At 44.6% G+C, this 139,742-nt stretch overlaps 9 protein-coding genes across 19 annotated transcripts in view; 5 read left to right on the top strand and 4 right to left on the bottom strand.

Annotated features, from left to right (window-relative positions):
* Positions 1-1,377, top strand: part of LOC102223573 (multiple epidermal growth factor-like domains protein 11) — a 94,539-nt gene extending 93,162 nt beyond the window's left edge. For all 3 annotated transcript variants that reach the window (XM_023332160.1, XM_023332161.1, XM_023332162.1), the window contains one exon: positions 1-1,377. This exon is cut by the window's left edge and continues 642 nt beyond it. The gene's annotated coding sequence lies outside the window, so the exon portion shown is untranslated.
* A 563-nt stretch (positions 1,378-1,940) lies between these two features.
* rab11a (RAB11A, member RAS oncogene family) lies at positions 1,941-8,544 on the bottom strand. The gene is made up of 5 exons (XM_005809490.2): positions 8,377-8,544; positions 6,069-6,264; positions 4,839-5,032; positions 4,666-4,746; positions 1,941-3,382 (listed from the first exon to the last, which is right to left on the bottom strand). The coding sequence occupies exons 1-5, from the start codon at positions 8,414-8,416 to the stop codon at positions 3,246-3,248; spliced, it is 648 nt and encodes a 215-aa protein (XP_005809547.1). The 5' UTR covers positions 8,417-8,544; the 3' UTR covers positions 1,941-3,245.
* Positions 8,545-8,807: 263 nt separating this feature from the next.
* Positions 8,808-15,680, bottom strand: LOC102223314 (SH2 domain-containing protein 7-like). The gene is made up of 6 exons (XM_023332048.1): positions 15,426-15,680; positions 13,396-13,485; positions 13,150-13,315; positions 12,057-12,281; positions 10,684-11,343; positions 8,808-10,039 (listed from the first exon to the last, which is right to left on the bottom strand). The coding sequence occupies exons 1-6, from the start codon at positions 15,575-15,577 to the stop codon at positions 9,995-9,997; spliced, it is 1,338 nt and encodes a 445-aa protein (XP_023187816.1). The 5' UTR covers positions 15,578-15,680; the 3' UTR covers positions 8,808-9,994.
* A 1,015-nt stretch (positions 15,681-16,695) lies between these two features.
* LOC102223271 (death-associated protein kinase 3-like) lies at positions 16,696-25,888 on the top strand. Its single transcript, XM_023332951.1, has 9 exons — positions 16,696-16,769; positions 16,873-16,942; positions 20,118-20,339; positions 21,640-21,778; positions 23,152-23,281; positions 24,056-24,131; positions 24,208-24,360; positions 24,445-24,490; positions 24,751-25,888. The coding sequence occupies exons 2-9, from the start codon at positions 16,881-16,883 to the stop codon at positions 25,405-25,407; spliced, it is 1,485 nt and encodes a 494-aa protein (XP_023188719.1). The 5' UTR covers positions 16,696-16,769; positions 16,873-16,880; the 3' UTR covers positions 25,408-25,888.
* A 5,688-nt stretch (positions 25,889-31,576) lies between these two features.
* On the top strand, positions 31,577-78,580 carry herc1 (HECT and RLD domain containing E3 ubiquitin protein ligase family member 1). 9 transcript variants are annotated; one of them, XM_023332943.1, is made up of 78 exons: positions 31,577-31,720; positions 35,789-36,765; positions 37,448-37,543; positions 37,631-37,825; positions 38,146-38,457; positions 39,549-39,645; positions 39,922-40,065; positions 40,149-40,276; positions 40,760-40,904; positions 41,098-41,269; positions 41,639-41,773; positions 41,846-42,011; positions 42,315-42,440; positions 42,542-42,757; positions 43,372-43,524; positions 43,595-43,727; positions 43,815-44,006; positions 45,016-45,240; positions 45,310-45,483; positions 45,551-45,665; positions 45,730-45,853; positions 46,397-46,568; positions 47,815-48,166; positions 51,175-51,295; positions 51,432-51,483; positions 51,605-51,876; positions 52,701-52,916; positions 52,993-53,113; positions 54,025-54,262; positions 54,338-54,510; positions 55,970-56,125; positions 56,202-56,308; positions 56,560-56,670; positions 56,742-56,912; positions 56,985-57,224; positions 57,507-57,590; positions 57,660-58,216; positions 58,640-59,213; positions 60,178-60,472; positions 60,723-60,933; positions 61,278-61,444; positions 61,516-61,632; positions 62,298-62,672; positions 62,755-62,978; positions 63,313-63,581; positions 64,054-64,106; positions 64,188-64,388; positions 64,644-64,818; positions 64,889-65,156; positions 65,566-65,779; positions 65,932-66,191; positions 66,267-66,394; positions 66,914-67,050; positions 67,160-67,360; positions 68,375-68,505; positions 68,575-68,792; positions 68,870-68,990; positions 69,816-69,962; positions 70,034-70,135; positions 70,205-70,378; positions 71,280-71,579; positions 71,666-71,731; positions 71,803-71,928; positions 72,795-72,933; positions 73,015-73,196; positions 73,275-73,430; positions 73,503-73,625; positions 73,703-73,805; positions 73,936-74,105; positions 74,184-74,322; positions 74,574-74,743; positions 74,812-74,981; positions 75,069-75,234; positions 75,328-75,404; positions 75,848-76,100; positions 76,586-76,738; positions 76,815-77,120; positions 78,102-78,580. In XM_023332943.1, exons 2-78 carry the CDS (start codon positions 35,815-35,817, stop codon positions 78,285-78,287), a joined length of 14,889 nt encoding a protein of 4,962 aa, XP_023188711.1. In that variant the 5' UTR covers positions 31,577-31,720; positions 35,789-35,814; the 3' UTR covers positions 78,288-78,580. The 9 variants fall into 9 exon arrangements, with proteins under 9 accessions (XP_023188711.1, XP_023188718.1, XP_023188712.1 ...); XM_023332950.1 differs by lacking the exon at positions 31,577-31,720 and adding an exon at positions 32,917-33,030 and having other exon boundaries at positions 45,733-45,853; positions 65,983-66,191; XM_023332944.1 differs by lacking the exon at positions 31,577-31,720 and adding an exon at positions 32,917-33,030 and having other exon boundaries at positions 45,733-45,853.
* A 96-nt stretch (positions 78,581-78,676) lies between these two features.
* Positions 78,677-105,898, top strand: LOC111608388. The gene is made up of 9 exons (XM_023332314.1): positions 78,677-79,444; positions 80,754-81,167; positions 85,989-87,255; positions 87,986-88,016; positions 89,792-89,984; positions 90,922-91,761; positions 101,758-102,027; positions 103,253-103,612; positions 104,130-105,898. The coding sequence occupies exons 1-9, from the start codon at positions 79,264-79,266 to the stop codon at positions 105,323-105,325; spliced, it is 4,752 nt and encodes a 1,583-aa protein (XP_023188082.1). The 5' UTR covers positions 78,677-79,263; the 3' UTR covers positions 105,326-105,898.
* An 835-nt stretch (positions 105,899-106,733) lies between these two features.
* On the top strand, positions 106,734-116,840 carry LOC102221754 (zinc finger protein 835-like). Its single transcript, XM_023332313.1, has 4 exons — positions 106,734-108,507; positions 111,095-112,305; positions 113,671-113,902; positions 115,455-116,840. Exons 1-4 carry the CDS (start codon positions 108,327-108,329, stop codon positions 116,204-116,206), a joined length of 2,376 nt encoding a protein of 791 aa, XP_023188081.1. The 5' UTR covers positions 106,734-108,326; the 3' UTR covers positions 116,207-116,840.
* Positions 116,841-117,458: 618 nt separating this feature from the next.
* Positions 117,459-118,709, bottom strand: LOC111608460 (eotaxin-like). The gene is made up of 3 exons (XM_023332952.1): positions 118,492-118,709; positions 118,251-118,374; positions 117,459-118,000 (listed from the first exon to the last, which is right to left on the bottom strand). Exons 1-3 carry the CDS (start codon positions 118,553-118,555, stop codon positions 117,901-117,903), a joined length of 288 nt encoding a protein of 95 aa, XP_023188720.1. The 5' UTR covers positions 118,556-118,709; the 3' UTR covers positions 117,459-117,900.
* A 4,711-nt stretch (positions 118,710-123,420) lies between these two features.
* Positions 123,421-130,478, bottom strand: LOC102221495 (interleukin-17B-like). Its single transcript, XM_014472680.2, has 3 exons — positions 130,089-130,478; positions 129,722-130,023; positions 123,421-125,890 (listed from the first exon to the last, which is right to left on the bottom strand). Exons 1-3 carry the CDS (start codon positions 130,110-130,112, stop codon positions 125,653-125,655), a joined length of 564 nt encoding a protein of 187 aa, XP_014328166.2. The 5' UTR covers positions 130,113-130,478; the 3' UTR covers positions 123,421-125,652.
* Between the last annotated feature and the right edge of the window lie 9,264 nt (positions 130,479-139,742).

The following is a 139,742-nucleotide window of genomic DNA, read 5'->3' as shown; positions in this document are numbered from 1 at the left end:
AGCGTAGAAACACCTCCGACCTGAAGGAGGCGCTGCAGAGAAAACCCCTCCAGTTTCTCTCCTTCAGAAGTTGGAAAAATCGTAGCGAAGAGTCGTTTCCAGAAAACGCTTCGCTCTCTTTTCAGACTGATGAAACCGGTCCCGCTCCGGCCCTCTAGCGCCACCGTCAGGTTACAGCCACACACTGGATCTGATCTACAGTTAACGCCGTTAGATCAGAATTCTGCAGAATTTGCTGAGATCCCAACCAAAAGTTCCAGGTCTGTATCATGGAGGACTTCAGGTCAAAGGTCAAGGTTCAAACCGGAAACATGGAAAGTTCCTTCAGGTCAGGAGGGAAAATCAGGTGGAACAGAAACGCTTGTAAAGTTAGACAAAGATGAACAGAAATAATTTGGATGATTCAGCCTGACAGCAAAAAATATTACAGGCTGAATCATCCAAATTATTGCAGTTAACTTTTGACTGAGCGGATCCGGTCGCTGATCCGGTCGGATGGAGGAGTTGACGCTCCGTCTGGACTCACTTCTGACCGTGAGTTAAGAGACGAGAAAATGAAATCCTGAATCCACCTGACCTGAGTTTTTCCACATGAACTTTGTCCCTCTGTCACATCCTGGACAAACGGAAAACCATTTTTCCTGTTTCACTTTCATGGCTGTGAAGGCAGCAGCCGTTAGCTCAAGGTGTTTTGGGTTTTTCAGGTAAAATTTCCAGAGTTCTCCCTGTGAACATTTTCTTTTTACTGTGTATTTAACAGGGTAAACATTTCCTCATGCATAGAAAACGTGCATTACAGGTTTCCATACTTACAACTTGTGTCTTTCCCGTTGATTTATATCAAAACTTTAGCTAAAATCTTATGAATCTTCTAAAACCTCCACTACAACACCTTCTGCAGACATGCAGTGAGGAAACCTTTGACCCTGCAGATCAGGCTGGTTTGTTAAAACGCTTCATGTCTAAACAGTGAACAGATTGGATCTTTTTACTGACGAATGTTTTCCGAACCTTCGTGATCGATTTTTATCTCTAGCTAGCTCAGCAGTCAGTCAGTTGACTGTAACATCTGTAAACAAAAGACCAAAAAACATGGTTGAGCGCAAAAAGAAGGAACCCGAGGACTCGGCCTTGAGGCGTCCCAAAATTAATCATCAGTTTATCTGTGGAAAGGTGCAGAAGTTTACGTCTTAATTTCAGCCGCGGCAATGACAGAACATGACAATCAGATGTAAAACTGCTAATTTTGTGTTTTGATTCCTTTTTTAGAATAATTTCCTGTTCTTGTTCATCTCTGACAGAGAAATGTTTGAATAGATGTACCGACTGCTTTCTTTTCCCCACTTCCTGACCTGAATAAAGTCAGCCTGACTCAGGGGGGCGTGTCGTCATCATCAGTTATGTTCAACAACCCTAACTTCTGCTTCTGAGCTTTTGCTACGACCTGTTAGCAAAAACACGTCGGACATGTTGACTGATGTGTTTCTCTTGCAATTACATCTTTATTTAAAAAATCGTGAAATGGAACAAACATGTCGCACATCATGTCCGAAAGTCTGCAGTAGCTCTGTGGATCTTAGAGAATAGACTTTAGGTGAGAGGAGCTGAATCGTTATGGATATAAAGCCGTTTCCATGGTAACAGTTTGCATTCCTACTCGCTGCATGACTTCATGGCGGAGTTATGACGCCATGACGTCACAGCATCCAGCTAAAACACAAAAAAATCTATGAATTTGAATGTAAAATTTGGATTTACAATGTTAAAAGTACATTTTAAAATATGCAACCGTCATAATGCCCGACCTGTTACCGATCTGCCTGTTAGCTCGTTAGCTACTAGCCGAGTTCAAAAAATGTTCTGAGACTCCATGATGCAAAAACTACTGAATAGTTTTTGCAAACACTGACAGAGAGTGAATAAATAATTGAGTTGATCAGCAGGTTTATGACTGGTGCGCTTTATTAAGATAAACTGATAACTTATATAGACACAATTGTACAATTCATTGGTCTGTACAAAACATAAAACCATTCGAGTCGAGCCCACGCTTCGCCGTCACACTTGGCTGAAATGACATCATTTCATTCTGGTGTTTTCACTGAAATTACAGTCAGTTACAGGATTCAATATAGTAAAAAAAAAAAGAGTCAACACAGGTTTAAAAAAAAACAGCAACAACAACAACAGAACCAATGTGAAACACGATCAGGACCAGAACTCAGAGAAAAGGAATCAGTTCGTCCAGAGCTGCCCTCTACCAAACACACACACACTCCTGGGTTCAAACTGCAAGCACAACACACACTCAGGGTTTGAGCTAGACCGGACCGGACTGGACTGGACCGGACCGGACCGACCCCGTTGGCGCGTCACGCTGCCCACCAGAACCTTCTTCCAGAAGGAGGAATGAGAATGTCGGCTATGTAAGGCGAACGACAGAAAGCCATGCATCGTGTCGAATCAGAGGCAGCTCGGTGTAACGTAGGCGTCATGTGACCGGGCGGGGGTGGGGCCATGAGGCGGGGCGGGGCCATGAGGCCGGGGACCCAACTGCATGGATCCGCCCGCCTCATGTGGTTCTAGTTCTGGATGTGCAGAAAATCAAACTTCAGCTAGAAGAGCGTGTTGTTAGGAATCAGTGATCGCCCGGCTCCTCTCTCTCCTGCTGCCATGGATTCTGGGAAAACGCCACGCAGAGTTAGCTGCACAGGAATGTCATCCGGGAAAAAGATTAGCGTTTCAGTCCTTCAATTCTCCAGAAGCGCTCGGCTCTGCATAGTCGGAAAAACGTGACGGATTAATTCTAGTGATCCAGGTGGAGCCTGGCGATGCGGCGTTCCCGATCGGACCGCGCAGCGCCGCCTCCACAGTACATTGCACTAAAGAGGAGGAAGGGGGCGGGGCTTAAAAGCTGAGATACGATGTGCTTTACGGTGATTACATGAAGGAAGGAGACGAGAAAAAGAATCACATTCATATTTTAAGACATTTCAGTGACATGTCAGCGCATCTACAGTAATGAAATCTAACGTGATATGAAATGCGCCTGCCGTCCTGCAGAAGCCTACAGGGGGAGGGGGGCCCCACACTATGTACCGGTGGGGTCAGGGGGTCAGGGTGGGGTCAGGGAGAGTTCAGGTCGCAGGATTAAATCTGCGTCTCGATCAGGCAGTCTGTTTGGGACGGTGTGGGTCAGGGGTCACAGGGTCAAAGGGTGGGGCAGCAGCGGGTCCACGGCCGGGCTAGATGTTCTGACAGCACTGCATCTTTGGTTTGTTCTCAGTGGGCTGCACCTGGATGTTGACCACGTTGTTGCTAGGCGACATGTCGCTCTCCTGGCGCTCCGACATTTGCTTCTGGGAGACGATCCGGTAGATCTCTGCAGGGGCGAGGAAACGGATCACTAAACGACACTTTAACATTTACTTCTGCTCATCCTGACGACAACCAATAAACAGACCTTGGTCGTCATGGAGACGACTGCTGACCAAAGAGTAGCTAAACACACAGAACCAGAACTGAACTTTAGCTCAGTGGTCCAAACAATTAATCGACTTATGACTGCTGATTAATTGTTTATTCGATTAAAATTTGTTAGATTAACTGATAACGTCAGCCTATGTTGTAGTTTGGCCTCCATCCAGCAGGGGGCACTGCTGGTAATCCTGAAGCAGAGCCAGTTGATACAGAAACAAACATGGTGGAGCCATAACAGAAGCATAAAGAAAAATGGTCCAAACAAAGGCCGGTGTGGGATGATAAATCCACTTTATGCAGTTCTTTTTAGAAATATGATTATCATGTCATAAATATCATTACCACTTCGCTATCCTATGAAGGTGAGGATTTGACGACAGAAAAACGATGAAAGCAGAAAAATAGAAACAGAAAAAAAATCATGAAGTCAATAATTAAAGTTTATTTTGAGGACTGTCAAGTTTTCAAAGCTTTAACATTAATTAAATATCAACCAAACGGCACTGATGTATGAATATCTGTTCATTATTTCACTAATTTTATTCTGATCTTTTTTCAGCAACCTAATACGTTCCCAGTTTGCTATATTTAACAAATATATTTAAGCTTATTAATGTGAAAAATACATAAATTTCGTTTATTCAGTCAGTATTTAATACAGCTGACAAAATATTGTTAAAATGTAATTACTTTTTTTTATAAAATTCATCATATTGTGAAAAAATTAACCATTATGTTACGGAAAGACGATCGCCCTTCTTGATGCAAAGAGAAAACTGGGTTTTAATAAAATCAATGAGATCAATCGGCTTTAGAGAAACTCAATCAATAACTGCTTGTTTGGGTTGATTCTATAACTTCCTGTCATATTTAATAGGATGTGTGTTATTGCCTCAGTCTCATCCTGAAGCTGTAAATCCAGACGGTCAGCTGACCCACATTCCTCTGGAAGTTAAACATCCACAGGTTTAACGTCAGAACGTCCAATCAGACGCTGCGATGCTGCCAGCTGGACCAATCAGACGCTCCGCCTCTCCCTGCTGTTATACAGCTGAGCCGACCTTCAGAGATAAGCTAGCTGCTCCGTGCTAGCTGCAGCCAACAGCCTCATAAAGCTCCGATAAGGACAGCGGGGGACGGGTTCTGTTGACAGGGACAAAGATGGCCCATAACGTCAGAGCTCACCTGTCAGGATGGTCTGGAAGGCCGTCTCCACGTTGGTGGAGTCCAGCGCCGACGTCTCCAGAAAGGACAAACCGTTTTTCTCTGTGGAGGAAAGTGAAAGAGACGTCTGAGAGACATGTGACCAGCGGGACGGGTCGTCCCCGTTCCCATCCTGAGGCTGAACCTGGACTGACCGGCGAAGGCGCGGGCTTCGTCGGTGGGCACAGCGCGCAGGTGGCGCAGGTCGCTCTTGTTGCCCACCAGCATGATGACGATGTTGCTGTCGGCGTGATCCCGCAGCTCCTTCAGCCAGCGCTCCACGTTCTCGTAGGTCAGGTGCTTGGCGATGTCGTAGACCAGCAGCGCCCCCACCGCGCCGCGGTAATACCTGCAGCATCGCAACGAAGACCACAAACAATCACCATCATCATCATCATCATCACCACCACACAGTCAGACTGTTACTGGAAAAATCTCTCAACTGTGGATGCAAACATAAACATTTCGCATGTTTTTCACATTTCCCACCAGCCACTTGGCCTGATGCTTTTGAGCTTTTTAAAGGGATAATTGAAATAAATTGTTCCTCATTATGTGTTTGGTCTCTTTGATCATCCTATTAATGCAACTTTAAAGTGATAATATGGAGCAAAATCAGAAACTGAGTTTCACGGCAGTCAACAGGAAGGAGCTGAAGGTGTGAGACAAAAGGACAGTTTTTGGTTAGCGTTAGCTCCTGCTAAATTTTTTATATGCTTAGTGGTTCAGCATTAGCTTACACTCATTTTTATGCGTGTAGTGATAGCTTCTGCTAATTTCCTAATGTGTTTAGCATTAGCTTCTGCTATTTTTTATGTTATTAGCGTTAGCTCCTGCCAAGTTTGTAATGTGTTTTGCATTAGCATCTACCATTTTTAAAGAGATTAGCGGTTTAGGGTTAGTTTCTGCTCATTTTTTGCTTAGCGGTTAGCCAGTAGCTTCTGCTAATTTCTTATGTGTTTAGCATTAGCTTTGGCTAATTTATTATGTTTAGCATTAGCAGAACTTAGATTCTTGTTCAGTGAATTAGCTGTGAACTTAGCGGTTAGCTGTGATTAATAACTAGTGCAAACATGTATTCTCCATTAATTTTCCATGACAACAGTGGTGGCCATCTTGAAAAATAAAAACATGGTAATATGTAATTACAACTGCTACGAGTCCAACTATGTATGATGTCACAGTCACACCAAAAGTATTGATCTGAGATAAATACTGGAAAAATTTGTGCAAAACAAAATTTTCCTTTACGATCATCTGAGTTCTTGGATCTGCATGTGGAAGATTTACTGAACTAGAACTTTTCTGCATGAACATGAAGTTGTTATTAATAAAAGCCTTTCTGAACAGCTGAAGCAGCTCCCAGCATGCCTCGCTGGACTCACGCTGACGTGATGGCCCGGTAGCGCTCCTGGCCCGCCGTGTCCCAGATCTGGGCCTTCACCGTCTTGCCGTCCACCTGGATGCTGCGCGTGGCGAACTCCACGCCGATGGTGCTCTTACTCTCCAGGTTGAACTCGTTCCGGGTGAAGCGGGACAGCAGGTTGCTCTTCCCGACACCCGAGTCCCCGATGAGAACCACTGAGGCGCAGAGAGCAGAGTTACAGGCCGGCCCGCTTCCTGGTTCTGTTTGAGAGCTGCTCAAATGCTCCTTTGGTTTAAAGGGTGTGAAATTTTATTTTCCCTGAAAATAACTTAAATTATCCAAACAGTTGAATTTCTATCATTAAGAAAACTCTCAACCGGAAGTCGTAATTACAAGAATAAAACTCATAATAAGAGCATCAGTTTTAATAATTATGACCTTAAAAATCCAATTCTGACTTTAATTCTTGTAATTATGACTAAAACACAGAATATTTCCATCTTCCATAATTTTGACTTTTAAAGTAGCTATAACTTTAAAACTTGTAATTAAGACTTAAAAACTGATAAATATGAGTTCAAATCTTCTAATTATGACTTTTATTCTTGTAATTATGACCCAGCTCATAATTTCTTCCCAGAGGACAGACTGGTTACAGACTGGTCTGCAGAGGACGGAGGCCCAGGAGGGACAAACATCCCTCTGGTGTCTCTGAATTTCCAACATTGTGAAATTAAAAGCCAACAAACATCCAAACTTTCCTCTGTGATTTTATGACTGAACAATGATTCTGAGATTATGATCCATTTATGGTTAAAATTTAATGTTTTCAGTTTATTTTACTGTGTTCACGATTAACAATGTTTACATTTGATTCTATGAAGCCGTTGCATCTTTTCCAACAAACTGACTGGAGATTTAGTTTAATTTCACTTTTTGAAATTACTATGCTACAATAAAACCAGCTGAAAATGTGGCTGCATAAAAAAACTAAACTTTCATAACTTTCTGCTTTTCTCACCAAAAGTAAACAGCACAGCAGTATTTTGTTTTAAGAAATCACTTAACAATAAACTAACAAAACTTAAACCACCACCAGAGTTTCCTGAGTTTCAGGTTTTCTTGTCTTCGTGGCCGTTTCCATGGAAATACAAAATAAATCAACAACTAGCTGAAACATGAAACAAAAAACAAAACTAAAATACAATAATCAGCTGATAGCAATTAACCGATCAAACGTTTTAATCCCCTCATCTCACTCTGGTTCTATAATTCATTTTATTTCTACTATTCGTTTATTTTCTGAGCTGCTGCCTGAAAACTTGCAGCTCTGGACCGATTTCACGTTCTGTTCCACACAACCTCAAACTTCCAGGTGTTTTGGGGATTTTATGTGACAAACCAACAGAAAGTAGAGCAAATTTGAAATTGATAGTGAAACTGTTATCTGAAAAGTGTGGTGTGCATTTATATTCAGCTCTGCAGAACCTCATCTGTGGTTTCTATCCACCAGCGCTGAATGAATGCACACAAAAACATCTCCAGCTCACTCAGCCTGCTTGGAGAACAGCAGTTCATAAGTCTCTCCAATGCTTCTTAGTTTGATTTAGGTCTGTACTTTGACTAGGCCACTCCATATCATCTCTGGCTGAAAGTTCAGAGTGTTTGTCCTGCTGGGAGGTGAATCTCCATCCCAGTCTCAGGTTTCAGCTGCCTCCATTTTCAGTGAGGAACAGCATTCACATGCATGCCACACTTTTCAGATTTTTACTTGTGAAAAGAAAAACAAATCCCATAAAATCGGATTGTAACAAAACGGGTCAAGTTTAAAGGGTGTGAATACTTTTGCTATGTCCTGTAAATAAATAAACACATTAATGTTAATGTTAGCAGCAGTTAATAGTCTTTTTAAATTAAACTCAGTTGGACCCTCCCAGAACCTTTCCCACCCGAACAGAACCGACCCGTTCCGGGCCCAGGCTCTCCTCTCAGCTCCGATTCTGGTCCCGGGCCCAGTTAAAAGACCCGCCGGATGCCCGGTCCGGACCTCTGCAGGATGATAACGGCTCAAGGTGTGTCCCACAGCCAGCCGGCTAGCCCGAGCTAACCGCTAACATGAACCCAGAACCGCCGGGTTAGAAAAGAACGGCTTTGTTATGTCCGGATCACACCGGAGCCGTTTGGGCTAACAGCCACTGATTACCCGTTCTGACCCGGTCCAGAGAGCCCGCTGGGGGTCGGAGAGTCAAACGGAACACAAAAGAAAAGGCTGGTTCCGTTAGCTGCCAGTTAGCCTGGGAGATAACAGCGACGGGAACACGACCTACCTTTGAACAGATAGTCGTACTCATCGTCTCTGGTGCCCATCGTGTCAAAAAGAACAGGTTAGTCCGATATTTGATTTATTAAAAACTAAAAATCAGAAATCTTTCTGACTCTCCAACGGGAATCTGTTTGGAATCTGGACGTCCCTCCTGTCTTCTTCTTCGCTAGAATCCAGGCGGGTGAACACTCGGGCCCCCTGGTGGTCAGGAGAGGAATCTGCATGTGCGGTGGCACCGTCCAGAACCACTAATTCTGCTGCCAACATCTGACAAAACGTAAAGATAACTTTACTTTAGGAGAATAGTAAGTCACCTGCTTTACTTTGTAACAAAAAACACCTTTCTACAAAATAATGAAAGTTAAATACAAATATTTAACATTCATTAACATGCGTAATTTTTTCAATAAAATTTATTGTGAAGATGAGGGAAATAGAACATAACAGAAATTCTTGGAATTTGATTCTCTGATAGTTAAATGCCCATACAGGAAAACTTAACAAGCAATCATCAAATAGAAATAAATATATAGACAAAGACAGAATATTTGAAAAATACAAAATAAATTGATGAAACAAAGATTGAACCAGCAACCTTCCCACTGAAGGATGACATTTAATCCATTAATTTATGTAATCTGCTTCACTAAATCTGGTTTTATGACAAAAAACATCCAGGTTAACTCTAAGTTACTGATTCCCGTTTTCCCAACATTTACAAATAAATCTGATTGTTGCTAATAGTTGTGCTTTATGATTTATCATAACTGCAACTGGATTCTCTTTACATTCAGTTTAATGTTCATATAGATCATCAACTAAAACCTTTATTTTTTCCTCTGTGACTTAGAATGGAAACATTTTCTCATAAAATAGTGTAATGCAATTTCGGCAACAAGCAGACAGGCGAAACTCAATGGTTTACAATTAATTTACAATTTACAATATGCAATTTAAAATAAGAAAAACCAAACAGTAAAGTCCAGGAGTGAATCCTAAAATATCAACAGGAGGAAAACACAGAAAAACAGAATGAGAAAAAGGAAGATCTGACTGAGTTACTGCTGATTAGGAACTGGGTGGGAAGCCAGGCCACCATCTGTGTTTACAAAACTTTTTGCAAAACGTTGTCAATATTCTATTTATTTTTTTTAAAAACACAATTTGCAGTAGCAAAGTTTCCATTGATTAAGAAACACAATTAAAATCAGACGTGATTAAGTTTAAGTCATGAAATCATCCTTCAGCTACTTCCTGTCTTCTTCTTTGTGGTTTGTGTCAGTGGTAACATCCGGTTGTTGATCATGTGACCCGTGTGATGCCAAAATAAGTTCTTCTACTGCAGCCAAAAAAAAAAACACTTCATCCTGGCGCCAAAAGTTTTTATCAAAACCGAGGTTTTTTTCTAAATTGCCATGTTTCCATAAAGCAAATTTATCTTGAAAATGTCAAATTGTGCAATTATACAATCAATGGAAATGCAGCAACTGAAGTTGAACTGAGGAAATGGCTGTTATATTAACCAGGAAGCCCGAAACCCAAACACTCCAGAGTCGAGACGCCAGAGGTTAGAGAAGCAGAAGATCCAGAACGTTCTTAAAGGAACTTCAGGGACGCATCATTCATTTCTTCTTGTTTTCAGGGAAAAATTTCTTCCAGTTAATGTTCTGCAACACAAAGTTAAGAAACATTTTCAGATTTTATCAGCAGCATATTTATGGCTCGTTTCCACTGAGCGCTACGACGCAGGGCGGTGCGGTTCGGGGTTTTATGGGCCGACAGATCCAGGAGAGCGTTCCCACCGCCAGTTTACAACGCCACAGGCAGAAAATAAGGGGAGTAAATTTACACCAAAAATCTCAAACATTTTTATTTTAATCTCAGAAATTTTCAAGAAAAGACAAAGAAATTTATGAGTCTCAAAAGTCGAAAAATGTTGAACTTGTGAAACTCTGAAATTTCCATGTTTTTTTCTTGAAAATTTCTGAGATTTTTTTGGCAAAAGTGAGACATTGTCTTCTCTCCCTACATTGGCTCTAGTACTCCGTTCACCAGCTGGGCGGCGTTACACCCAAACAGGTAAAATGGTGTCATTTTAGTCTGACGGGAAACAAGCAGTGACATTTTTCTGTCCCCAGTCAGTGGACCGTGGATCCTAACCGTACGGTACCATCGCCGTCTGGACCTGCAGCAGACCCAGGAATGGTGCCGTATCATCGGTTGTTTGGGCTTTACAATAGAAACAGATAAAATGGCGAACCGAACCGCACCGACTCAGTGCAAACAAGCTATCAGTTATTTCCATTCTTACATTTTTCCCCCAGGTGCTTTTGGGTTTTTTGCTCTTCACGTCCTCCACCGACTCGTACGTGTTGCTGTGGCCGGCGCCGTCTCCGGGGATCTGCTCGTACGTGTCGTCGGCGGTCCGCGTGGGGCCATGAGGGACCTCGGCGTACATGCTGACCGCCTGCTGGGCTGGACTTCCTGCGGCGGCCTCGGAGGATTGGTACAGAGGGTTGGGTCTCAGCTGGTCCTGGCTGCCGTTCTCTGGTTCTGACCCGAAGCTGCTCTGACTCACACCTGGAGCGTGGAAGGAGTACGTGAGGCAGGTGACCTTCTTTGGCGGGGCGGACGCTGTGACAGAGAGGCTGTTAAACTTGTTGGAGTATTTCTCTTCCTCCTTCTCCTCCTCGTCGTCGTTGCCCAGATACGGCAGGGATTGGCTCCGGCTCTCCACCTGGCTCAGATCAGCATCCGGCACAATTTCTTTGTAAAAATCACTCGAATTGTTTGAGTCTGTTGGGTGGAGCAAGTCTTTGTTAGCGGGCAACGGCGGAGTTGTCCTTCCTCTGTGTCTCTGTGCTCTGTTTGGGTTGGTTGGCATTTCACTGGGATGGGACATTGTGTCTGGTAGAGATCCACTCAGGGAAAAACCCAAAGGCATTCCTCTTTTTGGTACCGGAGGAAGGGCCTGAAAATAACAAAGCAAAGCAATTCAATCCAAAACTTTATTTGGAGAAATCATAAGCCATGCAGCACCTGTCTACTCATGTCTTATGTTGTTTGTTTTTTGTTGTTTTGGACTAAAATGTGAATTATTTACCTAATAAAGGTGTTATTCTTCTTCAGAGGATGGGCTAAATGCTAATGCTAAAGCGCTAACTTCAACCATGTTGCTGCACCATCTACAGGAATGGAAGGATCCACTCTCAGGAGAACATTGCATCACACTGCGTTGCCTTGTCCTCTTAATGTTAGATGCACCTGGACCGGGTCAGACCAGACCATAGATTTACTTCCATAAAGTTCAGTTTCTATGATGCCCTTTGTTATATTTCATGGTCAATTTAATGTTGGTGGCCTGGAGTTATCTGTAATATGCAGGTATGAAGTGCATTAAGTCCATTGTAGAGTTCTGGATGTACAAAAATTCAATATTTAAACTAGTGCATGGTCTAATGTATTCTGTGTTGACCAATAGCTGTAAAGACCAGAAAAACTCTTTAAGAGTTGACATAAATTCAAAAACATGCAAATGGCCACTGTAGGGAAAGCAACTAATTTAAATGGACTGTAAATAATGAATTTATTTGACTTGCTCTTTCTAACCAGGCTGACCTGCAGGTGAAGAGGAACCAGAATGAAATGATCAGCTTTTCAGTAAGACTTCAGTTTCCATCCTACCTGTGAAAGCGACGATGCATCCACGGATACGGTTCCCGTCAGCTTCCTGTTTCTGGATTTGGGAGGGAGGGAAGGCGCCGGTGCTGGAGGAGATTCATTTTGACGCTGCTGAACCTTTTTTTTCTTGTCAGGTTCGACTTGGTCCCAGATGGACCGCAGAGCTTGAACACTGACACCTGAACTCTTCTTGGCATTGACCACATCATACAGATCATCAGCATTGTCCTGAAGAGTAACAGCAGAGTTACTTTATGATCCGCAGTCCAGCGGTTCAAAGGTGGGAGACAGATCTGAGTCTAATCTAACCAATGGTGCTCAAATTAAGGTCATACTGGTCAAACTTAACCACAACCATATTCTAATCCAGTAACATAAATTAGCTTATAACATGCTAACATTTGCTAATTAGCAAGAAACAAAGCTAGTTAGGATTTTCTCAGGCTAACAGAGACATTTGGTAAAAACACATCAGATTTTGAAGGCAAAATATACGATGCTAGTGGGTTTCAAACTGTTTAGCATAGCAGCATGCTAACATTTTCCTGATTATTGTTAAAGATATGACACTCAAATAGTTTGATTTGTGCTAATATTTGCATATTAACAAAGTCACAAATTCACTATATTTCATATTTTAGAGGTTTATAAAAAGTGACAATACAGAGTTTTCCCCTGTTTAGCACATTAGCATGCTAGCATTTCCTTATTAGCAATGCCGATGTAAACTGATAAGAAAAACTCAAATTATTCAAGAAAAATGTATTTGTGGATTTTTTTGTACATTTGCAAAGCAGCCAATCCAAAGGCAAGCTAAATACCTACAAACTAAATACATGGGCAGCTAGCTAAATACCTGGCTTCAAACTAAATATTAACTTGAAGTTTAATTAGGAAGCTAAAAACGTAACTTGAAACTAAATAGTTTGGAGTTAGTTAGTTTGGAGCTAAATATCTGACTATATACTTAGTTTGGTGCAAAACACTTTTTTGGTTTACAGTATTCAACTAGCTAATTCCATCTTAAATTGACGGTCTGAGGAAAAGCAGATGAAGAGCTCAGCTGAAATACTTGAAAAGCAGGATTTTGTCTCACATGGCAGCAGCTGGAGGTGAGGAACTCCCCAAACGGCTGGATGGGCCGGACCTTGTAATGCTCGATCAGCTGGGTCAGACTGCCAAACAGCTGACAGTCTCCTGCTATCACAAACTGCCCTTCAGGATTTTGGGAAATGACAAAATGGCGACACCTGTCTTGACCTCTGAAGGGCGGATAGTCGTTCAATCAGAGAGTTGTGAGCGAATCATTCAATGATTTACTAGGAAACTTTATTTGCCTCACTTGTAGGACAGGATGTAGCCGATGGCTTTATCACTGAGGCGGATGAGGAAGCAGCCCAGAGATTTATCTCTCAGCACATCTTCTGCTTCCCTGCAGTGGAGTGGGAGAAAGGCAATTAAACAGAACTGCAGGCAAATTAGATTCAAAAATATCCCAGCTGCATCATGGAGCTGCAGCACACAGGCAGCGGCCATTCGTTCTGTCAGAGGGAGAATTTACCGCACAAAGTCTCTGACGGTTACATTAGAGGAAGAGAAGCCCAACAAGCAACGCAGGTTTGCAAACCTGAATGAGACGAGAAACATCTGCAACAATGTTTTCTGGACAGATGAACAGAAATAAACCAAAACAGAGATGTGTGACCAGCATCATGTCTGGAGAAAACCAAACATCTCATCACCAACACCTCCTAACTGCCAAACACGGTGGTGGAAGAATCATGGTTTGGGTTTCTGTCGCATCCACTGGGCCTGATCTGCTCTGTGTACTGAGATATTCTAGCATCAAACAGGAGTCCAAATAAATCCCAATGACTGAAACGGGAAAGAATCAATGTGTAGCAATGGCCTAGTCAAAGTGTAGACCTCAACCTGATTTAAATGCTGTGGTGAGACCTTCAGGAAGCCGGTTGGTCAGAATTTATCCACAACAATGTGAGAAAGTTTTAGAGACAATAGCGGCATCCAAACATTTTCAACGTTGGCCAAAATCAAGGAGAAAGAACTCAGGAGCCACAATTTATTTATTTTTTTTATTTTCAGTTAAAAATGCAAAATGGTTTCATTTTCAGTTCTTTTCCTTTTTCCTACTAAGCAACAAATTAGCAAGTATTTTAATTTAAAAAGGCTCTCAAAGTTGTGCAGTTTCATAACTCGTCAGTCAGCAATAAAACTGAGAAGTGTCTTTGAAAACTCTTGGCTGCACATTTTAATTATTTTGTGCGACTGAGTTTGTTTTTGAGTAAAAAGTTGCTGTTGTGACAGAAATTACTATGGCAAAAAAAACATACCTAATAAAAGAAAAACATTGGTTCTGTACCTAAGATTTTCTATTTCAGATATAAATTTGTCATTGAAAGTCTCCATCTGCCAGGGGTGTTCAAGGTGCGGCTCAGGGGCCTTTCACTGCCCACGGAACAAATCTAGGCGGCCGTTGATCACAGTTCAGGAAGTTGATGCAGATTTTAAAATAATGTTGGGGTGAAGTTTTCACAGATGAACAGATACTTTAGAACAGAATATGGCTCAGTCTTGATTTGCTTGCCCAGGTCTGCATTTTAGTTAAAGCTGCTGGTATCTTAAATCAAGAGATTTAAGAGATTTGATTTCTTCTACAAGTAAAAGGAGATAAAAAAAAGAAATGTCCAGCAGCTTTAACTAAATTGCAGACCTGGGCAAGCAAATTAAGACTGAGCCATTTTCTGTTCTGAAGTATCTCTACTTTTACTTGAGTAAAATTTCTGAATTTTCTACCCGCTGAATGAAAAACAAACATGTTTTAACCAAAAGCTCCCCAGACACACCTGCAGTTTCTGTTAAAGTTTCAAAAGTTTTTTATAGAAAGAAACTGATTTGTAAAACTTTTCTTTAGCGTGATTTTATTTTTTGTTACTTATTTTGGTCCTTAAATACCAAAATCAGGTATTTGGTCCATCTGATGATGTATTCTTAAGTATTACATGATTGATAATTTGATCAGTTACTCAGTAGATGAGAAAACGTTTTACCAAATACTTTTTACTCTTGAGTAATTTCTATGACTGCTACTTTTTACTTTTACTTCAGTAAAAATATGTTGAGGTATTTTTACTTATAATTTTTGGGTACTCTGCTCGCTTCTGCCTATTCTAGAAGCTAACTTTAGCATTCTGCTAACTAGAAAGAGAACTGAACATGTGACTGAAATGCTAAAAACTCAAAACAGCCACTAAGAAACCTTCAGATCAACAAACTTAAACATTTTTAGCAGCTGCAGCAGCAGATCGCAGGAATAAATCAGATGAACTTTTATTGAAGTAGTGCAGATCTTACTTTCTGGCAGCGAGGCCCTGGAACCAGTCAGGGAAGTTTCCGTTCTGCAGGATGAGTGGCGCCTGCGTGTCGGTGAACCACCTCAGCACCAGCTCCTTCAGACCTCCATCTGCCGCCAACGTCTGCAGGTCCGCCATCGACTGCTTCGCCATCCTGGGTCAGGAGCTGACCGAGCAGCGCCGTGATCATGCGTAGCCACTAAATGAGTCTCCAAAGGAAGCAGAGACGGTTCATTTGACTGTTTCAGTTGGATGTCAGTCCCACATGAAAGGTGGTATTGTTCCAGCTTATCTACTGAGCGCTCCACCTCTCATCCCGTCCCTGTTTCATTTTAATATCTCTGTTCCTCGTCCCAGATTGATCTTTAACTGCTTTACTGTAAACTTGTACAATCTTTGTTATGATACATTTTGTGTTGCCATACATTTTTTCTTATTATTTCATGTAATAATTATCAGTTCCGCTAACTAAAAAAATTAGCTAACCTATCCCTAAAGCACTAACTGTAAACATTAATTCCACTAACACTAAAGCAAAACACCAACATAATATATCATGGAAGCTATCCCTAAGTAATATACCAACATTTTATCTAGCAGATGCTAATGCTAAAGTAATTTATCAACATATCTAGTGGAAGCTAACGCTAAAACAATATAACAACGTAGTATTTAAGCTAAAGCACCAAATTTAGTCATGTTAATACCCAACCTGGCAATAACAAAGTGTATAACATGCATCCAACAGTCTCTGTTTTTTCTCTATGTCGAAATGTCTTAAAATAAATTCATAAAATGATCCTGAAAATTTCAGCCTGGAAAAGAATGTTGACATGAAAACGATGTAGGAACTTTAAACACAATAAATGTATAAATTCATATAAAAGTTTTCTTACTTTTTTTTATTTTCTTGTAGAATTATCCAGAAAGATTTTCCACCAATTAGCTTGCTTTTCGTTTAAGTGAATGCTGAACGCGTACCGAAAGAGCCGCCAAACCTCAATCAAAGTAATGCAAATTAAATTTTACTTCAATTTCTACAAACCTCAGTGTGGGATATTTTTTTATGACCTAATCTTCTGAATATTGCTCGGTTGTTAATTAATTCGGCTAGAAAATTACAGCTCTGAAGTCTTTATTTTTACAGATATTTCACTTTTATTCTTGCTAGCAGACGTTCACTGTTGCAGAACAGCGCCGCATTAAATTGGCAGCTTTCAGTAAGGAGTCTTGTACAGAGTTCGGAGGCGACTTCAGTCTTCGTGTTGGGAGCAGAGCAGACAGATCAGGGGGACATTCTGGACCACGATGAACACGTGAAGTAGTTTTATTTTATAAAGAAAAGGTTTGCTTCTAATAATCCAGCTGACTGTTTCAACTTGTGATTTTAGTTTTCAGCTTATTTCCAGAATGATTTGTGGATAAAGAGTGAAACGTGTTGCTTACAGCTGCAGCCATGGAGTTATTCAAGCAGCAGGATGTGGAGGATTTCTATGAGGTTGGAGAAGAACTGGGCAGGTATTCATGCAATATTCAACAGTTGTCTGCATGAAGAAATAGCTGATAATTAATGCTTATTTGATTAAAATAGATTATTATAAATGTAACCAACATGACAGTCACAGGTTTAATCTTTGTCTGTGGGACAAACAGAAGGATTTCTTCTTGTAGCATTCCCATGTTTTCACCCAACATTTAATCTGTTCCTATTTGGAGGATATCATGTTTACTCCAAGATCTTTAGGAATTCAGGATGCAGAAATATCTGAGGGATCCTTTTAAAAAAGTCCAGATTCCTTGAGTGGTTTTATGTTCTTTTTGGAAATATGCAAATTTCCTCCAAACTTTTCTTTTTCATCTGTTTATAACGTTTTTCTTGTTTGCTATGAAAACATTCAGACTTTCATGGATATCCAGGACTTTCTAAATGTATTAAAAGTCTGAAATCAACTGCAAAGAAATTATTTACACTTTTTTTAAATAGCCCATCATTTTCACTTCTAAGATAATAGCAACAAATATATAAAAATTAATTCTTGTCATGATGAAATTCTCATTTTCTTTAATTACATGCAGAGACTAGAATATGATTGAAAAGTTAATTTATTTCAGTAACTCAATTTGTTAAATAAAACACAAAGACTGATGTTTTCCAGTCATTATTTCTGCTAATGGTGATTTTCCACTTACAGTTAATGAAAAATTATTGTAAATTTAGAATATTTTATAAAACCAATAAAACAGAAATGTGCGTTTATTACCTGTTAAAGGTTATTATTTTTAAAAGATGCCTTTAATTAGACAAACAAAGCTTATTTGAACAAATATTCAAATTTATTGAATATAAATATTTACAGTTTTACAAATGAGGCTGTGTGTAAAGTATGAAGCAGCAACAATAAAATAAATTTATTTACATTTTCTGGGGAAAATTGAGTTAAATTTACATAATGTAAAGTTGGAACGACTGCCGGTCTGACCTGAACCAAATGATAATCTCTGAATCATTATCTAATGTCACCAAAGTTTGAGTTTTCAGGTGAACCGCGGCTCTCTTCAGAGACAGGAGCAGCTGCTCGTCTGATTAAACTGCTTTTTAAAGGCCTCCTCTATCTTTAGCAGCAGTTTTCTGCCTGAGCGGCGGCACGTCTCGGTGTTTGGTTACAAACTGGTCAGCAGAGGAAGCGGCCTTAGAGCTGGGTTAAACAGTAGTGCCATGTTTTAAGTTTTCTGCATGTTTTCTGTGTGTTTTTTGTGTTTTTGCCCATATGTGTCAGGTTGATGCTGTCCAGATGCGTCTTTCTGCAGAATGTGTGCAGCACTAAAAATAGAAGTGAGACAGCAGAGATTATCATCAGAAAAGCTCCAGCAGAGCATAACATCGGGTGGAGCGATGAGTCAAAATATCAGCTGCATTTTTACTATATGGAGGTTTTTTTAGCTGTAGTTTTTCTTTAGTAAAGAGTAAAAAGTGAGAAAGTTGTTGCCTTAAACAGTTTGAGCTGTTTCTCCTGCATGCAGCGCCCCCTTCAGGCCATCGCTTCACTTATTTCTGCGTAATTTCCTCCCAAACAGTCAAATGTTCCAGGAATGAAAACTCTCCCAGAGTGAATCTTTGCCGGTTTAGGTGGAAGTTGGTGTTTTGGTTCAACCTCTTTCCTCTGTGATGTAAAAAAGAAAAGAAGTTCAAGGGGTATGAATACTTTTGCATCAACAAATCAAATCTGATCCTGGTGAAACTTTTCAATAGAGGTTAAGTTGCAGCAGACCAGATCAATTCAATCAGAGTTTCCAGATTATTATTATTCAGCTCCACTCTTCAAACATGGCGGCCTAGAGGGGAAAATGTGCAGCAAACCATGAAATGATGCAAAAGCAACAGAAAGAAAAAACTAATAAAAAATGCTACACCTACAGAAAATAGAAATAAAAGACAAAATGCCACAAATAGCAAAGAGAACAGCAGGTATGAAACCTCAAATCTGCTCCACAAAAGAGAAATCCTCCAGGCCACTAGGGGGAGTCTGGAGTCAGTAATATTACCTACGATAATATGCTGCTGTTCTAAAATATTGTAAAAGTTCTTGAATTTAAAAAGAAATTAAGAATGACGCCTTTTTCTTACTTCCTCCAACTTTCTACTGAGAGCAGCGATTATTTTAATAATTGATTATTTTATCGATTATTCTGATGAATAATCAGAAAAAATGGGCACTTTATGCAGATTTTTTATTTAACAACCTAAATGTATTTTATACAATATTAAAAATGCATAAGAAACTGCAAAATAACAAATAATCAAATTTATATTAGTGACAAACATTTTACTGCTGAGTAACTACTAACAACATTCCTTTAGTGAACGTTTGATCATTTGTAGCAAAGGATGCATCTGTAATTAATTTTAATATTTGGATTTGTTTAGATTGCTTTGTTAACCTTTAGACCTTTCCGTTAATTTAAATTAATTAAAAACACGCCAGCGGTGAGGTGGAGACGTCTTCTGTTTCTTAAATGCCGATGTGACGATGGGAAGTTTTGTAAAATAATTTTTTCATCACTTTTAACTATCAGATTAATTAATCTACTTTCATTTTATCTAGAAGTTGTAAGAGTTATTTTTTGTCAATGTTTTTACTAGAAACTGACCCTATATCAAACAGTCAAGTCGGAATTGTGTTCAAGAAAGAAAAAAAACACGTGTTGCCATCCACGACTTTTTTTGGAAAGATTTTGGTTTTGGAACGCATTTATATTAAATGTAAAATGTGTTTATATTTATTTTTATGTTGCTCTAAGTGTGTTGTTTTCTCAGTAAATGACTTGTCTCCATACTCCAGTTAACAATTAATCGATTACTAAATTAGTTGACGATTATTTCAGATTAATCGTTTCAACAGCTGGCTGGACCCATGCGGTTTAGTGGTCGGCGCCCCCTACTGGTCTGGAGGACCTCACAAATTTACAGCACTTCATTTTTGCAGTTGTTTTTGCTATTTGCCGCATTTTTACGATTTCTGTTGTTGGGTGTTCTGGTTTGCATCATTCTTGTGTCGGTAAGGCGTTTTCAAACGTTCAGGTTTATTCTGCTCACCGCACATGCGATCTTTCCTGATGTCGGATCCGAACTGCATCTGACCTGACCCTGCTGCCCCGAGTCTACCTCAGCCCTTACTTCGTGTCTATGTTTCAGCGGCCAGTTTGCCATCGTGAAGCAATGCAGAGAGAGAAGCTCGGGTCTGGACTACGCCGCCAAGTTCATCAAGAAGCGGCAGAGCCTGGCGAGTTCCCGGGGAGTCCGGCGGGAGGACATCGAGCGGGAAGTGACCATCCTGCAGCAGGTCCAGCATCCCAACATCGTCACTCTGCACGACGTCTACGAGAACCGCACCGACGTGGTGCTCATCCTGGAGCTGTGAGTGGCAGGACAACGCCACCGTGTGGCTGCTGGGGGAACCGCATGCATCTTAGACGAAAACATGCATATTTCTGAACTTTGGTCAGGATTTATTTAAGGGCTACGACTGCAGATTATTTTAGTAATAATTTATTCTGGCGATTATTCTAATGATTAATCGGTTGTTCTGATGATTAATTTATTATTTGAATGATTAGTTGACTATTTTTGTCAATTAATTGATTAACCAGATAGAAAATTGGCAGAATTTTTATTTTACCACTTCAACTTATTTCACACAACATTCGAAATACATAAAAAGATAAAAATAAACAAATAACTAAATACCTTGATTAAATAAGAAAATCAATATCTTAATAACAGCATTCCTCTGGTGAATGCATCATCATGTGAAGCTAAAAAAAACTTCTAACATCAGCATGTGGAAAAAGGGGCTTACTGTATATATAATTAGCCCTTTATTATATAGACTATATTACATATATATATTATATTAGAAGCAGGTCAATCCAGAACTATTCCACTTGATGAGTTTTGGGTAGAACCTGTTTACATTTAACTCAATAGTAAAATGTAAATATTTTTGTACAGTTTTGGGTGTATTAATGCTCTGACTATGTTGTTCTTTAAGTAAATTGTCTTTTTAGAGTCTTTATACTCCAATTAACAATTAAAAGATTACTAAACTAGTATTTCAATAATCGATTAATCTGATTAATCATTCCAGCCCTAATTTCTTTCTGTGGACATGCAATGAAGGAAGTATTCAACATAATCTTCCTGTTTTCATTGAATCCTGCATGATGATCTTGTGCCAGTTCGTTTACATTGAAAGGAAGTCAGAGAGAGATATGGAGTCCAAACGGGAATGGGATTTTTATTTCACCGAAATGCAACAGAGCGCCACTAGGGGGCAGAATTTAGCTGCAGAAAACCTGCTGCTTGTCAGAACAATTTATATGATTAGAAGAAAAGTTCTGGTTCCGGTCCAGCTGAAGCCGTGTTCTGGTTCTGGTTCCGGTCCAGCTGAAGCCGTGTTCCGGTTCCGGTCCAGCTGAAGTCATGTTCAGGTTCTGGTTCCGGTCCAGTTGAAGCCGTGTTCTGGTTCCGGTCCAGCTGAAGCCGTGTTCAGGTTCTGGTTCCGGTCCAGTTGAAGCCGTGTTCTGGTTCAGGTCCAGCTGAAGCCGTGTTCTGGTTCTGGTTCCGGTCCAGTTGAAGCCGTGTTCTGGTTCAGGTCCAGCTGAAGCCGTGTTCTGGTTCCGGTCCAGCTGAAGCCATGTTCTGGTTCTGGTTCCAGGGTCTCTGGCGGTGAGCTCTTTGACTTCCTGGCCCAGAAGGAGTCTCTGACAGAGGAGGAGGCCACTCAGTTCATCCAGCAGATCCTGGAAGGAGTGAACTACCTCCACACCAGGAAGATCGGCCACTTTGACCTGAAGGTTGGTCCCAGCCCGACCGGACCCGACCCAGGAGGTGTGGTCCCCTGAAGAGGTCACACCGTGACCTCCGGAGCCGAACTCGTGTCACAGCAGAGAATCAAGCCTCTTTTCTGTAACTAAACGTTCATCATTAGTTTCCCACTGAAGGACAAACAAAGATTATTCTGTCTAATGTTTTGGTTCACAGCTTTTATGAAGAAAACGTGACGTTATCAAAGAAATGAGTCTAAACTTAAAACTAACTTCATGACTCAAATGATTTATCTAAAAAAAGATTCATCTTTCATCTTATAGTAAAAAAAATCTCTTCTTTGATTTTCTTAAAACCAGTGAGGAGAAATAAATAAATGAACAGATTCAGGAAGAACAAAACTATGGATGGATGGATGAACGGATGGATGGATGAACGGATGGATGGATGGATGGATGAACGGATGGATGGATGAACGGATGGATGGATGGATGGATGAACGGATGGATGGATGGATGGATGGATGGATGAACGGATGGATGGATGAACGGATAGATGGATGAACGGATAGATGGATGGATGGATGGATGGATGGATGGATGAACAGATGGATGGATGAACAGATGGATGGATGAACGGATGGATGGATGAACAGATGGATGAACGGATGGATGGATGGATGAACAGATGGATGGATGAACGGATGGATGAACGGATGGATGGATGAACAGATAGATGGATGAACGGATAGATGGATGAACAGATGGATGGATGAACAGATGGATGGATGAACGGATGGATGGATGGATGAACAGATGGATGGATGGATGAACGGATGGATGGATGGATGAACGGATGGATGGATGGATGAACGGATGGATGGATGGATGAACAGATGGATGGATGGATGAACGGATGGATGGATGGATGGATGAACAGATGGATGGATGGATGGATGAATGGATAGATGGATGAACGGATAGATGGATGGATGGATGGATGGATGGATGAACAGATGGATGGATGGATGGATGAACGGATGGATGAACAGATGGATAGATGAACGGATGGATGGATGAATGAACAGATGGATGAACAGATGGATGGATGAACGGATGGATGGATGGATGGATGGATGAACAGATGGATGGATGAACGGATGGATGGATGAACGGATAGATGGATGGATGGACGGATGGATGGATGGCTGAACAGATGGATGGATGGATGAACAGATGGATGGATGGATGAACAGATGGATGGATGAACGGATGGATGATGGAATCGTTTGGTCAGCTCAATGTTACGTTTCTTTCTGGTTTCTCCGTTTTGTTTGTTTTCTGGATCGCTGTGTGAAAACCTTCCACTCCGCTGTAATCTGGAATAATCCCGCTGTCTGCAGCCAGAAAACATAATGCTGCTGGATAAGAACGTGGCGCTGCCCAGGATCAAGCTCATTGACTTCGGCCTCGCCCACACCATCGAAGCTGGGGTCGAGTTCAAGAACATCTTGGGAACGCCGGAGTTCGTAGGTGAGGCCCGGTCCGATCGGCCCGGTCCGATCGGATCGGTCCGTCAGACTTCAGTCTCACTTTATGTTTCTACAGATTATCTGTTGATATTTCCTTCAGGCTTTTTCAATGTTTGGCCAAGTTTTCAACAGTTGACTGTTAATATTAGTCTTGAGGAAACTTCAGCTGTTATGCTATGTTTCAGCTGGCAGTTTTGCTTTTCAAACTAAATCCAACGCCTCAGCCTGTTCCAATAAGCAATAAATCAATTAATCTCAACAAACTCAATCATTTCCATTTGCATGATTTATCGTCTGTCTTTCTACCAAAAACTGGATGATGAAAGTCTTCAGTTTGGTGCTCTGGTCTCAGCCAGCCCTTTTTGGAAGGACAGTTTTGTTTCCAGAGACTTCATAATTCATTTGTTGTTTCTGTTGTTTTGATTATTTATTTTTCATATTTAAATGTCTTCCAGTTCTACAGTGTTGAAATTTAAAGTTGATTAATGTTTGAGAATCAGATGTATTATTATTATTATCATCAGATTACTTGAAAATGGTCTCAAAACAACAATATTATCATTTATTGCAATAAGTTGTGGGGCAATTTATTGTCCAGCAAAATGTGTTATTGTGGCAGGTCTGCTGACACATTTACTCTTTATGAAGGCTTGTTTCTGAGGGATTAATACTTATGAACTCCAGGAGTGAAGTTTATGAGATTCTGATCTAGACAAATGATTTCTGAGGTTAATAACCCAGTTGGTTTGTACTTCCATCTTGTTTTCTGTTTCAGCTCCAGAGATCGTGAACTACGAGCCGCTGGGGCTGGAGGCGGATATGTGGAGCGTCGGCGTGATCACCTACATCCTGCAAGTGAACCGGAGCGTCCTGAGTAGAACTGCCTCCAGAACCGTGAGCCAGGCAGTGATGTTTGTTTCGTTCCAGGCTGAGCGGGGCGTCTCCGTTCCTGGGGGAGACCAAGCAGGACACGCTGGGGAACATCTCCGCTGTGAACTACGAGTTCGATGAGGAGTTCTTCGGTCACACCAGTGACCTGGCCAAGAAGTTCATCAGCCAGCTGCTGGAGAAAGACAAGAGGTAACGAATGAGGTGCAATATACTCCCCACAGGAAGGTGGCGCTCATGATCTGAGGAGCTTGTTATTCTGTCTTTGTCTCCAAGGAAGAGGTTAACAATTCAGGATGCTCTCAACCACCCGTGGATTAAGGTAATCCGTCATCCAGAAGCTTGGCACCATCAGGGTGTGAATGTGTGAATGAATGAATGTAATGTGAAGAGTTTCTGGCATTTTGACTTGATAGAGTGCTATATTAGTACAGGCCATTCAAGGTTTATCGATCCAGGAAAGCATGTTTAGGATGCAAGATCCTTGTTCATGACATCATTCTAGTTTCCAGAACCTTGGAGACCAGAGTGAAGGCTTAAAGTTTTCCTTTGTTCTCCCAACTCTCCTTTTGAATCTTCCAGTCCAACGAGCTCAAAGAGGAGAATAAAACCCAAGAGCCAAAGAAACGGGAACGCCGCCAGCTGAAGACCAAACGTCTGAGGGAATACACCATCAAGTGCCACTCCAGCATGCCGCCCAACAACACCTACGTGAACTTTGAGCGCTTTGCTCAGGTGGTGGAGGACATCGATCAGATGGAGGGCTCGTTCGTCAGCCTGGCAGCGGCCCACGACTCCCTGCAGGAGGACATCGACGCCTTGGTCTCCATATACAACGAGAAGGAGGCCTGGTACAAGGAGGAGAGCGAGGCCGTGCGGCACGAGCTCTCCCAGATCCGCTACGAGTTCCGGAAGGTGGAGGCGTCCAAGAGGAGCCTGCAGGACGACATGCAGACCTTCAGCTGCGGCCTGGCCGCCGTCAGCGAGCGCTTCCAGGAGAGGCAGGGCCACTTCGATGCCCTGCAGCTGGAGCTCAGCAATGAGCTGAAGTGGGTGCAGGAGGCGGTGGGCTCCCTCCAAGCAAACGGAGGAGGTGGAGGCTACCCCTCCTGCAGCTTCACCACCGTCTTCAACAATGACGTGAACGAAGCTCTCAAGGAGCTGCTCAGCCGCTCCTGTGGAGGAGAACTGCTGTCCGGAATCAACCTGGACCTCACCGAGACCGGGCAGCAGCGCTAAAAACACCGATCCGGGTCTGGGAGGAGGTGTGGGAGGAAGTCCGGTCTGGGAGGAGGTTGGGTCCAGAGTCCTTCCTTCTTTCTTTTTTTTCTTCCTTATTATTTTTTATTGTATAATGGACTCAGTGGATCCAGAACTGTGTGAAGTTGGGTCTGATTTTGGGTGGAACCTTCAGTGGAACATGTAGGACCTCTGATGATGTGACGCACTTCGGCCTCATGCTGAGGTTGTGACATCATCACGCTCTTGCCGCTCTGCAGCACTCCGGTCCATCACTTCTGATCCTGCCTCGCCTCTACTTTCACTAATGACCACACTAAGAGGCTGCGGCCCGCTGGGCCTTCCTCAGAACCTCTGGGAATCAGAACCACAGATCCAAACAGGATAGCAGACTGTTGGCTAGGCTCATTCCCAGGAATGCAGCAGGAAGCAGGCATGTGCACCGACTGATGGCACCCTTTGAATTTCATTGTCCTTGTGACAATGACAATAAAGATTTAGAATAGAATAGAATAGAATTCAACTTTATTGTCATTGCACTGTCACAAGTACAAGCAACGAGATGTAGTTTGCATCTATCCAGAAGTGCTCTACGAGATATAAATATTTATTTACAGATGTACAAGACTATGTATGTATGGACTATAAGGGGTTATAGCAAGAGATATAGATATTGTGTATAAATATAAATATGGGAGCTATATGCACAGATTATACAGATTATACAGAATATATAAGAATGTTAGGGAATGGATTATAGATAAATAATGGCAGATAACATTTACAGGTTGTATGTGTGTGTGAAGAAAACAGTCCGTGATGTGTGTGTGTGTGAGGATAGTCCATGTGTTATTGTTGTATGAGAGGATAGGGGAGTACAGTCCTTATAGTTTATGTTTTATGTCAGGAGGCGTTCAACAGCGTGACAGCTGTGGGAAAGAAGCTGTTCCGGTGCCTGGTGGTTCTGGTCCGTAGGCTTCTGTAGCGCCTCCCAGAGGGCAGAAGGGAAAAGAGTGTGTGTGCTGGGTGAGTGGAGTCCTTTGTGATTTTCCCGGCCCTTTTCAAACACCGCTTCCTGTAGATGTCCTTGATGGCAGGGAGCGGTGCCCCGGCGATATACTGCTGGTCGGAGACAGAGCAGTTCCCGTACCAAGCTGTAATACAGTTGGTGAGGATGCTCTCAATGGTGCAGCGGTAGAAGTTCGTGAGGATCTCTGAGGACAGGTGGTTCTTCCTCAGGGTCCTCATGAAGAAGAGGCGCTGATGCGCCTTCTTAATGAGTTTGGAGCAGCTGGTCGTCCAAGTCAGGTCCTCGGAGATGTGGACTCCCAGGAACTTAAAGGTGTCCACACGCTCCACCACTGTCCCCTTAATGTGGATGGGTGGATGTGGGTCAGCGTTCCTCCTGAAGTCCACGATAAACTCCTTGGTCTTCTCGGTGTTCAGCTGCAGGTTGTTTTTGTCGCACCACTCAGCCAGACGGTCTACCTCCTCCCTGTAAGCGGCCTCGTCATTATCTCTGATGAGGCCGATCACCGTGGTGTCGTCTGCGAACTTGATGATGGCGTTAGAGCCGTGGACAGGTCTACAGTCGTAGGTGAAGAGGGAGTAGAGGAAGGGACTCATCACACAGCCTTGTGGCACTCCGGTGTTTATGATGATGGTGGATGAGAAGTGGTTGTCCAGCCAGACATGTTGAGGTCGACTGGTCAGGAAGTCGAGCAACCAGTTACACATGAGTGGGCTGATGCCGAGGTCTGTGAGTTTGGTAATGAGTTGTGATGGGATGACAGTGTTGAATGCTGAACTAAAATCTAAGTACAGCAGTCTGGCGTAAGTGTTCTTACTGTCCAGGTGAGAAAGGACAGAGTGCAGTGCTATAGAGACTGCATCCTCTGTGCTCCTGTTCTGCCAGTATGCAAATTGGTGGGGGTCTAGTGTGGGGGGGAGACAGGATCTGAGGTGTGCTAGGACCAGCTGCTCCAAGCACTTGGTAATGATGGGGGTAAGGGCTACCGGGCGGTAGTCATCGAGTCTGGTTGGGTTGGGATTCTTGGGGATTGGGACGATGGAGGTAGACTTGAAGCAGGTCGGTACCACAGCGCGGGCCAGGGACAGGTTGAAGATGTCTGTCAGCACTCCTGCTAGCTCCCCAGAGCACGTTCTGAGGACACGTCCAGGTATGCCATCAGGAACCGCAGCCTTGTGGGATTTAATCCTGCTCAGAGCCGCTCCTACATCAGTGGGGAGGAAAGTCAGTGGCTGTTGGCCTGGGGTGGTAGCTGCTTTGGTTGCAGTTGTGGTATTCCCTCTCTCAAAACGAGCATAGAAGTTGTTAAGTTCGTTGAGGAAGGAGACATCAGTAGAAGCGGGGGTGGTATTGGGGTTCTTGTAGTCTGTGAGAATCTGAAGGCCTTGCCACATACGTCGGGGTTTGGCGTTAGAAAAATGATCCTCCACCTTCCTTTTGTAGTTTGGCCTTCTTGATTCCCTTCTTCAGCTCAGCCCTGGCTGCACTGTAAGTCTGTGCATCCCCTGACCTGAAGGCGATGTTGCGGGCCTTCAGCAGGAGACGAACGTCTCAGTTCATCCAGGGTTTCTGGTTGGGGTACATGGTAATGCGTTTGCAGGTGGTGACACGTTCTATGGTGGTGGAAATATGGTTCAGTACAGATGAGGCGTACTGATCCAAGTCTGTATGGTGGAAAATAGTCCAATCTGTATTCCTGAACCGGTCCTGGAGCACAGCGTCTGAGCCCTCGGGCCACACCTTTACTGTCCTCACGGTAGGTTTCACACGTTGGATGAGTGGTTAGTACCGAGGTGTGAGGAACAGGGAGAGATGGTCTGATTGTCCGATGTTGGGGAGGGGTGTCACATTGTAGGCTCCAGCCAGATTGGAGTAGACATGGTCCAGGGTCTTGTCTCCTCTGGTGTGGCAGGAGACATGTTGGTGGAATCTGGGAAGAACTGTCTTCAAGTTGGCGTGATTGAAATCACCCGCAACAATAAAAGCAGCCTCGGGGTATTTGGTTTGGTGTTTGCTAGTAGCCGAATAGAGTTCTTTCATGGCTAGCTTGGCATTAGCATCCGGGGAGATGTACACGGCAGTGAGGATGATCGAGGTGAATTCCCTTGGGAGGTAATCAGGTCTGCATTTGACCATTAAAAACTCCACATTCTGTGAGCAGTGACTCTCGGTAGTAGCAGAGTCTGTGCACCAAGCTTTGTTAATATAAATGCACAAACCTCCGCCTCTGGTCTTGCCGGAGTCACCTGCTGTCCTGTCGGCTCGGTGTGTGTGGCATCCACTTAGCTGGATAGCATTATCCGGTCAGCTGTTGTTTAGCCATGTTTCGGTGAAAAACATGACATTTGAGTCCATAATCCGTCTGTCACTCGTGATGGATAGTCGTAACTCGTCCATTTTATTAGCCAGAGAACGGACATTGGCGAGGAAAATGCTGAGTAAAGGGAGCCGATGTGGTGTTAGCTTTAGCCTAGCTCGCACCCCTCCACGCTTACCCCGCCTCTGTTTACGTTCTCATCGCGGCCTGCGTACACTTCCACCCGGCCGGGAGAAGTGAGCAGCCTCCGGTGTTCTGGAGATCTCTGGGATGAGTCGGAGATCGGCGATCATAGAGTCAAAATTGTGTAGCTCCAAAGGTCCAGAAGTTCGTGTCTGCTGTAGCGCAGCAACGCTGTGCAATTCTGAAAAAAAGTCCAGTCATGAATAGATAAAAAACCACTAAAGAGCAGATTCTGGTCTTATCTTATCTTATCTGAAATGCTATGGTCTAGTTAAAGTGTTCAGCAGAAGGAGAACTTTGTGGTTTCCATCAGTTACTGCAGGGAAAACATGTTCAAACGTTAACAGGAGCTTCTGTCCCCTTTAAAGAACAGGGAGACAGCTGGAGGTTCCTTAAGGTCAGATTCGAAGAGCATGTAGCCATGATGCTAATGCTAACAAACACTCCGTCAGCTAATGCTAACTATCAGACTGTCAGCTAATGCTAATAAACACTGTCAGCTAATGCTAACTATCAGACTGTCAGCTAATGCTAATAAACACTGTCAGCTAATGCTAACTATCAGACTGTCAGCTAATGCTAATAAACACTGTCAGCTAATGCTAACTATCAGACTGTCAGCTAATGCTAATAAACACTGTCAGCTAATGCTAACTATCAGACTGTCAGCTAACGCTAACAAACACTCTGCCAGCTGAAACCTCCATAATACTGACTCAGTCCATTGCTGCAGAAGAAGCAGGTTGTGACTTTAACTGAAACAGCTGCAGAATAACAGAGTTTAAACTTAGCAACGCTGCTGCCAGTCACACTTCAATGAGCCGTGTTGTTCCTCTATTCTGGAGGATCGATTGGGTCCGGAAGCTTCTTCTTCTTTCCTATTTTTATGGCAGTTGGCAAACAACTTATAGGTGCATTACTGCCACCTTCCAGATTGGAGTATGGATCAGACGTTTAACAAGAGTAATTAATTTCCCCTGATTGATTGTAAATAAAAGTAAACATGGATGTCAATAACTATAATAACTGTGAGACAATAATCCTCAGATTTTTCTCTAAATGATTGTTTTCGACCAGCTGAAGCGCTCTTCCTCACCCAGTGATCCTTAATGAAAATGAAACCCCCAAAATAGCAAGATGAGCTGCAGAGATACGGTCGTAAATGTTTCTGAGGCCGGGGTTCTCTGGGTCTGGGCCGGCCTGATAACCACTGGAGCGTCTCGTCGTTGCGTCAGCCGGGACTCGACCCGTTTGGGTTGCATTGTGCTGCTCTGAATGAGCTTCAGAAACACAGCTGGCTTAACGTTTTCACTCCCCTCATTCACATTTCAACCACAAACTTCAACATCTTTCATTAGCATTAGATGACAGACCAAAACAGTTCCTGACTTACGAGAAATAAAAGTCTAAAAGCAACACATGGTGGTGGCAGCATTATGCTGTGGGGATCAGCAGGCTGGGCGGTTATGTGATGGTTTAAAGCCGAGTAAATTCACCCTTTGCTTCCCAATAAGATCTTCAGTCTGTTAGAGTTAAATCTGCTGCAATCAGCAATTAACCAATCGGGTGACAAATTAAATAGTTTTCATTCTGATGGCTAATATTAAATAGTTTTGGTTGTGTGTGGTTTTTATTTCCATTTTATTTATTGATCTTGGCTTTTGTATTTTATTTTTGGATGTTTAAAATGTCTTCCAGTCCAGTCTGAGGTGTTCTTTACAAAATAAAAGTTTATTAGTCTTTGAGAGGGCAAAATTTCATTATTAACAATATATTACTTGAAAATGATGTAAAAAATATTATTATTATTTGTCATAGTAATTTATAGGAAGTTTACTGCATTAAACTATAGTTTTTTAAAAAATATATAGAAGATAAGTAGTGTTTGCTGCCAGAATAACATCATATTTTATTGTTCAGTTTCTAACGTGAGAAATAGAAATAAAAACTGAGGGAGAGCTATGGAGCTAAATTGGGGCCATAAACAGTGGCAACCCCAGAAAGTTTTCCACATGGTTGACCAGACCAGTTCAGTAAACATTTACAGGGGGCACAACTAAAACATAATCATCTGATTTTATTCATTTATTTTGTTAATTTAATTAATGACTTTTACTTTTATGTTTCCACTGAAGAAGATGACTCTATATGCCTTTATATGACATGAACATAATTCTGTGGGGAAAATGAAACTGAAAAAAAAAAAATTAAAGTTCAAAACTATTTTCAGATTCAAGTTTTTTTTCAGTTTAAACTATTTTTAAACAAACTTTGGTGCCCATTTAATTCCACATAAAACAGTAAATTTTGCATTTTACTGGCATTTATCAACATATTTCTAAGTATTGAGCCAGCTGTTTTCCTCCATAAAAAAACAAAACTTTCCAAATCACTCTAGAAAGTTTTGTTCTCATTTTCATCTTTATATTGAATTTGTCTGGAAATCTAAAATTCATTCTTAAAGTTGGAGGTGTTGCATGAAATACATTTGAATCTGTATATTTAGATCTAACTGGACATTAGCGTGTCTGCCATGAGAGGTGGGAAGCAGACAGACAGGCAGACGGATCGAGGCTAGGACAGACGGACCGCGGGGCTGCGGGGCTCTGTGAGCGGACTCTAGGCGGAGGAAGCTCCGGGAGAGGCGGAGACCTTATCAGAGACCGAGCTGCTGCTGCCGCTGCTGCTGCCAGTGTGAGATGAAGCTCAGCCGGCTTGTTGTGTAAACTTCACACACAGAAGAGGAAGAGGAAGAGGAGGAGGAGGAGGCCTTTTACCCCACGGTGAGTGAGCTTTAGTGTCGGAAGTTGGCTTCCGATTTGGTGCTGCAGTAACGGGCTGCTCCGCTGTTTTTGCTGCTGTTAGCTGGAAGAAGGATCTGCGGTGACGCTTCTTTGTACACTTAGGATGCAGCAGCCTGTGATCTGGAAAGGTTTACTTTATTTGTTAAACCGTAAGAAAGAAGAATTTTAGAGGTATTTTTGACAACCTCGCCCAGACAAAGAGATACATTTAGTTTTTAATATGTAAGTGTATCTGGGTAAGTAAAAAATAAATAAATAAAATCTAGTCTAATCTTTAGAGTATCAAAATGAAAACCAGATTTTTTTAAAAAGAAAACAATGAAAGAAAATGAAACCTTTGACATAACCCAGAATAAATGTTCTCATTTAACATCTATGAACTTCCTGTGTCTCAACAAATCTGACTAAATTTATGTAGATTTATGTTTTTAAACCAGAGCCAATAAAAAGCATTGTCTTTTAAAATAGATTAGCTAATTAACCCTAACCTGAAGCACACAGTTTATGATTGTCATATTAAATATGCAAACTTCCAACAGTTGTTATAATGCAAACAATGTATTGCTTTTACAACTGGGAGCAGCTGTTAGCATTTCAAATAATACTTGGACTTTGACCCCAAATCCTGGAGTAGTTGAAAAGGAGGCTTTTCCCTGTACCATAATGGAAAATAGGAGATCTCTGGCAAATAAACTGGATGAACTTGAAGCCCAAAATAAGACCAGAGTTTTACATTTATTACAGCGTTTAGTGGAACATTGATGCAGGATCTTATCCCCTACTCCAACATCTCTTCCTCTGACCATACAACCAGAGAGAAATTTAAAGAAGAGCAGCAAAAGCAAATGATGAGATGGATTAGCAGAGCTTGTCAACAACCGCTGGTGTCACCCAGTGCATGTCATTGTGGAATATTGTCTCTACTGCCCAGATTTTGAGCTGTTAGCATCATGCAAACATGAGATGCTGCAACTCTTCCTTCCTGCCCACAGCATCACCATCCACAACAACTCTCTGGAAATACTCTAATAATATTACTTACGACAACATTTCATTAACGTGGGGATAAAGGCTTTTTCAATCCAATTGAAGTAAAAATTAAATTAAAAAAATACCGGTGTGGCCCTTTATTGACAGTCGGAAGCCAACTTCAGCTTCGGCTGTTAGCCGTTAGCAGCCGCTGTTAGCTCGGCTCAGCGCTGCTGTGATGCAGCAGATAACCAGGCTAACTGTGACCCAAAAAGGTCTGCTTTCATAAGGTGGAAAACTTTGGACCGGTCTGCATGCTGGTAACGTATTTTAAATCATTTTATTTGAGCTCCACTGAAAGGTGTCACCTCTCTGTTTGGCTGTTTTCTTTCTGTGTTCCGCCTGTTTTAATGTGAAGCAGCTAGCTACCGTTAGCAGCAGCAGTTGGTTAAAACTCTTATGCTTGGTTCCGTTAAAGAGCAAACTGTCAACAAACTGGTACCGTTCTGGTTCTCAACAGAACCCAGAGAGGCTGGTAGCGCCAGTGGGCAGACAGCAGGTCTGTACTGGGAACCAGTCTGGCTCGGAGCTGTCAGATTTGTGCAACTGTTAGTTATGCTAGTCAGAGGAACCCTGGTTCTGGACGCTGCTCAGCCGGGTCATGGGTTCCTACCTGAACCAGAACCGAGATGCAGATGAATTGCTGTTAGACATGGATGTGTTTCTGTGTTTATGAGGGATTTTCAGTTTGTTGGGGAGTAGCTGGAAATCAGACGCACATCTGCGGAAATGTGAAAGTAGATGTCGCAACAAAACCTGCGGGAAAATGAGAAATGTGGGAGAACCGACGGATGTTACCGGTGAAAAGAAGAAGAAGGTGCACCAGGAGCAGAACGTACTCAGATCTCTGACCTAACCCTGGCACTGGTGTTGCATAATCAGCTTCCTGCCAGCGTTTTCCTCCCAGAGCCTTCAGCGCTCTGGCGGATCCTTCCTCAGCTGCTGTCTGGGAAAGAAAAACCTTAACAACAAATAAATCCCAGAGACAGATGACTGGATGAAGAGGCCAAGCCAACACCTTAAACTGGGCGCTGTGCTCCTCACATTGGTCTTCAACCATTTTCTTCTTAGCAGGAGGGTGAATTATTTTGTTAAAAATCAATAAAGGTCTTAAATGACCTTTACTAATGCTTTGGTACAATATTCACACTCCTTTTCTCCTTATTATTCAGATAATTAATCGATTAATTGGATAAAAAAAATGGTCACATTTTACAGATTTTTCATTTAACCATTTAATTTTATCTTATAAAATACAAATAATTATTTTTTAAATTAAAAACTCTAAATGTCAATAACAACATTCCTTTAGTTAAATCTTGAACATTTGCATCTGCAGCTAAAAATCCTTCGAACATCAATATGTGAAAATCTCATCAATACAGTGTAGGAGTGATCTGGGATTGATTATATGGATTAACTAATAATCAAATAAGAGTAATCTCAGATTTTACAGAATGTGAAGCTAAAACTGCCACTGGAGCCGTTGGTTGAAAACATTTACACACAAAGGTTTATTTTTCATCTTAAATGTTTATATTTTTTGTACAGTTTTGGATTAAATGGCCTTTATTTTTGAGTTTTTACACTGCAGTTAACAATTAATCATTTACTAAATTAGTTGACTTTTTCTTTAATAATCAGTCAATCATGATTAATCGTTTCATTACTAATTTCTATAGTTTTTTTTCTGAATAAATGTCTTTATTTCCTAAATTTTTCCGTGTATGGTGAGGTTTCTGCTGTAGAAGGCAGATTTATTAAAATGCTGTTCTGCAGTCCAGCGCTACCTGACCTTTGACCTCTGGTCAGAAACAGAAACCTTTGTCCTGCAGCACTGAGCCGGACTCTGAGTGAAGCTGCTGGGAAATGAAAGTTTTCTGTTGACAAACCTAAAAAAAGGTTTTCTGTTTACAGCGTAAACGGAAAGTTTCATTGTTTATTCAGGAAGCGATGAGAACGTTTCTGTCATCATTCATCATTTATTGTGATAAATTGTGTTAACAGCTATCCATAGTAGCTTTTAACACGATGGACAGTGCAAATTGATCGTAGAATTGTGCAAATTTCAATTAAGAAAATAAATTAGCTTAATTTATTGGTGGAAAAACACCAACTTTGAAAAAACATACGTTTTTCGTCAAATATTTTTGCGATAGGATGAGGGGGTTTATTTTGCCCGTATCAAAATTAGTTTATTTCACAAAGCTGCAGTGGAAACAGTTTTGTGGCATCAGGAGTCATGAAATCAGAAATGACAAAGAAGAAGACAGGAAGCAGCGGGAGGATGACAGTGCGGCGTGATGTTTATGACTTTTCACGTGAACAAACTTATTTCTGTGTGATTGTTTTCTCATTCAATAGGAACACAGGAATTGCGAAATGTAATTTTTTGTCATTAGTGGAATAATGACAAAGTATTGGAAATATGTTGAGATTTAGTTTCAGTCATTTGTCCATTTATTTGAGAATATAATTACATATCAGCAACTGAAAATGTGATTAAATGAATTTACTGTTTAGTGAAACAAATAAAACTTCTCGATGTGACTAAAGAAGAGCATCACAAACGGGCCTAAAAAGAAGTAATTACTAGTTCAGCAGTTTTGTTGTTCTAATAGTTCCACAAAGTTTGGTGATAAATGTTCGCTCCCTCTGATCAGTCACCTTCCTGTAATGCAGTGGTTCCCAAAGTGTGGGGCGCGCCCCCTGGAGGGGGCGCAGTGCCATTACAGGGGGACGCGGGAAGCAGTATGGATGAATGAAAGAAAAAGTTACACAAAAGTGTTTCACTGTAAAGATGTTTGTAGTTTGTTTTGTCGCGACCTGAAGTGTGAAATAAACTTCAGTGGAGTTTGAAATCAAAATGTGTGTAAAGGTTTATGTCTGGTTGAACCATGTGTGTCCAGTTGATTTATTTATTTATTCTATTATGGGGATTTTATTGTAATCCATAAGGGGGCCCAGAAGAACCACTGCTGTAATGGATCAGGTTGATGGTTGCTGCTGTGTCTGCAGGTCGGATGGCTCCAGAGTGAGCAGCCATGGCGCTGATGATACCCCCGGTGAAACTCAAATGGCTGGAGCACCTGAACAGCTCGTGGATCACGGAGGACAGCGAGTCCATCGCCACGCGGGACGGCGTGTCGGCGCTCTACGCCAAGCTGCTGGCCAACAAGGAGGCGGTGCTGCTGCCGCAGCAGGTGCTGTGCCTCAAGGGCCCGCAGCTGCCGGACTTCGAGCGCGAGTCGCTGTCCAGCGATGAGCAGGAGCATTACCTGGACGCGCTGCTGGGCAGCCAGCTGGCCCTGGCCAAGATGGTGTGCTCCGACTCACCCTTCGCCGCCGCGCTGCGGAAGCGTGTCCTGGTGCTGCAGCGCGTCTTCTACGCGCTCTCCAACAAATACCACGACAAGGGTAAGGTGAAGCAGCAGCAGCACTCCCCGGAGAGCAGCGCCGGCGCCGCCGACCCACACGCTATCAGCGAGCGGCCGCGCTCCAGCACCGACGCCCTCATCGAGATGGGCGTCCGCACCGGCCTCAGCCTGCTGTTCGCTCTGCTGCGCCAGAGCTGGATGATGCCGCCGCCGCCCGGCCCCGGCGGAGCGCCGGGCGGCGGCATCAACTTATGCAACGACGTGATCCACACGGCCATCGACGTGGTGAGTTCGCTGCCGCCGCTGTCCCTGGCCAACGAGAGCAAGATCCCGCCGATGGGCCTGGACTGCCTGGCCCAGGTCACGACCTTCCTGAAGGGTGTCACCATGCCCAACTCCGGGGCAGACATCTTGGGCCGGCGGCTGGCCTCGGAGCTGCTGCTGGGGCTGGCGTCCCAGAGGGGCTCGCTGCGCTACCTGCTGGAGTGGATCGAGATGGCGCTGGCAGCGTCGGCCGTGGTCAGCGCCATGGAGAAGAACGCAGCGCCGCACTGCCAGGAGGGGCTGATGGGATACGACTGCTTCATGAACATCCTGATGCAGATGAGGCGCTCCTTGGTAAGAGAGGAAGAGCGCTTCACCTGGTCGAAAACAATCATTTAGGGAAAAATCTGAGGATTATTGTCTGAGAAATTATAGTTATTGACATCCGTGTTTACTTTTATTTACAATCAATCAGGGGAAATTATTTACTCTACAGATCAAGAGTTTATGAAAAAATATGCATAAAGTAGTGATGACAAATCAATCTAGGAAGAATTTATTAATAAATACACAAATAATAATCACACACTTACACAAATGATCAGTCAAAATTTCTTGAGTGAGTTTTTCTCTTTTTCAGGAGCTTAAAGGAAGTATGCTGACACCAAATCTAAGTTTTGAAAATGTCACTTCCTGTGGAGGTTACTGCTAGCCATGCTAGCTCTGAAATCATCGAGTCTAGTTCCACTAACTGCAAAGCGATAAACCGACATAATATTTATCAGAAGCTAACGCTAAAGAGCTTTATAATCTTGATATTTAGTGGAATCATTAGAAATATTATTTTTTAGATATGTAGTTATTTCTGCATAGAGTAACTAAAGGAGGCCTTAATGAAGCCGTTAGATTGTTTAACAAACTCCCAAGGTTTTCCTGAGACTAACAAGTCGGAAATGTGTGAAGGTTCCTGTTAGATTTCTCAGTTATCAGGCAGTTTGGTGGTTTCCATGGTGACGGGTGTGTTTGTTGGTGTCAGGGCTCCACAGCAGACCGCAGCCAGTGGAGGGAGCCCAGCAGGACCCCGGACGGCCTCTGCTCGCTGTACGAGGCGGCGCTCTGCCTGTTCGAGGAGGTGAGACCTCCAACGCTCCTTTACTCTGCTCATCTTCATACAACATTTTAAAAATGTTTCCCGTCCGCACGCCTCTTCGTGCTCCAGGTGTGCCGAATGGCGTCGGACTACTCCCGCACCTGCGTCAGCCCCGACAGCATCCAGACGGGCGAGGCGCCGGTCGTCTCGGAGACCTGCGAGGTTTACGTGTGGGGCAGCAACAGCAGCCACCAGCTGGTGGAGGGAACCCAGGAGAAGATCCTGCAGCCCAAACTGGCCGCTAGCTTCGCCGACGCCCAGACGGTGAGGAGGAGGAGGAGGAGGAGGAGCAGCAGGAGGAGGAGGAGCAGGAAAATTCCGTCTGGTTTCAGAATTTATTTGCAGAATCTCGGGATCTATAAATATAACGGCGTTAAATCCGGAAAAAGTTCCTGCTATGAGTTTGGAGACGTTGATTGTGGCTGGTGGTTGTCATGGCGACACACCACAGGAAGCATCGAATGTATCTTCCATGTTTTCCTGCTGATTTTCAGTATTTCTCAGTATTTATGATCTGAGAACTCGTGGTTGTCTTTTTGAAGCTCTGATCATTTCAGTTCCATGTTTCCGGCGTCTCCCTGCAGATCGAGGCGGGTCAGTACTGCACCTTCGTGATTTCGTCCGACGGCTCGGTCCGGGCCTGCGGGAAAGGCAGCTATGGCCGTCTGGGCCTGGGGGACTCCAACAACCAATCCACGCTCAAGAAGCTGACCTTTGAACCCCACCGAGCCATCAAAAAGGTGTCATCGTCGAAGGGCTCGGACGGCCACACGCTGGCCTTCACCACGGAGGGCGAGGTCTTCAGCTGGGGCGACGGCGACTACGGCAAGCTGGGACACGGCAACAGCTCCACCCAGAAATACCCCAAACTTATCCAGGGGCCGCTGCAGGGGAAGGTAGGCTTCAACCCGCCGCCGCAGCCTGAACTTAAAAACGTTCTCCATTACAAACAAACAAAGAGTCGTTCCAGATCAGAGCCGCCTGGTGGTTTCTGGTTATAGGTCACCAAAGTTTTCAAATCTACTCGCTTTGTTTTCCACCCTGATTCCACAGATCTTCATCAGTTCTTAGTTTTAAACAAAAAACTTTGTGAAAAACATCCAATTTGTTGGAAACGAAACTGCTGTGTAATCAGACTTCACCCCCTTCAAAATAAGAGCATGAATATAAACTACAGGAAGAAAACAGCTGATAACCAAAACGTCAACACCGATGTTGAAGTTTATTCAGCTGAACGTTTATGAAACCGACAAGTAAATTAGTGCTTTATAATTTATCTGTAAAAATTAATTTGAAGGAATCAAAGGAGGTTTTCAAAGTTAGCAAAAGTGCTAAAATGCTAACTGAATAATTAGCGCTGCTGTTTGCGGAGCTATGGAAGTGCGCCCTCTAGTGGTTATAACCCATCGACTGTTGCACCAGATCAGTCCTCAGGAGGCGCATTAAGCACAAATTGCCATTATGATTTGATATGTTGACAAAAAAATGTAATTAATTTTGATATTTGGCTTTTTAGGGGATCTGAACTCTGATTAGACAGTTCATTAGGCCAGTCCAAGAAGAAGTATTATATTACCCACTTTTGCTTATTTATTTTAAGCTTGTCTATCTTTGTTTTATTTTTGCCTTTATAAAACAAAAACTGCTTTATTTAGGCTTTCTTCAAAATTTAGGAAATGTTGATCTTGTCCTCCATGTTTAAAATACAAGCAAAATGAAAAACACAATGTTTTCATAGTTTAGAAACTTTCTCGTCTTTGCTTCTGCATGTGCAATATCTTTTAGATATATTAAAGTCTATGGATTATTTCTTTTTCAGAGAAGATGTGACAACAGTTTTAGGTTTGGAGCGTCCATGTTTTATGTTAAATTAGCGCTTTAAAATTTATCTGGATAAATTAATTTAGGGGAAGATAATTGTTCTAAATATTTTCAAAGTTAGCAGCTTTTGCTAATAACCTGGTGTGTGTGTGGGTGTGTGTGTCAGGTGGTCGTGTGTGTGTCTGCCGGCTACAGACACAGCGCTGCTGTCAGTGAGGACGGCGAGCTCTACACCTGGGGGGAAGGAGATTTTGGGAGATTAGGTGAGTTGATGTTCCAGTATCTGATCTGGCTATGCTCTCCGTTTTTAATAAAACTTCAAAAATATACATTTTTCTTCGTCCTTGTTTGTATATTAGTAGCTGTGTTTTGCTGTTTTTGTTGCTAATCTTGCTATAAATGGGTCACATGTTCAGCTGCCAACATAAACATGACAGATAAAAATCCGGCTTTGTCAGAGTTTATTGGTGTGGAAGAGAAAAGCGTTTCCTTTGAGTTTTTCATTCTTGCGTTGGGTCTGACATCCCGTCCTCATGCAGGACACGGGGACAGCAACAGCCGCAACATTCCCACTCTGGTGAAAGACATCAGCAACGTTGGCGAGGTTTCCTGCGGGAGCTCCCACACCATCGCCCTGTCCAAAGATGGCCGCACCGTCTGGTCCTTCGGAGGAGGAGACAACGGTGAGGCCCAGAAACCCAAACAGGAGTCGGGTTTCTCTGGCTGTTTTTGGTGCTGAGCTTCTTTTCTGTTTGTCCTCCTGCAGGAAAACTGGGGCACGGCGACACCAACAGAGTCTACAAGCCCAAAGTGGTGGAGGCGCTGCAGGGCATGTTCATCAGGAAAGTGTGTGCAGGCAGCCAGTCGTCTCTGGCTCTGACCTCCACTGGACAGGTAGGACCTCTGGGACGGTCCCTCAGGAGACGTCCCACTCTTTACATGACCCGGAAGTTACGCAGGCCGAACTCTCAGCCAATCAGATGTCAGCAGGAGCTGCACAAAAACAGCTGACTGCTTTCAAAGTGCAACCAGAATGAGTCTTTGACCTTTGGCCTCTGTGTTAAAGCTATCTTTATAGTGGACTAGTTTTATTTTGATCTTTTCCTGATTTTTGCTCCTGATTCTGTTTTTTTAGACATTCTGCATCATTCTTTACTCTTGTTTCTTGTTAGAAATCAGATTTTGAAGTGAAATAAATGAGTTTATTGGAAATCTGATTGAATCCTGAAGTCGGTTTTTTACGTCTGACTGGACAGAAACGCATCAGAAAGTTTAAAGCTGAAGCAGAAATCAGTGTTTGATGAATCATTTCCGGTCCGTTGGGACGTTAGTTTCCAGGTGGTTCTGACCCGTTTCTATCCTCCTTTGTGTGTCCAGGTGTTCGCCTGGGGCTGCGGCGCCTGCCTGGGCTGCGGCTCCTCCGAGGCCACGGCGCTGCGGCCCAAACTGATTGAGGAGCTGGCAACCACCAGGGTGGTGGACGTCTCCATCGGGGACAGCCACTGCCTGGCCCTGTCCCACGGTACGCCGCTTATCTCTGCTCTCTGTGGGTCGGACCGGGTCGGGTCGGGTCGGTGCTGCTCAGGTCTCGTTGTTGACTCTCTGGTTAAATGCTGACTCTGTTTGAGGTCTGATGTAACAGCAAACTGAACTCTGAGTCCTGACTTCACGTTAACTCTTTCCACCTGTTTTACTCTCACCTGGCGGTTGCCTAGACAACGAGGTGTACGCCTGGGGCAACAACTCCATGGGACAATGCGGCCAGGGCAACTCCACCGGCCCCATCACCAAACCCAAGAAGGTAGTCGGTCTGGACGGAGTCGCCATCCAGCAGATCTCAGCCGGGACGTCCCACAGCCTGGCCTGGACCGCCCTGCCCAGAGACAGGTGAGCCATGATGTCACAGCACACTGACCAATGGCTGAGCAGGCTGATGATGTCATCACACACCAACCAATGGCTGAGCTACACCTGGTTACCTGCTGGACAGGTGATCATCGGGTTCAGAGCTGTAGGTTTTATTCCTTCCTTTCATTCTTCTTTTCTTCCTTTATACCCATGGTCATTATGGTTACCGTGGCAGCCTCGTTACCATGGCGACCTCGTTATATCTGAGAATAACTTAATAAACATGAAACACGTCCAGACATGCAGCCTGAGAGACGCTTCACGTTTACCTGACCGTTAGCGAGGCTAGGCTAATGCTAAGAGACGACGCCTCAGCTGATCTGCTGCTTCCTCTCCGTGTCTCTGCAGGCAGGTGGTGGCCTGGCACCGGCCATACTGCGTCGACCTGGAGGAAAGCACCTTCTCCCACCTGCGCTCCTTCCTGGAGCGCTACTGCGACGGCATCAACAGCGACGTTCCTCCGCTGCCCTTCCCCTCGTCCAGGTGAGCCGCTCAGACCGCTGGGGTCCAGACGCTGCGAGCAGAAGCAGAGTGAACGTTTTTCTGTCTTTACAGGGAACACCATAACTTCCTCAAGCTGTGCCTTCGCCTCTTATCCAATCACCTGGCTCTGGCCCTGGCTGGGGGCGTGGCCACCAGTATTCTGGGTCGGCAGGCCAGGCCGCTCAGGAACCTGCTGTTCAGGTTGATGGACGCCTCGGTGCCGGACGAGATCCAGGAGGTCAGTGGTGACCATGGAGACGGTTAACGTAAAATCAGCTTAACCTCATAGTGACACTCAGCAGGCCGCTACTGCAGACCAGAGCACGAGTCTCACAACCAGAGCCAGAAAACATGGAGATATTTCTTAATCTGCCAGTTAGATTAAACTATCTTTAATCTGAGCTGGTTTACCTTAACCTGCTCTGTGTTTACGTTAACTTGCTCTGTGTTTATTTTAACCTGCTCTGTGTTTACGTTAACCTGCTCTGTGTTTACGTTAATCTGCTCTGTGTTTACGTTAATCTGCTCTGTTTCCCACCAGGCGGTGATCGAGACCCTGTCGGTGGGCGCCACCATGCTGCTGCCTCCTCTGAGGGAGAGGATGGAGCTGCTCCACTCCCTACTGCCTCAGGGACCTGACAGATGGGAGAGTCTCTCCAAAGGACAGGTACGCCCCACCCCCACCTGCTGCTGTGATACAGCTTCCTCCCATGTTGCATTGGTTATTAATCTGAACAGGAAGTGAAATAAAGCGGTTTTGTTCCTCAGAGGATGCAGCTGGACATCATCCTGACCAGCCTGCAGGATCACACCCACGTGGCCTCGCTGCTGGGCTACAGCGCTCCGGCCGACGGCCCCGACGCTCCGGCCCCGGGCCCCGCCTTCGCTCCGGACCCCGGCTACGGCGGTGGCAGCTCCCACCCTGACACTCACTTAGCTGAGATCCTGATGAAGACGCTGCTCAGGAACCTGGGCTTTTACACGGTGAGCCCATCCCCGTTATCGATCCTGTAGAGAGCCACAAACCGCCATTTTCTCCCGCTGCCGTGTTTCCTGGCAGAGCCAATCGCTTCCTGTTCCTGGCTATCAGGAGAGCATTTCATTGATTGAACTGAGAGATTATTCAGCTCTGCACTGTGAATCCTTTTCTGCATGTCAGTTTTTCATTGTATGTTTGAATCGGAATCGTTTTCGTCTTCATCTGATGTCGCCTTCTAGAGAAAATGTAAATATTTTTTGTTTTCTAGCAGAAAATTCATCAGATCTCAGCTTCCTGCTCACATCTGTCCTTACTGGCGTTTCTAAAACTAAACTGCATCTTTACAAACAGGTTGTTTCCTTTTAATGAGCAGCAAAATGACTTTTAGAAGCTTCATGTGGTGATAAATTCAAAAAACACTTTTTGAGTCCTAGAATTCTGACCCGGTATGTTTTTCTGTTTCAACGTGGAGTCGGTCTGTCCCTGCAGAACGTTACATTTAGCTTTGAGATCCTCACCGCAACACGCAGCAGGGTCCAGGCAGACCGCCCCGCTGGCTGTGCAGTGAGAAAAGAAGAACCCGTCGGGTCACAGCGGTTCTGTTCTCCGTTCTCTGCAGGACCAAGCGCTGGGCGAACTGGAGAAGAACAGCGACAAGCTGCAGCAGCGCGCCTCGTCGTCGGACAGCAGCCAGCCGGCTCACCTGCACCAGCTGCTGTGCTCCCTGCAGAAGCAGTTGCTGGCCTACTGCCACATCAACGCCGTCACCGAGGTAACGCCGCCTCCGGTCGAGCCGGGCCCGATGAACCGGACCCGTCTGACCCGCTGCGTGTCTCCTGCAGAACTCCAGCAGCGTGGCGCTGCTCCACAAGCACCTGCAGCTGCTGCTGCCCCACGCCACCGACATTTTCTCCCGCTCCGCCGCTCTGATCCAGGACAGCTCCGGGAACGGCAGCATCCGGGAGAAGCTGCAGGGTGAGCGCCGCCGCCTCGACCTCGACCCCGCCCCCTCGACCCCGCCCCTTCGGCCCACATGTCACCGATCTCCCCTCTGCTCTCCAGATGTGATCTATGTGTCAGCAGCAGGCAGCATGCTGTGTCAGATCGTCAACTCGCTGCTGCTGCTGCCGGTGGCGGTGGTGAGGCCGCTGCTGAGCCACCTGCTAGACCTGCTGCCCCCTCTGGACCGCCTCAACAGGCTGCTGCCGGCCGCCGCGCCGCTGGAGGACCAGGAGCTGCAGTGGCCGCTGCACGGTCAGCTGACGTGAAATGCTCAGACTGCGGGGGCCGGGCCCCGGACAAAACACACTTTAAGAAATATGGCCTTCCAGTAAATCAAGAAAAACCAAACAAACAAGAGAATTCTGGCATAAAAGTAGGGATGCACCGATTGCAGATTTCTGGCTGGTCACCAATTACCGATCTTTAAATAATCTAACCTGCTGATTCCGACTTTGGACAATTTTTTTTGTCTGAAATGTTGCTAAATATAGCAAGAAAGTCGCTGAGTTGGTAACCATGCAGACATGACCTGGTGGGCGGGGCTAGCAGGCAAATCTTTTCAGACCTTTGCTGATGTAGATCGGATCGGCTTCACGTTAAACTATCAGCTGATCACTGATCTCCCACAATTAAGGAAATTGTTGTTGATAAATCGGTGCATCCCTACGTAAAATATGACCTGAAGCTGGACGCTCCCAGCTGACCATCTGCTTTGGTGTCAGAATTATGACGTAAAAAATTCATATTACAGTCTGAATTACAGCCCCTATCGCCACTGAAGAAAGAAAAATATTCCACCAAAGATTTCTGAATTTTAAAATTAATCTCAGAAATTTTCTAGAAAAAACATGGAAAGTTTCTCAGCTTGAAAAGTAAAAAAAAAAAAGTTGCCTTTTGAAACGGATAAATTCCAAAATTCGAAAACTTTCCAAGTTTTACTCTAGAAAATATGTAAAATAAATTTTTTGAGGGGAAATTTACCCGAACACAGGGTCAGAGAATTCTTTCTGCTCTGAATTCTCAGATTAACGTCTGAATTAAAAAAAAACTAAATAAAAAAAAATCTGAGTATCAAGTCCAAATTCTGAGAAATAAAATTCAGAGATGAAACCTGCCAGCTGTTAGTCGATGGGACAGACCACCTGCTGTGAAGCACGGTGGGAGCAGCATCATGCTGCGGGGCTGCCAGTGGATTCTTTGTTGTGACCCATCGGGTCAGAACCAGAGCCGCCTGGTAACCGGATCCTTCCCACCCCTCCAGGCGCTTCGGACCTGGCCGAGCCGGCCTCAGGCCTGGCGCTGCCGGCGGCGGCGCTGTGCTGGGTGTGGCTGGTGGACCTGGAGCGTACCGCGGCGCTGCTGGTGGGCCGCTGCCTGGGCGGGATGCTGCAGGGCGCCGCCGCCTCGCCGGAGGAGAACCACGCCGCCTACTGGCTGAAAACGCCGCTGTTCAGCAACGGCCTAGAGACGGACATCCCGCAGCTCGGTACCAGCCGGCCGGCCCGCCAGACATTCTATGTGGTTCTGTGTGGTTCTGACTGCGCTCTCCCTGCAGATTGGGTCATCAGCTCGCTGCTGGAGGCGGCGGTGTCAGGGAACGAGGAGCAGAAGCCTCTTGACCGGCCGCTGCGCCCCGACCTCAGCGTCCTGCTGGACCTGGCGCTGGGCTCCTCCAAAGAACCCGCCAACAGCCTCTGGATCAACATGCAGGACTACGCCATCAGCAAAGGTCTGACCCACAACCAGAACCAAAGCAGAACCAGAACTGGGCCTGACTGCTGTGTCTCCCGTTGCAGACTGGGACAACGCGTCTCTGAACAACGAGTCCCTGCTGGACACCGTGTCCAGGTTCTGCCTGGCCGCGCTGCTGAAGCACAGCGGCCTGCTGGGCCCCGCCTGCGGCGAGGGCAGGTGAGCCAACCCCTGACCTTTCACCCCGCTCTCCTGTCCTCCGCCGCTGACTCTGCCTTCCCAGCAGGTACCAGCCATCCAAGTCTCTGGCCGAAGTTTACCGCAGCGTCTACAAGGTCCGGAACCGCCTGCTGGCCTGCAAGAACCTGGACTTCATCCAGACCCGGTCTTCATCCCGAGAGAGGCGGGTCAGTCCCAGTTCTCTCCCAGTTCTCTCCCAGTTCACTCCCAGTTCACTCCCAGTTTACTCCCAGTTCTCTGAGAAATAGAAAGTTTCATTTATTAAGAGCTGCTACTTTGTTGTTGTTTTATTTTAACTTGTCGTATTTTTATAAATTCTCGTATTATTTCCACTTATGAATTAATTCCTAAAAGTTTGACTTCATTCTGGTTTTAGTACAACTTTATATTCATTATATTAACACTTTGTTCTCATAATATTTTGACTTTTTCTCCTCTTTGTATTGATTTTGTTCTCTGATTTGTTTTGATATCAGTTGTTAGTTTTGCTGATCTCTAAATATTTAAATTTCAGATCATTTCATAATTCTGATCATAACTGCAAGTTGTTGAAGCTTTGAATTAAAATCTGATCAGAAACAGACTTCCATGCCGGCCGAGTTCCTCCTTTAGGGGGCGCTGCTCTCAGAAAGGCGGGGGAAGAGGAGCTGTCTGACAGGAAGTCGATGATGTATTCCAAAATAAAAGCAGAGTCTAACGTTGTGGTGCAGATCTCGGACAACCAGGACTCGCTGGACATGGACCCCCAGGAGAACTCGTTCACCCGCACCATCGACGAGGAGGCGGAGCTAGAGGAGCGGGCCGACCGCGAGCGGGAAGACGGGCACCAGGATCAGGACGAGGAGGAAGAGGACCGGGAGCACGAAGTCATGACAGCAGGAAGTAAGTACAGCCCTCCAGCCCAGCCGCTTCCTGTCCAGAAACGTTCTGATCCAGATCTGGACCTGATCTGGTCCAACATGCTGGTTCTTCACTTCTTCTTGTTCTGGTCCCAGGAAGTGGAATCTGTCTGCTGGGATGAAGATGATCAGATTTTAGGTCTGGATCAAAACTTTTCAGTGTTTCCAAGTTAGAGATGTTCCGATCAGGTTCTTTGTTTCCGATACCGATAACCCATGACGCCGATTTCTGCTGATCACCACTCTCTGCCGATCATTGATCTCTGGTTATCGCCAGGAATGGCTGTTAATTTTCGCTTTAGGTATAAATGATACCATGTTATCTGGCAAAATGGAAAAATTATCTGGCATAAATTCACCTAATTTAGACATAATAGACGTATTTTAGTACATATCAAAAACAAATTTAAGTTACTTGCTGCAGCTCTGAGCAGCTGTTCGGTGAGAGAGTTCCCTGTCTGGTGGAGGTTGAGCGGCGCTCCGTCGGTGAAATATTACCACCAGACGGTTCAATGGCGACAAGAGACAGTGATCGATCACCGATCAGAAACTTTTTCACAGAAATCGGCTGATTATGATCAGTGGCCGATCGATCGGCACACCTCTAGTCTGTATCGTTCCGACATGGAAACATTTCACTTTATTTTGGTAAATTAACAATATTACAGAAGAAAACAAAATAATAAAATCTGTAGAAAGGAATTCTAGATTGGGTATCGGTGACATTGTGTTTGAGCCACATTATATTTATTATTGATAAATTAACTTTCTGAATCATGTGGCAGAAGGTTTGTTGCAGTTTTTCACACAGTTTATTTTCTATTGGCGGTTTGGCTCATAACTACACCGATGGAACAGATTAAAGTTGTTCCACATGTTTTAATGAAGTTATAAATGCATTTATAACTAGAGCTGTACTGGTGCAGAGTTGGCAAATACATTTATCATTCTATACATTTATGTCTGTGTTAAATAAAATAAAAAGTTTTAAGTCACTTCAGCTGTTTTTGTATTGGATCGGTATCGGCTGATGCTAAACCTCAGATATCGGTATCAGAAGTGAAAGCAGTGGATCGGTGCGTCTCGACACTAAATGTTTAAACCGTTTGTAGTGGTGGCTCTGAGACGCTCTGCAGCTTTTTGTCTTAACTGCTGAAGTCTCCAGGCTGCTCACACTCTAACCCTGCATCCGTCTGTGTCTGTGTGCTTGTGCTCGATGCACAACGCAGAAATCTTTCAATGTTTCCTCTCAGCGCGGGAGGTGGCTCGGAGCCGGGACCGGGAGAGGGCCAGCAGCGGGACGGGCCTGGGCTCCGGGTCGGCGTCCCGCAGCGCAGCGACAGCGTCGGGATCTGGGGAGGAGGAGGAGGCGGCGCAGTCGCAGGAGGAGCGGCGGGGCAGCGCGGGGCTCCCGGAGGGCCAGGACCTGTACACGGCCGCCTGCAACTCGGTCATCCACCGCTGCGCCCTGCTGCTGCTGGGGGTCAGCCCGGTTCTGGGAGAGCTGGGCAAGCAGAACCAGGAGGACGGCCCGACCCAGTCGGCCGCCGGAACACAGGACTGTCTGAGCTTCATGACCAGGTACGGCGGGGTGGGAGCCAGGTGATGATGGGGATGATGCATGCAGTAAATTAACTTCCTGGATGCAAATTGAAGTGAAACGTTGTTGGTTTCAAGCACAGAACCCTGCAGAACTCCAGAACTACAAGTGCAGCAGAAAAACTAAAATTCCCAGAATGTAACTTGCTAAGGCGGGGTTCCCAAAGAGGGGGGCAGGGCCGACAGGGGGTCGCAAGACACCTTGCAGGAGGTCGAGAAATGATTTGCAGAATCATGGTGGGAAGGTGTATGGAGGGCCAAAAGGGACAAAATTACGTAAATAATATATACATATCATGATGTAAATTATTTAATGATTTAATTCATTTCATGATATATTTTTTATTTAATGGTGTGCATTAAATAAAAAATATATATATCATGAAATAAATAAATGCACCTTCAAATGTAATTAAATAATGTACAGTTTTATACATTTTAATCAATTTTGTACAATAAATTTACCGTATTTTCCACACTATAAGGCGCACCGCATTATAAGGCGCACCTTCAATGAATGGCCTATTTTAAAACTTTTTTCATATATATGGCGCACCGCATTATAAGGCGCATAGAATCAACCCATTCTCACTCCCAAGTCGTCATATATTGACGCATGGGATGGTCTGTCCTCGTCACATATTGACACGCGGGGTACCACTTTCGTGTCAATATGTGACGCGAGGGCTTTTACCCTATGCCTTACCGTAAGGGTTTTGAAGGTTCGGCAGCGGTTGCGAGAACCCTTCGCGTTAATAATCCACGTAAAACACGTAACCTTCCCAAATCGTCGGGGCGTGCTGTGGTGGCGCAGGGGGTTAGCGCGCCCCATGTTTGGAGGCCTTAGTCCTCGACGTGGACGTCGAGGGTTTGACTCCCGGTCCCGACGACCTTTACCGCATGTCTTCCCCCCTCTCCTCACCCTCCTTCCTGTCTGCCTACTGTAGAAAAAATACGAGCCGCTAGCGCCGCAAAAACTCTTTGGAGAAAAAATGGAAAAAAAAACAAAAAACTTCCCAAATCGTCAACATGTGACGCTGAAGGACCCTGCCCAAGTTGTTGCTTAATATGCGACTCATGGTCAGAAATCGTCCCAACTACGAATCGGGAGTGAGAATGTGTTGATAGAATAGACGCTACAGTAGAGGCTGGGGTTACGTTATGCATCCATTAGATGGAGCTGCGCTAAAGGGAATGTAAACAAAACAGTCCGATACGTCAGTCAAACTTTATTAATAGATTACAAACCAGACAATTCCGTTAACTCCCAAAATGAAAAAACAGCTGTTTTATTATTTTCCCCGAGTCAGTGACGTAGCTGTAAACTGTAAACAGCAGTTCAGCTGTAAACACACAAAATAAACATGCAAAGCTCACTTTATTAATTCATTACTCATCCACGAATCCCTCGAATTCTTCTTCTTCAGTGTCCGAATTAAACAGTTGGGCTAATGCGGCATCCAACATGCCCGGCTCCGCTTCGTCAAAGTCCTCATTAATCGAGTCAGTGTCGCTGCTGTTGTCTAGCGGTTCAGTGACAATTCCTGCCTTCCTGAAAGCTCAGACCACAGTTGAGAATGATATATCAGCCCAGGTATTTACGATCCACTGGCAGATAGTGGCGTATGTCGTCCGGCGCTGTCTCCGTGTCTTGGTGAACGTGTGTTCGCCTTCTGTCATCCACTGTTCCCACGCAGTTCGCAGTCTAGCTTTGAATGCCCTGTTGACACCGATATCTAGCGGCTGGAATTCTTTTGTCAATCTACCCGGAATGACGGCGAGTACTGAATTAGTGTGCTTCACTTGTTTTTTGACACCATCGGGGATATGGGAGCGCATGGAGTCGTAGATCAATAGGGACGGAGCTGTGTGAAAAAAGCCACCCGGTCTCTTCACGTAAATTTCTCTCAACCACTCACTCATCTTTTCTTCATCCATCCATCCCTTCGAGTTAGCTTTGATGACGACGCCGGCTGGAAAGTTTTCTTTTGGCAAGGTCTTCCTCTTGAAAATAACCATGGGTGGAAGTTTCTGGCCGTTAGCCTGGCAAGCAAGAAGTACAGTGAAGGATGACTTCTCGTTCCCTGTGGTGCGAACATTTACCGTACGTGTTTCCGTTTTATCCACAGTGCGGTTCACAGGAATATCAAAGGTGAGTGGAACCTCGTCCATGTTAATGATGTGCTCTGGCCGGATCTTTTTTTCAGTAATATTGTTGTTGCAGTATGCGCGGAAAGTGGCCAACCTTTCTTGGTAGTCTTCTGGCAGTTGCTGTGAAACAGTAGTTCGTGTGCGGATGGAGAGATTACGTCTTTTCATAAACCTAAAGCACCAAGAAGGACCGCCTCTAAATTCGTTAATGTTAAGTTTGCGTGCTAGCACTGTTGCCTTCATTCAGTGATTGTACTGACACTTCTACTTGCTGCTCTCTGTTCAACAACCAACTGTTCGAGTTTGTCCTCCAACTGTAGCCATCTCGCTTTGTTCCCTCGGAAACTCTTTTTAGTCTTTTTTACTTGGCGCAGGTCATCTTCTTGCTTCCTCCACTTCCGCACCATTGATTCATTAATATTAAATTCTCTCGCTGCTGCTCTATTCCCATGTTCTTTTGCGTGACTGATCTCCTTGAGTTTGAACTCTGGCTCGTAAACGTGTCTTTTCTTAGGAGCCATTTTGGGGTCTTTACACAAATGCACATGGAAATGGCACGCTTCGCTCAGTCATATATCCCAGAATGCACCGCGCGCTTCTTCTTCTACGGGGGAAAATGAAGTCGGCGGCTGCTTACCGTAGTTCCGAGACCTGTTGTGGCTCAATATTGGTCCATATATAAGGCGCACCGGATTTTAAGGCACACTGTCGGCTTTTGAGAAAATTGAAGGTTTTTAGGTGCGCCCTGTAGTGCAGAAAATACGGTAATCTAAAATATGTGTAATTATATGACTACACATTTATTTTTAATAAATAGAGGGAAATAATTCTGCTTCCAGGAGTGAGAGTCTGAGTGCAGAGAGCCGCTCGGTGCAGAGCAGCCCCAGCTACCGGCTCATCAAGTCCCGCAGCGAGTCGGACCTGTCCCAGCCCGAGTCCGACGAGGAGAGCTACGGCCTGGTAAAGAAGCTCCACCCCCACATTCCCCTGGGCCCTAGTGTCCCCTGGGTCCTGGTGTCCCCTGTGCCCTGGTGTCCCCTGGGCCCTAGTGTCCCCTGGGTCCTGAGCTGAAAGCTGTGTGTATTTTCTGCTGCAGAGCGGACGCAGGAACGTGGATCTGGACCTGGCCTGCTCCCAGAAGAAGAGAGGTACTAATGTGGAGACAGAGAGGAGGAGAAGCTGCTGGTTGTTGTCATGGTTCATCTGTCCCCCCGTCCCATCAGTGGAGTGATGCTCTGGTTCTTCATCGTCTCCTCCTCTTCCTTCCAGGAATGCTCCACAGCTCCCCCGACTCGCTGGCGGAGTCCTGGTTCCGGTCCAAGCTCAGCCGGCAGCGCAGCTACGGCTCGGCCCACTCCTACGGGGAGTCGGACCTGGACCTGAGCCGCTCGCTGGGCGTCCACGCCCTCATCGACAACATGGTGAGCTTCATCAGCGGCGACGTGGGCCTGGCGCCCGCCTTCAAGGAGCCCGAGGAGGGCATGTCCACCAACCCGCAGGCCGCCATCTTGGCCATGGAGCAGCAGCAGAGCAGGGCGGAGGTGAGGCGGCGAAGACGCACATTCATCCTCAACGCAACTTTATTTATAAAACAACGAACGAACAGCACGATAAAAACAAAAACAGTAAAACCAACAGAAAGGACGACAGTAACCCAGGAGAGCCGTGGACATTTAAGTCCTTTTAATTTAAAAAAATTTTTAAATAAATTGTATTGAAGTAAAAATTCTAAATAGAAAAAATATGTAAAAAATATGCGATTTGTTTTCTACTTAAAAATGTTTTTAATTAAATAAAACAAATTCAAAAATATTTACTAAATAATTTTTTTTGTATAAAATATGTTTTGTATCATATCTTTATTCTACTTTTTGAAATTTTCTGAATGAAAAGAAATTAAAAACAGAATAAAAATGCATCTACAAGTATAAAGGCTTTGTAAAATAACAACTTATGCATTTATTGACTATTTTAAAAACAAGAGGCCAAAATAAAAATATTACTTCACACTTTATTTTGATTCCATTTTAAAATTTTAAGTTTTTATTCTTGTAATATTTTGGTTTCGTTTTTGTTGTAATTTTATTTACTTTTTAATTTGTTTCCATTTCAAAATATGCTTTTATTTTGTTATTATTAATTTAATTATAAATGCTTCTAATATTAAGACGATACAGATCCTTTCTTTGTCTGAAACACATTAAAGCAGAAAACAATAAGTTACTCATTTATATTTAAGGTTTTACTGTTTGGTTCTTTGACGTCCGGTGATGATCAGAAAGCATCCAGGCTGCTTGTTCCTCTGTCCCGGTTTTAAACAGTTTAAAGTTCCGGTTTCTGCTTCATCATGTCACTGTGGTTGCAGCTGCGGTTGGAGGCGCTGCACCAGATCGTGGTGCTGATCTCCGGCATGGAAGAGAAGGACAGCCAGCAGGGCGGCGCCGAGCGGACGGGTGGCGCCTTCCAGTCCTCCTCCCTGCTCACCTCGGTCCGGCTGCAGTTCCTGGCTGGATGCTTCGGCCTCGGCACCGTGGGCAGCGGCGGCCTGAAGAGGGAAAGCGTGCAGCTGCACCACTACCAGGTGAGGACGAGGAGGAGGAGGAAGAGCTCTGGTCCGGTTCTGTGGTCCGGTTCTGACTGGCACGTTTGTGCTGCAGGATGGGATCAAAGCGGCCAAGCGGAGCCTGCAGGTGGAGATCCAGACGGCCGTCCATAAGATCTACCAGCAGCTATCGGTGACTCTGGAGCGCGCCCTGCAGGCCAACAAGCACCACATCGGTACCGACGCCCTCCTGCTTTTCCACACACAGCTGGTGTCTGAACCGGATTTATCCACACATACCCAGATATCTGACAGTTTCATCAACACATAGCCTCCGTTTAATATCACTAAAACAATCCTGATAATAAAACCTCCTATTAACGTGAAGTTTTGCAAATTCTCCGGTTTAGCATTTGCACCAAAAACCAGAGGTTTAGAGGCAAACGCATTTCAGCCTGCAACAGATAATGCAGCGATGACATCACATTGCTGCTGTTTGCCATGCAGAGGAGGAAAGATGGCTGCTGTCAGAGATGGTTCAGACTTTTACTTGATTTTGTATAAATACAACATGTTGAGCTGCTAAGGAGAAAAATCACTTGGAGCTCAAAGGCAGTTAAAGTGCTTTACATGATAAAAACACAAAAATAAAAAGTCCTGAAAACATCATACAGTCGACAGTTTGAGAAACAAACATTTAATTTTGTTGAGTTGCATCATCAAAATAATCAATACAGATCAAATATGTTGATCAATGCTCCATTTATTATGGTTTAAAACCAACAGGTGACTTTTAGGATTGATTTAAATGAACTCAGTGTTTCGTTAAACATCCACACACTGACATGATTCCCAGTCGACATCGTTTCATGTTTTATTAACTTTATTTTCTAACGGTATTTAAAAGTAGTTCTACCTAAACCTCCTGGCACCATGTTTGGCTCCTAACAGGAAGTGGTGGTGGTTTTGAAGGCTTGCGATTAGCTGACAGATCTTGGCGCTACACTGCCCCCTATGGGCTCGGCATGTTTAAACACAGTGTTGTATGAACACTTTCCTTAAAGGTGTGGATGAGATTAATTTACTTTAAAAATCCCCAGCTTCATGTGGACCAGGCCTCATGAAACTGCTTCCTCCTCCGTTACAGAAGCCCAGCAGCGCCTCCTGCTGGTGACGGTGTTTGCACTCAGCGTGCGCTACCAGCCTGTGGACGTGTCCCTTGCCATCTCCAGCGGCCTCCTCAATGTGCTGTCGCAGCTCTGCGGCACCGAAACGATGCTGGGCCAGCCGCTGCAGCTGCTGCAGAAGCCGGGTGTGTCTCAGCTTAGCACCGCCCTGAAGGTGGCCTCCACCCGCCTGCTGCAGATCCTGGCCATCAGCACCGGGTAATGCCGCCACAGCGCCGCAGCGCCTCCGGGGCCCAGAGCGCCTCTAACCCAGCGGCCTGTCTGTCTCTGCAGGACGTACGCCGACAAGCTGAGTCCCAAGGTGGTGCATGCGCTGCTGGACCTGCTGTGCAGCCAGCTGAAGAACCTGCTGGCCCAGGCAGGAGGCAGCCGGCTGGCGGCAGGGAAGGACCTGGACGACTCCAAGACGGATGACTCCCTCGACTCTGACAAGAAGGACTTCAGAGGTTAGCTTTAGCATCTAGCTCCAATCCTGACCCACATCCACGTCTCCGTCTGCCTCTGAATTCAGTTTTTTATGTAAACAACACAAAACAATAACAGACACAGAAATCCCTCCGGATCCATTTCTCTCACCTTTACACGTCTTGTTCTAGTAACACAACCAGTGTCAGTCTCAGGTTTGGTCAAATATAATTCAACCAACATTTGACCGTTACACAAAGGTCTGCTGAAATTTAACATAACTGCATTTAACATTATTTTTGTCAGATAAAAGCAGTCATTAAGCATCTGTGCCAGTTATTTTTAAGGCTTAAATAACAAGAAAAAGTCTGATCTCACCTTTTGTCCTGGAGAAAAACAGCCTAAAACACTCTGCTACCAAATAACTTAATCTGTTCAACATCTCCCTTAAAGGAACAGGATTATGTAATTTCTATGCACACATTTTATAACAGTCAAGTCACTTAATTACCTTCAATTGTTATAAAAATGACTTTTATATCAAATATGTCTTAAGAGAAATTTGACTTTGCAATTTAACCCCTTAAAATTGGGTCTCTGTCTCTTTAAGAAGCTCCTGCTTTTTCTGAAACTCCGCCTTCAGGAAGAGTCATATCAACATGGCTTCTCTATTAGCCCTTTAGCAATGTTCTTACCAGCTCTGAGAAGTAACTCAGCAGTTCCACCAGGTGTTTGCTAATTGCTGCTGGCTGCTCTGAAGGAGCTGAGTGGGGAGGAACTGTCCCGCGAAGGCGGAGCTAGGTCCACCCAGGCGTTTTCCACGACTGAATGGTTGCCATGGAGATTAAAGGATTATTAAACATGAAAGAATGAAATCAACACTCCAGGTTTATTTTTTATGAGGGAAAAACATTATAACATGATGGAAAGCTCAGAAAAGTCAGTCTTGCATGATACTGGCCCTTTAATCATCACGCCACGATCACCAAATATTAAAAATTCAAAACCCTGCATTTTTTGATAAAGGAGACTCAAGTCGGCTGATTCTTCTGAACTTTTATTGGGAGATAAAAATGATTCGCTAAAGCTAATCATGCCAGTAGAAGATGCTGAAACCAGCAGCAGCTCAGAACCTGAAGTGTTTCCCAGGCCTGGTCCTCAAGGCCCACTGGCCTGCATGTTTTAGGTTTCCTGCTTTAATGTCCTGATTCAACTGATTGCAGTTCAATAAACGCCTGTTAATCAGTCATCAATTGAAATCAGCTGGACTGAAGCAAGAAAATACCTAAAACATGCAGGGCAGTGAGTCTGGAGGACCAGGGTTGGGAAACACTGGTCTACAGGTTTAGGTAAAAACTGGAGTATGGTCTCAGGTTGGACGTCACCTGGAGAGTTTTGGTTCCCGTTGATGACCGTCCTGCAGTCGGATGAGAGCAGATCGTCTCCAGATTGTTGGTTTTCCTCCGGGTTGTGTAATGGCTCAACGTTTTCGTTGTTCAGCTTTAATCCGGAAGCAGCACACCGCGGAGCTCCACCTCGGGGACTTCCTGGTCTTCCTCCGCAGGGTGGTCTCCTCCAAGGCCATCCAGTCCAAGATGGCGTCCCCCAAATGGACCGAGGTTCTGCTGAACATCGCCGCTCAGAAGTGCTGCTCAGGTGCGCCCTCTGCAGGTAGCAGGTGAGTGTAGTCGACGGGTCAGATGGGGATGTTAACAGATGTAAAATGTTGCAGGCATTCCTCTGGTGGGGAACATGAGAACCCGCCTGCTGGCCCTGCATGTGCTAGAGGCCGTCCTGCCGGCCTGCGAGGCCAACATGGAGGACGACCAGCTGACCCAGGTAGGGGGCGCACCTGAGCAGCACTTCCTGAAGCTACGGTTTTACAGTTCTGCCTGTTTGCTTCTTTCTGTTTCTGTCATTGCTCTTTTGTTTTTCTTTTCATTCTGTTTTTGTCTCTGTCTTTGTCTCTTTTTTGTCTTTGTGTCTTTTTTCCTGTTTTTTTTTTTGTTGTTTTTTCTTCTGTCTGACTGTTTTTCTGTCTGTCTGTCTGTCTATTACTGTCTCTGTCCTGATGTCTCTCTGTCCTCCAGGTTGTGGACCGTCTCTTCTCTCTGCTGTCTGACTGCATGTGGGAAGCTCCGGTCGCTCAGGCCAAACACTCCATCCAGATCAAGGAGAAGGTCCAGGAGCTGAAGCTGCAGGTGAGGGCGTCGTCACGGCGACCCTGATCCCCCAGGTGGACGCGGGACACTGACATCTGTTTGGTCGGCAGGGCGAGGCGGAGGAGGAAGACGAGAACCTTCCCATCCAGGAAGTGTCCTTCGACCCGGAGAAGGCGCAGTGCTGCGTGGTGGAGAACGGCCAGGGCCTGACGCACGGCAGCGGGGGCAAAGGTTACGGCCTGGCGTCCACCGGCATCTCTTCCGGATGCTACCAGTGGAAGGTGATCCCGCCACAGAAATCACCTGGAAGTCACCTGGAAAGCCCCGCTAACCGCTGCTTTTCCCTGCTGCAGTTCTACATCGTGAAGGAGAACCGTGGCAACGAGGGGACGTGCGTGGGCGTGTCCCGCTGGCCCGTCCACGACTTTAACCATCGCACCACGTCGGACATGTGGCTGTACCGCGCCTACAGCGGGAACCTGTACCACAACGGAGAGCAGACGCTGACGCTCAGCAGCTTCACTCAGGGAGACTTCATCACCTGCGTCCTCGACATGGAGGCCAGAACCGTCTGCTTCAGCAAGAACGGAGAGGTCAGCACAGCTACACTCAGTTTCTTCCTTCCACCTGACTTTCCCAGTTAAACACAGAGCCGCTGTTGGATGTGACAGAAAGTTATTCAGTTCCGTTCTGAATGTTGATGTTTGCATCGTTCCAGTCTGATTCCCTCCTTCTGCTTTATCCTCTTTCCTGTCTTTTCTCTTTTTTCTCATTTCTTATTCTATTCCTTCTTTCTTTGATTCCTTCCTTCCTTCCTTCTTTCCCTCCCTCCCTTTCCTTTCCTTGATTCCTTTTCACCTTCCTCCCTCCTCCAGGAGCCGAAGTTGGCGTTTGAGGACGTCGACGCGGCCGAGTTGTTTCCTTGTGTCATGTTCTACAGCAGTAACCCGGGAGAGAAGGTAGCCGCCGCTCAGAGTCCAAACGTTCAGCAGGAGGTGGCTCCCTCACACTTCCTGTTTCCTCTGCAGGTGAAGATCTGCGACATGCAGATGAGAGGGACGCCACGCGACCTCCTGCCCGGCGACCCCGTCTGCAGCCCCACCCCCACGGTGCTGGTGGAGGCCACGGCCCAGCTGGTCCGCATCCTGCACCGCACCGACCGCTGGACGCCGCACATCAACAGCGCCATCATCCAGCGGCTGCAGAAGATCAAGCCGTGCTTCAGGGACGCCGCCACAGGGGGGTCGGCCGGCGGCCAGCGGCTGAAGAAGAGCCGCTCGGTGCAGAGCCGCGAGGAGCACGACGCCCAGAGGGAGAGCCCCGATGCCGTGCCTAGGGCGGAGGAGGACCGGGGGCGGCACGGCCGGCAGCACGGTCTGGCGGACCTGGCCGAGCCGCACCTGCGCAGCCTGTGCTGCGACGTTTGGCCGGTTCTGGCCGTAATCGGCGGGGCGGACGGCGGACTGCGCGTCGGCGGCCGCTGCATCCACAAGCAGACGGGACGCCACGCCACACTGCTGGGCGTGGCCAAGGAGGGCAGCAGCTCGGCCAAGGTCCAGTGGGACGAGGCCGAGATCACCATCAGGTACCGGAACCGCCGAACCCGACCGGTTATGACCCAATCGCTCATTTAGCAACATTAATTCATTCTGATGAATGAGTCAAACATCTGGAGCCATGCACCGTTATTAATGTTGACCATTTTATCTCCTATCAATATTATTATCATTATTTTTATCATCATCATCATTCTAATTTCGGGTTGTTTGGCATTTTCCTCGTCTTTCTCGTCTCTCCATGTTTTCTGTTTCTGGAACGTTTTTCCTCATAAATCTGTCATCCAGGAACCCGGTGGGTTCTGGAACCGGGTCGTTGGTTTCCTCCTCCCTGTCGCTCCGCCTCTCCATCACCCCTTTTCCCTCCATTTACATCAGTTTTCCCCGTTTTCCTCCGTTTCACTCCGTTTCCCTCTCCTTGTCTCTCTTCGCTCCACTTCCTCCCATTAAAGCTTCCCAACTTTCTGGTCGCCTAGTGACACGCCGCTGTACAATCTGGAGCCGTGTGAGCCGCTGCCGTTCGACGTGGGCCGGTTCCGGGGCCTGACCTCGTCGCTGCTGCTGGACCTCACCTACCTGACCAGCATCCACGAGGAGACCGCCGCCAAGCTGGGCGGGCGCCGCCACGACAGGAAGCACCGCAACGCTGCCTCCGTTGGCCACGAGCCCAGCTGCGCCGACGACAGGCCGGACGGCCAGAAGGACGCTGCCGCCGCCTCCGAGCTGAGGGTGTCCCACAGCCTGGAGGAGGTCAAGGCTCACCTGGCGCCCAACTCCAAGTCCGAGAGCGAGATCTCATCTGTCGCTGGCGGAAACGAAGCTCTGTTCGGCCCGGCGCCCAACGCCACTGCAGAGGCAGGCAGGAAGAAAGGCCACGAGCACGGCGGGCGCCACGAGGCTCCGCCCATCAGCACGCAGTCAGAGATCCACGCCGTACAGCTGTCCTACCTCTACCTGGGCGCCATGAAGACCCTGAGTGCCCTGCTGAGCTGCAGCAAGTACGCCGAGCTGCTGCTCATCCCAAAGGTACACACGCTAATGCTAATGCTAGCAGCATGCAGGCAGAGGGGGGGGGGGGGGGGGGGGGGGGGGGGCTGGAGGGTGGAGCCAGATGAGGGTGGAGCTGCATGGGGGCGGAGCCTGATGGACTGATTTCTGTTGTTAGAAATACAATCAGCTTCTGGTTCCTTGCTGATAATTTTCAGGGGTTTTTATTGTTAATTTACATTTATTTACTAGAGATTCACCGATCCGATATCATTATCTGTATCGGCTCTGATATTGAAAACAATTCAAAGTGGAGTCAGTGACAATAGACTGATTGATAAGGCTTATCTATTCAGTCTGGTTCTGTGCTCAACATGCTTTATTTATCTTACATTATAGTTAATATTCCATTATTTCTGAACCATTTGCCAGAAGGTTTGTTGCAGTTTAATTGTACATGTTTAGAACCAGCCTGTTATTTTATTACTTATTTTAATTTGGCCTTCTCCTCCCATTTGACCTGACTGAACAAATTAAAGCTGTTTAGATATTTCTGACCAGTTTTAGAAGCTGTTGGTGTTTTTGAGTGAGCTGCACTGGTGCGGAGTTATGAAATACATTTAATTCAGTTAATTTATGAAACGTTTTCAGTCCATCAGCTGTTTTTCTGTGTGGAATCGGCGTCAGCTGAAACCTCAGATATCACCAGAGGGAAAGTGGAACGGAGCATCCTTGATATTTACATTCTTAAATACAATCCTTAAAGATTCTTTCAGCTTATCTTGATGTTTAAGCTGCTTCCTGATTCTATGTTGTTGATGTTTGGGTGGTGCGTTCACTGACTGTAGAAAATTTGGGATTTCTAGTGTTGCCTTGGCCAGGAACGACTGAATCCGTTTGTTTAGAGCAGCAGTTGTCGCCCCCTTCTGGTCAGGGTTAGAAGTGCAGAGTGTAGCGGCTGAGGGGGGTTAGCGCTAACCCAGCGACTCTCTCAAACATCCAGGTGGTCCCAGAGGCGGCGCCGAGCGGCCACAACGCCGACCTGAACGCCGGCAGCGGGGCGGCTCCGCCCTCGCCCGGCTTCCAGGAGGAGGTGGAGATGCGGACGGCGCTGCAGTTCCTCATGCGCCACATGGTGAAGCGCGCCGTGATGCGCTCCCCGATCAAACGCGCGCTGGGCCTGGCGGACCTGGAGAGAGCGCAGGCCATGATCTACAAGCTGGTAGTGAACGGGCTGCTGGATGAGCCCAGCGGCGGGAAGTCCAGGCCGGGTGAGAGCAGAACCTCATCAGAACCAGGCTGGTGTCCAGATTTCCATCCTTAATATCTGTTCATTCATACTAAGTATTCGTCAAAAGGTTGAAGCAGAAGAACGTTGGGGTCAATACTGGGTAAAACGGTCAGATGAACTGGAGCTTGACCTGCCTCGGTTCTGTTGTGTGCCGTTAGAAACTCACGATGATCCAGATTCTACACATTTTGTCTGACGGTTGATGTTTTTAGCTTCCTGCACAGATTCTGAGTCAGTTTGGGTGTTTCATGTCTCAGGGGTGAGGAGCGAGCCTGAAGGGGAAGGCGAGGGCGCCGAGGGCGAGCAGCTGGCTCAGACGCCCATCACCACCAGCCCCTCGGCCTCCAGCACCACCTCCTTCATGAGCTCCTCCCTGGAGGACACCACCACCGCCACTACGCCCGTCACCGACACCGAGACCGTGCCCGCCTCCGAGTCCCCGGGCGTCATGCCGCTCAGCCTGCTCAGGTGGGAACTCACCGCGGTTCAGTTTCATCTTGGAGACACAAGAAGAAGTTACTGCTCCACACTCGGTGCCATCAGTCAGCGTCGGGTCCAGAGTGGGTCGACTGTGCCAAGATGGCATTAAAGGCTATTTCTAGGCTTCCACTTTAAGTGTTGAGATGAATGTTAAAAATGATCTGATCAGCATTTAACTTTAAATCAGGTAAAAATCTGAGATCTGGTACAAAATTGAGCTACAAACAAAGAGTTTTTGTTAGGAAGTGTTTTCGTCACTCCTTCATCAGGGAGGAGAACTCTCATCTCTCAGGGTGTGATGACCTTTGACCTCCTGCTGTGTGTCCCAACAGGCAGATGTTCTCCAGCTACCCCACCACCACCCTAGTGCCGACCCGCCGGGCCCAGACGCCCCCGGTGTCGTCCCTGCCGACGTCTCCGTCAGATGAGGTGGGCCGCAGGCAGAGCCTCACCTCGCCGGACTCCCAGCCCTGCAGGCCGCAGAACCGGGCCGGAACATGTGAGTGGACGCGAGGACGGGCACCGCCTGGGCACAGAAGAGGAAATGACGGCCATGTTGTCTCCCCTCAGCTCTGTCGGACCCCAGCAGCAGGCTGTCCACGTCGCCGCCGCCGCCGGCCATCGCCGTGCCGCTGCTGGAGATGGGCTTCACGCTGCGCCAGATCTCCAAAGCGCTGGAAGCAACGGGTCAGTCAAAGTCCTAAACACGTTTCCACAGATTCAACCTTTTACTGATCTCATGTCCTCTGAGATCGGTATGCATATTGTTTTACAACACTTCATTTTAGGGTTCAAAAATTTATCAGCCAACCAATTCCCTCAGTTTTCCCTCAGTTTTGGGAGATGATTGACTGACGCTGACATGTGAAGCTGATCTCGTCTTAAATTGGAGTTTTTTCCTGCATTGTGTGAGAATACGCAGCTGAATGCAGCCGGAACTCCGTCAGCATAGCATTCAGTGTCCTGTTTTAGCAGAACGCTACGGTAACTGGAAGGCCGGCGGCTCTGACCGCTCTGACCGCTCTACGCTCTGACCGCTCTACGCTCTGACTGCTCTGACCGCTCTACGCTCTGACCGCTCTGACCGCTCTACGCTCTGACCACTCTACGCTCTGACCGCTCTACGCTCTGACTGCTCTGACCGCTCTACGCTCTGACCGCTCTACGCTCTGACCGCTCTGACCGCTCTACGCTCTGACCACTCTGACCGCTCTACGCTCTGACCGCTCTACGCTCTGACCGCTCTGACCGCTCTACGCTCTGACCGCTCTACACTCTGACCGCTCTGACCGCTCTACGCTCTGACCGCTCTACGCTCTGACCGCTCTGACCGCTGTACGTTCTGACCGCAGGTGCTCGGGGAGAAGCGGACGCCCAGAACATCACGGTGCTCGCCATGTGGATGATCGAACATCCCGGCACGGAGGACGAACGCGACGAGCCGCACACCAGGAGCGGCGCGCTGGTCGTCGACGCCCCTGACTCCGCCTCCTCTCCGGGGGCGACGGCGTCCTCGGGGGGCAAGTCCCTGGACCGGAGCCCGTACCTCTGCTGTCCGGGAGACGTGGCCAGCGCCGACGCCTCAGAGCTGGAGGAGGGCTTCAGCCCTGAAGGTCTGGAGCAGGACAGCGCAGCGGCATCCAGCTGCACCTCCCTCAGAGGACGTTCCGCCGCCGGCAGGAAGCACCGCTTCGACCTGGCCGCACGCACGCTGCTGGCGCGCGCTGGTGAGAACATCAAACACACCCCGACCTCACGCTGCCGCCTCCCAGCGAATCACCTGTCCCTCTTGTTCCCCTCCCCCTCCAGCCGGTCTGTACCGCTCGGTCCAGGCCCACCACAGCCAGGCCCGGCGGGACGCGGCGGCTCCGCAGCAGCAGGACCCGGGCGCGCTGTACGACTTCAACCTGGACGAGGAGCTGGAGATGGACCTGGACGAGGAAACCATGGAGGCCATGTTCGGCCAGGACCTGGCCAGCGACACCGACATTCTGGGAATGTGGATCCCGGAGGTACTGGACTGGCCAACATGGGTGTGTGTGACTTTCTGCTCCAGCCAATGAGCTGCCTCCCCCACCCCCCTAAACTCACACATGCACGCCGAACCTCCAGAACACCCGCTGCTGATTGGCTGCTGCCTGGCATCCATTGATCCACTCTGCATGAGCGGCCGTTTCCGTCTGAGACAGGCCGCGTGTGTGTGTGTGTGTGTGTGTGTGTGTGTGTGTGTGTGTGTGTGTGTGAGTTGGGGTGTCTGCGTGTGGGGGTGTGTGTGTGTGAGTTGGGGTGTCTGTGTGTGGGGGTGTGTGTGTGTGAGTTGGGGTGTCTGTGTGTGTGTGCTCTGACGTTTGCGTTTCGCCCTCGCAGCACGTGTGTGAGGCCGACGACCGAGACGAGGTGGTGGTGTGTGAGCTGTGTGAGGTCAACGTGGCCAACTTCAACCAGCACATGAAGAAGAGCCACCCCGGCTGCGGGCGCAGTGCCAACCGACAGGGTTACCGTAGCAACGGCTCCTACGTGGACGGCTGGTTCGGCGGGGAGTGCGGCAGCGGGAACCCGTACTACCTGCTGTGCGGCGGCTGCAGGGACAAATACCTGGCCATCAAGAGCAAAGCCAAAGTCCCCGCCGCGGAGAGGTCAGCTTCCTGTGGGCGGGGCCTGTCCTTACCTGTCCTTGTCTTTGTCTCTTGTCTGTCTTTCCTTCTGTCTCTTGGTCTCTTTTTTGTCTTGTTTTGTATCTTTTCTTACGAGCTCTTTCTCATTTTAGTTTGTCCTTCTTTTCCATCTTTTCTTTTCTTGTCTTTCTGTTTTGTTCGTTTCCACCTGAAGATTTTCTTTCATATGATGTAACATCCAGAGTTTTATCTTCATCGTTTCCTCAGTTTTAGTGATTAATTAAATCCAGTCAGACGGTCTGGTTTTAAACACCTTCAGGATTTTTTCTTCTGCAGAATCAGAGACACGATTGGGTCGGTCCAGTCCGGTCCGGTCCAGTCAGGTCTGGTCAGGTCCGGTCTTGTCCGGTCCGGTTTGGTCTGATTTTAGCCTCAGCAGAAGTTCTGTTCCTGGTTCTGTTCTGGACGTTGACCTGGTTGTTTCTGCGTTCAGGTACAAAGGCCAAGCACCGGACCTGCTGGGGAAGCAGGACAGCGTGTACGAAGGTGAGCCTCAGCAAAGTGTCCAGCCTAGTGAGTCTAGCGGCGGTCTGACCCGGTACCGGTTCTGGTTCTGTCCCGCTGCAGAGGACTGGGACATGCTGGACGTGGACGAAGACGAGAAGCTGACGGGGGAGGAAGAGTTTGAGCTGCTGTCTGGCCCGCTGGGCCTGAGCGAGCGTCGCGTCGTCCCCGAACCCGTCCAGTTCCCCGACAGTGACCCGCTGGGAGCCTCGGTCGCCATGGTGACAGCCACCAACAGCATGGAGGAGACACTGCTGCAGATAGGTAACAGCCGCGGGTGATCTGAGCAGGTTTCACCATTCTGATGTTTCGCTGTTCCGATGTTTTGGTGTTTCTTCGTTCCGAAGTTTTGGCATTCTGATGTTTTGGCGTTTTGGTGTTTCGGCGTTTTGATGTTTCAGCGTTCTGATGTTCTGGCGTTTTGATGTTTCGCCGTTCAGGTGTTTCGGCGTTGCAAAGTTTTGGCGTTCCGATGTTTCGCCGTTCTGATGTTTCGCCGTTCCGATGTTTTGTCTGCAGGCTGCCAGACGTCGGTGGATAAAAGCTCGTCGGGCCGCATGACGCTGGGCGAACAGGCTGCCGCCCTGCAGAACCCCCACGACCGGGTCATGGCGCTCAGGAGGGTGACGGCCGCAGCGCAGGTGCTGCTGGCCCGCACCATGGTGATGAGGGCGTTGTCGCTGCTGTCCGTCAGGTGAGCCGGAGGTCAGCAGGGGTCATCAGAGGTCGGGTTCTGTAGCTCAGGTTGTGTTCCTCTCTTCCAGCGGCTCCAGCTGCAGCCTGGCAGCGGGCCTGGAGTCTCTGGGCCTGACCGACATCAGGACGCTGGTCCGCCTCATGTGTCTGGCGGCAGCGGGCCGGGCCGGCCTCTCTACCGGCCCGGCGGCGGGGGCGGGCCCCTCGGAGCGGCCCCGCGGCACCGCCAAGGCCAGCAAGCCCATTTCCTGCCTGGCCTACCTGAGCACCGCAGTGGGCTGCCTGGCCTCCAACAGCCCCAACGCCGCCAAGCTGCTGGTGCAGCTCTGCACCCAGGTACCGGCAGGTCACAGGAGGTCAGGGGAGATACAGGTCAAAGGTCAATGAGACACAGCAGCTGCCAGGCCGGTGGCCGACAGCACAGATGGAGAGTCAGTGCATCTCTGGAGGTTTATGAAACGATGAGTCAGCAGTAATGCTTCATCCTGGAGCGACATGTTAGCATCGCAGCGCTAACAGTGCAGATTATTCCTTTAATCTGAGCTGTAACCATTAACCAGATGAATTGATTATTGAAATAATCTTTAACTAAATTAATAATCAATCGCTTACTAGAGTACACAGACCAACACAACCAGAACTCAACCAGTGGCAGTTTTACCTTCACCTGATTCAAATTCTGGAACAATTTCCCATTAATAACCTTCTGCATCCGGGTTCAGGCGGTTTCATGTTTGTGTTCCAGAACCTGATCTCTGCAGCTATAGGCATGAACCTGACCACGGTGGACGACCCCATCCAGAGGAAGTTCCTGCCCAGCTTCCTGCGCGGCGTGGCCGAGGAGAACAAGCTCATCACCTCCCCGAACTTTGTGGTGACGCAGGCGCTGGTGGCGCTGCTGGCGGATAAAGGCGCCCGGCTGCGGCCCGTCTACGACAAGGCCGACCTGGAGAAGAGAGGTTTGTAGTTTCTCTGGTTCTGACAGACCAGAATCCGACGGGAACCTTCTGGTTCTGGCTCAGAAAGCCTCCTCTGTTTGTTTGCTTCATGGTCTCTGTTGTTCCTCCCTGACTCACCGGGTTTTCTTCACCTTCTGTTCCGTGTCGAGCAGGTCTAACCGCGCATTTATATGCCCATCCTTCCCATAATCCCTCCGCTGTAGGCCCCCTGGAGCTGGCCAACGCTCTGGCGGCCTGCTGCCTGTCCTCCAGGCTCTCCTCCCAGCACCGCCAGTGGGCTGCGCAGCAGCTGGTCCGCACGCTGGCCGCCCACGACCGCGACAACAGCCAGAGCCGGCCGCAGACCTTCGCCGACATGGCGGGGGATCTGCGGAAGTGCTCCTTCATCAAGCTGGAGGCGCACCAGAGCAGGGTTGGTGGCTTCTTCTTCTCCTCCTGTGGCAGCAGCCGGCTCCAGTTTGGCTCCTGACTTCTGGTCTTCCCTCAGGTCATCACCTGCAGCTGGTGCAGTAAGAAAGGCCTGCTGGCCACCAGCGGCAGCGACGGGACGGTCCGGGTGTGGAACGTGACGAAGAGCCAGTACACGCTGCAGCAGACCTGTGTCTTCAACAAGGAGTGAGTTCCTCTGTCCCACAAAACTGCCCTGGAGCAGCAAGTGGAAGCAAAGGGTTCATGGTTAGCATAGCTTTAGCATAGGGTTCAAGGTTCAGAGGTGAACACCACTAAATAGTTAGCTTCACTAACCCTAGAGTGCTAGTCGTAAATATTAATTACGCTAATGTTAAAACGTTACACCAACATAGTAACTAGCAGAAACTAATGCTAAAGCATTAAATTTCACCAAGTTGACTTTCCCAACATGATGGTGGGATTTGTAGTTTTTATCAGTTTTCAAGAGTTATTGACTTAACTGAGAAGTTACTTGTAAGTTAGTTTTGTCTTATTTCAAGTGTACTGAGATATTTGCACTGGAAATGAGAGGAAAACACTCGATAAGATTTTATGTTTTTGCAGTGTGAAATCTTTGGTCCGGTGCAGAAATCTGGGCTTCAGAAACGATTTATTTAATCTTTTCTTAGCAGTCAGTCATGGAAGTTGAGCGTCCATCACTGTGTGTCTCTGTCTGTCCTCCAGCGATGGCTCCTCGGAGGATGGGATGTCCGCTCTGGGCTCCCCTAGCGACCCTTGCCTGTCTCCTCTGGCCTGGAGTGTGACTGGAAAGTATCTGGCATCAGCCATGGAGAAAATGGTCAACATCTGGCAAGTTAACGGTAAAGCTCCTGTTTCCTGCTGCTGTTCCCCTCCCATCCTGTAGGGGGAGACATGCAGATGCAGGTTTATGTGTGAAAGCTGGTTCAGATCTGGCTGGTCCTCCTGCAGGCGGTAAAGGCCTGTTGGACGTGCAGCCCCACTGGGTGTCGGCGCTGGCGTGGCCGGAGGAGGAGGCGGAGTCTCTGTGGTGCGGCGAGCCCAAAGACATGCTGCTGGTGGGCCGGATGGACGGGTCGCTGGGCCTCATTGAGGTTCTGGATGCCTGTGACATGCACTGCAGCGAGCTGGAGCACTGCTACAGGAAAGACGGTAGGAACGATGCGACCTGAACCGGATATTTCCATGTTCCATGTATCGCCCCCCAGTGGCCGTCTGAACGACGGATCAGATTTTTGAATGCATCACAGGCCAGTTATATGTGGAAAGTTTGAAAAACTGAAATAAACAGTAATTAATGGGGAAAAACTACAACTAACTGGAACTGTGTTGTACGTTTATAAAGCTAACTAGAACATACTGAAATTATAGAAGTAATATTCTTTGTTTTCCTTTTTAATAGCCTTTTGATGTGATGTGGATAAATCATGGCGCCCCATAATCCTGGCGGCTACGCTATGCTAGTCCACAAAATGGAAACAGCAAAAGTTGGGAGGAAACGTCAGTCAGTTGATGTTCAACAATAATTGAATAATTTTTTTGAAAATTGTATCTTTTATGAAGTATTCAGAACCAAATCAATATAAACATAATCGCAATAAAATACTTTGACTTTTTGAATTCTGTACATAAAATTAACCAAACTATTAAAAACAACTAAAACTCCTACTGTAACTAATAAAAACTAAACAATATTTAATTAATAATAACTTACAAAAACTAGCAAACAGACTCTAAAACCTAATTAAAACTAACCGAACCAGGCAAACAAAAAATTAAATGAAACTAAACTATAATTAAAATCCCCAAACTCTCCTCATCTTGTTCTGACTCGGATAATTATCACATTTTGCCCCATGTGACCTGAATCTGCCGCTGATTCTCGACAGACGTCACTTCAACAACAAAACCAGCAACATGGCGGACGGCAACTTTAAAATCAAGATGCGCTCCACCATTAGCCTCCATGTTTACTCCCACTGAGCATGCTCAGTAGATGTGATGTTACTGCGCCCTCTGCTGGGCCTGCAGGAAACTTTTAGGTTGTTTCACCCAGGAGATCACGAACAAGTCGCATCGATCTAGAAATGTGGAAAAAGAATCAGATTTCAGGGCAGATCTGAACATCAGGGCCTGCAGCGTGAGCATGTGAGTGTCGCCCCCCAGTGGCCGTGATGCACATCGCCTGGTACAGCGAGGACCGTCCGTTCGCCGTGGGATACGCCGACGGAAAACTGCTGATCGGATCCAAGGAGCCGCTGGAGAAAGGAGCCGTGGTTGTGATCGACGCTCACAAGGTAACCGGGCCATCTGGACCCGACCAGAACCTTTCCTCCTGCCGGCGCTCATGGCAGTCTGTCCCTCAGGAGTCCGTCAGCAGCATGAAGTGGAGCCCCAACGGCCAGATCCTACTGACCTGCGCCAAGGAGGAGACGGTGAAGCTGTGGGCCGCCCCGGACCGGGACTCGGGTTCAGGTTCCGGCTGGTGCTGCCTGCAGAGCCTGCGCCACGCCTCCCTGGTGAACGGCGTGGCGTGGTGCGGCCTGCCGGGCCGCGGACCCAGACCGCTCAGCATGCTCGCCATGTAAGTGCTCAGCTGCAGCCGGGCCGACCCGAACGGTTCCGGTTCTCCTCCTGAACGGCTAACTGCTTGTCTTCCAGATGCTGCCAGAACGGCCTGGTGTCGGTCTGGACCGTTCCTCAGGAAATCTGCCACTTCCCAGAATCCTCCCAGTGCGACTCAGAGACGCTGTGGGAGAACGACGCCAAACCCAAACTACTGGTAACGCAAGATTCACCTCTGGCCACCGCAGCTGAACATAAAGATTTCTCCTTCGATGAAACATTTATTTTGTTCAAATCAGATCAAAAACTAGCAAATCTACAAGAGAAGAAGAAAATGTCTCGCATAAATCTGGATTTATCGATTGTTTTTGTAAAAAAAAATTAGCAATCAAAATTACAGATTTTCTTTTTTATGCTCCTTTAGAAATATTTACAAGGAATGTTGAGATATTTGTGACGATAAATGTGAGTTTTAGTTTCCTTCCATCGTGATCAGTGTAGAAGTAAGAAATACTGCCACCTGCAGGAGGAAGGTAGCATTTCTTAAAGTTCTTGATCATTTTTGCTGAAAATTTAAAAAATAAATTCACAATTGTGTGTTAGCAAAAATAAAAAGCAAATGATTTTGTGTGAATTTCCACGAAAAACTGGAGGGACTGAAAAGTTCAAGTTAAAAGTTTAAACTAGTGGCGTCCAAATACCTGCAGGTGTCAAGTTTAATTTAGAAAAACGACAAAAATGTTTAATTTTGTTTTGTTTTGCTGTTGAGCATTAAAGTATTTGCAATATTTTAATGAAAGAAGCCAGGTGTTTGTAAAAGGATCATGTGTAAATCCTTGTAGATCCAAAATGTTTTTAAATGCAAAGCATGCAGTAAATTCTTGATTTAAAAAAGTATTTTTTTGTTTCTTCATTAGACTCGATCGGGAAGTTTTTCTTTCCTAAAATCTTTTTGACAGTAATGGCTGATGATTCAGAGGTATGCGGTCATATTCTCCATCAGCTTCAGATCAAATGAGACGTTTAGATGGTTCTGTTGCAGTCGCCGCGTTGGGCTGAGGACGGCGCCGTGTGCGTCCTCCAGCTGAAGGGACACATCACGCCGGTCCGGACGCTGGCCTTCAGCCCCGACGGCCTGGCGCTGGCCTCCGGCGGCGTCGGCGGCCTCATGAACATCTGGTCTCTGCGGGTAAGAGGCGAACATCTGGACCGACCCGACTTCTTCCCTCCTGGACTCACTGTTTGCTTCCTGTCCGACAGGACGGATCCGTCCTGCAGACCGTCGTCGCTGGATCCGGAGCCATCCAGAACATCGTCTGGATCCCAGATGTGGGCGTGGCCGTCTGCTCCAACAGGTCAAAGGTTAGACATCGGACTCTTTCTGTTCCTCCTGGTCTCCGTCGCCTTTCTCTGAGTCTGTCCCATCTCCAGGACGTTCTGGTCGTTAACTGCTCCAAAGAGTTCATGGCGTCCAACCACGTGCTGGCGACGTGCCGCTCGGCGCTGAAGCGGCAAGGCGTGGTCGGCCTCAACGCGGCGCCCTGCATGAGGGCGTTCCTGGAGCGGCTGCCGGTGATGCTGCAGGAGCAGTACGCCTACGAGAAGGTAGGCTGAGAGACGCGTCGCCATGGAAACCACTCCTCAGGCAATATCATTCTTTATTGATTAGATTGTTGTTGTTTTACTTTTTAATCCTGCCAAACTGACCCTTTTATCCATACTTTTTATTCACGCTGTAGGTTTTTATTTTTAAGCAGTTATGAACCAAAACCTTAAAGCTGCAGTACTTAACTTTATTAAAATATGTTTTTTACGGGCCCCACGTTTGGAGGCCTTAGTCCTCGACGCGGACGTCGTGGGTTCAACTCCCGGTCCCGACGACCTTTACCGCACGTCTTCCCCCCTCTCCTCGCCCTCCTTCCTGTCTGCCTACTGTGGAAAAAATACGAGCCACTAGTGCCGCAAAAACTCTTCGGAGAAAAAAAATATATATATGATTTTTACATATTAGTTTAAACTGTAATCAGTTTAATACGAGACAGATAATCTGTGAACAGATTCATCTCTCCCTGAGCAAAAACAATCAAACAAACAAAAAAAAAATTTAATAAAAGTTACAACCTGCAGCTTTAACCTGCTGCTGCGCAGGTGTTACTCTATAAGGTGTTGCTAGGCAACCAGAGAGCTAGAGAGGTGATGCTACCCAGCTAGCTTAGCTGGGTAGCATCACCTGGGTAGTGAGATGTTGAGCGGCTAAAGCCTTCCTCTGCCTACATCTCCCAGAATGCCGTTCGGTTCTTGACCGGAGTTCAGTGAATATTCTATCGGACGTTTTATCTGTCGATATTGATCAGGTGTCTATTATGATGTTTACTGTTATTGATTTATTGTCCGGCCCTCTGAGGCGGTTCTGAAACTGAGACGGGTCGGCCCAAACCCCCTGGTCCGTCCCTGGTTTCTGTAAACAGGAAGTGGATTTTCTGACGGCGTGTTTGTTTCCCTGCAGCCTCACGTGGTTTGTGGCGAGCAGCTGGTCCACAGCCCCTACATGCAGTGCCTGGCGTCGCTGGCGGTTGGCCTCCACCTGGACCAGCTCCTGTGCCGCCCGCCCGCCCCGCCCCACCTCCGCCGCTGTCCTCCGGAGTCTGGTACCGCCGTCTGGAGCGCCAGCGAGTGGGCGTGGCTCGACTGCTTCTCCACCACCGTCAAGGCGGCCGAGGCCCTCGCCCGCGGCGCCACGTTCCCGGACTCCTTCTGCATTCCTGACCTGGAACCGGTGCCCAAGGAGGAGATGGCTCTGGTGATGGTGAGAGGCGGTGGCGGTGGCGGTGGTGGCGGCGGCGGCCTGACCGGCAGCTCTGCGGCTCGCACTAACACTCCGTCTGTTTCCAGGACAACGGGAAGTGGGCAGCCGGGATGGACGAGCAGATCATGTCCTGGGCCACGTCCAGGCCGGAGGTAGATCCAGACCCGCCTCCTGGAGTCGTCTGAGGGCCCGACCCGTCTCACCTGTGTTTGTTTGTTTCCAGGACTGGCACCTCGGTGGGAGGTGTGACGTCTTCCTGTGGGGAGCGGGTCGGCACGGCCAGCTGGCCGAGGCCGGCAGGAACATCCTGGTTCCGACCACCGCCCCGTCCTTCTCACAGGCCCAGCAGGTCTGAAGACACACCAGCAACCGCTAACTCACATGCTAGCTGCACTAAGCCTAAAGCATTAATCAGAATCAGTGCTTTAGGGTTAAGCTAATGCTAGGGTGACCAAACGTCCGTATTTCACGTCCTGTCCCGGGCGTCCCGGGTTTTTTTTAGAAAGTGAGGAAATGTCCTGTTTTTTTAAATTTCCTTCATTGGACCATTAAATTTACAGGCACTAGGGCACTGCGCTGCGTGTGACGTAATCCCTGAGCCGCGTCAGTGCGGGCAGCCCTGTTCTTAATCCGAAGATAGATAGCGTGGCTGTCAGTGCGCCAACAACATACCAAAGAGCAAATGTACGGAGTTTCCCTGCTTTTAGAGCCCCCCTCCCCCTCCAGGTTGTCCTGGTTTTCCCAAATTAAAATATGGTCACCCTAGCTAATGCTAAATTGTTGCACCATTACAACATTGAGCAGTAGCTAATGCTAATCCTACATGACATCATATGTACTTGTAGCTACCGCTAAATTGCTACACCAGCAGCATTTAGCAGGGACTAGCACTAAATTGTGAAACTAAAACAGTATTTAGCAGTAGCATATGCTAAAGAGTTCTACAAACACACTGCTTAGCAGTAGCTAATATTGAAGCGCTACACCAACATGCTATGCAGCTAAAAAAATGAGCAAACATGAGGAGATGAAGGGAAACGGCTGAAAAAAATAATTAGAATTTATCTGAAAAATTTCTTTAGGTGTCGCTAAATCCGCTCAACGTTTTCAAGGTTAGCGAAAGGTATTAACAGAAAATAAGCTGCACTATTAGCTCATTAGTGGATGTGTCTCCCACTGGATTAGCCTGAACCTGATCAGCTGTTGGTTCTGCAGGTGGTTTGTGGTCAGAACTGCACCTTTGTGATCCAGCCCAACGGGTCGGTGTTGGCCTGTGGAGAGGGCAGCTACGGCCGCCTGGGACAGGGGAACTCCGACGACCTGCACGTCCTCACCATCATCTCCGCTCTGCAAGGTGAGCCGTCCCCCAGTGACCAGAACCGGTTTGGACACCAGAACCATCCAGAACACCAGTGGTTTGGTTTTCCCCCTCCAGGATTCGTGGTGACCCAGCTGGTGACGTCGTGCGGCAGCGATGGCCACTCCATGGCTCTGACGGAGAGCGGCGAGGTCTTCAGCTGGGGGGACGGCGACTACGGCAAGCTGGGCCACGGCAACAGTGACCGCCAGCGGCGACCGCGGCAGATCGAAGCACTGCAGGGAGAGGAGGTGGTCCAGGTGGGTCCGTCTGCAGGAACCGCTGCCTTTGAACCGCGGGTTCTTCTGCTCTTGGTCCTCACGCTCTCTGCCCTGCAGATGTCGTGTGGATTCAAACACTCTGCGGTGGTGACGGCCGATGGGAAGCTTTTCACCTTCGGGAACGGAGATTACGGCCGACTGGGGCTGGGAAACACGTCCAACAAGAAGCTTCCGGAGAAGGTGACGGCTCTGGAGGGTTACCAAGTGGGACAGGTGAGCGATCCCCATCAGCCAAGTTCTGATGGACAGAGGACGTTAGCCGCTCAAGCTGTCGGTTCTCCTCAGGTGGCCTGCGGTCTGAACCACACGCTGGTCGTCTCTGCGGACGGAAGCATGGTGTGGGCCTTTGGTGACGGAGACTATGGGAAACTGGGACTCGGGAACTCGACGGCCAAGTCTTCTCCCCAGGTAGGATTGGGCTGAAGAGGGACGAGCTGAGCTGAGCTGTTTGGTTTGTAACTCTGGTGCTGTCTCTAACTCCGCAGAAAGTGGACATCCTCTGTGGGACGGGGATCCAGAAGGTGGCCTGTGGGACGCAGTTCTCCGTGGCTTTAACCAAAGACGGCAAAGTTTACACGTTCGGCCAAGGTCACCTCCATGTTCCTGATCTGTCTGCTCTAAGATCCTCATAATAATAATAATTATAATAATAATAATAATTATAATAATAACCGCTTAGTGTTTCTAATGTTGAGATGTTTTCTTGCGTCCCGTTAAGACCGGCTGATCGGACTCCCAGAAGGCCGAGCTCGGAACCACAACCGGCCCCAGCAGGTTCCGGCGCTGTCGGGGAACAGCATTCAGGACGTGGCGGTCGGCGCCGAGCACACGCTGGTTCTGTCCACCACCGGAGACGTCTACGCCTGGGGCAGCAACTCGGAGGGACAGGTAACCCACGGCCCGACCGGACCGACCCAACCGGGTCCACAGGTCCGGTCCTGACCCGCTCTGTTCCCGATCCCGCAGCTGGGCCTGGGCCACACCAACCACGTCAGAGAGCCCACGCTGGTGACGGCGCTGCAGGGCAAGAACATCAACCAGATCTCGGCTGGACGCTGCCACAGCGGCGCCTGGACGGCGCCCTGCGTGCCGCCACGCGCGCCAGGTAGGCCCGGTTCTGAACCACCGGTCCGGTTCTTGCTCTTCTGTTCAGTCCTAATTAAGTAATGAGTTATTGGACCTTAAAATAAGCCACGTGGTTCTGGTCAGACCCAGAGCCGGCCCTAAGCATAAGCGAGCTGAGCAGCTGCTTACGGGCCAAATCTTCACTGTAGATCTGGAATGTTGTTAAATAAATCCAGAATCTCCTCAGCCTCCATCTTTTCTCCTCCTCCTCCTTGTCTTCATCGCCTTCAGGCTCGTCGGTTCCGCTCCAGCTGGGCCTCCCGGTGGCGGTTCCGCCTCAGTACAGCGGGCTGAAGGAGGTCAGCATGGAGGCGGTGAGGACGCGGCTCCGCCTCCTCTACCATTTCTCTGACCTCATGTACTCGTCGTGGCGGCTGCTGAACCTCAGCCCCAACAATCAGGTGAGATCAGAACCGCAGCAGAACCTCCAGAACCCAGCCGGCTGTCCTCACTGCCTGTTTTTCCGCAGAGCTGCACCTCCCACTACAACGCCGGGACCTGGGGCATCGTTCAGGGCCAGCTGCGCCCCCTGCTGGCCCCCCGGGTCTACACGCTGCCCATGGTGCGCTCCATCGGGAAGACCATGGTTCAGGGCAAGAACTACGGCCCGCAAATCACCGTCAAGCGGATCTCCACCCGGTCAGTGACCCGCCCGCTTTGTAAACCCACTTTAGAGTGCAGAACCCGACTGATGCTCAGGTTCCTCTCTCCTCCTCGGCTCCCCAGCGGCCGGAAGTGCAAACCGATCTTCGTCCAGATCGCCCGGCAGGTGGTGAAGCTGAACGCCTCCGATCTGCGGCTGCCGTCCCGCGCCTGGAAGGTCAAGCTGGTGGGCGAGGGGGCGGACGACGCTGGCGGCGTGTTTGATGACACCATCACCGAGATGTGCCAGGTATTCCCAGCTCTGAGCTTCCCTCACCGACTCCAGGAGTTTCCTGGAGTTTCCAGGAGTTTCCAGGCGACTGATGGTGGGAATGTTTTGCAGGAGCTGGAGACGGGTGTGGTGGACCTGCTGATCCCCTCCCCTAACGCCACCGCAGAGGTTGGCTACAACAGAGACAGGTGAGCAGCATGAAAGCTGTAAAATCCTGCCGTCAGTAAACTCACCTCATGGTTGTCAGAGTGATTGAAATGAAATGATCAAAAACGAAGCCACTAGAAAGTAATAAGCATCACCTGACGAGGAATTAATGTGACATTTTGCTCCATTTGTGTTCAGTTCAGGTTTACTAGATAAAAATCCTGTGAATTTTGTTTAATTCATAAGAAAAATCTGAGCTGCATTGGAATTAAAACACAGTAAATTATGATAAATAATATTAAAGCTTTATGGCCTGACTGCTCCCAAAACCGTCACGGGGAAATTTTTGGACAACAGATTCAGAGATTTGTTTCTGCATCTGTAAAAAGAAAATAATGTTTCTGCAAAAGTTGAGTTAGAAGATGACTCTAATCTGTTATCAGTATTGCAGCTGCATCGATCTAATCTTCTTGTTTTCCTCCAGGTTCCTGTTCAACCCGTCCGCCTGCCTGGACGAGCACATGATCCAGTTCAAGTTCCTGGGCATCCTGATGGGCGTGGCGGTGCGCACCAAGAAGCCGCTGGACCTGCACCTGGCGCCGTTGGTATGGAAACAGCTGTGCTGCATCCCGCTGCAGCTGGAGGACCTGGAGGAGGTGGACCTGCTATACGTCCAGACGCTGAAGAGCATCCTGCACATCGAGGACAGCGGCATCACTGAGGACAGCTTCCACGAGGTGGGACAGCCTGTTCTGACCCAGTTCTGATCGGAGAACACCTTGCACGAGTTGGGGACCGGGACCCGGACGGGCTGGGACCGGCCGTTCTGATCCGAGTTAGAATAGAATACCTTTATTCTTCCTCCAGTGCAGCCTGTCAACAGACGGTTCCTCAGACTGCAGCACATCAACGTACAAATTAAAAGTTTAGATAATAATCTCCCAACTTTTAATGGACTTTTTACAGAATTGTATCTATTCCTGTGTATTTGGAAGTTCTGACCTGTGGAATCATTTTCCTTGATTTACACAAGTTGTTTTGGCTCAAATCGAAATGAACGTTTCCTGGATCCTTAAACGCCACCTGGGTCTGTGGAAACTTGGGTAGTAAACACCAGAACCGGCCTGTTGGTGGCGCTCCAGCTGCTGCTGTTGGTCTGTCAGGCCCGCTCAGGTTGGTTCTGTTGGTTCTGTTAAGCCCGGTTCTGCTGGTTCTGTTCCAGATGATACCTCTGGACTCGTTCGTGGGTCAGAGCGCGGACGGGAAGATGGTTCCCATAATTCCCGGCGGAGGCAGCATCCCGCTCTCCTTCTCCAACAGGAAGGAGTACGTGGAGCGGGCCGTCGAGTACCGGCTGCACGAGATCGACCGACAGGTAAACGGAGTCCGGTGGGACCGGAACTGGAACCGGAACCGCTCACTAACCTGTCCGTCCTCCTCCCGTCCGCCAGGTGGCGGCGGTGCGTGAGGGCATGTCGTGGATCGTGCCGGTGCCGCTGCTGTCGCTGCTGACGGCGCAGCAGCTGGAGCAGATGGTGTGCGGCATGCCGGAGATCTGCTGCGAGGTTCTGAAGAAGGTGGTCCGGTACCGGGAGGTGGACGAGCAGCACGCGCTGGTCCAGTGGTTCTGGCAGACCCTGGAGGAGTTCTCCAACGAGGAGCGCGTCCTCTTCATGCGCTTCGTCTCCGGGCGCTCCCGGCTGCCTGCCAACACCGCCGACATCTCACAGCGGTTCCAGATCATGAAGGTGGACCGGGTGAGTGGACCGACCCAAACCGACTGAGACAACTTTCCACATTTCTCACTGCAGTTGACCCGGTTCTGCTCAGAAACAAACAGAACTAGCTTCTGGCCCACTTAGCAAACCCAGAGATGATGCTACAAAACCCAAACGATTAATCGATTAGTAAAATAATCGTCAACTAATTTAGTCATCGATTAATCGTCAGCTGGACCAGAGAGAAACAAATCAGAGCAGCAATTAAACCCAAACTGCACAAAATATTAATGCTGTCAATCGATTAAAACATTAATCAATCAAACGCTGTGATTAATGACTGACAGGAAGATGAGAACGGCAAAGAACATTTCACTAAATTATTCAGTTATATTTTATCAGATACGACAGCATATTTACAGCCATTACAGACAGAAAAAAGACTAAATTTCTACAAAAAAACTCCAAAATTCACAGAAAAAACTTTGAGATTTCTGACTTTGAAGTCAAAATTTTAAGATTTTTTCAAACAGAAATTTACAAAATATTTTCTTGTGGGTTTTTCTAGTAAATCTTTAGATTTTTCAAAATCAGAAAATTTCCACAAGTTGAAAATTTGATTATAAATTATATTCTCTAATCATAGAACAGAAATAGTGTGAGCGTACTCTGGAGGTTGTAGATAAAAAAAGGAGTAAATTTCAGCCAAAATCTCAGAAATCTTTAGAAAAATCTTTAGATTTCTTTAGATTTTTCCTTTATCTTTTTTGGCTTTCCAGCCAAAAAAGACTTTCCATCATCTTCAAAGGCCTTTACTAGATGATCATAAAAAACTGATTACATTTTTAAAATTATAGATAGAATAAAAAGTTTTTATTAAAAATTATTTTAGCATATTTTTAATTTTATTTGTCAAATTCAGTTGAACTGGACTTCATAGTGACTAGTCAGAACGCCAGCAGTTAGACGGACGGACAGACGGCTGTGTCCTCTCTGCTGACCCTCTCTGTTCCTCCTCAGCCGTACGACAGCCTCCCCACCTCCCAGACCTGCTTCTTCCAGCTGCGCCTGCCGCCGTACTCCAGCCAGGTCGTCATGGCCGAGCGGCTGCGCTACGCCATCAACAACTGCCGCTCCATCGACATGGACAACTACATGCTCTCCCGCAACGTGGACAACGCCGAGGGCTCCGACACGGACTACTGATGCTTCCACGCGACCGCAAACTCTTTTACATCCGTTTTATTTCTCTAATATCGACACAACCTTCATTTCTCTCTGTGGTTTATTAGTTTTTATCATGGAAATCCACAGGAAGTGTGTTAATTCTGGTTTCCTCCCACAGAGCTATTTGGAAACGTGTACAGAATATCTGGGTAAAGATTGTACATTGTGTAAAATGCTTCATTAGGAAAATGTTTTGCATTGTATCCATATTTATTGTTCTCATTGGCGGCAGCGAGTTTCCCAAAGCAAACAAAATAAAAAAACTATAAAAATGCTGCAGAACTGATCTGTTGAAATATGGAACCTCTATGGAAAGCAAAAATTAAAGCCACTAAAGGATCAACTCTACATGTTCTCTAGAATAGAAAGTACTCCTGGTTCAGTTGATCTGTTTTTTGTCTCTGCTCTGTTTTCTTAAACTAAAAGACAGAAACTTAAAGTTTCATAAAATGGAGCAGTTAGTGGCTTCATATAGGAGAGAAACAGACAATCTTAAAGGCTACAGGATGAAAGAGAGACAGGAAGTTAATCACAGCAAAACATCACAGACCCGGTGTTGCTTCAATGCAGAGTAAAAAAATGAGGGAACCTAAAGTTAAAAGCTGAAATAACAGCAAATAATGGAAAATTGGAGAGTAGTAGGAGAAAGCAGCATGCCTCCAGAGGTAGCTCAGGATAGCCAGTTTTAAACTGTAGCTATGTGGAGGTAGAGATAACCAGTTCTTCACCTCACATAATGAGGTCATAATGTTATGCCTGATTCGTGTATATTAAATTCTAATGACGTCAGATCTTTAAAACTGTCCAGCAGAGCTTTGACCTCTAGAGGGCGCTCTGTGTTTACAGCTGTGGACTGCAGTAAAGCCTGTGGCGCCGGCAGGGGGCGGTAACGAGACAGACCCTCTGAAACCGGAAGTGAGCCGTCCTTTTGTTGCGCGGTGGTTTAGCCGTGAACATGTCCGGCATGTCTTCGGTCCAGCATCTCAGAGAGTTCATCAGCGAGCGGCTGGCTGCCGCCGCGGAGGAAATCTTCTCGGTCTTCCAGAGAACCGTCGCCCAGTACGAGGAGGAGCTGGACCGCCAGCGCAGGCTGCTGGACGGCGCCTGGAGACCGGACAGCGGCTTCCAGGCAGCAGGTCAGGAGGACCGGTTCCGCTTCACCGCTTTATCCGACACACCAACACAGAACCACCCACCGTGGACTGGATGGTGACAGGCAGGCGAACTACTGAATACATAAACATCGGAGCTTAAAAAAAGACAACACAAATATATATACAGTTTTAATCTGTTATTCAGGTTATTCAACCATCAGATTAGAGCAAAGTGTTTTTCTAGAAATGATAACTTACTAGAAATGTGGACTGTAGATGCTGACATTAGCGTTAGCTGCTACTTGTTTAGCATTTAAATGCTACTTTAGCCCTAAAAAGCTTCGCTTATTGCACAACCTGAACACACATGAACCACTCGTCTTTTCCATCGTCCAATCAGATTGTTCTTACAAGCAGAACTGAACCGTCAGTGAGCCAAGAAGAGCAGCTGCGATGTTGTTAGCAGATGTGCACCAGATTTACAGACGTATCAGGAACACGCAAATACAAAGGTTCCGATTTGGGACGTTTTGATATAAAAAAAATAATGACACATTTTTAACGCATTCAAATTCACGTAATTAAGTAAAATGAATGCGTTAGAGACCCAGCCCTGTTATTTATTTATGTCTAAAACCGACTGACATTACGATGCCATACTTTTTTTTCCCAGGCTTGTTTTCTGATGTTATCAGTTTCTCTTCATTTTCCAAAATGTGGAAATCACTCACTTGTCTTTCTTTGCATCAAAACATCAAATTAAAAGTGAAAACTCTGATTTTGAATTTTCATAATGAGATAAACACATTTTTATTTAATATAGAACGCCAATATAGAATATAGCACTCAATAAGTTTTATTTTTCCACAAGCCAAGTTATTTTTGCAGGTCTGACCAGATTTCATTCAGCAGCAGGATTAAAAATGGTTCAATGGAATTTAAAGGATCTAAACATCCCATAATATCTCCGTCTGTAAGTTCAGGCTGGAAGTTGAAACTTCACCTCAGCAGATGCATCATTTGCTACAAATAATCGAGCTAAATTATTGCTGCTGTTGACTCTTAGTCCAGAAAATTTTCTTATTTAAAAATTTCATTATTTGCATATTTTAATGTATTTCAAATGTATTAAAAAGACTAAAGTAGATAAATGAAAAATCTGCAGAATGTGCCAATTTTCTTTATCTGATTAATCATCAAAATAATTGATAGAATAATAAGATAAATGATAGCTGCAGCTGCACTTTGGACCATTTGTGGTCCTTAGTCTCCACCTGAATGATGACCGGGTGGAGGACGGGTGGAGTCAGCTTCTCTTTCCTCAGACTGAATGTTTTCTTGTCTTTTCCAGATTTCCCTCGGTGTTCTGTCAGGACGAAGCAGATCCCTGCTGAGCTGCAGCACCAGAACCAGCAGGACTCCAGTTTGGACCATCCACAGATCAAAGAGGAGCAGGAGGATGTGTGGAGCGCTCCGGGGGACGGACAGGTGGTCCTGAAGCAGGAGGCCGACGTCCTGATGGTGGCGCCGTCGCTCCAGGACGGAAACCTCAGCGAACCGGAATCAGACCGGATCCAACAGGAGAGACCGAATCGGGATGGAGGCTGGACCGACGAATCCGGGCCGGACAGAGACACGGAGCTGAAGGACAGCCGGGACAGGACCCTGATGGACAACTGTCCCCTGTTGGAGAGTAAGAGAGACAGAAGAGACGGAAAAACCTCGGAGAACTCAGGAAGCACGACTCGCTACAGAATCCACACAGGTGAGAACCTGAATCAATTATCTCTAATTACTGATCAAATACTGCAAAATATGAAGCTTTAAATTCATGAAATGCATCAAAACTGAGATTTCCCACGATACTGAACACATCAACCAACTGCCTGCGCTTTGATGCAGAATTTTTAGTTGAATAAAAGCCGGAAAATGTTGAGGAAAGCTGGGATCATTTTCAAATTCCTAAATTTCTTGTTGGATTCAAAACTGGAACTTTTCATTTTTGATGTTTATCTCGGAGTTATCGCCACCTGCTGGTCAAATGAAGGTAGTTCAGTGTTTTTTCCATTTTGAGGCATCTGGGGAGGATTTCTGGCCTAATTTGGAGACATTTGTACATCAAATGAAAAATATTAAAATGACAAAAACATTGAAGAACATAAAACTATTAGATAAATAAATGAAGCAAACAGTTCATCAGTCAGATTCTTTGATCCAAAGCTGCTGGAACTGAAAATGTTTTCAATCCAGATTTAAAGGGATCAGCGGTTCTGTTCTGTGTTCGCTTCGCCCTGTAGCTAGTTTCCATCATTCATTATATTACATTATTAAGGAGGCCAGTTTCATGAGGACATTGCATTTCTGCACCTTGATACTTTGTGTGTAGCTTTGACCCACTGGCCTCATAAATAGTCACTACTCTAGTGGCTTCATGATAGTTTGCACTCATGTAAGTGAAAACAAGAATAAAAAGCTTCTATAGCAACTTGTCAAAATAATGGGCACAAACACACTAGTTTGATGTTTGAACCTGGTGTGGTTACAGCTTTTGCTTCATAAGGCTTCAGATTCAACAATATTTTGCATTAGGAGCAAAGTACAATTTATTTTTTCATTTGAGGACATCAATACTATATTTCATTATTTATTATGCCATAAACATGTAAATACTTACAAGAGTTTACAAATATGAACAGTGGTGGTCACCGCTAACTAAAACATTAGTCCTGCTAACTCTAAAGCACTAACACTAAAGCGCTAACGCTAAAGCACTAACCTCAAACATTTGATTTGTTCATTCTAAAGAACTATATCAACACAGTATTCACTGAAAGCTAATGCTAAAGCGCTACATTCAGTCATGTTGATACCCACCATATGTCAATAACACATTACATCATTGAATATCATCCTTAACAGGGTCAACTCTGTCATTACACACCATCTGTGCTTTAAATGAAAACATTTATGTAGCTAAATGTTTTCAAATTTAGCAAAAACGCTAAAGCACTAAACTGAAAATTAGCTTTGCTATTAGTGGATTAGCCTAAGGATGCTCACCACTTGTAAACATTTATTGTAAGTGGCATTTGCTCACACATTTTGGTTTGATAGGTCTGGAAATATTTAAAACTGCTCACAGTCATAAATAGTTCTTGCAGGTGGTATGTTTGTCTAACCAACTAATCATCTAACAAGCTACATCATTTATTAGCCACTTTTCTGTGGTATAGATTTTGATTTGAATTTGGGGTTGATCTTATCATTTCAGAGAAACTTGCATTGTCAAAAACAGAACAACTGCTAATGGCCATGGTAGACAACTCTGAGGTTGAAGATTTATCAGATGGAGAAGACAACGATCCAGTTGTTGATGACAATGTTTTTGATATTGACCTCTTACCTGTCGAACAACTGTCTGATGATTCCGAAGATGATAATTTTCCAGAAGAGGATTCAGATGATGATTCACTGCCTGATGCAGAAGAAGATGATCACTATGGCCGTGAAGATGGTGACGGCGAGAACAGGAGTGAACTACGACATCCACAGGCAAGCAAACGCCGACGTGAGGAAGAGCGTGGGGAGCAAGAACCCAAACGCAGGAGAGAACCTGCTGGACATGGAGATTGCTGGAAGTTTGCTCCTTTCACCCCAAACTTAATGCAGTTTCAGGGTGAAGATGACGGCCTGAAAGACATGCGAGCTGATTGGCAGCCACAGGAATACGTGGAGCAGTACATAGACGCTGATCTGATGAGACTTCTCTCCGACTGCACAAACGCCACATCACTGGCCAAGACTGGAAGATCTCTCAATACTTCTGTTGATGAGATCTATCACTTTTTTGGGGCAGCTATTTTGATGTCTTGTGTTCATTATCCAAAAACACGGATGGTCTGGTCAAATGCTTTGGGAATCCCTGCCATCAGTGATGTAGTGTCACGTGATCGGTTCTTCAAACTGAGCAGCAATCTCAAAGTTGTTGTTGACAATAACGTTCCAGGAGATGAGAGACAAATCGACAAGTTGTGGAAGGTTAGACCTTTCCTGAACCGCATACTTGAAGGCTGCCGCCTTCAGGCTCGACCAGAGTGTGTCTCAATAACAGAGCGGATGATTCCGTTCACTGGAGCCTGCCCATTCCGACAGTATGTGCCTCGAAAGGACAATCCAGTTGGCATAAAGAACTTTGTTCTGGCATCTGGAGATGGAATCGTCCTGGACTTTGAAGTCTACCAAGGTGCAGAGATGCTGAGCTCACAAGTTGAGGACTCGGCAGATTTGGGATTAGGAACTTTGGTGATCAAACGTTTGTCTGAAACTTTGCCTTCTGGTACTAAACTGTATTGTGATCGATTCTTCATGAGTGTGCCAGCTGTGGATCACATGCTGAGAAAGCAAGTGTACCTGACTGGCACAGTGATGAAGAACCGGGTCCCCAAAGCAATGAGGAAGCTGCCGAGTGACCGAACCCTTAAACAGCAAGGAGGAGGTGCTTCAGCAAGCATTACAAGGACAGATGGGGAGCTTTGTGTTGTCAAGTGGTATGACGATAAGCCAGTTGTCCTTCTCTCTGCTGCTCATGCAGAAGAGCCTAAAGACTCCTGCCAGCAATGGTCAAAGGAGGACAGAAAATATGTGACTGTTATCCGGCCAAGCGTTGTACGAGAGTACAATACCAATATGGGCGGAGTTGACCTGTTGGACAGGATGAGGAGCCGCTACAGAATGAGCGTCCGCACTAAGAAGTGGACGATCCGCATGCTGATGGACTTCACCGATCTGGCTCTTCTTAACAGTTGGCTGCTGTACCGCCAAGACATCCAGGAAAACAAGAACCCATCAAAGGCTAACATGACGTTTCTGGAGTTTCGCATGGTGGTGGCTCAGGTATTCCTCACCAAGCACGACATCCTCGAGGCTCACGTTTCATATGCCGAGGGACAGAATGCACATCCTCCACAGTCCAGGAAAAGAACGCGGGTCATCCCTGTCCCACACGTCTCTGTTCGAACTTGTTCTGCTGCTCATCTCCCAGAGGTGATGGACTTGAAGAATTCGATGCGCTGCAGAAGCCGGGGCTGCTCCGGGAAATCCAGGGTGCGGTGCATTAAATGCAAAGTGTTCCTTTGCTTGCAGAATGAACGCAACTGCTTTGCAACGTTTCACATGGGCCTGTAGGCTAGTTCAGAAAGGCCACACTGCTTGTTGCAGAAGTTTTGGCACTTTTGTTGTTTAGGGCCTGATGAGGCACTTTTGAAAGTTTCCCAAAGGCCAGTATGACTGTTGTGGATATGCAGACTGCTTGTGGCACACGTTTTCTGCTACTTCAATCGTTGGGTAGCCATTCTAGTTGCCTGAAAATCATCCTTTGTTTTATGCTGTAATGTTTGAAATAAACTTGTTTTATAATTTTTAAGATAATCATGTCTTTATTGTGTCTGTAGCAGAGACAGACCCGGAGTTGTCATACAGGGCTGTTGCCCTCCTGGGTGGCAATAATTGGGTGGATTGCAATAAATGTTGTTGTGGTCAGGACAAGAGAAAGAACTGTTGCCAACTTGATGACTTGGTATATTTAGCAGCTTTTCAGACTTTTGCTAGCTTGCTAGTTAAACATTTTGTTCTAAATGAAGTATATTAAAAAAAGTAAAATACAAAGCTGACATTTTAAAAAAATGAACAGAATGAACCTTTTTTTAGTCTCACAACAGGCCAGATAACTGAATTTTTTGCTGATCATGTTTAACTGTGTAACTTTGCAAACGACGTTCATGCTCTGTACGAGGGATTGCTGCAAAATCAATGACACACTTCAGGCTTTTGTCCACTGTCGCCCCCTGCTGGTTCAGGAGAAGTGAAGTCAATGACTTGATGCTCCGCTCTGCTTCCTTAGAAACTTTTACAACTCATTTAAAAAATAAAGTGAACTTAATGCCCGGTTTGATAACCAGGATTAGCTGGAACTGACCAATTAGAATATTTTTTTCTGTAAAGTGTTTTGAAACAGCATGTTGTGAACTGGTGTTAAAGAAATAAACTATTCTAATAAATTGAAGTGGATGAAAGTCAAATTCCTGATATAGTCAATCTGCATCTGCAGTCCATCACTGTCACTCAAACACTGGGAAAAAACAAGCCAGTTAGCATGGCTAACCATGGAGGAAGATCATTTTGGAGACGCTAATTTATGATTAAAGCATCTCTGGAGGTCAAGAGACTGTTTTAATAACAGAGAACAGAAATCTAAAAACCTGGTGCAAAAACAGCTTCTTACCTGAAGAACTTTATGCTCACAAACGATGACCGAGAGCTCCTGACTGCGTCTGTTGCCATTAGATAAGCTGTCGACTGTTCTTCATCCTTTAAACTTTGAGGTTTTCGGCCTCTTAGCTGTGATAACACATGTTCTCTAAGTTTGCATGTGCGCCAAAGGATTGAAGGGGGCGCTATATGCACATTTTCATCATTATATACTTTTCTGTAACTACATTGCATCTGTCAGCTGCAAACCTTAATAGTGTAAAACTATGTGCATAGCAGCAGAATTATCCTTGAACTGAACGTTTTGTTTCTCCTCCAGACTTTCCAAAGCATTTTCTCCGGAAGGAGGCGAATATTCCTGTTGGCCAGGCAGGGAACTCCAGTCTGGACCAGGAGCAACCGGAAGCTCCTGAGATTAAAGAGGAGCAGGAAGACGTCTGCGTTCGTGATGAAGATGAACTGGTGGTGAAACAGGAGGTGGATAGCTTCCTAGTGACGTCTGATTATGAGGAAACTGACCACAGTGAGTCAGAACCAAACCAGAACGCCTCCCATGCAGCCGAGAGGCAGGATCAGGAAGGAAACTTGGACAAGGACTCGGGATCCAGCCAGAATCTGACAAGTCAAAGTAACGCAGGAGATGTTCTCCCTCCATTCGATAGTGTCTGTAATTCTGACTCTGGTAATAAATCGACAAAATGTTCTGTCTGTGGGAAAACCTTCAGCAGCAACTTCAAAATGCGGAAACATTACAGAATCCACACGGGAGAGAAACCGTATTCCTGTAAGATCTGCAGGAAAGCTTTCCGGGAGAGCAAGTACCTGTCGGTCCACATGAGAACTCACACTGGGGAGAAGCCATATTCATGTGAAACCTGTGGGAAAAGCTTCAGTCAGAACAGCCATTTGAGTTCCCACAAGAGAACCCACACAGGGGAGAAGCCGCACCCCTGCAGCACCTGTGGGAGGAGGTTTGCCGAAGCATCGGCGCTCAGAAACCACATGCTCACCCACACCGGAGAAAAACCTTTTTCCTGCCATATTTGTGGGAAAATCCTACGCTACAGCAGCAGCTTGTCGGCTCACATGAAGATCCACACTGGAGAGAAGCCGTTTGTGTGCAAGACCTGCGGGAAATGCTTCAGCCACAACAGCAGCCTGATTTCCCACATGAGGATCCACACTGGAGAGAAGTCGTACCAATGCACGACATGCGGCCGCTGCTTCAGCCACAGCACCACGCTGCTGCGCCACACCCGCAGCCACACCGGGGAGCGCCCGTACTCCTGCGCTACCTGTGGGAAGTGTTTCAACAGCAGCAGCCACCTGAGCGTCCACATGACCACCCACACCCGGGAAAAGCTGTACTCCTGCACTATGTGCAGCAAGCGCTTCAGCCACGGTAGCAACCTGGTGCGCCACATGCGGACGCACACCGGCGAGCGGCCCTACTCCTGCCAGGCCTGCAGCAAACGCTTCAAAAGCAGCACTCACCTGTCGCGACACATGAAGACTCACAGGAAGGGTCGCAGTCCGGAGGTGGAGATAATCCTGGAGGACGGCGGCGCTCCGGCCGCTCAGAGCTAGCGCTGCATGGTCCGACTCAAGACGTTCATTCTGCCACAGCCAATCAGAAAGCTTTAGAGCAGGGGTCTCAAACTCCAGTCCTGGAGGCCCACTGTCCTGCAACGTTTAGATGAGCCTCTGCTGCACCATCTGAACAGAATAATTAGGCCATTAAGGTTCTGGAGAACTGATCTACACAAGGAGGAGGTCATGAAGATATTTCATTCCAGTGTTTTGTACCTGTGGCTCATCTAAAACCTGCAGGACAGCGACTGGAGGCCTGGAGTTTGAGACCCCTGCTTTAGAGCCACAACTCTGGTTGTTTCAATAATTCAATAATTTTGGTTGTTTAGTGTGAGCCGATCATGTCTGACAACGCAACAGGAAACAAAGAAAAGACTTTCAAGGCCATCAAAAATCTTGACGTTTTTAAGGGAAAAGAAGTAAAAATGGTTTTGCGTGGAAAACTGAAAGGCGCAGTTGTCCCGTTTCTGAAAGCGTTTAGATTTACTGCTAAAAAAAGTTTGATCTCTGAGATGAAGCTGAAGTTCAGTTTTACAAAATTCCAAAAATAAAAAGCATTTTTCACATTTAAATATTTAATTTACTTAATTTGCACATTTTTATTTTTAGCTTTTTTCTTTTGTTTGTTTTTCAAATGTTAGTAAAGTTAAAGTATTTTAGTTTAGGTTTTGGATATTTAATTTTTTTAAGTTTAACTTGTTCTGTTTTTTTATGCTTCGGTCACAGCGTCTTCCTCATCGTGTTGCCTTCAGGAATTGTGGGAACTTTCTACTCTATTTAGACTGTTTATGTTACAGACAGATCTTCACTGAACAATCAGAAGATAAAATGAACTTTATTGATCCCAGAATTGGGAAATTATTGGACGGCCGCACCATCAACCACAGGAAACAGACATTATGCTCAACATAAAATATAAATGTCAGTATACTGAACTAGAAAAAAATGATATAAAAATGTTTACAAATCCTGACCACCTGATTGGTCGCTTCCATAAACATCCACTGTCCGTCTGATGGGAGGTGAAGCACACACTGACTTCGGACAGGAAGTTTGTTTTGTTGTTTTTGTTCTTTTATTTTGAAGACCACTAACCTCTGAGGACAACTTCCTGAAGGAAATGACGTCACCTGGAGGGAATTTCCTCCTCAGACTCGGTTTGTTTAGTAGGTTATCTAACCTGTATCAGTTTGTGTGTTATGTATATAAAATAGCAGCTTGTATATCTCTATTTATAAATTCTTTGTTATAAACTTTATGGCTGATGTTGTCCGCTTCTATTTCAGGCTGTTGGGTCGGATGTGTTTATGTAAAGCTTTTCCTGAACTGCTGGTTCTGAAGAGACCCGATGAAAATCTGATGAAAATAAAATAATAAAAAAATCAAACTTAACTTTGGAATCTGCTGAAGTTTGTTGCCTGTTTTCCTCTTCCTGACCGCCGCTTTTCATCAATAAAAATCTGATTTTTTTATGATTATATGACCCTCGGTGGAACCGATGCAAATAAATAAAATAAAAACTGCTCATCTAAATGGGATTCCTTTTTCTCTGAAATTTAAAAACGTTGGAACAAAATTCTGAATGGTTGTCGCCGGTTCTAAAGTTACACAGTTAAAAATTAATAGCAATTTTCACCATCTGGTTCATTTATAAATATCAACTTCAAAGTAAATATTTGGCTTCAAACTAAATGAATAGTTAGCTAAGTAAATATTTACCTCTGAGCTAAATATTTAGTTTGCTAACTAAACAGTTTGAGGTTTCAAACTAGTTAGTTTAATTAATTTCAATCTGAGTTAAATATTTAGTTTCCAAGCTAAACAATCTGTGACATGAAGCTTGCTGTCTGCATGTTGGTATTCCTGATTAAATATTCATAAACAATGTTAAATATTCATAAACAATGTTGATTCTGTGTTTCCTGGCCAGGTTGATGGTAAATATAATTTAACATAGATTGGGAATTGGGAATTTTTAAGGCACTTGAATATATTGTTTTGTGTGACCAGTTTGAGTCACACAATATAAAAAAGCCCAATAAAAGAGTTTAGATGCATAAAACTGAAGCTTCGATGGTAATAGTTCCACATATGAGCCCCTGTAATAATCTAAATTTTAAAGACTTTCTAAGCTACCTAACATCATTTTAAGGATTAAATTTGGATCCAAAGTCACACCTGCAAAGACAAATTCCTCTTAATTTTACTATCTTCATATTTATATGAATTTTTTGAATTAGTTATTTTCCATCTATTTGGGAAAAAATAGCAACCGTCTTTCCTGCATTTAATGTAAGACTAGAACTCAATAATATCAGCAAACATCTTCAGTGAATGACGTCCAGACTTGCAGCACCATTGTAAAATTACACAGTGAAAAATTGACATCAATAGTTTTGGATATTTAGTCTGACAAAGAAAAAAATAATTACGCTGATTGAGCTGTAAGACTTGGAGTTTCCGCTAGAGGCGCTGCAGCAGGACTCGGCACCGGAAGTTGACCCAGAGCGAACGCAAGGCGCTATCAGCTAGTTAGCCGTGAACATGTCCGGCATGTCTTCGGTCCAGCATCTCAGAGAGTTCATCAGCGAGCGGCTGGCTGCCGCCGCGGAGGAAATCTTCTCGGTCTTCCAGAGAACCGTCGCCCAGTACGAGGAGGAGCTGGACCGCCAGCGCAGGCTGCTGGACGGCGCCTGGAGACCGGAGGTTCGGCTGGACCGGACGGGTGAGGACGAACCTGTTGCTTAGAGCCGTTTTAAGATGATCCAGGGCAGAACCAGAACCAGAACCAGGCGGGTTCGGACATGTCCTGCTTGTTCATATGACTCTGAGAGATGAAACCAGAGTTGGATGAAGCAGCAAAGATGGGACGAAAGTAACAGTAATTCTATTTATACTGCAGGAAAAGTGAAAAAGTATCCAGTAAAAAGAAAAGCTAATAAAGTTACAAGTAACTGAGCGGAATATTTGATTTAATATTAACAAATTATTTTATTTCCTCATGGTGTCCTTAAGGAGGGACCAGAGGGGGCTGCGGCCCACTGGGCATCTTTTGTTTATTTATTTGTTCATTTACAGTATAAAATTGTTGACACAAACAGGTTTTGACTGAAGGAATAGTTTGAAGAAGAAAACATATCGTCTGCCACTTCTCTCAAAAGCCAGTTTACTAGATACATGGACAAACAGAACAGGCAGTTTGTATCTACAAAGATGAAAATAACATTATACATAAAATATTAGTCAAACTGAAAAGTAGGTTTTGTATAACTAGTCATAAAAGTCAGTATAACTAGTTAAAATAGAACAGATAAAGCCATAGGCACAGGAACTGGGGGGAGCGAGGGGGGCGTGCCCCCCAGTGATGAACTCGTTCCTACATAAAACCATAATCATCTCATTTTCTGCTTCTGAGTGGACCTGCATAATTAAAACTCTGCTCTAAATGTTGCCTGTGAGACATTTTACTCAGTTTCTAAAAATTCAAAACGTTTTGATTTGTTTTTGCAACTTAGATGAAGTTCAGGTCAAACATGGACAGAATTTTTCTCTCTGACAAAATAACTTGGAAGAGTTTTTATTTTATTTCCATTGTTTTGCTTTTCCAGATAAAATGAAAGAATTTTCATTTTCAGCTGTCTTTGTTTTGTTTCTCCCTGCAGAACTTCCTGTTCAGTTCCTGAGGAAGGAGGAAGAGGAAGTTCCTGCTGACCAGCAGGTCTGGAAGTCCAGTCCGGACCGGGAGGAACCAGAACCTTCCCGGGTCAAAGAGGAAGATGATGCTCTCTGCTTCGTCCGTGATGAAGAGCCGCCGGTTCTGAAGCCGGACGCTGATATCGCCATGGTAACGTCTGCTGATAGCGAGCCAGAACCCAGCAGGGACCGGAGCGTGTCCGAGTCTGAGACCCGAGGCCCGGCGGGAAGCTGGAGCGATGACTCGGACTCGGCCAGAGATCGGACCGGGTTCTGGAGCAGCCGGCAGGAAGGTCAGGACCCAGACGCTCTGACTCCAAACAGCGGCCTGCTCGGCGCTGCAGCCGCCGGGGTCAGAGGTCAGGATGGAAGTTGGATCAAGAAGGAGCTGGAGCCGAAGAGGAGACGGGTCAGGAAGAGGAGCAGCGGTTCCGGCCTGGTTCCTGGTGGACTGGGGCTGCGGCCCGTTTCCTGCGACGTCTGCGGGAAAGCCTTCAGGTGCAACTCGGAGATGCGGGTCCACTTGCGCGTTCATACGGGCGAGAAACCGTTCTCCTGCGACGTCTGCCAGAGGGCGTTTAGCTTCAAGGTCAACCTGTCCGTCCACATGAGGACACACACGGGAGAGAAACCGTACGCCTGCCAGTTTTGCGAGAAACGCTTCTCGGATCACTCATCGCTCCGGAAGCACACCAACGTTCACACAGGAGAGAGGCCGTACTCCTGCGCCGTCTGCGGAAAGCGCTTCAGCCGCAGCAGCCACATGTGGCGGCACGTCAGGGTCCACACCGCAGAGGCTCCGCCCACCTGAGGCTCCACCCACCTGAGGGACGGCCGCAGGTGCAGGCCTGACCCAGTCAGTAGGTCTGGTCCGGGTCCAGAACTTTGATTTGTTTTTATCATGTTTCTGTTGAAGCAGCGACCCGACGAATCGTTCTGGTTCTGCTGGATTTTACAGCCGAGACCAGAAGTTTACATACAGCCAATAAAGAAAAACAAATCCACCATTTTTATCTCTTCTCTTGTTTCAGAATCACTGAAATTATTTCTGTTTGCTAAACGACTCAATTATGAGAAAAAGAATCTGCCAGAGTTTTATGGATTGAGCTTAAAGCATTCGTGTTGTTAATTACAAAGATTTTAACGCATTAAAAATCTGAACACAGTTAATCACTCTTTTGTTTTTGTCAGGCTGGAACCTTCGTATTCTCACGTTTCCGGTACGTCTGTGAATCAGGTTGGTGGAAACGGAAACCGACGAGGAGCTTCCAGGCCAGGAAATTAAATTATGGGAATGGAGTTAGAACCCCACGAAAATAATCGCACCATTACCTGAATAAAGGAATGACATGAAAATAAAGTTACAATGTTATGAGAATAAAGTCTGAAAATTTGTTATGTAGCACCTTAAACCACTCTATGAGAAAAACTAAAATGGTGGGTGCTTGGGTTCGACATCAATGAGGTAATACCACTGACCGGGTTTGTAACAAATATGACCCAGAGAAATAGAAATTCAGGCGAAATTACTCAGCTTCACTTTATTAACTACGGTGACATGGACCCTCACTGTTAATCACCATTGAACTGTAAGCTGTGAATACTTTTAAGTTTTAGGAAAACAACACCAAAAAAAAATGGAAAACAACATATACTTTTCACATAAGGCAACACATAAGGCGGGCCCACTAAACACTTAATGTTCATAAGCAATGTCCAAGCTAATATATCGTCCTGAACAGTCAGTTCTACTCACGACCTTCAAATGGTGGTGGAGAAATGGGAAAAGACCCGAGAAAACCCAACGGTGCAGGCCTGTGACCAACGAGGAGTAGACATTGAAATCCCAGAGGGAGGACGAATGAAAGAAACAATTTGAGAGCGGTGCAATTCGGGGAAAACATAGGAAACGCTGAGATGCCTCCCTCCTCTCAACTCCGCCGCGGCTCAACGGCTGCCGCAGGACCGTGGCGCTAAAGCGTTAGCCCACTTAGCTTAGCCCGAAGTCCGTCGCGACCACTTGCTCCGGCCCCCTCCTGCCTCGTCCCTCCAGCGTCCACTCAACTCCTTCAACTTCTCCCGACTTCCGTGCTCTCTCGTCCTGTTGTCCCTCTGTCTCTCCTTTTCGTCTCTCCTCTCTTTCTTATTTATTCCTCTTTTCGTTATTGTTTTTTTTTTTTTTTTTTTTTTCCGTCCGCCTCCGTTCTCCACCCTTCACTCCTTTCTCCCTTGCTCCCGCCCTCTCCTCCTCTCCACCAATCCCCATCCCGCACCGGACAAACTGTCCCCACTGCCAATGAAAATGGTGAGATCAGAGAATGCGCAGTGCAGCTTACGTCACACTGCTTCTTTCAGTTACAATATTTACACAATAGCTCACTAACAAACAATAGTTTTTATCATCAAATAAGATAATTACTCAATAGTGACCTTTATATTATTCAACTATTAAGGTGAAGGAAAATACCAATGTATTTCTTTCAGAAAGAAGAATACTAAACACTTAGTTGTTCACCAATGTATGTTTGAGTAAACAGTAATTTACTTTTAATATACTTGTATCTTATTTTGAACTATGTAAAATTAACCTTAACAAATAGTAACTACCATAACCTCAGTTTGTCACTGGGCTACATCTTCCCCCTTCTAGAAGGTTTTGATGTCCCCATCAAAATTAACGAGGGACAACTAACAGAGGACAGTTTTGATAAGAACTCGGCCTAGAACATGTTTCACACATGGCCATGGGGTGGCACCAGAGGGTATGGCAAAACTGGCTTCTAGGGACTTGGTAGATTCCACTTCCCACCAACACTCCATGGCTGAAGACTGTCACCGGCCGGTCAGAAGGCTTTCCGAGTTCATCGTAGCTCAACCGAACTACAGGTCGGGCAACTCTCTGTGATCTTTTAGCAGGGATCTGTGGTGGATAGAGGTCTGTTTCCTCCACTGGATCAAGGGTTGGATCAGGAATAGCAGTAATGTCTGAATAGGTACTAGAGACTGCCTCCAGTTCTCCCAAATCCTGGACTGATCTTGTTTTATCACTTTCACTGATAGTGAGCCCAGATATTCTGTTGGACAACTCTGGATGAGTCAGTAGTCCATCCAAATCGACACCCTGTGGTTTGGGTAAGAATACTTCCTCGTACTCTGATTCTGGGTACATTTCCTCTTCATTGTTGGAAGACTTTAGGAGTCCACCCACCTTTTGTTGCGCTCTTGTTCTGCATCTTTCTGGTGGTTCTGTGCCACTGTCATCCAATGGAAGTCTCACCAGGTATCCAATAGGCAACAAGTGATTCCGATGAACCGTCTTCTCTGCACCCCCACCTCGTTCAGGTTTAATCTTGTAAACTGGGAGATTGGGCAATTTATCCACAATAAAATAGGGTATGGGTCTCCATTTGGCTTTCAGCTTTTGTTTTCCTGCAACACCAAAGTTTTTCAGCAGAACTCTGTCCCCTTTTTCCAGAACTTGTTCTTTCACACGCTTATCGTGGGCTGCTTTGTTCCGTTTATGATTCTTGTCAGCTGTCTCTGTTGCCAAGTCATAAGCTCTCTCGAGATCTTTCTTCAGTTTGGTTACATACTGATGATAGGAGACAGACTTTTGACTTTCATCCGACACACTGAAACATATGTCTATAGGTAGCCGGGCCTCTCGTCCAAACATTAACAAGTAGGGCGAGTACCCTGTTGCCTCATTTTGAGTGCAGTTGTAGGCGTGAACCAACTGACTTATCTTTTGACTCCACTTGTTCTTTTGCTTTGGATCAAGGGTTCCAAGCATTGACAGAAGTGTACGGTTGAATCTTTCGGGCTGTGGGTCTCCTTGCGGATGATAGGGAGACGTTCTTGACTTACGAATCCCAAGCATCTTCAAGAGATCTCGGATCAGTCTGCTTTCAAAATCCCTCCCTTGGTCCGAATGTATTCTTACTGGGAGTCCATAATGGACAAAGTAACGCTCACAAAGGATCTTTGCCACCGTGGCAGCTGTTTGGTCCTTAGCTGGGAAAGCTTGGGCATATCGTGTAAAATGATCTGTCACTACTAGGATGTTGGAAAACCCCTGTGAGTCCGACTCAAGTGACAAAAAATCAATGCACACAAGGTCAAGAGGGCCTTGACTAGTTATCTGTTTTAAGGGAGCAGCTCGCTGTGGAAGTGCTTTACGAGTGACGCATCTTCCACAGTTTCTTACATATTGCTCAACCTCAGCTCCCATCTTGGGCCAATAGAACCTGTCACGGATGAGTCCGACAGTTTTCTCCACTCCCAGGTGCCCAGACTCATCATGGAGGGATTTTAACACCATGGAGACATGTTCTTTAGGGAGCACTATCTGATAAATTTCCATGTCGGAGGGTCTCTTAACCTTTCTGTAGAGCAAACCATCTTTGATGACCAGTCTACTCGCCTCCCTGTTTAGCAAATTAGCCATAGTGTTATCCCCTGGTGAGAATGGTATACCCTGGCAAAGTGACCGCTTGATGGGAGCGATTGCTGGGTCTGCATCCTGTGCTTGGATGAGGTCGTTGTGGCTAAGTCGCATCAAGCAACCCAGATCGAGGTGAACTGGATAAGCGTAGCAGACAGGTATGCCATCAGGGGAGATCCCTAGAGACTCTGCTATTGTGATTGTCTCATCGCAAACTTTCTGTGAGTTGACCTGCTTACACAGTGTTTTGACGCTTTCAGGCGGCATAGTTTGCCAGTCTTTATCTTCTGCTGGTAAGGGGTTTCGTGATAGCGCATCAGCGTCGATGTTGTGAGCCCCTAACCTATACTGCAATGTGAAATTGTATGTTGAAAGGGCAGAAAGCCATCGATGACCAGTGGCATTGAGCCTGGCTGTTGTAAGAATATATGTCAACGGATTGTTATCCGTTTGCACTTTAAACTGAGCTCCATACAAATAGTCATGGAATTTGTCAACTACAGCCCACTTTAGAGCCAAAAACTCAAGCTGGTGCACCGGATAGTTTTTTTCAGATGCACTCAGCTTCCGGCTAGCAAAAGCCACAGGCCTCAATCCTTCAGGGTATTCTTGATTCAGAACTGCACCCAGGCCATGCAAACTGGCGTCTATGTGGAGGGTATAGGGTTTGGTTGGGTCGGCAAACGCCAGTACCGGTGCATTTGTGAGGCAGTGAATGATCTGGTGAAAGGCCTCACTGCACGACTGATCCCATCGACTGCCAAAAGGCTCGTTAACCTTGTAGTAGGTTTTGCATGTCCCCTGACTAGATTTACTTCTCTTTTGGGTGGGAGGATAGCCTTTGCATAGCTCCGTAAGAGGTCGGACGATGATGGAATAGTTCTTTATGAATCGCCGATAGTAGCCACAAAATCCAAGGAACGACTGCAGAGAGGAGAGATCGGTTGGCTGCTTCCACCGGGTTACAGCTTCCACCTTTTTGGGGTCAGTAGCAATGCCATGCTCAGAGACAATATGGCCAACATAGGTAACTTGTGAACAACAAAACTGACACTTGTCAAGGGACAGCTTTAGTCCAGCCTCCTCAAGGCGTGCTATGACCTTAAGCAGCCTCTCTTCGTGCTCTTCAAGGGTTCTGCCAAACACAATCAAATCGTCCAGGTACACTATGACCTCCAGCAGATGCATATCTCCTACCGCTTTCTCCATCAGCCTTTGGAATGTCGCAGGAGCCCCTGTTATCCCCTGCGGCATCCGTTCAAACTGATAGAACCCCAGAGGACATATAAAGGCTGTCTTTTCCTTGTCCTCTTCAGCCATAGGGATCTGATAGTAGCCGCTGCGGAGGTCTAAGACAGAAAACCACTTACTGCCCGTCAGACAGTCTAAGGCATCGTTGATCCGGGGCACAGTGTACTGATCTGGGGTGGTTCTGCGATTCAAGGTTCTATAGTCGACACACATCCGCAGTTGACCATTCTTTTTCCGGGCAAGGACAATGGGTGAAGCGTAGAGGCTTCTTGATTCCTTTATGATGCCTGCTGCAATCAGCCCTTGAAGATGGCGCCTGAGGTCATCTAAATCGGCGGGAGCTATGCGGCGGGAACGCTCCCGGAAGGGTGTACTGTCAGTCAGACGGATATGATGTTCCACACCCTTGGCCAAACCTACATCCCATTCATCAGTGGAAAACACATTGGAATGCTGTGACAGCTGGTGCTGTAGTCGTTCTTTCCATTCTCTGCTGATTGAGATGTCTCCAAAATGGAACAAAGAAGGGTCAATGGGTGGAACAGCATTGACCTTCCTTCCTGGGGCATCCATCACCATGTCAACTACATACAGGTGAGCAATAATGGTGCCCAATGGAATAGCTGTTTGCTTTAAGGACTCATTTCTCAGCAGCACCAGAAAGCTGTTCTTATCTAGCATCTTAGAGAACAGTACCGTGGGCTGGACCAGTACACTTGGTGGAAGAGCAGGTGAGGCAGCACGTTCAGTTATTAGTATGCTGTCTCCTACTGTTTTATTCTCTTTGACTTTACAAATGGCAATGTGTTCTGTGCCAGCAGGAATGATTAGTGGGCCTGGCCCTGTCCACTTTACATCAGCCACTTTAATATCTTTTGCAAGCTGTGGTTTATGGGCAGGTAAAGAACTTTGTTCCTGCACTTGGACTCTGGCTGAGTGGACTTGCTCTGAGCCTTTCACTTCTGGGTTCAAGTTGATAGGCTGAATCCCTTTGACATTTGTGCCAACCAAGACTGGTACGGTCTCAGAACAACGTGGGTCAGGACACACTAAAGCCAGAACCGGAACTGACTTGATTGTTTCAGACTTGGACTGTCTAGGGAGCTCCAGATCAATGTGGATGTATCCTTTGTATGGGTAACCACTCTTTGATTCACTGAGGCCCCATATGGATAGACCAGTAACCGGGTGGAGTGGGACATGTGACAAGTGTTCTGAGTAAAAGCTGTCAAAGATGATGGTTATTTGGGACCCACTGTCCATCAGAGCAGTGCAAATCTTGCCATTGATTTTCACTTCGGCAAGGGAAGGAGGTCCAATTAGTCCCTCTGGTAAGCCACTGGTCTCTACCATGATAGCGCTTCTCTTTACATCCACATTGGTAGGTTTTGTTCTTGTGTTGCTGTTTTGTTTCTGGTTTGTTCTTTGTTTTCTTTGCACCTGTATCAACTTTTGTATTACTTTAGGGCAGGGGTGGGCACTCCTGGTCCTCGAGGGCCGGTGTCCTGCAACTCTTAGATGTCTCCCTGGTCCAACACACCTGAATCCAACAGCTGAATCTCCTCCTAAGTGCAGTCAAGTTCTCCAGAGTCCTGTTAACGACCTCATTATTTGACTCAGGTGTGTTGAAGTAGAGATGCATCTAAAAGTTGCAGGACACCGGCCCTCGAGGACCAGGAGTGCCCACCCCTGCTTTAGGGTAGTTCTCTGGGGCTGTGCATTTAGTTGCCAAATGCCCATCCTCCCCACACCGGTAGCAGAAAAAATCACTCGAGTCCCTTGGTGTGAAAGGTCTTTGGGATACTGAATTTGACTTGACTTCATCGTGATGTGACATTGTAGTGGAGCGGTAACTGGGTCGAAGAGACATAACAGAAACTTGCTCTCGGAGCTCTCTAACTTCTTCTCTCAAAGCTTGCATGCTTTTATCTTCTACTGTCACTTTCGGTGGGTTGACTGTTAGCTCAGAAGTGGCAGCAGCAGTGCTGGGCGTGAATGATGAGATAGTTAATTCACTCACTTGCGTGCGGAGCCCTTGTATTTCGGCTTTCAGATCCATCACCTCTTTGTCTGGCACTGCAATGGTACTTTTAGCATACACAGCTTTGGGAGGTTGTAATCTACGACGGGAAGCTTCGTGTTCCTCTTCATGCCGTATTTCATTCAACAACTGTAGAAATGGAGGGGGATTTTGCCGGCGTTCTCTCAGTCGAAGATTTAACATCATTAGATCTGATCGAGTGCCACCTTTAATGAGCTGATCAATACGTGCTTGGTTGGCGGTAGCTGACTGCAGGCCACCCTTTTTAACAACTTTATTGAGAACTCGCTCCATGCGCCTCAGAAATTCAGAGAGCTTCTCATTCGGTTGCTGACATAGCTGTCTGAATGTGAAGTACAGGTCTTCTCCAGTTTCAGGCGTGCCAAACGTGCTCTCCAATATGTCGAGGTACTCCATAGCGGTTGCATCATGGTTGTTGAATCGAACGGCCTGCAATATTTCCAGAGCTGGACCCTTCACACTTTCCATAACTCTCATTTTCATTTCTCTCTCAGGTCGATCAGACTCTTCTATCATAAGCCTGGCTTGTTCAATCCAGTTCTCCAATGTCTCCTCCCCTGGAGGAGTGGGTTGCACTCCAGAGAAAGTGCGTAGACGTCGGTAAGGGCTTCCCTCACTGCTTGAACGAGGATTTGCCATTTGAAGAACTTCACCAACTGCTCTTATAATGGCTTCAGGGGTGGATGTTCTAAATGGGGAATCTTGACCCGAGTCAACAAATGGGTTACATCCGCTTCCAGAGTTCTGTGGTTCATCTTCCTCTTCAGAAGGTCCAAAGATTCTCCATGGCTCATCTGAGCCCTCTGGCAAGACATCCAGTGGACAGGCTTTTGCATTGACTTTCTGCCTACACTCACACAGCACAGTTAAACGTTGAGTCTGCGGATCATACATCCTGCCTCTCACTTTAACCCGACCAAGTGCTTTGATTGACTGCAGAGTTTCTTCAATGGTATTCACCTCTACCTCTTCTGGGACATTCTTAACCAATATGGCATACTCTGGGTCAATACCTTCGCCCTTACACCAGTGCCTCAACTGAGCCATCCCCATGACCTTTACTATATTTCTCTATAGGATTAGTGCTTAGTTAGGTTAGGTTAAGCAAACTGAGCAAGTTTAAACTAGTTTTTTTTTTTTTTTTTTTTTTTTTTGTTTCCCTGGGTCAGACTAGAAATATTTTATTTTAGTTTATTTATTTATTTATTTTTACATTCCCCGTACGGGCCACCACTTTATGTAGCACCTTAAACCACTCTATGAGAAAAACTAAAATGGTGGGTGCTTGGGTTCGACATCAATGAGGTAATACCACTGACCGGGTTTGTAACAAATATGACCCAGAGAAATAGAAATTCAGGCGAAATTACTCAGCTTCACTTTATTAACTACGGTGACATGGACCCTCACTGTTAATCACCATTGAACTGTAAGCTGTGAATACTTTTAAGTTTTAGGAAAACAACACCAAAAAAAAATGGAAAACAACATATACTTTTCACATAAGGCAACACATAAGGCGGGCCCACTAAACACTTAATGTTCATAAGCAATGTCCAAGCTAATATATCGTCCTGAACAGTCAGTTCTACTCACGACCTTCAAATGGTGGTGGAGAAATGGGAAAAGACCCGAGAAAACCCAACGGTGCAGGCCTGTGACCAACGAGGAGTAGACATTGAAATCCCAGAGGGAGGACGAATGAAAGAAACAATTTGAGAGCGGTGCAATTCGGGGAAAACATAGGAAACGCTGAGATGCCTCCCTCCTCTCAACTCCGCCGCGGCTCAACGGCTGCCGCAGGACCGTGGCGCTAAAGCGTTAGCCCACTTAGCTTAGCCCGAAGTCCGTCGCGACCACTTGCTCCGGCCCCCTCCTGCCTCGTCCCTCCAGCGTCCACTCAACTCCTTCAACTTCTCCCGACTTCCGTGCTCTCTCGTCCTGTTGTCCCTCTGTCTCTCCTTTTCGTCTCTCCTCTCTTTCTTATTTATTCCTCTTTTCGTTATTGTTTTTTTTTTTTTTTTTTTTCCGTCCGCCTCCGTTCTCCACCCTTCACTCCTTTCTCCCTTGCTCCCGCCCTCTCCTCCTCTCCACCAATCCCCATCCCGCACCGGACAAACTGTCCCCACTGCCAATGAAAATGGTGAGATCAGAGAATGCGCAGTGCAGCTTACGTCACACTGCTTCTTTCAGTTACAATATTTACACAATAGCTCACTAACAAACAATAGTTTTTATCATCAAATAAGATAATTACTCAATAGTGACCTTTATATTATTCAACTATTAAGGTGAAGGAAAATACCAATGTATTTCTTTCAGAAAGAAGAATACTAAACACTTAGTTGTTCACCAATGTATGTTTGAGTAAACAGTAATTTACTTTTAATATACTTGTATCTTATTTTGAACTATGTAAAATTAACCTTAACAAATAGTAACTACCATAACCTCAGTTTGTCACTGGGCTACAGTTATTTTATATTTATTTGTGTTTTTTTCTTTTACTCTGAAATACTAGTATTTCCACCTAATTTTATATTTTTCTCTGACATCATTTTAAATATCCTCACCTCCCTAAAACAATGGCATAAATCATTTTGTGCCAAAAGTTGTTTTTTTGGCAAAGAAAATGATTTATGCCATTATTTTAGGAAGGTGAGGATATTAAATCGATGTTATGACCGCTTACATAATACTTGAGTTGCATTTTTAATAAAATCCTTTTTTTAGTCTTATTTTATTAATTTCTTGGATGAATATTTTCTAATTGAGTAAAAATACGTGGAAGCAGAATTCCCAAAAATGTATATTCAACTAAGAGTAGAACTACTTCAACATATTTTTACTCAAGTAAAAGTAAAAAGTACAGTGTAGTAAAGTACATTATCACTTGAGTACATTTTAGTGATAATGTAATTTACTGTTGCTTGTGTAGATTTTCCTTCCCAGTGATTATTATTGTTCATAAAATTAATATGCTGTTTATCTGCGCCGCATTTTTTGGTGATATTCTCGTTTATTGATGACATTCTGATGTCCGTCCTGCATCCCGCCGGCAGAGGGCGGTGTTGGCAGCCCCGCCCCCCTGTGACACCCAGGCGGATGTAAACAGCTGCGGTGGTTTAGCCGTGAACATGTCCGGCATGTCTTCGGTCCAGCATCTCAGAGAGTTCATCAGCGAGCGGCTGGCTGCCGCCGCGGAGGAAATCTTCTCGGTCTTCCAGAGAACCGTCGCCCAGTACGAGGAGGAGCTGGACCGCCAGCGCAGGCTGCTGGACGGCGCCTGGAGACCGGACAGCGGCTTCCAGAGAGCAGGTCAGGAGGACCGCGGAGCTGGTTCCGACCCGATCCAAGAGGGTCGGATCTGAGCTTCATGGTCCGTCTGTTAGTCTAACGGGGAGGTTGTTCCTCTGCGTCAGAACAGCAGGCCTGAATCCGGCCTCCATCTTTACTCTGACCGCAGAATCAGGGGGTCACCAGCTGATCCACAACACCACTCGGTGCCCAGGTGACCCAGCGGACCGCTGCTGGCAGAACATCCCGGCGGTACTGAGACAATCAGAACCGACTTATAGCTTTAAATAAAATATGGCTTAAAAATAAAATGTATTATTTTTTCATACCAGATCCGATTTTATTCGATTTCTTTTCTAAAAACTATAAAATAGATGACAAAAAATATTTTTAAAAATTGGCTTTTATTTCAGTCATTTTTCTGTGAGTTGTACAATAGAGTATCAGACTATGAGAATTTTATTAAAGAATATAATCATAATATCAACAGAATAAAGACACAGTTTAACTTGAAAACGTCCTAAAATTCTGAGTAAAAAGTCGCTTTGACATGAGCAGCTCACGGTTAAAAGATGAAATATTTTCTTGTTTGTAAAATCGATACCAACGATTAACTTCTTCATTTAACTTTTTTATTTATTTAGTTAGTCTAATTTGAAAATAATAAATCTTTTTTGATGATGTATGAAAGTGTCTGCATGTGAAACTCTCCAGTCTGGTTTTCTTTCCGTTTTTCTTCCAATGATCCAGATTTTCCTCAGATTTTGTAACCTGATCCGGATCAATAGTCCTGAAAGTCTCAGCTGATCAGTAAACAGCAGCAGGTCTGATCATATTTCTGGAGAATCAATCAGCTCATCGATATCGGCTCAGATTCAGATGGATCCTTACGGAGCTTTTTATTAGTTCATAGTGATAAAAAATCTGCTTCATAAAAATGTAACAATTTTATACCTAAATATTACAAAAATAAAATCAAAGTTAAACAAAAGGTGTACATTTACCAAAAAAGCAAAACAACTATAAACTGTAACTTATTTTATTGCATTGTGTCAAAAGTTTACATACCTATACAGTATTGAGGTTTAAAATTATTCAACCTAATATGAAATTTAATTTATTGAGAAAAAGCAAAGGATTTTAATACAAGTTGTTGAATAATCTGGGTTCCAGTTATGCTGTGGACCAAAACGGAGCGTTGCCACGGTAACTATTAATGTTTTAAAATCTTCCTTTCTTCCATCAGACCTGCTGCGACAGTACCTGTGCAAGAAGCCGGAGATTCCTGCCGCACCGCAGCTTTTGCACCAGCAGGGGGCGTCGGCGCTGACCCGGCAGCAGCCAGAACCTCCGGAGGGAGCAGAGAGTTTCCTCCCCAGAGCTGAACGGAGGAGCCTGGAGGAGCCGCTGGTTCTGAAGCAGGAGGCGACTCACCCAGACGGACGTCGCAGGGCTCCAGAACCGAAACGGAACAAGTTTCCTCTGGAAGGAAGAGAGCAGACCAGAACCAGGAACCCGACCGGCAGCAGAGAGAGCGGCTCCACCTCAGAGAACCGAGACCAAACCCAGAAATCAGAACCAACCTTCCAGCAGAACGCAGAAACAGGTGAGAATCTGAGAAGGTTCACCTGCAGCTGAGGAGGATGACCAGTAGGGGGAGGTTCTGCAGATCAGACGGTCCAGATCTCCACCACTTCCTGCACCAAGAACAGCCAACCTGCAGGTTTTCTACAGGTGAACTGCAGGTGGAGCTCAAACGTTCTGTTCATGTCTGCACAACTGCTTAAAGGGCCGGTAGCACGTAAAATCAACGTTTTTCATCTTTTTATCACGTTAGAAAGTTTTTCCCTCGTTAAAACATTCCTGCAGTGTTGCTTTGATTCTTTGAGAAATCCTTTAATCTCCATGGCAACCAGTCAGTTGCAAACTCCTGGGTGGATCTAGCCCCACCTTCGAGGAGCAGCTCCTCCCCCACTCAGCTCCTTCAGACTAGCAGCAGCAATTAGCAAACAGCTGCTGAGCTCGTTATAGGAGCTGCTGCTCAGAGCAGTGCTGGTAAAAACGATGAAGGGTTAATAGAGGAGCCAGACATTTAATCAGTTTCTTTGTTTTTCTCTCTGCAGATGCTCCACAGCGTTGTGTCTCCCTGGAGGCGGAGCCTCCTGCAGACCAGAAGGAGCAGCAGGAAGCAGAACCTCCACAGATTAAAGAGGAGCAGGACGAGCAGCTGATGCTGAAGGAGGAGATCAACTCCTTCACCGTGACGTCGGCTTATGAGGAAAGCGACGGAAGTGAAGCTGAAGGAAACGGCGAGCAGAACGTTTTCCTCGGCTTCCAGGAGGGAAACTGGGAGCGAGAGTCTGGATCAGCAAGCAGCGCCGACCCGATGCCACGTCCTAAACTCATGAGTTACAGTTACAACCTGAGCGCTGAGAGTCCGAGCAACGCGGGGACCAGCGACGGACCCTCAGGATGTCAGCTCTGTGGGAAAAACTTTGGCAGTGACGCAGAATTAAAGGAACATTTTAAAATCCACGTGGTGGAGAAGCCATTTTCCTGCAACGTGTGTGGAAAAGCTTTCAAATACAACATCAAGCTGCTGATCCACATGAGGACGCACACTGGGGAGAAACCATTTTCCTGCGAAATCTGCGGCAAAGGTTTCAGCCAGAAGGTCAATCTGAACGTCCACATGAGGACGCACACGGGCGAGAAGCCGTATCTCTGCAAGACCTGCGGAAAGAGGTTCTCTGACCAGTCTGGCTTTAAACGCCACATGACCATCCACACGGGCGAGAGGCCCTACATCTGCAAAACCTGCAACAAAGCCTTCAGGTACAGCGTCCACCTCATGGTCCACATGCGAACGCACACGGACGAGCGGCCGTACTTCTGTAAAACCTGCGGCAGAACCTTCTCCGACCCATCCACACTCCGGAAGCACACCATGACCCACACGGGTGAGAGATCCTACTCCTGCCAGACCTGCGGGAAGTGCTTCAGCGACAACAGCAACCTGCTGCGGCACATGAGGACGCACACGGGTGAGAAACCGTATTCCTGCGAGATCTGCGGCAAAAGCTTCAGCCAGAGCAGCAACTTGATGCAGCACATCCGCACCCACACGGGCGAGCGACCGTACCCCTGCGGCATCTGCGACAAGAGCTACAGCCACAGCTGCACGCTGCTCAAACACATGAGGAGCCATTCGGGCGAGAAGCCGTACTCCTGCCAGCTCTGCGGCAGATGTTTCAGTCATAAATGCACGCTGCTGAAACACATGAAGATCCACACAGACAGCGGCGCTGTGCAGTCCTGAAAGCCCTGAAAGCATCGCGTCAGGAGGCGAGCTGGTCGGCTAGTCCGCTCACATCCTTTAAATGTTCCTATTCTAGTTTTTCTTCATTTGTTCTTCATCTTCTCTTTTCATAACTGAACTTTATCATCTCTGGGAGAAAAACTGAAATGATTTGTTGATTTTCTGTGGAGCTGCAAACAGAGCAAAACATGTTCAAAAGAAGAAAAACCGACGACATAAATGCTGGTTCTCCTCACCGCCAGCACCAACATCACGCATATGCAGAAAAATATTAATAATATTTGTATATTGCAAATTTTACAATGTTTTTTGAAGTCTGAGGATTCCGAAGGACATGCAGTGATTCACCACTGATGGTTACAGACTGACAGGGGTAAGGATGCCCACCAGGCCCAAAACAGACAGAGCGGGGTCTGAACCCGCAGCCCAGCAGTTCCAGGACGAACGGCTGGAACTGCTGGGCGTTACAGGCGCCCAGCGTCAGCAGCAGAGAGTCAGGAACAGAACAAACATTTAATTATGAGAATAAATTCACAAAATTACCAGAACAAAGTCGTAGTATTACAAGAATAAAGCCATAATAATATGAGAATAATGTTGTAATTTACCTAATTAAAGTTGTAATAATACGAGAATTTTGTGAATTTTTTCTCGTAATTAAAAATAACTTTCTTTTAGTTTGACCCGAACAATGTTTTGAAAAATGACTTTTTTTGGCAATCATCATCATCATCATCATCATCATCGTCCTCCCGGTAGCTGTAGCATCTTCGCTGTAATTCATTCATCTCAGCTGTTTGCTGCTCCACATTTACAGAGATTTTCTTAAAAGTGATATAATAAGCTAAAGAAAACCAAATATGTTTTAGTGGGGTGTTTTTAAAGAGTAGATGTTAATATAATACACCTGGGCTGTGGGGAGAAACCCCACAGCTGCAGCTCAGTTCATCTCCAAGAAAACGGTTTTATTGCTGAAAGTCCGATTCACTGTGAGCTGAGATGAATCGCTTTAACTTCCTGGTGTGAACTGAATGAATCCCAGCCTGGATTCGTTTCCACGGTCTCGCCGTTCGTTCAGGAGTTCGGCTTTCCCCGCCTTCCTCTGCGACAGAGAGACGGATGTAATCCTGAGGAAGAAGTGATTGTAACTGAGACCAAACAGTTTCCTGTCTCTGTAGATGAGCGGTGTCCAAAGTGTGGCCTGGGGGCCAAATGTGGCCCTTGTGCGGCCCCCAACTGCAATTCAAAAATGATACAAATTTGGCCCGTTGATGCAGATGGAAGATTTTAATTTGTAATTTTCTTACAATGGAAAATGTAAAGTACAACACAAAGTGTTTGTGTTGTTATAACCAACCTTTAACAAAAGATAAAACCATGTTTATTCAAAGACTTTTATTGAAATTATTTACCAAAATCAGCTTTTATTTAATCTGTTAAACATCACTAAAAATAGAAAATGTTTTGAAAGAAAATGATCCTGTTACTGAAAATCAATTTGTTCAACGGAGCCGAAAAGAAACTGAAAACTAGATGCTTTTGTTTTAATACGGCAAAATTTACAAAGGCGTATTTTAGATAGAAAAAAAACCAGAGTAATAAATTTCCAGAATAAAACTCAGAAATGTTGAAAGTAATTATTGTAGAAGTAATTTTCTACAATCAACTTGGAAATTCCTGAGTTTCAAATGTTGAAAATTTTGGACTTTTGAAACTTTTTTGACTTTTTTTTTCTATAAAATTTCTGAGACGAATCTCAATTTATGAGTTTTTTGGTGGAAATAAACTTTTCTTATTATTTTATGTTTTATCTACGATGGCTCTAATATTCTATCATAAAAATCACATTCAGGTTTTGGAACTACAATAAATATCTATTTCGAGAAAAAAAAATCAGTTTTTTTATTTGCCTGATTTAAGTTTTTTTTGGACCCAAATGACAAAAAGTTTGGACACCCTGCTTAGATCATCGGTGTTTGTTTTCCGTCGCCTCCTGTTATCCTGAACGTAACCATAACGACGCCAACAGGAACTCTGATGAACTCAAACGTGAGTTCATGGGGTTTATTTGAACTCTGACCTCTGGACTTCAGCCTGCATGTCTGGAAACTTCTGTGAAAGTAGAAACAGGTGAATCAGTAAATGCTGCCGTTCAAAGTCTGGCAGGTTTTCCTTCAGCTGTTTGTGTGAATTAATGACAGAATCAGATGAAGAAAACCTGAGAAAACGACAAATCCACCCAAACCAACGGGTCTGCAGCAGCAGCAGGACTGGGGATGTGAAGAATCTCAAGTGTTTTGCAGTTTTCTGGAAGTTTCTTTCAGATTTGTGGTGCATAGAAGCTGAACGCTGCTTCTCCACGCTGGGTTTTTATTTGTGAGAGGAGGCAAGTTCAGCAGGCCGACATGGATGAATGCACAGCTGGTTTATCTTTCTGATGAATTTTTGTATTTTGTTCCTTTCTGTACAGTGCTTTGCTCCGCTGCAGTTGTTACAATGTCCTTTAGAAATGAAGCTGGATTGGGTTGTTGGTTATTATTTGTTGGGATGTTTTTGTGAACAAAAATTAAACTATACAGCTATGAAAATTGAGATTTTTTTGCACTAATACAAAGTAAAGTTCCCAATTAAATCTAAAATAAACTATTTTAATCTTTTTATCTATGCAGAAGCTATTACATTTAATGCCCTTCTCATTCTTAATAAGCAAATGTTAAAATTTTAGCTCTACGCAGTTTTTTAGCTCACTTATGCCTCGGAAAACCTCATAAGTTACAGCATTTATTTAATTAGTGCTTCAGTTTCTTCTGAATTTGGACGAAACCTGAAAAAGAAAGGAGACATTTTGTTTCATGAACTTCGCGGCTTTTTCAGCTGGAATATTTCATAGCGGCAGTTGGCTGCTCCACCGGGAGGGGGCGGTGACGTAACCGAACAAACTGTTCAACAAGAAGAAGAAGCGGCGGCGCCATTTTTGCGCTGCGGTGGTTTAGCCGTGAACATGTCCGGCATGTCTTCGGTCCAGCATCTCAGAGAGTTCATCAGCGAGCGGCTGGCTGCCGCCGCGGAGGAAATCTTCTCGGTCTTCCAGAGAACCGTCGCCCAGTACGAGGAGGAGCTGGACCGCCAGCGCAGGCTGCTGGACGGCGCCTGGAGACCGGAGGTTCGGCTGGACCGGACGGGTGAGGGGTTCTGGCGCGCATCGCTCTAAACTCGCATATTGATGAGAAAACGGAGTGAAATATGACCGAACAGGAAACTTTTATAGATATTAGTAACAGTATCCTGTTTATTAACCATGTAAGGCCTAAAACGGTGAGTTTTATTTCGCAGATGAATTGAAATAAAAACGGTTTTTATTGACACAAGTCGAACATTTTACAGTGTCTGATGAAAATGTTCTGGTTTGCAATTCCCCGCTTTTTCTTTTATCACCATAATGTGATCTCACCGTAACAGTCTATTCATATAGGAGGGGATGCATTTTAATTTCTGAGCCTGCTAATATCTGACCCCCCGCTGTCCTGTTGATATGAACCCAGAAGCTTAGAGAACAGGAGTGATTATGTAGAAAAGGTCAAATCCCTCTTAACCTTTTATTTCTCCATGTTGCCGGAGGGAGGCAACTTTTGGCAGAATGGATTTTGAGCTTTCTGATATTTGCATGCCCTGCCATATTCCCAAAATATTGATATGAAATCATAGCTGCTCTACATAATCTGTTCTCTGAGCTACTGGTATAAGTTTCATATCAACAGGACAAGACAGGATGCAGATATTAGCAGGCTCAGAAATTAAAATTCATCCCCTCCTATATTCATAGGATAATTAATACAGAATCTACAAAACAGAACAACAGAGCAATTAAACAGAAAAAGATCTTGTATTTTAAAAAGTACAGAAAAACAACAAAGAAAAAAGTAAGACTTACAATATGTATGAGACATCATCAGAACTGAAGATGTTTGGACCGGATGCCTGGAGTGGAAAAACATTTCTGGGTGTTTAATTTACCTGTTTATGTAAGAAGTAGAAAAAATAGTCAGTAAAATCATAGAATCAGTTGATGTTCATTAAATATGAAGCTGTTTAAACTGTGGACTTAAGGGAGACAAACTGCCTTAAATCTTTCCACCATGATCTGAACACGTTGGTCCCTGCAGGGTGGTGAGGGGGCCGGTGGGGCCCGTCTGCAGCCGGTTCACCCTGGACAGGTCACCGGTCCGTCACAGGCCCTGAAAGCTAATAATCAATAAAATGTATGAAAGAGAAATGGCAGATTAACAAGGGGAATAAATTCTGTCCAGTTATTTTTAAATGAAATCATGTTTATTAAGCACTTAGTGTTGGAAACACAGCAGGTTCTGCTGTTAAACTGGAACCAGCTGCTCAGGAAAAATCACAATCCTTCCTCCATGAAGACGATGTGCAGCTTCATCCTCACAGCTGGTTGGTGATCTGGTGGATCTGGTGGATCTGGTGATCTGGTGGAGCCAGAGCCTCTGCTGAGACAGGAAGTCTTTAGGTTTTCTAATCCCTCTTTCATCTTCATCTGCTTAGACTGAAAAAATATGTTGAAGATAAAACAATGATGAAGGAGTTATAACAGCCTCACAATATCAAAGTGTCTTTGTCAAACTGAGCTTAATTAAAACCAGGTTAAGTTTATGAAGAAAACTAGATCAAGTGGCAACAAACAGCCTCCATACAGTTAGAACATGAAGCTGAATGATTGTTATAGTAAGAATCATAAAAGTCACAATAAAATTGATAAAGTAATTATTTCTGAAACCAACGAAAGTTAGTTTATATCTTTACTGTTTATAATTAATGAAGATAATTAGCATTTTGAAGCAAACTTCCCAGCAGCTAGCAACACGTTAGCAGCCTTCTCTGTTCCCACACTGGCTGAAGTCCACAGGTTTGTATTTTCTGAACAATATATATTTAATAAACCTCCAGCAGTGCTGCTGCTGTGTCTTCCTGCCTGTTCTGAACTTTGGTAGAAGCAGATAGTTCTGCATGTACAATCTTGTGTTTGCATTACTGCTAATATGTTTTTGTTTGTGACATCATCATCATCATATGATTCCTCAGTCAACATGTTAACTCTCTTCATGCCAGTCTGTTGGGCTTCATTTCCACATTTCTCTCACTTACATTTCCTCCCCATCTGCCTGCACTTTACATGTTGTTCAACTTTTGGGATTATACTTTTCATGTTTGGTCCTGCAGCTTGAACACATTAAAAACTTTTTAAACTACGTTACATTTCACTGTAACTTTTCTGACCCAATTCTTTTCTGAATTGTTTGTTATCCTCCTCAATAAAGAGATGAGATTTACTCCCTTGGTTACATCGTTTAGCGTCACTCGTAATCAGGAAGTAACTCTGTAAACAAGAACAACAATCTGAGAAGAGCTGGAGATGAAATCTCTGCTTTATGTGAGATCTGGAGGAAAGTAAACATGGAACAGATTTTTAAAAGTTTTTACAGAGATGTCTGATAAAGATATTCTGTTTGGACATTTTCTCACATTAGGAATATTCTGTTAAAATAAACTCAAATGTTATTAAAAATGATCAGAAAGCTCAGGGTTTGGGGGAAGGACTGTAATTTCTTCACTCATGTCAGCACAAGGTCTAAAGTACGACACCAAGATCAGGCCGGCTGTGAATCCTTTGAGGGAGGCTAACATAGCATTTAGCCTTTCACCCTCAGTGTCTACATTAGTGTTAAAGATAATGACTGTCCATTTTCCCTGCAGACCTTTCTCAGTATTTCCTCCAGAAGCAAGAGGAGATTCCTGCTGAGCTGCAGACCAGAAACCAGAAGATGGATCCCAACGTGGCCCAAAAGGAACCAGAAGGTTCGGAGGCGAAAGAAAACCAGGAAGCACCAGAAACTTTCCAGATTAAAGAAGAACAAAATGAACCAGAAGCTCAACAAGTTAAAGAGGAGCATGAAGAGCTCTGCGCCAATCTGGAGGAAGAGAACCTGGTTCTGATGCCGATGGTGGCTTCCTCTCATGAAGAAAGTTTGAACACTGAACCAGAGCCGGACCTGAACCAGCTTCAGCCTGACAGCCAACCAGAAACACAAGATCAGAATGAAAACTTGACTAACGACTCTGGATCATCTGGAAATGCAGCACTGGAACTGAAAAATGATCAGAGCACAGCTGATAAGGAGAAGTTGTCTCTGAAATGTGACGTTTGTGGAAAATTATTCTCCAGAGCTTCTAATTTACGTTCTCATTCCAGAGTTCACACTGGAGAGGAACCGTATTCCTGTAAAGTCTGCAAGAAAACCTTCCGAGAGAAGCATAACATGCTGAGCCACATGAGGACGCACACGGACGAGAAACCGTATTCCTGTAAAACCTGCGGCCGAAATTTCCGCTTTAGAAGCAGCTTCATGGTCCACATGAGGACCCACACAGGGGAGAAGCCATACTTCTGCCAGACCTGCGGAAAAAATTTTCCCGAACTGCAATCACTCAAGAAGCACATGATGATCCACACCGGCGAGAAACCGCATTCCTGTAGAACCTGTGAGAGAGGCTTCAGCAGCCGCAGCCACCTGGTGCGCCACATGCAGGTTCACTCTGCAGACCGGCCGTACCAATGTCAAACCTGCGGGAAAGGCTACGGCTGCAGCAGCCATTTCCGCAGGCACATGATGAGCCACACGGGCGAGAGACCGTTCGCCTGCACCACATGCGGCTTCCGCTTCATGCGCAGCAGCAACCTGAAACGGCACATGAGGAACCACTCCGAAGACAGGCCACACTTCTGCAAAACCTGCGGTAAGACGTTCTCCCTGCGGTCGGCGCTGTCCAAGCACATGCTGATCCACACGAGAGCCAGGCCTCACGCGTGCAACACGTGTGGAAAACGATTCATGAAAACGTTTCATCTGAGGCGCCATTTGAAGACTCACGTGGCTCCAAAGCATCTTTTGGAAGGAACCAATCAGTGATCAGCTCCTGCTCCGGCTGCAGACCCGATTCAGCTCATCAGGTCGACACGCTGGACTTCAACTAAAAGAGTTTCAGAGACATTTGATTTTGAAAGTCAGGATTTTCTGCGCCAACATAACGGATGGATGTTCTTATTAAAGACTCGCTTCATCATTTTTCTACTGTTTGAAATGATAAAAAAGAAGGAAAGTTACTGGTTTAAAACTTCTGGTAGAATCAGGATTTTTTTGTCAAATAAATAGGAAATTATTTTGTCCTTATCTCTTATATTTAGATTGAATATGAGCGTGCATGTTTTATATGAATTGTAAATTCAACAGAATATTTTTTGTTATTAGGCACAACTTTGTTTAAACAGTTTCTTAATACTTGAATCCATCTATCATTTAGCTCAGGGAGAATGTGATGATACATAAAACATAGACATATTAATATGTCTAGATGGATATTGATGTATAGATGGACAGTAAAGTGTATTACTGTGGACAGTAATACACTGTGGACAGTGGTCAAGATTCACCACTGGGAATCTTGACTTATTTCTCACTATTGTGACTTTTTACCCTCTGGATGTTGGCGACGGATCAGGAATCTTTTTCCTGCTCGTGGAAAAATCCGGCCAAAAAATAAACATTAAAGCATTTCCCATTGGAACATGAATTATCATTTAACAGTAATAAATTTACATTATCACTATTTTTGAATTTTTCGTTTTAATTGTATTGTTTTTAGTAGATTCCTTTTATATTTCTTTTCCCCTCATTTTTAGTTATGCTATATTTATTCAACATCATTTTTGACTTGCATTTTTCATATTCTGTATTCGTTCAGTATTTTATTTTTAAATACATTGATTTGTTTTATAATATTTTCTCTTTCATTTGCAGATTTCTGTTTATAACTTGTTCTCATTGGTTCTGTTAGGCGGTGATTCAGAATCAGCTTCAACATCAAGAACTGAACTCTGCTGGGAAATAAAGAGACGTGAATAAGAAAATACAATTTGAAATAAAATAAAAATATATTTATAATATATATTATAATATATAATTATAATATATTTTATATTTATAAAAATAAAATGGAAAATGGCTGAAGTGATACTGTTAATACAGCTGAAAATGATCAATATTAACTCATTAACTGTAACAAGTTGTGAAAATTCTTAATTGTAATTATTTGTACACAATATGTGATGTCACTTACCTCATCGAGCTATTTGTCTATTTTAATGTTTATTTCCAATTTTGGCCGCAGTTTCAGTCAATTAAAGGTGCAGAACCGAAAACCTCAGCAGTTCCTTTCCAAGACAGCAGGGGGCGATGACCGCGTGCGTAACACGCGATGTGGTCACGTGACGTCAACAGCTAGCAGTTAGCTTCCACTGTAGCGGTGTGAGTTTAGCCGTGAACATGTCCGGCATGTCTTCGGTCCAGCATCTCAGAGAGTTCATCAGCGAGCGGCTGGCTGCCGCCGCGGAGGAAATCTTCTCGGTCTTCCAGAGAACCGTCGCCCAGTACGAGGAGGAGCTGGACCGCCAGCGCAGGCTGCTGGACGGCGCCTGGAGACCGGACAGCGGCTTCCAGGCAGCAGGTCAGGAGGGCCTGCGGGCTGCAGGGTCCGGGCTCGGTTCTGACCCAGGGTGTGTCCAGGCAGAGCTTCGCTTCCTGCATGTTCTGACTTTAGTCCGGCTCTGATGTTCATTGGACCTGCAGAACCGAGAGATCAGAGTGAAGCTGTGGACCCGCTCCTTTTCAGTGAGCCGGTGGAGCAGAAAACAACCTGGGCAAATAAATACAAAACATGCAGTGCGCAACATAAATAAGTACACCCCATTCGAAAAGTAAGATTTGAATCAAAATCTTAATAAATACAAAAAGAATTCCCTCTATTTTCTCAATTTTGACTTTAGAGACTAGTTTAACTGGTTTAACTGGTTTAGATCCCAGTGTGACCTGTTATCTCCACAGCAGGGAGGTTCTGTCTTCACCCAGGAGGGAACAGTGACCCGGTTCATTTTTTAGCTAAAATGATTCTGAAGAACAGATTTCTTTATAAATCCAGTAAAAAACAATAAAACAACAGATTCTTACTGAATGAATGAAATAACAGATGATGGGTGGAGTTATTTTCTCAGTAGGAAGCTGCTGTTAGAAAACAGGATTGTGTCTTCATGCCGATTATTAACTCCTTTCCATAGGAATTAAATGAGAATTCTGTCTGGATTACTTTGGAAAATATTAAAATTAGTTCAACTTAATTTTTAAACATAAAAATGTTTGACTTTGTAGTAAATTACATCTTTTGTCTTTGATTTAGGAAACAGAACTTAAGTTTTAGTTTGACCTAAAATAAACACCCTTAATTATTGCACTTTTTAAACTTTATCTGGTTTTCATTAAACTGTCCGTCCGTCCATCCAGGTAAGCTACAAACCACTCTTACAACTGTAAAGTTCAAACCAAAAATTAACGTTCACTAATAAAATATCAACTCTGATTCAAAAACTATACCCGTGTTCAAATACAATAGAACAAATTCATAATTTCATATCAATTGAAAATAATGGCTCATCAGATTAGATTCCATATTTTTCTAGTACTTTTATATTTTGGGTCTAAAATACATTTTCCTGTTGCAATAATCAGTAAATCAATTAATGATGATAATTTGAAACAGGCTCAATAATTTCCATTTACATGATTTATTGTTTTTCTCTCTTTCTAGCAGAAACTGGATGAAAAAAGTTTCCCGTGTTTCTGGTGTTTGGTCTCAACCAGCCCGTTTTGAAGAACAGTTTTGTTTAGAAATGTAATAATTCATTTTATTTATTTCTGTTGTTTTGTTTATTTATTTTGGACACTTATAATGTCTCCCAGTTCCAGTGTTAAACTTTATAAATTAAAGTTTATTAATCTTTCAGAATGTGTTATTTTGTTATTATCATTACTTTAAAATGATCTTAAAACAATATCGCGATAACTTCTGGGAGGATTTATCGTCCAGGATCATTTGTTATTGTGACAGGTCTGTATATGTGTGATATTTGAGGTAATAGTCAAACATCAGGAAGGTTCTGGTTCCGACCCGGTTGAGCAGTCAGAATCTGAACTCTGCTCTGATGCGCCTCGTCTTCTCTCTCCAGACCCGCCACTGCAGCCGTTTCCCTACATGGACGAGCAGAACCTCCAGATCCAGAACAACAGCCCGGTCCTGGGGGAACCAGAACCTCTACAGGTCAAAGAGGAAAACGAGGAGCTGCGCATCAGCCCGGAGGAAGAGCAGCCGGTTCTGAAGCAGGAGGCCGACATGCTCGCTGCGGCTTTGGCTTACGAAGGACCCGGAACCGAACCGGAACCGGGCCGGGACCGCTTTCCGCCAGCCGAGAGTCACGACCGGCCCAAACGCTTCGAACCGGCCGGGAAGCCGGATCAGAACCACAGCAGGGCTGAGCGATCCAGCTGGACTCAGAAGTGTGACGTTTGCGGCAAAGCGTTCAACAAAGCGTCGGAGCTGCGCGCGCATTACCGCATCCACACCGGGGAGAAACCGTTCTGCTGCCCCACCTGTCAGAAAGCCTTCACCTTCAAGTCCAACCTGCGGGTCCACCTGCGCACGCACACCAACGAGGCGCCGTTCTCCTGCCAGACCTGCGGCAAGCTCTTCAAGCACCGCAGCAGCCTGATGGTGCACTGCCGCAGCCACACCGGGGAGAGACCGTACGCCTGTGCCGCCTGCGGGAAGCGATTCACAGACAAGTCCTCGCTCAAGCAGCACTCGGTCACACACACGGGCCACAGGATGTACTCGTGTGCGCTGTGTGGGCGGGGCTTCAATAGGAGCAGCTACCTGCTGCAGCACATGAAGGTTCACACGCCAGAGAGTTTCTCAACATGAGTTAGAGTCGGGAGGAACTCAAAACCGCTCCAGGAATCGTGCTTACTCAGCAAACCTTCCCCATCTCATCTCAGTTTAAATGTCTTCCTACAGGCTTATTTTCCAAAATGTTACATTTAGCTGAGAAGTGTCTAAGTTCACCTTTTGTTCTCCCAGTGTTTTATAAGCCTGGCAGGTTTCCAGGCTCAACTTGCCTAATCATCGTTTATTTATTCTAAATAAGTTTTTATACACCAGTAAGCTACGTTTATAGCTGACGAAATGACGCGTCCCTCCACCTCTCTGTTGAGCTCATGTTGTCATTTCCAAATCATGACGTCTACTCAAGATGCGCCTCATCATTTTTGTAACTTTTCACAAGTTTTACCGGCCCTAGCGCCTGTACTGCCAAGCTTCGCATGTTTTCTGGAGGAAACCCGTCTCCTGTCTCTGTGAGAATTTATGAAGAATGAATCAGAGAGACCGAATTTTTGGTTTAAATCAGTCTTTGGTTTCCTTCTCACTTACTTAGCCACTTATTTTCAAAAAGGGGGTTTTATTTCAGTCATCCCTGTGAGTTGTATGACAGTGTTTGGGTGAAGATACGAGAATTTGTGTTTAACTACAAGAATGTAGTTATAATATCAGCAGAATAAAGAAAAATGTCTTAAAATTACTGGAAAAAGTTGTTTTATTGAGAAAAAGTTACAAGTTACCAGGATTGGTTGTTGCTCAGTGGTTTCAACGTCCTGGTGGTGATAATAATCTGATGCTCATGTGTTCAAAAATTATTTAGTTGACTGTAAAATTGATACCAAAGTATAACTTCATAAGATGTTCAATATTTCTCGTTTTAATTTTTGGTTATTTTTTGTGTTGTCATAAATTACAACTTGATTTTTCTAATATTATGACTTTATTCTGGTAATATTAATGCTTTATTCTTGTCTAATTAACAGAAATCATTTTGCTTATTTAGCTTGTCTTAGGAGAAAAAAATAGGGGTTAATTTTTCAACATTTAATTCAATCATTCATTTATAAATGTCAATTTCAAACAAAGTATTAGATAATTAAATATATAACTCAAAGAATTTAGTTTGTACCACAACATTTACCTTGCTAACTAAATAAATAATAAGCTTTAAAGGCTTAGAAATAATTTGCTTAGAAATGAATGAACAACAGTTTCTTATATTTACATGTAGAAAAGGAATCAAACAGAAAACCTTTGGAGTCATAACTGACTAAAGTAAAGAGCACAGAACAATGAATAGAAAAGTCAAACTTTTATTGTGAAATGAGTGAGTAAAGTTTTCCAGCAACATGTTTTCAGCCGACAAACTGAAAGTAGAAGCAAAAAGAAGCCAAAGTTTCTCTAAAACCATAAATGATCAGTTATAGTTGAGAACTTTGTGTAAAACAAAATAGTTCCTGTTTGTAAAGTTACACATTCAAAATAAACGGCATTAGTTTGAGTTACTATCCTGTCAGAACAAAAATAGATTCTGTTAGCAAGGTCAATATTTTGTTTCTAAATAAATATTGAACATGTTTAACTAGCAAACGAACAAAAAACAAGAAGCCAAAGCTTCATTAAAATCATAAATTAGCAGCAAAAACGGAGAACTATCAGCGACACGTCCAGTGTGTCGTTAAAACATCAGAACGGTTCTTCCCGCTCCAGCAGACTCGGTTCCGACCCAGATCTAGATCTCAGCGGAGCCGTTTTTCTTTCCCAAACTCTTTCTTCAGTGTCTGGGTCCAGCTCCAGGTGGGATCCAGGCAGAACTTCTTGTTGCTCTCAGTGGTGACTCTGCAGGAGAACAACATGCAGGAGGTTCAGAACCGGACCGGCTGGCAGAACACACAGCTTCTGGGTCAGAACCGGACCGGCTGACCGCCCAACACCAGAACAAAGTTCAAACTTTGGTATTTATGCATCTTTAAAAGCCACTTCACAGTCTGGTCTGTGAGCCCAGAATGTCGTTTTGATGCTAATTTATTATATTGATTCTGTTTTCAGGGATTGTTTCAGCCATTTATTAAAGTTGTGGTGAACTCACATGACAGATCTGACTTTGCAGTGAATCGGAGAGTTCTTCATCTCCTTCACTTTCCCTATGGGAATCGGCGTGTTGCCGTTGCCTTGGCAACAGGCACCACGTATCACGCCCGGACCGACTGGAGCTGCGAACAAAACCAGAACTTCAGCACCAACAACAGATTGACAGCTGAAGCAGAGAGACAGAGGAGAGGAGGAGGAGATTCTCCATCAGCGGAGAGTAGTAGGAGAAAGTTTCTGACCTGCAGAGCTGGACCGCAGGGAGCAGAGGAGAGCCAGGAGGCAGAGGCTCAGCTGGATCTTCATGGTTCCGGAGGTTCTGGAAGGGTGCCGGACCGGTCCGGCCGGCTCCGTTTATATGTTCAGCAGCAGCTGTTCTCAGAAAGCAGCGGCTGCTCTTCCTCCTCTGGGTTCCCTGACGGATACCGAGTAGAGATTCACAGAACAGCTGCGAGGAAGTGAAACTAAGGGGAAAGTGCTGAAACACACATTTCACCACCAAACACAGAAATACCTTTAAAATCCTTTTTCACTGCAGAGTGAGAAATAAAAATCTTCTTAGAAGATCGATCCCTGAAACTGTTCCAGAAAGTAAAACATTTTCCTGTCAGTCTGCAAACTCTCAGCCCAGCTAGTCAGACCTGACGTTCACTCTGAACGTTCACTGCGATTATTTATTCATTTGTTTATCTTTTTAGAAAAACTCTGCATCTCTGAATGTTGCAGCTGCCTGGATGTCTGTGTGGGGGACATTTATATAAAATGCGGTTAGAAAAATACCGCAGGTAGACACTAGGCGGCGCTTTGTCCTTTCCTCTCCATTTAAATAATGGTTTTATGTCCGATTTTCTAATTCTCTTTTCTGCATAATGTGCATTGCATTTATTCTAGCGTTAGGTAAACGTATCTTGAAGGGGAATATTTCTTAAATAAAAGAAGTATTTTTATTTGTTGTTCTGTATCTGTCAGACAAGTATACAGTCATCACCATATGATTTTATTTGATCAGCAACACAGAGTCATGACGTAGATCGTCATACATTTTGTTATTATAGTGGTTGCTAATTTGTTCCACTTTATTGTTCAACAAGCTGCAGTATTTATTTTTTTTGACGTTTATTAACTTGGCTCTTCGCTGACGCGTTTCTGTCCCACGATATGCTCTTGTGCATCTCTTAGTGAATTAAAGAAGTACTTACAAAATCCACACAAAGTCTGACGAACAACGAACTTTATTTTTCCTTGAGCAAATATTACAAAGGATTCTTTAATCTTGCACAGCATTCCACACGAAACGGTCCAAAACCCGCGTAGAGCAGAAAACGCCACATTCAATTTTCTTTCTCAACGAACGTGACACAGAACTTTTCACAAATGTTCAATTATGTCCATTAGGTGGCGCTTTTCTACAAAAACATACTAAAGTGGAATCTTATTAAGAAAATGTCTAAATATGCAAAAGACAACCATACCAACTTTATTTATAAAGCACTTTAAAACAACCACAGCTGACAATAAACAATGTCACAAACTGACATTTTTGGCTCTTACAGTTATTAACAGTATTAACATCCTGACTCAGGTTAACTAGTCAGAGCGTCATCAAGCAGCAGGGAGGCCATTTTTACAGCTGCAGCTTTAAATACTGTTAAACACAAACAATACGTGCATATCTGTCCAGTTATCAGTGAAAACTGTTTATTGAATCCTACTTTCACATCTTGAGTTTTCTACTTCTGACAATTATATAATGTTTCTGTTATAATGTACAGAAGAAAAGGCAACCAGATCAAATTGTTTTTGCTTTGGGGTGTTTGGCAGCTTCCGCATTCAGGGACACGTGGCTCGGTCGTTTCCGGTTTATTGAAAATGTCATTTTCCACTCAGTGTTTGCAGAACCAAGGTAACAGTTAATGATGAACATCAAGCCCCAACAAGAAGCTGGAGAAAAGTTTTAAGATTTTCGCCTCGTTCACAGAAACAAGGTGAGTTTTACTTTCTTTAAACTTGTGGCTAACATTAGCTTTAGCTTATGCTAGTAGGAAATATTCTCGGACATTTTTCTGGTAAAAATGTGCTGTTTAAGTAAATATTTTAATCCATTCCAACTGACAATGTTTTACCTTATGTTCACGTATATTACGTGTTTATTGTCGTTAGTGTCAGAGACCAAGTAACGGGCAGATTACGGTTCGGCCTTTTGCTTCTGGACCAGGAGGAAACACAACAAGCCCAAAGCTTAACGGTAGAGCAGAGTTTGAGTTCAGCGGACAGTTCAGGTCCAAAGTTGTGGTGCTTAAGGTCTCTGTGTTATTTAATTTTATTACCGTTACATGTTTCTAGAGCTCAGACAGGACGGTGTTTCCAGGCGGGTCAGTAGCTCGGCTGTCCGGCTCCGGTCTGCTCTCCCTCCCATAAACTCTTTCAGGCTCAATACTGAAATGGTTCCTTGGAAATAACCTGGAGGCTCCTGAGTGACGTGAAGGCTGCAAACTTTGCTATTAGCTTTAACTGGTAACAACCAATATTTACTACAAGCCACCGGCTTCTTAATTCAGGACCGTTTGGAAATCCATGAAAACTTAAAAGCCCATTATATTAGGAAGACAATAATGTTCATAGTATTGTTTTATCTGCGTCTGAAATAAGACTTTGTCTTTTCTAGCTGTCATGGTAACTCAAAGCTGAAACAAGAGCCGCATTTCACTAATGCGGATGTGACGTCAGCACCGTACACACAGAGCCCATTCTGACAGCGTGTGATTAGAACAGCGGCGCTTTTTGTGTATGTCGTGGTTTGTCTGGTTCTTAAAGACAACATGGCGGAAGTGGCGCCATGTTGTCTAAAGCTTGTCAGCTTTGATACGTTGTGTGCGGCTGGAAAGGTTGTTCAGTGGGAAAAGTTATCACTGATTCCCAGTTACAGTTTCCTGTAACACTGTGGTCAACATGACTCAACATCAAAATGAAACGCCATTAAAGTCCGGAGAATGTTGGCTGCAAACATCTAGCAAATATTCTGCCAATGTTCGCCCAACGTCATCCGGACGTTTAATGACGTAATCTGTTTACGTTCAGGGGCTCCGCACATGCTAACTGGGAAACTAAGCTACAAGCTTATTTATCTGTATATTTTACGTTTATTTTATTATTTATTTGATAAGGGAAACAACAGATAAAGACAACCCGACGGCTGCGTGTTCATAGCTAATTCACAAAACCCTCCAAAGACCATTAACAGTTTGTTTAAATGGAAAGTTAAGATAAAAATATAATAAAATTAACAAAATAATAATGTGATTAAGACTTCTGAATCAAAAGCAATAAAATATTTAAAAATGAGCACATTTCTGCTTCATCTTCCGTAAATTCATAAGTCTTGAAATTGATATTTTAAAGTCAGTTATGGTCTTATGAGAAATTTTTTTAAAGTATAGTATTACATTTTTTAATGAAATTAATCACCCTGCCTGACAGATATTTATTTTTCATCATTTTTCTGTGTTTACTGTTGATCTTAACTTCTCGTTTGAACCAAAGGCCTCCTGGTGGGTAGAGAACAGATTCATACACTGAACTTTTCCATATTTTGTCATTTTACAACCAGAAGCATAAATATATTTCAATGGGATTTAATGTTGGGAACTTAATTTTATGTTTGTGGTTGTGATGTTAATGGGGTGTGAATACTTTTGCAAACTGTATTTCTCTTCTATCTCTCTCTACCAAAAACTATCAAATAAAAATAAAATAAATAGTGAATCTCTTCATTAACATTGAACTCGAAGATTTGCAGAAACATTTGGACGTCAGGTGTTTAATTCATAAATATGAACAATTCAGCCCAGCTGTCACTTCTTCCACTGACCTGACCTGCAGGAAGTGAAACCGCTGCGGCTTTTAAGAGAAACAACGAATCTGCTGAGAACGTTCAGCTTTAGTTCGAAGAAAAACTTAATGCCAACTAAACCTACAGGAAAACGTCTTTCATCAGAGGAAATAAATGTTTTATTTTTCACTCTGCAGCACTATCAACTTTTTTATATAATCAAAGTTTGTAGCTTTAATAAGTTTTTATTCTTTAATCGGGAACAAATGATAATTCCTGAGCTTCTGAATGAAAATCAGTTTGTGTTTTTATTGTCAGAGTTTCACTTCTCCTTCCGGTTCACAGAAGAAACCTGCCGTGTTTGTCTGGTTCCAGTCTTCCTCATTTTAAAGAGACCGGGTCAGAACTTTTCCTCCTGGTTGATACTGGGAACGCAGATCTTCAGAGAACCCGATGAGGTAACTTCCTGTCTGGCAGTCACATGATCAGCTCAGGTGGAAGTCTTCACAGGTCTGAGGAGTTAACTAAAACTAACAAAATAACTCAAACTGATGGAAAGAAACAATAACTAACTGGAATTAAATTGTGCATTTGTAAAACTAAAACAAACTGAAATGATTGATATATCTTTTGTTTTCATGCATGGTAGTTTATTTATTGGCCTTTAGAACTGATGTGATTTTTTTCAGAAACAAGTCGACAGCCATTTAACGCTTCGTTTGATCCTAAATTTGACCCAACCTGAAACTAAATGATTTTATTCTCCAGGCCTTTGAAAACTTTCTTCTGCCTCGTCGTATAATACGAGGTCTGCAGCTCCAGATAGTTAGTTATGTGGATCGCCTCGATGCGGGTAAATCCTCAAGATTATAAGAGAAGTTTTTTTACAGAGAGAAATCGGATCATATCCTAAATATACGAGTATTTTTCTTGAGATGCCTCGTCTTTACCAGCCCATTTAGGGCGTTAGCTCCTCTTTGTGATCAATTTTGCTTTGTTTTGAACCGGAGAAATCCATTTCCGGACCTCCATCTGAATTTCACGCGTCATTCATGTCTGAAATCCAGCAATAGCAAAGTTAACTTTTAGCTTAGCATTTTAGCCAACATTAAAATGTTTAGCTAACTTAGCCTATAAATTACCTGGCTGTTTTGTAAACTTTCAGTGGAATTAAGTTCAACATCTGTGTTGAAGTTTTGGTTAAAAACTGTTAATTCTTTAAGTAGTTTGACATTTATTTTCATGCTCTTATTTTGAAGTCTGTTTCTTTTTGATAGTTTGGTTTCTGGTAAGTAACTGATGACAGTACAATAAGTCGGGTTCGATAAAACAACACAAAAGACAGAGGAAAAAAGTTTTTATTTTGAAGAGAGTCAGAATGCATCATAGCTTTTAATCATCTGCACACAAACAGGAAGTGACCCAAACAGGAAGTGACCCAAATCAGAAGCTTTGACCCAGACTCTGAGAAGGTTCTGACCGTTCAGACAGAAACTCACCGGTCAACTCGTCACATCTGGTTTCACATAAAATCACATCTGTAATGTTTCTGCTGCGACACTAACAAATAAAAAAACTTTTTCTTTACTTTGGTCATAAAGGAGGCTGATCAGATTTAGCCAAAAACTGTTATATATATATATATTTTTTTTTATATATTCCTTTATTTAACCAGGTAAACCCTGTTGAGATCTAGATCTCATTTTCAAGAGGGACTTGAGCAAACATTTGCAGTACATAACAGCCTGGTTACAAGATAAAAACAATGAATACATATGCACAAGTATAAAACAATAAAAACAATTTAAAAACAATGACACTGTTTCATAGAATCTTGTTGTCTATCTTTAAGAACTGATCGAAATAAGTCCAGTCAAATCATTTCCCACATCTTAAGTTCAGACTGCAGCTGATTCCAGGCTGTGGGGTAAAAACAATGAATGCCTGCTTCACTGTTTCAGTTCAAAACGTGGGACATGCAGAACAATAATGTTATTGGAGCGAAGAGAACCGACAGTTCTATGTAGGAGAGTGGATAAATATGCTGGGGTTGGACCGAGTAAAGATTTATACATCAGGATCATTAAATGATTGTTTCTCCGTTCACTTAAAGGAGCCAATCAGCTTTGATGTTGATGATTAAAGGAATGATTCAACAATTCAGGAATCGGCTTCATAAAGTCACCAGGGCCTCATTATCCTCAGACAATAAGCTAACACAAAATAAAGAAAATACAGGATGAGAAAAACTCAGTGTAAATAATCATGTTGCTCAGTTTGTGTCTCATAAAGATGAAACTCATCGTCTGAATGCATCTATTTATTCTCACTAGAGAGAAACCAGGGCTGATCAAACAGTTTGATTATTGATCAGGTGATCAGGTGTGGAGACAATCCCAGGTATATCAGCAGCTGCATCAAGGTGAGCCGCTACCTGAGGAGCTTTGGCTCTGATGGAGAACATGGAGCCATTGATCAGAGATCAGATTGATCTGCTGGTTTCTGATCGTTTAGATTCATCCAGGCTGATCATCCTGGAGCTCTGAGCAGAACTTAAAGCAGGTACCGGTACCGGTACCGGTCCAGCTGCAGCCGTCCTCCAGTGGAGCCGCCCGCTTTGTGAATGCGCCTTATGGACAGAAATCATCTGGACTCTGTAAATGTAACTTCTGCTCATGATTCCTGGATTCAGAAGAAACGTTTAAATCCCGGCTGAACGCTCTGCTGCTCTGAGATCTTTAGGGTTCATTTGGAAATTTATCTTCCATTGTTATTTTGTGAAGTGAAAGCACCTTTTAAATAAAATATATAATAACTATTATAAATACTATTCTGCTACAAACAAGGCCGTTGCCATGGTAACTGCTTCCCGTGGCGGCAGACCTCTGGGTTTTTATACTAATTCACATTAAGATGTTTTTATGGAGGCGACGGCGGAGCAGCAGCTGCTCTGTTCCCACATATTGGGATTTCTAAAGGAAAGGTGAGCAGGTATTTTTTCTAAATATTTCCGTACGCCAAGTTTTAGTGTGAAAACAGCTCCGTGTTTGATACATGAGGCCCCTGAACTGCTGGTTCTCAGCGTTTGGATTAAAAATCAGTTTAAATGAAAACATGAGATATTTATGTTCACCCAACTGGACCGGATGGTACCGGACGGTACCGGCCGCGACAAGAGGGGATTCCATGTCTAAGAACGCAGAAACTGTCACTATGGTGGAGGCAGCATCATGCTGTGGGGTCGTTCAGCTGCCGGGGGTAAAGAAAATGTAGAAGAACGACGACCAGAAAACTTAGATGATTTACACTGGTTTCAACTGGTTCCAGTCTGAACTGGTTCTAGTGATCCACAGTGAAGCTGCAGTGGATCAGGTCTCAGAACTGGCTCGTCTGGACCGGCTCGCAGCGTTTCTCCGGTTTCTGGCTGAATCCAGCAGGAATCCTGAGTGAGGAAAGTTTGATGGAAGTCAAACTTTGCTCATATCATATTGCGTATATAAAGCTAAATGTTCAGAGAGGTTCAGCTGCCCAGCGTCAGGCCGGTTCTGTTGGGTGTTTCTGGACCTGCAGCGGGTTACTGGGAGTAATTGGGCCTCACGCAGGTGCAGCCCACCGGAACCGCCATCAGCTCCTTCCAGACCACAAATTTGTTTGGGTCGCTGGGACACGGCTTCCTCCTCAGAACCGTCGTCTGGGCGCAGACCAACACCGAGTTGTAGCTGGAAACCTCGCGCAGGTTGATGATGCAGCCGTCGCAGAGGCAGCGGGCCATGCTGATCTCAGCCGGGACCCGGTCGGCGTCCCGATGCACGCTGCAGAGAGAACGCCCACAGGAACCGGGTCAGAGACAGGAACCGGGTCAGAGACAGGAAACCCAGTCCATTCTGATCCAAAGCCAAACTCTGAGTGTCTTTAAAGCTACGCTTTCTTTGGACTCATTTATAGATCTATAAATTTATTTATAGATTGTTGACGATCAATAAATAAATGGTTCAATAAAAAATCATTTATTTATAGATTAACATATTTCCATGATTGTTAGTATTTTATTTATTATTTTATATTTAAATCACTTACAATATCACACCTATGTACATATCTTTTAAAATTAATTATATGTTGTTTATGTGGTTTTATTTGTATTTACTAATATTTAACACCTTGGATGGAGAAATTTGTCAACAAATAAGCATTTTTCACTGGAGATCAAAAAAGTATTTTCTATTCTATCTGCAGTAAAATTAAATAATTCATTTATTGCGGATTTTTACATGAAAGCAAACAGCGCCATCTGGTGTGTGAAGGCAGCAGCTTCAGTTTGTTGATTTCCTCTCGGACATCCCAAGTCCACCTCGCTGCAGCAAACAGGAAGGGGCGGGACGGACCGCTGTCAGTCTCAGACCTTATTTGGAAATGGGGCCATTGCACTCCGGAAGTGAAGGGGGCGCTATTTCCTAAGCTATCCGCGATCTCCCTTTTTTTTCTTTTAAAATCAGTGATATATTTTCACCTTGATTAAGGATTTTTATTCTCAGCATGTATTTGAACTTCTCTCTCTTATTTACTTCAGCGCAGCTCAGTTTTTAACAAATTCTGTAGCTTTCTGTGAACTTCTATATCTGCTCCTTAGTCGCATCTTTTCGGGCTTGCTACTGCCTCTAGTGGCGTGGGGTGGTAACACAACTAATCTAATTATATTACTAAATCAGAATACCACGTCTTTATTATTTACTCTTAATTTCGGCATTACTAGCACGGTAAAAGATAAATTATAAAACACCATGTTTTTCTCTTTTTTTAAGGTTGTAGAGCTAATTAAATGAGATAAACAAGACCTTTATATTATTATAAATAATATCTATATATCTCCATCAATTATAGGAGGAATAAATTATATAAGGAGACACGAAGAGCAACATGATCAACTATGATAAAAAATACAATTTACAATATATACATAAGAAATTTAATTCAGCAAAAGTCAATAACAATCAAATGAATTAGGTTCACAGAAGAAGAAGAACCCAGGTCGTTACAACCAGGGTTGTTAAACAGATACAAGCAAAAATTCACATTTTTGTTTTTATGGTGCCATGTATATTATTCTGAGAGACTTTTTGTTGATAGACTTTTATAGAGAAGCAAAAATAAGATGAAACTATTTAGTCTATTGAAGTGGAAATTTTCCTTCAACTCTTAAACTATAAAATAAAACTCATTCATAGAATCACAATATCTACAATTTGTTCATAGAGTAAAAACACTTAGCATGCTATAGGTAAATGTTATTAAGTTTGGTTAAAAATGATTATTGCACTGTCAATAATGACTTCTTATCGATGTTGTTAGGTACCAGAGGGAAACTGTAACGCCTTCATTCTGACTGATCCACAATGTTATGACAGATAAACAAAACTAATGAAAATGAAACTGAGAAAACATTTTTGTTAATAAAAACGGAAATTAAAGTGGAAAATTATAACTAGTTAGCATTTATAAAACTAAAACATACTGATATATATGTAATATCCTACATTTTCGTGTTTATGAATCTATTCATCAGCCTTTCGGGCTGATGTGAAATAGTTTTTTTTTCTCCACTCAAGCAGTTTATGTCAGCTGTCGGCAAATTATTCCTCCTGGTGGCTACGCTAATCAGCAAAATGGCAAAAGTTGGGAGAAGCACCAACTGTTAGCTGTTCAACAATAACTGAATACATTTCTTGAAAACGGTATATTCTGTTGAGCATTCATTGCCAATATTTAACTGGTAATAACTAATAAAAACTAACTAACAAATTCTAAAAACTAAAACTGACTAAATTAGACAAAAAAGTTACACAAAATAAAACTAAAGGGTAATGAAAAACTTTGCGACACAACATCCTGAATTTTGTTTATGCTCAATTTTGCAGGATTTTTTCCCCAATATTTGATCTGTTTATAACCTTTAAATACAGTGAATTAATATAAATTGCACTGTTTATAAAGTATTATGGGAAACTTTTCTGTTTTTTTCCAACAATTAGAACCAAGAAAAAAATCTGAGGAAATCATGGAGAATAAATCAGAACCACTTTAAGGAATAGTTTTAATCATAATCATGCATTTATTTGTATGATTAAGGTTGAAGGCTTTAAAGCTGCATGTCATTCAAGAAGAAAAGAAATTAGTTTTTTACTTTTAAAAGTTTTCAGAAGGAAATTTGTTAATTGTTTTTTACAGCAGAAATGATTAATGGTTTCCTGAAGCATGTGGCCAAACATGAGGAGACTGAGCACTGCGCCCTGAGGAACACCGGCAGACACAGGAAATGAACCTGATGCTAATGCATGTTAGCATGTTCAGGAGGGTTTATGAGAACTGATGCAGAAGCTTTTATTTTAACTCTAAATGTTGAAACACTTTTCCAAAAAGATGAAGTCAAACAGAAGAAGATTTGAAACCTGGACTGGAAAAACGTCCTGCTAGCCATATACTTAGCTTTTCTTCTTCTCTGGTTTTAACATCTCTGAGGCCTTAACTGCTGCAACTGGATTCATTCATAAACATTTGAAAGCTCTGTTCAGACATATTTTTCTAACAAACTTTAAGACTGCATATTTTCTCAAGAATAAGCATAAAAATAACAAATTTATTCAAATCTCTGGGTCTGGAAGTATCCGATAAAATCTCTCCAGTCACTAAATTGGCAACATTTGTTAATTTTGGTGAGCATGGTAGCTTGTAATGAAACTAACAACAAAAACTAAATAAAAAATGATGTGATATCTCTGAGTCAAAAAGAAGCCAAAACTATTCATACCCCTGAAAGATTTAGATTTAAAATGATTTTCATTGAGTCTAAAATTTTATTTCTGACAAGAAAAAAAAAAAATGGCGCCGGCTCAGCTGGCTGCCTGCAGACGCAGCTCCTGTCATGTGCTGTAACTGCGAAATAATTTCCCTGCTGGGATGAATAAAGTAAAAATGATTATTATTATTATTATTAAATGATGCAGAAGAGAAGAAAACATAGTTAGAGGAGGAAACATGCTGGATATATTATAACTATTAATGTTATTAATGCACTTCAAGGCTTTTTATTTTATCCTGTTATGTTTTGTTATATTTTTGTCACATTTTCCATCATCTGTGTGTTTTCCTGATCTTAAATGCTTTTTAAAAAACTTGTTTACATTACTTTAAAAAAAATTGAAAAAAGTTTGGTTTTTTTAGTTGTTTTTTTTTACATTTTATAAAAAATGTTATGCAAAAATATTTATTTCCTTTATTCTAATTAATGCCTAATCTGAATTAGCAGCATAAATGTATTTTTTGGTGATGAGCTGCAGTGAAGGTTGGAAGGCCTCTGCACCATCACCCTCATCTTCAGCTCCCTCTGATTCAGGTCAGAACATCTAAATCACCTCCAGACTGAAAAACCATGTTGATCAAACTAAAGCAAACCTGCCAGGCTGTGAATATTTCTCACCAGAATCTCATTCCTGTATTTTGAAAATATATTTTTTAACATAATTTCGTTATTTCTAAACGTTTTCTGCATCACTCACCTGCTGTGACATTATTTCAACTCCTGGATGAACCCGCTTATTAGAATAAAACTTGAAGCGCGTTTGGCCCGCGCGGGCCTCCGTACTCACCTGTACTCCCACGGAGACAGAGACCTGCGGCTCTTCTCCTTGAATCTCTGCGGCTTTTGGCGCATTTCTTCCAGCACCTGCGCACACGTCCTGTTGCTGCTCTGCGTACTCAGCTCGGTCGCTGCGTACTTCTTCAGAAAGCGGTCCTCGCGGCTGCGCAGTTGCGCCTCTGTGACGCAGCGGGGGCGGCGCGGCCCCAGGGGCTCGCGGGCCGCCGGGCCGCTCAGCTGCGGAGCGCATGGGGTCCGCCGCGCCGCGGTGCGCCCGGCCTGGAGCAGCAACAGCAGCGCGCAGAGGGAGGCCTGCAACAGAACCACAGGTCAGGGTCTGCTTGTCCGGACCGGACCGGGGCCGGTCGGCTACCCACCATGTGCAGCCCGCTGCGTGTCATCCTGAGCAGGGAGTGTGTCCGGCTGCGTCATCTCACCTGTTATATAGCAGCTCCTCTCTGCTCTGTTTCTGTCGTTTCTATGGGGAATCCCTCGAAAACAACATTTCAGTATTGTGAATCACAAGCCCCGCCCGCACGCGTCTTGTGCCTCCGGGAGCCAGGGTTCGCCTCATGTCAGAGAGGATGTTGGTCAGAGGGTCCACTCCCTAACACCACGTAACCGAACCTGGACCTAGCAACACGTCCGTCCACAGGTTCTTACAGAATCATCCGAAAAAAGCAGCGCCAAGCTTTCTACACGCGCATGCGCAGTCCCACCAGCAGCAGGTTTCATGTTTGTTATTATTTATTTCCAGCCTGTAAGATTAGATGTATTGAATTCTCTTCTTATTGGGTCAAAATTATACATACACCCGCAGTGATCTCTGGGCCAGGTGTAGCTGGCCACGCCCATCCGGTTTCATTCTGCCATCATTTGATCGCTTTATATCAATATATGGTATAAACCCTCCACGTGGGATTATAAGTAATAATCCCACATGTGGGGATTATTAGTAATAATAATCTAATAATTAGTAATAATCCCCACATGTGGGATTACATGTATAATGTAATCCCACATAATACATATGTGGTAATAACATGTCATTATTAATAATAATAATAATAATATTATTATTATTAATAATAATAATAATAATAATAATAATAATAATAATAATAATAATAATAATAATAATAATAATATTATTATTAGTAATAATCACAGTGTGATCACACTCAGGCTGATTTATATTTGTCTCGCCCTGCGGCTCTGACTCAGATGGAAATGTTATGTTTTCTGCAGGAATGCGGCTCCATCCAATCAGATGGCAGCGATCCAGAGGCTCCGCCCGCCGACAAACTGCGTATATAAAACTTTTCATCTATATTTAGAAACACAGATTCCCCTCATATGTTTACATATAATGCTCGTGTCTTTTAACTTTATTAGCATAATCTCACAATGACAACAACGAACTTCCAGCCTTTAATTAAGGCAAATTAAATAATTGTAGTTTTATTTTTGCTGGACCAACATCCTCCGTTTAGTCTTTTTGTCGTGTTCCGTGTTTTCTGTGTGTTAATTTCGAGTTTTCGGTGTCTCCGTGTCTCCGTGTTGTCCTGTTCTCCCCTTGATTAGTTCCCAGGTGTTTCTTGTTCCCTGATTACCTCCAGTGTATTTAACTCCACTCGTGTGTCTGTTCTCTGTCGGATCCTCGTCGCTTGTCTAATCTGCCTGTTACCCGTTGTGAGCATCTGCCCTGCTGCCTGGTCTGGGGACTTTGGTTTACACCATTAAAGTCATCATTTTCATTTCTACCTGGGTCTGCCAAGCGTCTGCCTCACACCATCGTTTCATGACACTTTTAGTGTCTAGTAATATTTTCTTCCTTGTTATTGTGATGGACCTTTTTGTTCCGATCTGTCGCATAAAATATAATGAAAAATAAAACAGTTTGTGGAGAGACTGATCGGGACCTGCGACGTTAATTCAATTCAAATTTGTTGTCATAATCACAATTAAACATCAGCACAAAAATCATGATTTTGCATAAATTTGCTGAAATGCAGAACTGTGAAAAGTTGGAGGGAATGTTTGTAGTTTGGGAATGTTTGCATATGGAAACATTTCTATGATGTGACGTCCGGAGTCTGCAGTGACTCAGCGTCCCTGAACCTCCAGAAACTCTGTGTTGATTTAGTTTCACTAAAACGGACGACGCGTCACGGCTGAACAATCCTATCAGAGTCTGGAGGAACCGAGCAGCTGCTGAGCTTCAGCGTTAAAACTCATGTTAGTCATTTCTACTGTGCGTGTGAAGCTGTTACCCCGCGACACGACAGCGGAAGAAACTGGATGTTTGTTTGTTTGTTTGTATGTTTTTAATGACGCACCCAAGAAGAGCAGCTGAGTAAATGGATCCTATAAACCAATAAATAAACCAATAAAAAGCATCATTAAGAGAAAAGGTGAAGACTGCGGACCGTTTCCAGACGTTTTCCAGCTGTAGCTTTCAGCCAATCAGGAAGCCGCCCTACTGAAAAAACTATATTTCAAACATACTTAAATTTGTGTAAGTACATTTTAAGTATACTAAGTATTAAGTGTACATATAAATATATACGAAGTGCTAAAAGCATGCTTGTACCAATTTTAACACTATGACTTTAAACACTTAAATATAATTTAAAATCTACTTTTAAGAAATATATTAAATAAAAGTATATTTTAAGTGAACGAAATATTTGCTCAAGCGTACCAATGAAACAATATGCTTTTAAAGATATTTTGTGTATATTTTAAGCTCAAGACAGAATTTTTTTAAATTCACTTAATGCTTACTTTAAAAGTAACTATTAAATATAATAACATTTTAGTATGTTTTAACTTTAGGCTAATAAAGTATGCCTTTTAGGTGCCTTTTTAATATTTTACTATTTTTGTTAAAATGGCAAAGAATAAAACGATAATAATCCTTATAGTGGATGTAATGTTGGCTCCCAGGTTGATGAGCAGCAGCAGCGGTCGGTTCTTCAGACGGGTCCAACCGGCTGCGATGGAAACGACATGCGGGATTTTTCAGTTTCTGGTTCCCAGCAACCCGGTTCATCGACATTATTATGACTGCTTCCTTAATTCGGTACCAGTGACTCGGGACCAGAGCTGGAAACGGTCAGACCGTTTAAATCTGGATGAAAAGATTTGCTCTGTGATTACTCTGGATCAGTGCATGAGAAATGTTTCTGATTTAGAAAAGCTGGTTCAGACGTGTCAGTGTCTCCTGTCGTCGGTGCAGATTCATTTTTGGACCTCCAGGTTTCTGGTTTCCTGAATGACGGAGAAACATTCTGCAGCGGTTCTGGTCTCTGATCCTCCCTCTCAGCTCCAGAGAATCAGAACCAAGAAGGATTTTTGGTCAATAAAGTTGTTGTTTTTTTTTTTCAAATGTATATATATATATATATATATATATATATATATATATATATATATATATATATATATATATATATATATATATATATATATATATATGAAATCTAAAGAAGCGGTTACATGTTTTACAGTCATCTGAAGTCATCTCGGTGGTTTCCAGGCAGCCAACAATTGCCTCTAATAAGCTAAAGTGCCTCTCTTAAGGAAGTTGGTCCACATGGGAGGGCGAGCTCACAAAGGTGTAGTGTTTTTAGTTTAGTTTTAGTTATATATATATATATATATATATATATATATATATATATTGCTGTAAATATATATATATATATAGTTTATAAAACGGGAAAGTAAAAGTTTGATGCGTGCATTCTTCTTGTTTTGAAAGTGGAATATTTACCTCATTTAGTATTAGTGCTAATTAGCTAATACATGCTAACATTTTCTTTAGCACATTAGCACATTAGCATTTTTGCTGTTTAGCTTTTATCTTTAAGTTAACTCTAAATGTGGATGTTTTCTGTCAGTTGAATACAGTTTGATATGTTGATGTTTTAGTTTCTGACTGAAGAATTCGTCAAGCAGTTAAACAATCATATTCATGCTAGCAACGGACTAAAATAAAAGTTTTAATTGAGTTAATTGGAGGGTCTGTAATTAATTTATTGCATTTTAATAGAAAGCTGCTAAATTATTGTCAAGCCGTCTGAGCTGAATATTAAAGATATTTATAATTTTTATTTTCATGTTCTTCGTCAGATCAGATAAAATTGTTTTTCTATCCGTTCATCTTTCCAGAGTTTCTCTGATCGTTCAATGAGCTTCTTTAGAAATGTGGATGCTGACATTAGCGTTAGGTGCTACTACATGCTAGCATTGAGATGCTATTTTAGGTTAGCATAGTGTCACTGATAGGCTAACTGCTTTTGGCTCAACTTGAACACAACAATCGTGTCTTCCAGATCAGATTGTTTAGAAGCAGAAATGAACCCAGAGAAGCAGCTTCCATCGCCGCTGTTAGCATGTAGCATAATGTAGCTGTGCGTCACATTTATGGGCGTACCAGAAACAGGCAAATACAAAGGTTCCAGCTTAGGACTTTGGTATGTAAACAAAACTGCAAAAATTTGTACAGAAAAATGAAATGGGTTAAAATGTCTGTAATTATTTAATTAAAATTGACGCGACTCTAATTCATGCTCTTATTTTGAAGTGAGTGAAGACTGTTTACGCTGCAGCTCTGTTACCACTCCTCACGTTCGCTCTGGTTTTTCTCAGGGAGACGATCTGGAGGGAGAAACTGACTCTGTAGCGCCACCTGAAGCTCAAAGTCCAAACGGTTTGTGTCCAGGATGTGTGGGGTCTGCAGAAATTCTAGCTGCCTCTCTGACCCTTGACCTGTACAGGTCCTGGTGATCCTCCCTGCAGGCCGCAGAGGAAACATGTTGAAGCTCTAAAAACAAAACTTTAACTGGCCTCATGAATAATTAACGCAGTGAAACCGGGCCTGGACCCGCCCCGGCCTGGACCCGCCCCGGCCTGGACCCGCCCCGGCCTGGACCCGCCCCGGCCTCATGTTCTCCTCCCTCCCCCGCCGTATAAAGCTTCGTCTCCTGGATTTAGAAGCAGAGCTGACTTTCACTGTCACCTGATGAGCGTTGATGAGGTAATGCAGCTGATGCAACACGGCTGCTGAAAGCTGCAAACCTGCAGCAGGAAGCGAGTTTCTCTGCACACTGATGAACTTTGACCCCAGATGACAGACATGATGGAAATCAGCTGGTTGGAGATTTTCTCTCTCACCCTTCTTTGTCCTGCAGACTTCTCCTTCTCATGAAGAATAAAACACACATTTGATCAGTTCCTCCTCCCCTGGTATTCACATGAGTCGTGCCCCTCTGTTTTGTTGTCATGGTTACCAAACCGCCCTCCTTCCCCTTCATGGAAAGTTTGCAGTTATTTTCAGAAGCTGAAGAACCCAAACCCCGAACCTTTTCATTCCGTCCGCCTCCAACAGAGAAACCTGAACCTGTCTTCGTCTGGATCAGAGAGAAAAAAATCAACTGAAAAGTGTGGCAGGCTTCTGTGCTTCTTTATTTAGGAGAACTGGCCCTCTGGTGGGGAGCCAGCGCACATTTTTAGGCTGCTGTAAGTTTTACAAAAGCAAAATATTTAATTTAAGCAGTTAGTTAAATAAATAGTTATTTATTCAGTAAATATTGAGTTTTCAATATTTAAATATTGAATTAAATATGTAGTTTTCAAACTACATATTTAGCTGGTGATTTAAATATTTAGTTTTGAACTCAGACATTTATAAATGTAGGAATAACAAGGTGAAAATATAACTTTGAAAAATTAACACCCACATTTTTTCTTTATAACAGAAAATGAACCAAATTATGGAAGTGAATTTTTTACAGTGTAACAGGAGTGGAAGGTAATTTTATTTATTTAGCACATTTTCAGCAACAAGACAATTCAAAGTGCTTTAATGAATTAGAGGAAATACAAACAAAATAAAAGAAAAGTCAAAGAATAAAACTACATCTAGGTTCCCCATGTTTCATAAATTTTAGAAACTAGTCGCGATTCTCTGATTCTTGTTCTGATGAAACTAGATGTTGGTTTTCTGAGTTTGTTCTAGTTTTCTAAACGAACAGGAGTTTCTTTTTCTCAAAGAAAAGAATCTGCCTGATAATTACACCAACACAGTCGTGAAGTACGCGGACGACACAACAGTAGTGGGTCTCATTTCAGACAACAACGAGACCCACTACAGAGAGGAGATTCTGCAGCTCACTCAGTGGTGTTCAGCCAACAACTTGGTGCTGAACACAGGGAAGACCAAGGAGGTCATTGTGGATTACAGAAGGTCCAGGAGGACGGATCACACTCCCCTTCTCATAGATGGAGAAGTGGTGGAACGTGTGGACAACATCAAGTTCCTGGGCCTCCACATCACGTCTGACCTCTCCTGGAACACAAACACCTCCCACCTGGTGAAGAAAGCACAACAAAGGCTCTTCTTCCTCAGGAAACTGAGACGGGCTGGACTTTCCTCACGGCTGCTCGTGAACTTTTACAGGGCGATGATCGAGAGCATCCTCTGCCTCAACATGACTGTGTGGTATGGTAGCTGCACAGGACTGGAGAGGAAACAACTGACACGGGTGGTGAGAACAGCACAAGGCATTGTGGGATGCCCCCTCCCAGACCTGGACTCCATTTACACAGACCGGGTCAAGAAGAGAGCTGGATCCATAGCCATGGATTCCAGCCACCCAGGCCACAGACTGTTTGTGCCGCTGCCATCAGGCAAGCGGTACAGGAATATACGGACTACAACAAATAGACTGAGAAACAGTTTCTTCCCCACAGCCGTCAGAGCCATTACTCCCTGCCGCCCCCCCCTCCCACACATATCATAACCTCGCAGTCACACATACATATCCCCCACCCCCACACAGCCATATTGTTCTGCACTTTGCACTGTCACATCATCTGTACTTTGCCATAATTGGACCTGCTGCTTCTTCTTTGGTGTGGTTGAGTGCCTTTAGTTAATTTAGTTGTATATATTGTTATTATTATTATTGTGTGTTTGCTTATTTATACTGTATATATTTGACCTTTTGCACGGGAGCTGCAATGGAAATTTCGTTGAATTCTGTTCAATGACAATAAATGCTATCTATCTATCTATCTATCTATCTATCTATCTATCTATCTATCTATCTATCTATCTATCTATCTATCTATCTATCTATCTATCTATCTATCTATCTATCTATCTATCTATCTATCTATCTATCTATCTATCTATCTATCTATCTATCTATCTATCTATCTATCTATCTATCTATCTATCTATCTATCTATCTATCTATCTATCTATCTATCTATCTATCTATCTATCTATCTAATTATACACATCTTGACAAAACACAGATAAACATCCACTTTGATTAAATCCAAGAATCATTCAGTCTAAAAACTCACTTTGCCTTGATCCAAACCAGAACAAAGACAAACGATGTAAGGAAAGCCGAATGTAACTAATCTGCTGATGTCTCGGACGTTTTGTCCAGATGTTTGTGGGCTCTGGAGCCGGGTTTCGACCCGCCGTTCAGAAACCAGCAGAATGTTGGTTCTGTGAGGAACTGTTCTTCAGAAAGATCCCACATCGTGGAGCGTTTACTCAACAAACACATTTCAGCAGAACCTGAATGAGATCATCAGGTTTCCCTCCAGTTTTAGAGCTGAAGGTCACCAGATGAATGACCCCTGCCTCTTCATCATCATCATCATCATCATCTGCAGCATGAACCTCCAGAGGAAACGACAAATTACTGAGAAGTTTCCTCTGCAGGCCGGCGGGTGAAGAACTGGGTTTGACCTTCAGGAAGCTGAGATGTGGTCAGAGAGCGGTGTGGCGGCCATCTTCTCCTTCTGCCCTCAAACTTTAACATCTGATCTTTATTTGCTGGTTTCTGGTCATTTTCACGCTGATCTGGGAACGAAACAAAAATCCAGCAGATTAAAAACTTAAACTTTCGGTTTCTGTCCAGCAGGTGGCGCTAGACTTCCATCTGCTGCGTCGTGGTTGCTGCAGGCCGGTGACGTCACGGATTCAGGTTAATAATAATAATACTACTAATAATAACTCTCTGAGATGTTTGGCTCTTTTCTAGATAATCTGCTGGTTTCCATGAATTATCAGGGATGTGAACAAAAGGACATTATTGAACTTTATTTGTATTGTTTTACAAAACAATACAGTCATATGCATTAAGTTAGAATATTTATCCCAATGAGTTACTTTTGCCAAATATTTTCAAAATAAAACTTTAAGCCGATTCTAAAAACTGCGGTTTTAAAAACTGTATTTTTAAATGTTGATGATCTAATTTTATTTTTTCATTAACTCTAAGTGGAAAATCAGTAACAAAAATAAAGTTTTCTAACATCCATCTGTGTGTAATTCATCATGTGTGTCTGAGTGATAACATTCCTAATAAACGGTTTTCCAGCAATCTTCCAGTTTATTGTTTTAATTATTTCTGTTTTGTCTTTTTAATTGTAAACAGGAAACAAGTTATGCTGAAGTTTTAAATATCTAATTTAAAGACATAAATAAGCCAGAATGAGCTGAGTATTATCACAGTTCATGAAAATGTAAAAATACCTTTCATAAATTAGTGTCAATCATGCTCGTGTACACTCTGCTAGCACTTTTCCATTGATCTCTGCAGTGAAGGCACAGGCTAGTTAGCGTAGCCACAGATAAAGACTTCCTGTAGGTTGTTTCTCCATCAGCACAGCTTCAGAAAACCTCAGGTCTGTACTAGGGGTTGAACCAATTAGTCGACTAGTCGACTAGTCGACTCTAGGACGTCTCGCGAGTTTTTACATTTCATGTCGACTAGTCGCAGTCATGTGATTGCCGGTGGTGACAGCCTGTGCTGATCTGACAGCACAGTATAGGTCACAAGACACAAGAAAAATAAGTTAATACATTAGTTTAAATGATATGTAGATGGATGCATATTTGTGGTTTTACAGTGTTTTTAAAAGGAGATGGAGTTGCAGCTGCAGTCCACTACAAAACACGAGCCGTCTAAAACTCGCCCCCTTCCCGCTAAGGATGTCACTTAGCCGGCTCGTGAGTGTCTTTGTCACGACGATCTAACTAATACATTATGATGTTATGTTGCTGATTAAATAAAGATCTGCGGTAATGACAGCTGTTGATTTAGGTTGAACAGTTTACGATAACTTTAGTCTATAATGTCCAAATGAAGTGAAAATTTATGAACTTAGCGTTATTTATTTTATTTATAGCTGTAGGAGAGGAAGGGGAGGAGGTGGAGGACGTGCCCGATCAGAGCGAGCCGGTGACCGGGAAAAAAGTCACACGTAAAGAAGATTTTTTGCAACTTTTTGGGCCACATTACCAGAGTTACAGGGGATCAGCAGCACACAGCACCACTGCTGCCGAAGAAATCCTTGATTTTTTTTCGCTACCGCAGATCCCCACCATGGCGAACCCGCTGCAGTGGTGGGCCAGCAACCAGGGCAGATTTCCCCGTCTGGCAAACCTCAGCAGAAAATATTTAGCTGTTCCGGCAACCAGCACTCCCAGTGAGAGGATTTTCTCTCTCGCTGGGAATACCATTACGAGGAAGCGGGCAAGCCTTCATCCGGCTCATGTTGATGCCCTTGTTTTCCTACATGTCAACCAAGAAAAAACCCCAACAACTCTTAGTGAAGAGAATATTGACAGCGAGTGAACTTTATTTACCCCCCGGCCCCGTGCCACCTCTTTTTATTGTTTTTACATGCCATCTAAAAGATGTGTGTTTCCTTTTGAATGTTGGGTTCCCGGCTACTTATTATTTATCATAAACTATCCCGATGTTTTGTTGTTTCACTTGTTGCTGTTCTGTGTAAATGCCGTATTTTTCCGTGAAAACGGGTAATAAAGCCTGTACGTTACTCCAAAGCTTTGCCTCTTGCGTTGCTATGACGTCACAACGACTAGTCAACTCGACATCGACTCGACTTTTATCATGTTGACGTTGACTAGAAAATATCTTAAATCGTTCAATCTGCTGAGTCAGCAGAGCTTCCTGCCGCGCATCGGGCGGAGG

This window comes from Xiphophorus maculatus, chromosome 4, assembly GCF_002775205.1.
Source record: "Xiphophorus maculatus strain JP 163 A chromosome 4, X_maculatus-5.0-male, whole genome shotgun sequence".
NCBI lineage: Eukaryota > Metazoa > Chordata > Actinopteri > Cyprinodontiformes > Poeciliidae > Xiphophorus > Xiphophorus maculatus.
The sequence above is the reverse complement of the archived record's forward strand: the minus strand, read 5'-3'. Positions and strand labels throughout refer to the sequence as shown.

Excerpts from the sequence above, each read along its gene's own strand:
- LOC102223271 (XM_023332951.1), top strand. The coding sequence starts at position 16,881 with ATGGAGTTATTCAAGCAGCAGGATGTGGAGGATTTCTATGAGGTTGGA. Across the intron at positions 23,282-24,055 it reads GGGAACGCCGGAGTTCGTAG|CTCCAGAGATCGTGAACTAC; the intron begins GTGAGGCCCGGT and ends TTTCTGTTTCAG. Across the intron at positions 24,361-24,444 it reads CTGCTGGAGAAAGACAAGAG|GAAGAGGTTAACAATTCAGG; the intron begins GTAACGAATGAG and ends TTTGTCTCCAAG.
- LOC111608388 (XM_023332314.1), top strand. The coding sequence starts at position 79,264 with ATGTCCGGCATGTCTTCGGTCCAGCATCTCAGAGAGTTCATCAGCGAG. Across the intron at positions 81,168-85,988 it reads TCGCTACAGAATCCACACAG|ACTTTCCAAAGCATTTTCTC; the intron begins GTGAGAACCTGA and ends TTTCTCCTCCAG. Across the intron at positions 103,613-104,129 it reads CCAGCAGAACGCAGAAACAG|ATGCTCCACAGCGTTGTGTC; the intron begins GTGAGAATCTGA and ends TTCTCTCTGCAG.
- herc1 (XM_023332943.1), top strand. The coding sequence starts at position 35,815 with ATGGCGCTGATGATACCCCCGGTGAAACTCAAATGGCTGGAGCACCTG. Across the intron at positions 43,525-43,594 it reads ACATCAACGCCGTCACCGAG|AACTCCAGCAGCGTGGCGCT; the intron begins GTAACGCCGCCT and ends TGTCTCCTGCAG. Across the intron at positions 60,934-61,277 it reads ATGCCGCTCAGCCTGCTCAG|GCAGATGTTCTCCAGCTACC; the intron begins GTGGGAACTCAC and ends GTGTCCCAACAG.
- rab11a (XM_005809490.2), bottom strand. The coding sequence starts at position 8,416 with ATGGGCACCAGAGACGATGAGTACGACTATCTGTTCAAAG. Across the intron at positions 6,265-8,376 it reads GTACGACTATCTGTTCAAAG|TGGTTCTCATCGGGGACTCG; the intron begins GTAGGTCGTGTT and ends TCTGCGCCTCAG. Across the intron at positions 4,747-4,838 it reads CGAAGCCCGCGCCTTCGCCG|AGAAAAACGGTTTGTCCTTT; the intron begins GTCAGTCCAGGT and ends TTTCCTCCACAG.
- LOC102223314 (XM_023332048.1), bottom strand. The coding sequence starts at position 15,577 with ATGGCGAAGCAGTCGATGGCGGACCTGCAGACGTTGGCGGCAGATGGA. Across the intron at positions 12,282-13,149 it reads TCACCTCCAGCTGCTGCCAT|GACAATGCTGATGATCTGTA; the intron begins GTGAGACAAAAT and ends GTTACTCTTCAG. Across the intron at positions 11,344-12,056 it reads ATGCATCGTCGCTTTCACAG|GCCCTTCCTCCGGTACCAAA; the intron begins GTAGGATGGAAA and ends TGTTATTTTCAG.
- LOC102221495 (XM_014472680.2), bottom strand. The coding sequence starts at position 130,112 with ATGACACGCAGCGGGCTGCACATG. Across the intron at positions 130,024-130,088 it reads CACGCAGCGGGCTGCACATG|GCCTCCCTCTGCGCGCTGCT; the intron begins GTGGGTAGCCGA and ends GTTCTGTTGCAG. Across the intron at positions 125,891-129,721 it reads CTGTCTCCGTGGGAGTACAG|CGTGCATCGGGACGCCGACC; the intron begins GTGAGTACGGAG and ends TTCTCTCTGCAG.
- LOC111608460 (XM_023332952.1), bottom strand. The coding sequence starts at position 118,555 with ATGAAGATCCAGCTGAGCCTCTGCCTCCTGGCTCTCCTCTGCTCCCTG. Across the intron at positions 118,375-118,491 it reads CCTGCGGTCCAGCTCTGCAG|CTCCAGTCGGTCCGGGCGTG; the intron begins GTCAGAAACTTT and ends TTTTGTTCGCAG. Across the intron at positions 118,001-118,250 it reads TGCAAAGTCAGATCTGTCAT|AGTCACCACTGAGAGCAACA; the intron begins GTGAGTTCACCA and ends GTTCTCCTGCAG.
- LOC102221754 (XM_023332313.1), top strand. The coding sequence starts at position 108,327 with ATGTCCGGCATGTCTTCGGTCCAGCATCTCAGAGAGTTCATCAGCGAG. Across the intron at positions 108,508-111,094 it reads GGTTCGGCTGGACCGGACGG|ACCTTTCTCAGTATTTCCTC; the intron begins GTGAGGGGTTCT and ends TTTTCCCTGCAG. Across the intron at positions 112,306-113,670 it reads TTTTGGAAGGAACCAATCAG|CAACAGCTAGCAGTTAGCTT; the intron begins TGATCAGCTCCT and ends GTCACGTGACGT.